General features: G+C 37.5%; 1 protein-coding gene across 1 annotated transcript; it reads left to right on the forward strand.

Moving 5' to 3' along the window:
- Nucleotides 1–2,511: 2,511 nt before the first annotated feature.
- On the forward strand, nt 2,512–105,312 carry NPFFR2 (neuropeptide FF receptor 2). Its single transcript, XM_037828966.1, has 5 exons — nt 2,512–2,650; nt 2,805–3,188; nt 94,881–95,215; nt 99,374–99,473; nt 104,243–105,312. Exons 2-5 carry the CDS (start codon nt 3,148–3,150, stop codon nt 105,090–105,092), a joined length of 1,326 nt encoding a protein of 441 aa, XP_037684894.1. The 5' UTR covers nt 2,512–2,650; nt 2,805–3,147; the 3' UTR covers nt 105,093–105,312.
- Nucleotides 105,313–144,179: the final 38,867 nt, after the last annotated feature.

Here is a 144,179-nt window from a genome sequence, read left to right on the forward strand (position 1 = left end):
ACTGGATGGTTGAAGAAATGAGAGTATTTCTTCTTTTTCCCTTATGCCACTGGTGGCATTTCTTGCATCAGCTGCATCACCTTCATGGCCCCGGTTATCCACCAAATTGCATCTCCCTCTGTGGTCCTGGCTCCCACTGGACAGGCGCACCATAGTTCCAGTTTATTTTGGGTGGTGGGCTCCTAAGTTCTGTTATCACCACCACATTCCACTGTCCCAGCAGCCCTAAGGCTGGTGCTAACTTCCAGGTTATCCTGTTTGGTTTCTTAGTTCTTCCATTAGTTGTATAATCCGTTACTGCTTTTAAAATCCCTCTGAAATATCTCAAGTGGTTTTGGTTATCCTGACTTATACAGTGAGTAATTTCTCTCCACTGATTTTCAAAATAAATTTTATTTTTAGGGCAGTTGCAGAGTTATAGAAATATTGAGAAGATAGTACAGAGAGTTCCCATATATCCTGCACCCAGTTGTCCTTATCATTAGCATCTTAAATAAGTATGGTGCATTGTGACAATTAATGAACAGATGCTGACACATCATATTGATTAAAGGTCATACTTAATTCAGATTTCCTTCATTTTTACCTCATGTCTTCTTTCTGGAACCCATCCAGGATATCATATTACATTTACCTGTCACGTCTCCTTAGGCTCTTCTTGGCTGTGATAGTTTCTTAGACTTTATTTGTTTTAGATTACCTTGACAGTTTTGTGAAAAAGTAGTTGGATATTTTGTAGAAGACCCTCTACTGGGATTTACCTGATGTTTTTCTCATTAGACTGGGTTTGGGGGAGGAAGATTACAAAGGTAAAATGACATTTTCGTCACATCATATCAAGGACAGTTACTATCAACACGATTTGTCACTATTGATGTTGACCACAATCGTCTGGCTGAGGTAGTGTTGTCAGGATTCTCCTCTGTCAAGTTGCTCTCTTTCTCGCCCCACCCACCCCTTTCATATAGTCCTCTATGGAAGGAAGTCTCTCCGTGCAGACCGCAATTAAAGTGCTACTTTATAGGGCAATAGCATGGCTGGCTTCATTCTACCCTAGAAAATTATATGTGCCTATCTTGGCTGTGAGCTGTTTCTCTCATTTAATGTAAATAAACTACAGTATGTTTGCAGCTTATACCACTATAGCTTTGCACTTATTCTCTAATTCAAATAAAAATTAAAACAAAAAAACCAAGTCAGCTATAGCTATCTCAACCTTTTCCTACAAAATAGAAATGGTCACTGTATGCCACACCTTGAAGTACTATATTAGAACAATACAAATGTTTAAACCTTAAAGATTTCTCTTCCCTAAGTCAGGATGAACTGGAAGGACAATTAGTTATTCTTGTGGTAGAATTGCCCCGTTATTCTCATATCCCAGGTGACAAAAACCTTAATGACATGAGAGGCCCAGATGTCAGATTTACTGATCATGCAGTTATCAAAAAGGACCAAGTTTTCAGCTGTTTCTCTGGAATACAAGTGGAAATACAGCCCATGTAAAGAGAGAACATTTAGTCTTTTATTATTAGGGAGAGTGGTTTATGATGGTCTTCAGGCTCTAAGCTTTTAATAAGACTATCAGAGCAAGCATACAGCAATTCTGCTATATTAAGTATACCATTATTAATTTTGGGAATAAATAGCTTTCACTAAGAGAAACTGTACGTAGTTTTTGAATGCTATATTACTTTTGAGGGTATCTTAAAACTGCTCTTCTCAAAGGAAACCTAACAACCCTTAGTTGCCAGTTGCTTTAGATAGGATATTAATGAAATACTGATATAAAGGTAAAAATACTGCCTGGTAAATTTTACATGTGATACTAGTAGACACTGGGTCAAATTTTTCATCTGACAAATATTTACTGAATGGTATTATGTTCTAAAAACTGTTCTAGGTGCTAGAAGTATATAAGGCAGTGCTACCAGACCAAAATGAGATAGGTGCTTGCACCAGGATATACACTTGAGGCACAGTTACATTCATTAAGAAAGCCTTAATGTGAAAGAAATGTCAGCTGAACTAAACAGGGTGCTTAGTGACATATTGGATTTATATTCTGGCACAAGATCCTCATTTTTTCCCTGACAACTAACATTTCACAGACACTTTTGCACGTACAAACTCATTTAATTCCCAGATTACCCTCTTACCATTATCATTACCATCTCTATTTTACAAATGAGGAAACGGAGGCACAGAGAGGCTAAATCACTTGTCCAAGGTTTGGATACAGGCTGATGCCCCGGCAACGACGACGGGGTGCTTCCCTTACTTTGGTGCACATGGATTCAGAATTTCACCAGAATTTCAAAGATACCTCTTAGCAGATTGTGAAAAGCTTCGTTGGAACCCCAGTAACTAGCTGGAATTCTCCGAAGAGTGACGTTTCAAATCAGAGCGCGAGGAGGCAGCGAGTTAGCGCAGCGCACCCCGCTCCCTGGGGAGGCACCGGAGGCGCCGAGCCGGCCACGGGGGCGAACTGCGATCCGGCGGTCGCTGGCAGGCGCTCGCCTGTGCCGAGCTGTGAGAGCGGAGGGGTGTGGCCGGGGCGGAGGCAGGGGCAGAACCCATTGCCGAAGCTCCACGCGTGGCTGCTTGTGGTTCGCGACGCTGCCGGGCTCTGCTTCTCCCACGTTAGCAGGTAAAGGGCGCGGATCAGGCTGGGCAGGGGCTCTGGCTTGGGTGCCGGGCCCTTGACAAGCGCCTGCCGCTGGCTTTGATGATGCATATTAGCGATCAGGGATATTACTTTGGATTGTGCGACCTGACTCCACCTTTCCCAAATCTCTTTCTAGTTTCACAGAAACCTTCTGTGGAGTCACAGCTCCGGAAGGGCTTCTTTTCGGTCACCAGACCTTCGTTGGAGGACTTCCCGACCCAGTGGTGCCCCCCACCGATGCCTGTGGTCTCAGGCTAGCAAACCTGGGAAGGAGGAGGAGGCGAAGGGGCACTTTTTAAATCTTAAAGTTCTCCACAGTCTCCCGACTCTTATGGTTATAACTTTGTTGAATCTCTGGAGAGTGTTCGATGCTAGCCAGTTCTGGAATCTGCGCTCTGCGTTGGTGAGGATTCGGAGCCGAAGATCTTTTTTTGTGCTGGAAGCTGCAGTTTGTGTTTACACTTCCCAAAGAGGCTCAAATGCAGTTTCTCACCCAGCTCCAGGACAGCCCTCAACGAAGGTACTTGGAGAGAGACGTGCTTTAGCTCTTTCTGGGGGTGAGATAGGGTTTACAGACAATGCCAGCTTAGCCCCAGCATTCACCCTTCCTTTGGCCAAACCACTAGGCATTTCCTAGCAGCAGTGTAGCCCTGGGTCAAATTAAGGGGCAGGGGCTGGTGTCAGAGGGGAGAAAAATGATTTGTTCTGCGTTGTCATTTCTGTTAGAGTTACAAATTAAGGAAAAACAAAACAAAACAAAAATTACTTTTCTCTATCTCCCATTACCCCTCAGCTAGACAGTAGATATTTCAAATGTTGATTTCCTTTAGAGTCTTAAATATAAGATGATGTTAACTATAAAAGGAAGCTGTTTTTCTTCTCAGAACAAATTATTCAAAGTTGTTTTTACCTAGATCCAAACTTCTCGTTTCTTTACATCTCCAAATCATTTCCAATTGATAACTACTGAGAGAGAGGATGAACAAATCAGTGGTTTGTAAAGTGTGAAGGAAATATGTCTGTTTTCAGTTGGAATCCAAATTAAAACAAAATAGCCTGGGTAAAATTATCTTAAGGATATTTTAAGTTACAGTTGAAATTTCAAAATTGTCATGAAGTGCTCCAAAGATATTACCGTTTTCATCAGTAGAAAGTTGAGTGGCAATTGTATGAAAGACTCAATTAGAGTCTTTCAGCTGTTAAAATCTGCTGTAGATTTGTCATTTAAGAAAATAGCTACTCTACTATTTATTGCCTTATCTTTAAAGGAACATATTAATATGAAAGACTTGATGTTGTAATCATCTAAAATGTGATTTCAGTATTGCTTCATAACACTTGTTTAACTCATGTCTCATTATCAATGCCTTTTATCAAGATATATGCTATTCTAAAACCCATATAATCCAACTGGATCTTTCAAAGGCCATTTTTCCTTAATGTCTGTAGGCAACTTCAGGAATACCCAAAGCTCAAATTTACTTTTTCTTCCTCTAGCTATCTATCTATTTTACTTGGCATTTTTATTGTTGATGCATTTGGTGAACACATTACAAAGTATTTTAAAGTACGTATCAGAAATTCATTATTTTATTTGTATGATTCTTTTACCTCTTAGCTCCATTTGTCACACTGTTCATCAATATTCTCTTTCAGAGATCCAAAGGGCAGTAAAATATATAGACAAATTCAGTATTAGTCAGTTAATGATTTTCTTTGGGAAAATTAGTTTGTTCATTGTGGTTGCTGTTTTGACCTTTATGTGCATGTGTATGTGATTTTTATGAGAATCCCACACATATGTCCCTTTATAATAAGTATTCATAAAAGTTTACACTGTATTACATTAAAATTGATTTCCAGCTATCAATAGAGACACAAAATAAGGAGAACTTAGATCCCCAAAGCTTCATATATTCAAAAATAATCATTTTTGTAAAATGCTATCTTCTTTACTATGGAGAAGAGGAATTGATTTTAGGTCAAAATTTTAAAACCATCACACATATTCAAAGAAATCTCATACTCCTAAAGCATATTTATATAGTGTTTTAGCAATCTTGCCAAATTGTTCTCTTAAAATGCATGAGTTTTATCCTTATCATTAACCCAGTGTTGACAGCTTATTTTTTTTATTTCCCTCTGGTTTTAACATTCTAGCTTTGTGGCGTAAATTGTCTCTTAAGTGAATTCTCCACTTGCTTGTAACTGAACAGTACAGGTCCAGAGAGTCCCTCACTCCATTGAACTGAAAATCAGAAGGAGACATACTGCCTCAGCAGTGAGTCACAGATGCTGTCACAGCAGACAGATGTTTTGAACGGGTCTAATGTCCTTCATTTGCCTTGTGCAGTTTTAATATACAAGACTTCTAAGAGTGAAGAGATCAGGGTCTTTCCCAGTCAGGTTTCTAATTTGGTGTGTGCCCTTAGGCAAATCATTTAACTTCTCTGTGTCGAAGATTCCTCAAATTTAAAAAGATGAGTTAAAATATGATTTCCAAAACCCTTTCACCCCTCTAAGTTCCCCTGTTCCTATGGCAGAAAGGAGGAGGATCTAGAGTCAGAAGGCTCAGTTATCCTTGCTCTGCCACTTGAGAACAACCACCCTTAGGCAAAGCCCTAAACTTCCAAGACACCAATGCACCCTGTGTAAAATGGACTATTAGAGAGAATGAGTAGGATGATGTATGTGATAAGTCAGTTGCAGTACCTGGCACATAGAAGATGCCCATTAATGTTTTAAAGGCACCTATCTTTGACAAATCTGAAGTATTTCTGGCCCTGGCAGGGAAGGAGATTGACAAAGAATCTCTCCTGTATTTTCAAGCGGTCTATTCCTCAATCATTAGTAGAGTTCTTATAGTATGCAGTAGGAACCAAGGAGATGGGAGGGTCAGACCATCAAGTGATGGCTTTTTATTTTTAATGCAATTTTATTGATATATAGTCACACAGCATATATTCCATCCAAAGTATGCAATTAGTGGCTCACAGTATCTTCATATAGTCATGCATTCACTACCATAATCAATTTTAGAACATTTTCATTACTCCCCCACAAAAAAATGAAAATTAAAAAAACAAAAAAGGAACATCCAAAAAATCCCATACCCCTTATCCCCCACCCCATTATACACACACACACACACACACACACACACACACACACATTTTGTCTTTATTTTATTACTCATCTGCCCATACACTGGATAAAGGGAGGGTCATTCACCAGGTTTTCACTGTCACATGGCCACATGATAAAAGCTTAATATAATTATACAATTATCATCAAGAATCAAGTCTACCAGATTACTGTTCAACAGATTCAGGTATTCCTTCTAGCTATTCTAATACACTAGAAACTAAAAAGGAATATCTATATAATGCATAAGAATAACCTCCAAAATGACCTCTTGACTCTATTTGAAATCTCTTAGCCACTGAAACTTTATTTTGTTCTATTTCTTTTCCTCCTTTTGGTCAAGAAGGTATTCTCAATCCCACAATGCCAGCACCAGGTACATCCCTGGGAGTCATGTCCCACATTGTCAAGGAGACTTACACCCCTGGGAGTCATGTCTCATGTAGGGGGAGGGTAGTGAGTTTAATTGCAGAGTTGAAGCAATGCCTCTTTAATCTCCCTCTTCACCCCAACCCCCGCTATGATTCAGGACAACACTAAAATTAGACTTAAACTTATCTTAATGCCACACAAGATTGAGAAGACTATGCTAGTTCCCATCTCAAGCTAGGTTGAGCTCTCTGTTATAGTTAAGACTACAAGATAAATTATATAATGGACATCAGAATAACAGCACAACTCAATTGCACCAGACAGTAAGTTAAGAAGAAATAAAGAAAGAAAGGGGTCCACAATATATAGTAACAGCAGTTTACAATCCAAGTGCTGATTCCTGTAAATGCCAAGTCTTCCCTAGCAAAAGCTATGTGGAAGGAAAATAAATATTACAGTCTTGACAAAGCATTCTTCAGCACAATTATAAAGCATCAGAGTCACTGGGGAAGCTTTTTCAAATGCCCACACCTAGGTCCCACCCCAAGAGATTAGTGGTCTGGAGTGGTGCCTGAGTATGTGTATTTTAAAGATTTTGAGATACTCTCATAGCGGGAAATGTTGGTCCCAACCCACATGGTGGCTTGTAGCCATAGATGACAGAAGAATTTTAAGTGTTTTGGGGAAAGGGGGTATTTAGAGAAAACTTAGCAAGAGGATAAACAATTATTGAATACAGCATCACCAAAATGCCAGTTAAATCAGATAACTATCTACATTAGATTCTGTCACCTGTGAACATGGAACCTAAGAAAAAAGTTTCAAATTGAGCACGTACTCATGTCTTTATGATTCTCTTATCCTGGAGTGAGGAGGAAGCTATCACTTATATAAGCTGCTTCCTCTTTCAGGAAGTGTCATCTCAAGCACCCTAGTCTCCTTGCAAAATTTAGACATTTAAAGGTGATACCTGCTGTCTCCAGGATTTCTCCAAGTCCCCTGCTTTCCCTTAATTAAATCCCTCATTTAAAGTCTCTTAAGTTCTTTCCATTTTACTTCCTATCCTGCATTCCTGGCTTACTAATACTAAACCAAATGTTGGTTCTCTCTAGGGATTCAGCTTCCACTTTCTCTTATACGGAGGGAGTATTACATTTATAATAAGCAACCTTGCAAGCAGAGTTTATAACCTTGTATATCTCTTTGCTCCTCACTTCTATCTCATGTTCTATCTGGTATTCCCCATCCTCAATAAGGTTGTAAAGATTTTTGGCCTTGAGTTAGCCATTTATATCATTTCTATCACAGTGCTATGTCACGCATTGCAGGTCTTTGGCTAGAATCCTGCTTCTTTGAGGAGATTCTTTCTTTTCCTACTTTTTTTTTAGCTGGAAAGGCTACCTCAAATGATTTCCTACCTAGAGTGCTATTTATGCTTCTTCCAAAACTAGTGGCCTCAGGGGCTCACTGAGAACCAGTCTGAGCTTGCCCAAATACCCCTATCCTGAGCTTGCTTTACTTGATATTTGGATTATTCAGGTTTCAGAAACTTCTACTGCTTCATGTTTTCTACAGAAGTAGGGCCTGGCTTGAAGATTCCAGAGGGCAAAGCATTATTAGCTCTAGATCCTACTTTGCAGTCCGACCTCATCCTTAGTTATCATTGTTCTTCTCCCATTTGGTTCCCTCCAGCCTTGAACAGGGCAAGCTTGTTCCTGCCTACAGGTTTTGCACTTGTTGGGCTCTCTGCCTGAGAATCTTGCCTCCCAGCACTGCACAGGGAGGCTCCTTTTTGTTCTTCATTCTCAGGTCTGGTGTGGCTCCCCATGCCATTTTCCATCACAATTTCCTTTGATTTGTGTCAGAGCCGGATTGCTACTTGAGACTACCACATCCATATATGTGCTTGCTTCTTTGTGATAATACTCCCTATTATGAGAAGCTAACCTCCATAAAAGGTTGAGTCCATGTTTTCATATTTGCTACTGCACTCAGTGTCTAGAGCAGGCTCTGGCATATAGTGGACAGCAAATATTTGTTCAGTGAAAATTGCATTTCAATTTCTCTATCAGGTTTCTCCTGCATTTCTTTGCAGGCCTAGTCAAGTTGCTAAAATGTCTAACTTAGTCTGACCACATTCTTTCTGCTATTTTTTTTCTCTTTTCCTATCTTGACTGAAAGACCAAATCTATATATTTTTTTCTTTAATGTAGGAGAAAAAGAAAACTGAAAAATTATTTATTTCCCATTGACTACACTATTTTAATATGCATTCAGATTCCATATCTGTGTATGTAGTTGTATGTATAATCTGGATCTGAGCACTGAGAAAAATTGAATATAAAATCATATAACATTCAGTTTTTGGTAAAGTTAAATATACCCTTTCCATGATTTTCAATTGTATGATAAATTTTCATCTTTAAAATAATTTGTTTCAAAATATGTATGTAATTTTACATAAATTAAATTAAATTTTACTCCATTTTTCAGAACATTTTTCATCCTTCAATTGGATTTAATTTTTATGTCATTCATTTTTTATATCCTATGTCTTTTCTGTTAAATTTACTTCTAAGTACTTTATAGTTTGTTCACTGTTGTAAAATGGATTTTAAAATTTAATTTCTGGGTGCTTATTGCTAATATTGAGAAAAACTACGCTTTTTTTTTTTTTAGGCATCTGGTTTTGAGCTAACAGATAGCTGATAACTGAAGTTAATTATAGTAACTATTTACTATTACTAGAAATTATTGTTCTTCTTGGAATACAGTCACATTATCAGCCAGAATAACATGGCTTCTTCTGGCGGAATATACAAGTCATGCTGAATATACAATTTTTTTGTCATTCTATGCTTGCTGTAATCCCCAACACAAAGCTGAACAATAATGGTGCTATCAGGTATGACCGTCAAATTCATGATTTAAATTCAACAAGTCTTAGAACAGTGTTGTTTAGAATAATTTACTTTTGATTTGGGGTAAGTAGCCTTTTTAAATACTTAGTTTCCTTTTATTCTTACTGCATTTATTTTTAGATTAGAAACATCAAATAGTTTTTCATTATCTGTTAATAAGGTCATACAATTTCTGTTTAAGTTGCTGTAATCGATTATGTTGATGGATTTCTTGATATTTAATCACACTTGTATTCTTTTTATGTCTTATTTGATCTGAGGTTTATTTAAGAGTGTTGGAAGTGTCTTAAAGTGTCATTTGGTAAATTGCTGCATTCAATTTGATAATCTAAAAAATTCTGAATCCATTAAAGGAGATTGATTATATATTCATCCAATATTATCATTATTGGGTTTTGATATTATATTCATACTTACTTTAAAATTATTAGAGGAATGTTCTGTTTTTCCCTATGTATAGAATACTTTGAAACATTTTGCAGTTGTCTGCTCTTTAAAGATTACAGTGGAATTCTGCTCTGAACCATCTTGTTTTATTATCATTTAATTTTTGCATTTACTTCTGCAAGTCTAGTCAAGTTTACTATTTCTTTTTGGGACAAATACGGCAAACTTTAAAGTGTTAAGAAGTCATCCATTCGTGTATTTGAAATTGTTAGTACATACTCAAGTAATATTCTCCTATAAATTATTTTTCCATATTGTAATATGTGATAGTTGCCATTCTTATTTCAACCTTGTGTATTTTGTTATTTTGCCTTTGTCTTTAATAAGACTCAGAAGAACTCTGTCTGATTTCATTGGTCTTTTCAAAGATACAGCTTTTTTGTTTAATTTTTTCTTTCTACTATTTTCTGTTTCATAAAGTTTTGTCTTTATTAATCCTGTTTTCTTAATTTCTTTTCTTATATTTTATTGCTATTGTCCTAATTTCCTCATATGAATACCCAATTCCTTTACTTTCATAATTTCTACTAATAAGGAAAGGTATTTACAGTCATAAATATCTGAAAAACTGCTTTTATTGGGTTTCTTAGGTTTTAGCATGAACTGTCCTCCTTTTCTTTTTTTAATCATATTTTTTATTGTAGAATAGTACATATATACATAGAAGTGATGACTTTCCAAGTGCAATTTAACGAGTAGTTAAAGAGCAAATTTCAAATAATATTATAGGTTACTGTTCCACAGTTTCAGTTATTTCCTTATTGTGAAATATATATATGAAAAGGTTATAGCATTCAAATTACAATTATAACAAGTAGCTACAGAACAAATTTCAAAGGATGCTATATATTACAGTTCCACCAGTTCAGTTCTTTCCTTCTAGCTATTCTAATACTCTAGGAACTATGTCCTAGTTTGCTAATGCTGCAGAATGCAAAACACCAGAGATGGATAGGCTTTCATAAAACGGGGGTTTATTTCACTACACAGTTACAGTCTTAAGGCCACAAAGCATCCAAGGTAACACCTCAGCAATCGGGTACTTTCACCGGAGGATGGCCAATGGCGTCCGGAAAACCTCTGCTAGCTTGGAAGGCAGCTGGCATCTGCTCCAAAGCTCCGGCCTCAAAACGGCTTTCTCCCAGGACGTTCCTTTCTAGCAAGCTTGCTTCTCTTCAAAACATCACTCCCAGCTGCACTCTCTTTCCTCTTTGAGTCAGCTCATTTATATAGCTCCACCGATCAAGGCCCACCCCAAATGGGTGGGGCCACGCCTCCATGGGAACATCTCATCAAAATTATCACTGACAGCTGGGTGGGGCACACTCCAAGCAAATTCAACCAGCACCCAAGGGTCTGCCCCACACAAGACCACAAAGATAATGGCATTTGGGGGACACAATACACTCAAACCGGCACATTCCACCCCCTGGACCCCAAAATGACATTATCTTTCCAAATACAAAATATATTCATTCCATCACAATATCACAAAAACTTAAATCATTTCAGTAACAAAAGTTAAGTACAAGATCCCATCAAAATCAGTTATAGGCATGGCCAGTCCTAAGGCATAATTTTTCTTTAGCTGTGGATCTGTGAACTTAGAACAAGTTATGTGCTTCCAATATACAAAGGACAGACATTCATAGGATAAACATTTCCATTGCCATAAGGAGAAACAGTAAGGAAAACAGGGTTAACAGGAGCAAAATAGTTCCTAAAACCCGCAGGACAAACTCCATTAGATTTCAAAGTCTGAGAGTCATTAACAGAACAACGTTGCATCCTTGGGGCTTGAGAGAGCAGGAGCCTAACCCTTCCCAAGGGCCTTTTTGGCAGCTGTTTCCTCTCCAAATGCTTGGGTGAGTGCTCCAACATATCCACACATTGGGGAGACCACCTTCTTGGCCCCACCCTCCTCAAACCTCGGGGCAGCTCCCGGATTCCCTTCCATCTCCGGGGTACACGCTCAACCCCTTCAGAACAGTGTGATGGCAGCCAGGCTCTCCCCAATTCCCTAGGAATGTGCTCCACCCTCTTTGGGACCTGAGGTGGCAAAACTCTTCCAGAGCATCGAGGTGGAATGCCCACCCTCGACCTCTGGGGCAAACTCACCCTTTCCATGCATGTGGGCTGCTCCGCTCTCCCAGCCCGAGACCTCCTGACTCCAGACCTCAACCTCCATGGCTCTGTCTTTGAAGAGATTTTTCCTTTAATTTTTTCCTTGTCTGTCTCCTCCAGTCCAGACTGGCAATGGCTCTGTCTATAAAGAGCTCGCAAAAATTCTGTTGGCTTTGCATGAAGCATGCAGGGGTCAAAGCCATCAGACAATAGGACTTTCCACAAATCCTTTCTGCTTAACTCCTTTTCCAATCTTGGCTTGTACTGAAATGGCGGCTGGCTTCCATGTTTGGTTACATCCTCACGTTGGGCTGTAGCTTCTGGGATTCCACCCCCTGGAAGCCTGTAATTTTCTAAGCCATCAACTTCTGGTTTCTTTGAACCCAAGAGTTCAGTTCTAAGTTTATCTCTCTCTGCTCGCATTTTGCTATAAGCTGCAAGGAGAAGCCAGGATACATCCTCCACACATAGTCTGGAGATCTCCTCAGCTAAGTATTCCAGGTTGTTGCTTCCAGATTCTTCCTTCCATCTGACACCAGGACTCAATTTTGCCAAATTCTGTGCCACTTTAAAACAAGGATCACCTTTCTTCCAGTTTGCAACAACACATTCATCATTTCTGCTCAAGTCCTCATCAGAAGTATCTTTAGAGTCCATATTTCCACAAACAGTCTCTTTAAAGCAGTTTTGGCCTTTTCTATCAAGCTCCTCACAACTCTTCCAGAATCTTCCCCTTATCCATTTGAAAAGCTACTCCAACATGTTTGGTATTTGCAGACTTAGCAGCAAAAGCACCCCACTTCTCTGGTACCAAAATCTGTCCTAGTTTGCTAATGCTGCAGAATGCAAAACACCAGAGATGGATAGGCTTTCATAAAATGGGGGTTTATTTCACTACACAGTTACAGTCTTAAGGCCACAAAGCATCCAAGGTAACACCTCAGCAATCGGGTACTTTCACCGGAGGATGGCCAATGGCGTCCGGAAAACCTCTGCTAGCTTGGAAGGCAGCTGGCATCTGCTCCAAAGCTCCGGCCTCAAAACGGCTTTCTCCCAGGACGTTCCTTTCTAGCAAGCTTGCTTCTCTTCAAAACATCACTCCCAGCTGCACTCTCTTTCCTCTTTGAGTCAGCTCATTTATATAGCTCCACCGATCAAGGCCCACCCCAAATGGGTGGGGCCACGCCTCCATGGGAACATCTCATCAAAATTATCACTGACAGCTGGGTGAGGCACACTCCAAGCAAATTCAACCAGCACCCAAGGGTCTGCCCCACACAAGACCACAAAGATAATGGCATTTGGGGGACACAATACACTCAAACCGGCACAAAGTAGAAAAATAAAATTATATAAAGATTCAGTATTCATAATCTTTTGTTAAATTCTATCTTGTCTGTTGCTACGCCTTCCTCTAGTTTAATCACTTTCCCAATCTTCTGGGATGTCTGGGCAGTGACCACTCTAACTTGTTCATGTTAAAAAAGGGTGTCAGCTTTATGAGTAAAGAGGACACATCTATCTGATGTTCTTGAAGAGGCTATTGCCTCTGGGTTTGGGGACTTAGCTGGGATAGGAGTTCTCTGAAGAATTTAACTTTCTGAAGAATAAGCTTAGTGAGTGCAACCTTTATAGAGTCTCAGATAGGGATATGGGTGTTCTTTAAGGTTTACCCTACTGTTGACTTGGGCTTAACATATTGTGGTCATTTGGCATATCTAGGTGAAGCATGTGTAAGAGCAACCTCCAGAACAGCCTATTGGCTCTATTTGAATACTCTTAGCCACTGAAACCTTATTTTGTTGCCTTTCTTTTTATGCTTTTTGTAGTGCATTTCTGTGAAATATGGATAATATCAACCTCAATAGTTAAGAACAGAACAAGTTAATCCATGTAAAGTGTTTGGATCAGTGCCTGTTACACAGAAAGAACTCATTCTGTGTTAACTATTACATTATTATTTTTATTGTTATTATACAGAAAGTAAAATGAATAAACTATCTTATATCAACTATCCCATATTATAGATATAGATATCCTATATCTTTAAAACATAATATTGAGTTCAAAAGCAAAAAGTTGCAAAATTAAATATGCATTATGAAACTGAAACAATGGTAAACCAAAATCTCACAAATTAATGCAATGCATTTCATTGGCTGCAAAGATTTGTAGAGAGAATGTAAAAAATAGAATAGAATCATATACACTAAAAGCATCATAAAGACTGCCTGAAGCCAAAGGGACTGAGTATTGCAAGGCTTTACTTTTATCTGAGATATTATGTTTAATTCATAAAAACAAAATTCTTGGAAAAAATAAGACAAATGTTAATTCTTGTCAATACATAAATCTTTACCATAATTTGATATCCCTTATCTTAAAAAATTTTCTAATCCTTATATTTAAATTTTTTCACAACTTTAAAAAATAACAAAAAGGCACACATTAACAATTTCAAGCTGAAAATATTTAAAAATTAAACATTAAATAAAAAGTGTGGAAAATAGTTTTATAAAAATGTAGAAAAGGATAAAAATGTAATTCCATAACAACCTTATTAATAGGAATTAGAAAAACAACAATATCTATATATTAATGGACAGATGCCATGAACAAGTAGTTCACATAAAAAAGAAATACAAATGGCTTTTAATGCATATAAAGATTATGTCATTTTACCAATAATCAAAGAAATGTTCTTTGGAGTAACAACATAATACTGTGTAGATCCGTTTTATTAGCATTTTTTTTTAACAAAATGATAACATTTAATGCCAGTGAAACAGGGACTACATTTGTTGCTTGTGGGGCATTGTAAATTTGAAGATAATTTGAATAAAGTAATTTGGGCATGTATTTTAAGTGTTTTATAATATTTATCATATCTAATTTAGTCATATCTAATAATTTACCCTAAGGACATAATCAGACACACACAGATGTATAATAAACATTGCAACATATTTCATTGTTTATTACAACCTAATTAGCGTAGCATAATTTTAAATAATCTCATTGTCTATCTATAGTAAATAAGCAAATTATTGTGCAGATTATAAAATAGAACACTGTTCAGTCACTTGGAAAATTTTTACATACGGTTTTAACATAGAATAATACAATTATGCCATTGCTAGTTAATGAAATGTGCTGAATTAAAAAACTCCGTAAACAGTAACGTTTGATCATATCAGTACATATTTAAAATCCATTGCCCTTAGGTACAAACCAAGTTCTTCCTGTAGCCTAAAAGGAGCTATCTGATTTGGTCTGTATCTGCAGTACACCCTTCCTTGTACCATACTACAACTCCATCTGTAGGTTCCAGCCACAATGGACATCTGCAGCTCTCTGTTTCTTCATGATCTTTGTGCATGCCGATCCCTGCAATTCTTACTGACCACCCCTCCCCAACCATCCATCTCTGCCTAATTACAATTAACCTAACATTTTTCTGTAGGACGCCTGTCCTCTCTAGCTTAGATCTCTCTAATATACTTAACTGTGCCCATGCTTTTCAATCATACAACTCATCATACTTGCTATGACTTGCTTAGTGTCTTTTATGCTGGTTTGTTAGCTTTAGTCAGGCTGGTAAGCCTGAGTATTATGTTATAGATCATTGGAGATGCTGAATGAATGAATGAATGAATGAATGAATAGAAGTAGTAGAAAAATATGCTGGCATGTTAATCATATTTGGATATTACAAGGCCAGTTAATAACAACCCCTTCTCCACTCACCTGCATTTGAAGATATTGAGAGATAGACACAGGATTCAGACATATAAAGATCAAATGTCAGCTTTTTGGCTGACAAAACTGCTAAGTGAAAAAGTGGCTGAGAGCTTTGGGCAAGGGGATTTGCTATACAATTGTGCCGGTTTGAATGTGTTGTGTCCCCCAAATGCCATTATCTTTGTAGTCTTGTGGGGCAGACAATTTTGGTGCTGGTTGGATTTGCTTGGAATGTGCCCCACCCAGCTGTGGGTGATGATTTGATGAGATGTTCCCATGGAGGTGTGGCCCCGCCCATTTGGGGTGGGCCTTGATCAGTGGAGCTATATAAATGAGCTGACTCAAAGAGAGGGAACTGAGTGCAGCTGGGAGTGATGTTTTGAAGAGGAGCAAGCCATTTTGAGGCCGGAGCTTTGGAGCAGATGCCAGCTGCCTTCCTAGCTAACAGAGGTTTTCCAGACACCATTGGCCATCCTCCAGTGAAGGTACCTGATTGCTGAGGTGTTACCTTGGACGCTTTGTGGCCTTAAGACTGTAACTGTGTAGCGAAATAAACCCCCGTTTTATAAAAGCCTATCCATCTCTGGTGTTTTGCATTCTGCAGCATAAGCAAACTAGGACAGATTTTGGTACCGAGAGGAGCGGGGTGCTTTTGCTGCTGAGTTTGCAAATACCAAACATGTTGGAACAGCTTTTTAAATGGATAATGGGGAGTTTCTGGAAGAGTTGTGAGGAGCTTGATAGAAAAGGCCAAAACTGCTTTAAAGAGACTGTGGAAATATGGACTCTAAAGATACTTCTGATGAGGACTTGAGCAGAAATAATGAATGTGTTGTTGCAAACTGGAAGAAAGGCGATCTTTGTTTTAAAGTGGCACAGAATTTGGCAAAATTGAGTCCTGGTGTCAGATGGAAGGAAGAATTTGAAAGTGACAACTTGGAATACTTAGCTGAGGAGATCTCCAGACTACATGTGGAGGATATACCCTAGCTTCTTCTTGCAGCTTATAGTAAAATGTGAGCAGAGAGAGAGAAACTTAGAACTGAACTCTTGGGTTCAAAGAAACCAGAAGCTGATGGCTTGGAAAATTATGAGCTTCCAGGGGGTGGAATCCCAGAAGCTACAGCCCAACATGAGGATGTAACCAAACACAGAACCCAGCCACCATTTCAGTATAAGCCAAGATTGGAGATGGAATTATCCAGAAAGGATTTGTGGAAAGTCCTATTGTCTAATGGCTTTGACCCCTGTGTGCTTCATGCAAAGCCAACAGAATTTTTTGCGAGATCTTTATAGACAGAGCCATTGCTGGTTTGGACTGGAGAAGACAGACAAGGAAAAAATTAAAGGAAAAATTTCTTCAAAGACAGAGCCATGGGGGTTGAGGTCTGGAGTCAAGAGGTCTAGGGCTGGGAGAGCAGAGCAGCCCACATGCATGGAAAGGGTGAGTTTGCCCTGGAGGTCGAGGGCAGGCTTTCTGCCTCGATGCTCTGGAAGAGTTTTGCCATCTGAGGTCCCAAAGAGGGTGGAGCACATTCCCAGGGAATTGGGGAGAGCCTGGCTGCCACCACACTGTTCTGAAGGGGTTGGGCATGTGCCCCGGAGATGGAAGGGAATCCGGGAGCTGCCCCGATATTTGAGGAGGGTGGGGCCGAGAAGGTGGTCTCCCCAATGTGTGGATATGTTAGAGCACTCACCCAAGCATTTGAAGAGAAAAGGGCTGCCACAAAGGCACTTGGGAAGCATTAGACTCCCGCTCTCTCAAGCCCCAAGGATGCAACATTGTTCCGTAAATGACTCTCAGACTTTGAAATCTAATGGAGTTTGTCCTGTGGGTTTTAGGAACTGTTTTGCTCCTGTTAACCCTGTTTTCCTTACTGTTTCTCCTTATGGCAATGGAAATGTTTATCCTATGAATGTCTCTCCTTTGTATATTGGGAGCATATAACTTGTTCTAAGTTCACAGATCTACAGCTAAGGAAAGATTGTGCCTTGGGACTGACCACGCCTAAATTGATTTTGATGGGATTTTGTACTTGACTATTGTTACTGAGATGATGTAAGTTTCTGTGATGTTGTTGTGGGATGGATGTATTTTGTATTTGGAAAGATAATGTCATTTTGGGGTCCAGGGGGTGGAATGTGATGGTTTGAATGTGTTGTGTCCCCCAAATGCCATTATCTTTGTAGTCTTGTGGGGCAGACAATTTTGGTGCTGGTTGGATTTGCTTGGAATGTGCCCCACCCAGCTGTGGGTGATGATTTGATGAGATGTTCCCATGGAGGTGTGGCCCCGCCCATTCGGGGTGGGCCTTGATCGGTGGAGCTATATAAATGAGCTGACTCAGAGAGAGGGAACTGAGTGCAGCTGGGAGTGATGTTTTGAAGAGGAGCAAGCTTGCTAGAGAGGAATGTCCTAAGAGAAAGCCGTTTTGAGGCCGGAGCTTTGGAGCAGACACCAGCTGCCTTCCTAGCTAGCAGAGGTTTTCCGGACGCCATTGGCCATCCTCCGGTGAAGGTACCTGATTGCTGAGGTGTTATCTTGGACGCTTTGTGGCCTTAAGACTGTAACTGTGTAGCGAAATAAACCCCCGTTTTCTAAAAGCCTATCCATTTCTGGTGTTTTGCATTCTGCAGCATAAGCAAACTAGGACAACAATTAAATTGTCAAGGTATACAGATTTTCCCACTTACTTCAAGCCAGCCTCCTGCAATGCGGTATCTGCTACTGCAGAAAAAGCCAGAGATGTTCAAGTTCAGTTTCTTCTCTTAAACTCACTGAGAAAACGCTGGGAGGCTTAACTAAGAAAAGCCTTCTCCCTGTGGAAACATCAGGAAGAAGGAGTAAGTTATTTCTAAGTGAAAATAATTTGAGTTTTTAGTTTTTTTGTTCATATTTTGTATTTCCCAATTATATGCACTTTATTAAGAAAAAATTCTTGAAACATAAGACATCAGCTTAATTTTTTTTGGCTGCATATTTTCTCAAAAGAATTCATTGAAACAATCAGTAATGTATGCATGGTAGAGTAGAATTACAGCTTTCAAGGAAGTAAATGGGAGACAAATCTGATTGAATAAATGAACCAATTGCTTGCTATATATATAAACAGTATTAACTCCAGGCATACTTCATTATATTGTACTTTGCTTTATTGCACCTCACATATGTTGCATTTTTAACAGATTGAAGGTGTGTGGCAACCCTGAGTGGAGCAAGTCTATCAGCACCATTTGCCCAAAATCATATGCTCACTTTGTCTCTGTGTCACATTTTAGTAATTCTCAAAATATTTCAAAATTTTTAATTGTTGTTATGTATCTGTTATGGTGATCTGTGATCTGTGATCTTTGATGCTAGGCTTTGGGGTGTCACAAAATGCATCCATCTGAGACAGCAAACTTAATTGATAAACGTGTGTGTGTTCTGACTGCTCTGCAGACCAACCATTCCCCCATCTCTCCCCATTCTCAGGCCTCCCTATTCCCTGAGACACAGTAATATTGAAATTAGGTCAATTAATAACCCTACAATGGCCTCTAAGTGTTCAAGTGAAAGGAAGAGCCCTATATCTCTCACTTAAATGGAAAGATAGAAATGATTAAGCTAAGAGAAAAAGCCATGGGGAAAGCCTAGATAGGCTGAAAGCTAGGACTCTTTCACCAAACTGTTAGCCAAGTTGTGATTGCAAAGGAAAAATACTTGAAGGAAATTAAAGTGCTACTCCAGTGAACACAGGAATGATAAGAAAGGGAAACAGCCTTATTGCTGATATGGAGATAGTTTGAATGATGTGGATAGAAGATAAAACCAGCCCCAATAGTCCCTTAAGCCAAAGCCTAAGCCAAAGCAAGGCTCTAACTCTCTTCAATTCAGTGAAGGCTGAGAGAGTTGAGGAAATTGCAGAAGAAAAGTTGGAAGGTAGCAGAGTTTGGTTCATGAGGTTTAAGAAAAGACGATGCCTCCATAACATCAAAGTGCAAGGTGAAGTAGCAAGTGCTGATGCAGAGGCTACAGCAAGTTATTCAGAAACTCATGCTAAGGTAATTGATGAAGGTGGTTATACTAACCAACAGATTTTGGTATAAAAACAGCCTTCTATTGGAAGAAGAAGCCATCTAGGACTTTAATAGCTAGAGGGAAGTCAGGGTCTGGCTTCAAAGCTTCAAAGGACAGGCTGACTCTCTTGTTAGGGACTAATGCAGCTGTTGACTTTAAATTGAAGCCAATGCTCATTTACCATTCTGAAAATCCTAAGGCCTTTAAGAATTATGCCAAATCTACTCTTCCTATGCTCTATAAATGGAATAACAAATAACAAAGATTGGATGTCAGCACATCTGTTTCCAACATGCTTTACTGAATATTTTAAGCTCATTGTTGAGGCCTACTGCTCAGAATAAAAGATTCCTTTCAAAATATTACTGCTCAATGACAAGGTGCCTGACCACCCAAGTGTTCTGATGGAGATGTGCAATGAGATTAACTTTGTTTTCATGTCAGCTAACACAACATTCATTCTGCAGTACATGGATCAAGGAGTAGTTTCAATTTTCATGTCTTATTATTTAAGAAATACATTTCATAAGGCTATAGCTGCCATTGATAGTAATTCCTCAGATGGATCTGGGCAAAGTAAATTGAACACCTTGTGAAAGGGTTTACCATTCTAGATGCCATGAAGAACATCCATGATCCATGGGAGGAGGTCAAAATATCAACATTAAGGAGAGTTTGGAAGGAGTTGATTGGAGCCCTCCTGGATGACTTTGAGGGGTTCAAGACTAGTGGAGGAAGGAACTGCTGAGATGATGGCAATAGTGGGAGAACTAGAATTAGAAGTGGAGCCTGAAGATGTGACTTAATTGCTGTATTCTCATGATAAAACTTGAATGGATGAGGAGTTTCTTCTTATAGGTGAGCAAAAAAAGTTGTCTCTTGAGATGGAACAGAATCCAGGTGAAGATGCCATGACCATTGTTGAAAAGACAACAAAGGATTTAGAATATTACATGAACTCAATTGATAAAGCAGGGGCAGGGTTTGAGAGAACTGACTCCAATTTTGAAAGAAGTTCTACAGTGGGTAAAATGCTGTCAAACTGCACTGCATGCTACAGTGAAATCTTTCTTGAGTGGAAGAGTCAATTAATGTGGCAAACCTTTGATGTCTTATTTTAAGAAACTGCCACAGCCAAACCAATCTTCAGCAACCACCATCCTGGCCACTCAGCATCCATCAACATCAAGGCATCACCTCCACCAGCAAAATATTATGGCTTGCATTTTTAGCAATAAGGTATTTTTCCATTAAGGTATATACATTGTTTTTTTAGACATAATGCTTTTGCAGCTTGAATAGACTACAGTACAGGATAAACATAGCTTCTTTATCCACTGGGAAACAAAATAAATCATGTGGCTTGCTTTATTGCAATATCTGCTTTATTGCCATGGTCTGGAATGGAACTTGCAATGTCTCTGAGCTATAACTGTATTTTAAAAATACAGAGACAGCCTCTTGTGTCAGAACGTTATTGTTGTATGGTGTGATTGATGGAAATAGATGTGAACACTGGAACGAACTTTACATATACTTTTTTAATGTGGCCAAAAAAGCAAGAAATATAATTTCTTCCCTTATCTATTTTTCTGAGTTATATTGGAGTCACTGGGAAGTTTTAGAGGTTAAAATAAAATTAGACATTAAAATTAATCTTTCTTAATTTTCCAGTTTATCAAGCTAAAGTATACAACTATTAATTATATGGCTTAGAGAGATCCAAGATGAGATGTCAAGTTTCTTGTTCTCCGACCTGTGGATCTGCTTTAGAATACTGCCTTCCACAATAGTTGACATTTCTTCCCAGTTATTTTTGAAAATTAGAGAGTTTTAAGTTTACAGAAATATCATTCAGGAAGTACTGAGTTCCTATACACCCCTGCTCACACACACAGTCTTCCCCATCACTAAAATTTTGCATTACTCAGGTAAATTTGTTACAATTGATGAAACAGTAGTATTATAATTATGCTATTAACTACAGTACATAGTTTGCACTAGGTTTTACTGCTTGTGTTATACAGTCCCATGCTTTTGAAAAAAAATTATTCTAGTAACATATGTGCACCCTAAATTTTCCCATTTAACCCATATACAAATATGTATTTCAATGGTGTCAGTTACATTCACAATGTTGCAATGCCATCACCACCATCTATTATAAAATTTCTATCACCCAAACAGAAACTCTGTACCTATTAAGCATTAATGTCCCATTCCCTACCACACCCTGCCCCCTGGTAACCTGTATTCTAGTTTCTGATCTACAAATTGGCTTATGCTAGTTATTTCATACCAGTGAGATCTTACAATAGTTGTCCTTTGTGTTTGGCTTATTTCATTTAACATGAAATCTTCAAATTTCATCCATGTTGTCTCATGTATCAGAAATTCATTTCTGTATACAGCTGAATAATATTCCATTGTATATATGTTCTATGTTTTGTTTATCCATTTATCTGTTGATAGACACTTGGATTGCTTCCATCTATTGGCAATTGTAACTAATATTGCTATGAACATCAGTGCAGAAGTTTCTGTTCGAGTTTCTGCTCTCAATACTTTTGGTTACATGCCTACATCTGATATTGCTGGGTCAAATGGAAGTTCTGTGCTTAGCTTTCTGAGAAACTGCCTAACTGTAGTCCACAGGGACTACACCATCTTACATTCCCACCAACAGTGAATGAATATTCTTATTTCTCCACATCCTCTCCAACACTTGTTATTTTCCCTTTATTTTTCTTATTAGTAACTAATCTAGTGGCTATGAAATGGTATTTCATTGTGGTTTTCACTTGCATTTTCCTAATGGCTAATGATGTCAAACATCTCTTCATGTGCCTGTTAACCATTTGTATATCTTCTTTGGAGAAATGTCTATTCAGTTCTTTTGTCCATTTATAATTGAATTGTTTGTTCTTTTATTGTTGATTTGTAGGAGTTCTTTTCATATTCTGGATAGTAAATTGTTATCAGGTAGGTGGTTTCCAAATATTTTCTCCCATTTTGTAGGTTGTCTTTTTAATTTTGTAATGAAGTCCTTTGATGTACAAAAATTTTTCATTTTGATGAAGTCTCATTTGTCTTTTCCCTTATTTACTCACAATTTCGGAATAAATTCTAGAAACCACTTTAAGCTGATTCTCTGTTTTCTTCTAGGAGTTTATAGTTTAGGTTCTTATATTTAGGTCTTTGATTCATTTTTAGTTAATTTTGTAAATGGTGTGAGGTGGGAGTTGATGCTTATTCCATTGCATATGAACAGCAGTTTTCCTAGGACTGTTTTTGAAATAGATTATTTTTTCTTTATTGATTGGACTTGGAACCCTTATCAAAGATCAATTGGCCATAGAAGTGAGGTTTTATTTCTGAACTCTCAATTTGATTCCATTGGTCTATATGTCTGTCCTTGTGCAAGTACCGTGCTGTTTTGATTACTGTAGCTTCATAATGAGTTTTAAGATCAAGATGTGTGAGTCCTTCGACTTTGTTCTTTTTCAAGAGGACTTTGACTCTTCATAACCCCTTACATTTCCATATCATTTTGATGACTGGCTTTTCCATTTCTGCAAGGAAAGCTGTTGGTATTGTGATTGGGATTGTGCTGAATTTATAAATAGCTTCATGTAAAATTAACATCTTAGCAATATTTAGTCTCCCAACCAATGAAAACAGAATAACCTTCCATTTATAGGTCTTTGATTTCTTTCAGCAATGTTTTATAGTTTTCTGTGTACCGCCTCTTTACATCTTTGGTTAAATTTATTCCTAAGTGCTTGATTCTTTTTGCCAATATTATAAATAGAAATCTTTTCTTGATCTCTTCAGGTTGTTCATTACCATTACTAGTATATAAACATGACTGATTTGGGGATGTTGGTCTTGTACTGGCCCCTCTGCTGAATTCATCTATTAGCTACTGGAACTTCTGGCACAGTTTTGAATAATAATGGTGATAGTGAGCATCCTTGTCTTGTTTCTGATTTTAGAGGGAAAGCTTTCAGTCTCTCACCATTGAGTATAATTTTATCTGTGGGTTTTTCATATATGTCGTTTATTATGTTGAGTAAGTTTTCTTCTATTCCTAGTTTTCTAAATTTTTTTTTATCAAAAATGGTGCTGTATTTTGTGAAGTATTTTTTCTGCATCAATTGAGATGACCATTTGATTTTTTTCTTCATTTTATTAATATAGGGCATTTCATCAATTGATTTTCTTTATGTTGAATCACCATTGACTACACATGATAAATCCCTCTTAAACATTGTGCATAATTCTTTTAATATGCTGTAGGATTAGTTTTGCTAGTATTTTGTTGAGGATGTTTGCATCTATATTATCAAGGGATATTGATCTGTAATTTTCTTTTCTTGTGATATCTTTATTTGTCTTGGTATTAGGGTGATGCTGGCCTCATAGGGAGCTAGTAAGTGTTCCCTCCACTTCAATTTTGTTTTTGGAAGAGTTTGAGAAGGATTGTTGTCAATTCTTGGAATGTTTGATAAAATTCACCAGTGAAGCCCTCTGATCCTATACTTTTCCTTGTTGTGAGGTTTTAGATTATTGATTCATTTCTTTACTTATTGATCTTTTGAAATATTCTATTACTCCTGAGTCAGTGTTAAGTAGTTTGTGAGTTTCCAGGAATTTGTCCATTTCATTTAGCTTATTTTGTTTATTGGCATACAGATATTTATGCTATCTTCTTCTTATATTTCTTTGAATATCTCTGTGGGATCAGTAGTAATTTCCCCACTTTCATCCTGGTTTTAATTATTTGTATCCTCTTGTTCTTTGTCAGTATAGCTAAAAGTTTTATCGATCTTTTTAAAGAACCAACCTGTGGTCTCACTCTTTTTTTCATTGTTGTTTTCTATGTCACTTATCTCTGTATTAAACTTTGTTATTTCCTTCTTTACCCTTACTTTGGTTTTAGTTTGCTTTTTTTTTTTTCTTTTTTTACTTTCTCCAGGTGTGAGGTGAAGTTAATATCATAATCATCTCCCTTCTCCTCCTCCTCCTTTTCCTTATTTGGTCAGAAGATTTAATTTTTTTATTTTGAAATCCTTTCAAATTTACAGGACAGTTATAAAAATAATAGAGAGACAGGGAACATGGGGCATAGAGACGAGTGAAAGCTAAGTAGTCCCCCTGGAACAACTAAAAAAAAACAGAAACAACTAGTAAATAATCCAGAATAACTGCGGGGGGCCAAACAAGACCATCCACTCATCATACACCAACCTGAATAGGGAGGAATGCCCAGGTTCACAGCATAAAATCTGTAAGTAAAACCTGCAGATCCAAGTTGTGAGGCCCCCTCCCCCATAGCCCGAGCTGCAAAGCCTTGTGGTGCCAGAGAGAAGCTCTCTCCCAGCAAGCAAATATAGCTCAGCTGAGCTCCAACTGTGGTTTTAAGTAGCGAGTGTGAACTGCTCACTACAGGTACAAATCCCCAAAACACAGACGGAGGCTTTGGGTGACAGCTGACCTTGGAGAGCCAGAGGGTTGCCTTGGACTAGGTCTGAAGGAGACTATCTGTTTCTTTCTTGGCTCAGTGGAGAAAGCCCCAGCCATTACAGTTCCCAGTGCTGTGACTCAAAGAAGGGTGGAGATAGCACAAGCAGAGAGCGAGACCATTGAAATGCCAGTGATCTCCCCCTACGGGGTCTATCTTCTCTAAGAGGAAAGGGGTGGGGCCCTTTCCATTCAGAACCAGAGCCCAGAGCCTGAGGGAACACGGCCACACCTCCTCACACCAATCAAGAATTATAGGCTAACTGGCGCCACCTGCTGGGCAGAAAAGCACAGTGACCGGAGGCATCACAGGAACCAATTTTCTAAGACACACGCTCAGGGAAACCAGATACTGAATATTTCTTCCCTCTGGGACCTGAGCCTGTTCTGGTCTGGGAAAACCTGATTGGAGTAACCAAGGAAACCATGCCTAGACAACAGAAAATTACAAACTACACTAAGAAAAACAAAGTTATGGCCCAGTCAAAGGAACAAACATACACTTCAACTGAGATACAGGAATTTAAACAACTAATGCTAAATCAATTCAAAAAGTTTAGAGAAGATATCACAAAAGAGATAGAGGCTGTAAAGAGAACACTGGGCATACATAAAGCAGAAATCAAAAGTTCAAAAAAACAGCTAGTGCAATCTATGGAAATGAAAGGCACAACACAAGAGACGAAAGACACAATGGAAACATACAACAGCAGATCTCAAGAGGCAGAAGAGAACACTCAGGAAATGGAGAACAAAACACGTGAAAGCCTACATGCAAAGGAGCAGATGGAGAAAAGAATGAAAAAATATGAGCAATGTCTCGGGGAACTTAAAGATGAAACAAAGTACAAGAATGTACATATGTACATATCATTGGTGTCCCAGAAGGAGAAGAGAAGGGAAAAGGGACAGAAGCAGTAATAGAGGAAATAATTAATGTAAATTTCCCATCTCTTATGAAAGACATAAAATTACAGATCCAAGAAGCACAGCATACTCCAAACAGAATAGATCTGAATAGGACTACGCCAAGACACTTAATAATCAGATTATCAAATGTCAAAGACAGAGAATACTGAAAGCATCAAGAGAAAAGAAATCCATCACATACAAAGGAAACTTAATAAGACTATATGCGGATCTCTCAGCAGAAACCATGGAGGCAAGAAGGAAGTGGTGTGATATATTTAAGATACTGAAAGAGGAAAACTGCCAACCAGGAATCCTATATCCAGCAAAGCTGTCCTTCAAATATGAGAGAGAGCTTAAAATATTTTCTGACAAACAGACAATGAGAGACTTTGTGAACAAGACACCTGCCCTACAGGAAATACTAAAGGGAACACTACAGAGTGATAGGAGAAGACAGGAATACATGGTTTGGAACACAATTTTGGGAGATGGTAACACAGCAATATAAGTACAATGAACAAAGATAACTATGAATATGGTTCAGAAAGGAAGGTTGGGAGCATGTGAGACACCAGAAGAAGGAGAAAAGATAAAGACTGGGACTGTGTAACTTGGTGAAATCTAGAGTGTTCAACAATTGTGATAAAATGTACAAATATGTTCTTTTACGAGGGAGAACAAGCAAACATCAGCTTGCAAGGTGTTAGAAATGGGGAGGCATTGGGGGAGGGATGCAATCAACATACACTAGAGACTGTAACTAACAGAATCATTGTATTATGCTTCCTTTAATGTAACAGAGGCGATATACCAAGGTAAATGCAGATAAGAGGGGGGGATAGGTGAGGCATGTTAGACAATTGACATTGGTGGTGTTCTCTGACTCTACTCTGCTTTGATTTAAGGTTATTTTTCCTTTTGCTGCTTCCTAGCTGTCATTTTTCTTCCTCTTTCTTTTGCCTCTCTACCTTCTCTGACTCTCCCTCCTGCCTTATGGAAGAAATGTAGATGCCCTTATATATAGATAGTGGTGAAGGTGGTGAACACATAAATATATGACCATACAGAGAATCATCGATTATTTACTTAGGATGGAATGTACGGTGTGTGAACAAAACTATATTAAAAAAAAAATGGGCTGATGACAAAACCTTGAGGGCAATATACTGAGTGAAATAAGCCAGACACATAAGGACAAATATTGCAGGGTCTCACTGATAGGAACTAATTATAATATGTAAACTCATAGACATGAAATATAAGGTACCAAGATATAGGACGAGGCTTAAGAATGGGGAGTGGTTGCTTAGTATGAGCAGAATGTTCAACTAGGATGAACTTAAATGTTTGGAAATGAATAGAGGTGTCGGTAGCAAGATGTGAGAATAACTAACAGTGCTGAATGGTACATGAGTGAGGTGGAAAGGGGAAGCTCAGAGTCATATATGTCACCAGAAGGGAAGTTGGAGATCAAAAGATGGGAATGTATAAAACTGAATCCTGTGGTGGGCAATGTCCATGAATAACTGTACAAATATTAGAAATCTCTTCCATGAACCAGAACAAATGTATGACAATACAATTAGAAGTTAATAATAGAGGAGCATACAGGGAAGAAATATATACCTATTGCAAACTATATACTACAGTTAGTAGTATTTCAACATTTTTTCATAAACAGTAACAAATGTACTCTACCAACACTATGAGTCAACAATTGAGGGGGCTTGGTTAGGGATATGGGAGGATTCGAGTTTCCTTTTCTGTTTTTCTTTTTTCATCTTTTACTTTATTTCTTGTCTGGAGTAATGAAAACCTTCTAAAAATTGAACAAAAATTAAGTGTGGCTATGGATGCACAGCTGTATGAGCATACCAGGGGCAACTGATTGTACACTTTGGATCTTTGTATAATTGTATGGTATCTGAACAATCCCAGTAAAAATTAAAAAAAAAAAATAGAAACCCAATACAGAGATCTCCACCATACTCCTACACCTCCAGTTACTCAGATCTGCGAATATTAACATTTTGCCCATTTGTTGTAACACTCTATCTATCCATCATTCCATCTAATATTCTATCTATGTATCAATCTATCAATCCACTTTCTGAACACTTGTGTGTGGGTTGTATATGTCATGCTCTTTGAACCCTTAATACTGCCATGTTCATTTCCTAAGAACAATAGTATTTACTTATGTATCCACCTTAATATGTGCAGTTATCAGATTCAAGAAATTTAACATTGATATAGAGTAGAGTCAATATTCCATTTTTCATATGTGCCAATAATTTCCCTTTGAGCTTTATCTCCCCCTTTTCTAGATCCTGTCAAGTATCATGTATTGCCTGTAATTATCATGGTCTGCTAAGTTGCTACTCTTTTTTTTTTAATTGTGGTAACATATATACAACATAAACTTTCCCATCTCAACTCCCAAGCATACCATTCAATGAGGTTAATTATATTCACTAGGTTGTGGTACAGCCTAGAGAGGAATGTTCTGGGAGAAAGCCCTTTTGAAACCAGAACTCTGGAGCAGATGCCAGCCACGTGCCTTGCCAGCTAACAGAGGTTTTCCGGACATCATTGGCTATCCTCCAGTGAAGGCACCCAGTTGTTGACACCTTATTTTGGACACTTTATGGCCTTAAAACTGTCACTTTGTAACCAAATAAACCCCCTTTATAAAAGCTGATCCATTTCTGGTTTTTGCAAAAAGGCAGCATTAGCAAACCAGAACAACTGGAGACCTTTATAAGAGAATAAATTTCACACACAGAGAAAAAAAGTCATAGAAGCAAGAAGCTGATATACAACAGAACCCAGAAGAAAAGGAAGAATCCAGGAGATACCACCCTGTGCTTTGCCATGTGACAAAGGAGGCAAGGATCACTGGCAGCCAGGCCCAGAACACCAGTCTTTGGGAAGAAAACATCACCTTGATGTTGCTTTGACTTGGACACTTTCCCAGCCTCAAACTGTGAGCTAATAAATTCCCATTGTTAAACCCAACCGCAATCATGGTATTTGTTTTAGCAGCCTGGGAAACTAAAACATTTCTCATCTCCCCAATAGAAACCCTACACCTGTTTTGAATTAACTCCTCATTTCCCCTGTCCTCTGCTCCCGGTAACCTGTCTATCTATCTCTATGAGCTTGCATATTCTCTGATATTTTCTTTTTAGTTACCCATGGGGGCTTAAATTTTACATCCTAAAAATGTAATAATCTCATTTGTTTTTATATAACTTTAACTTCAATGGTATACACAAACCATGTTTGTATTCCCCTCCAATCCCCTACCTTTCGATAGCTCTTGTTACAAAAAACGTGTTTATACATTATGAGTCCAGAACCACTTATTTTTTAATACATGTTATGCATTTGCCACTTAGATCCTGTAGGAGGTAAAAGGTGGACTGTTTTAGTTTTTTAAAGCTGACAGAATACAAAATATCAGAAATGGACTGCCTTTTAATAATGGGTATTTATTAGCTTACGAGTTTACAGTTCTAAGGCCATGAAAATGTCCAAATCAATACATCAGCAGTATACTTTCTACTTGGAGAAAGGCCACTGGTGATTCTCAGCTCCTCTGCCACATGGCCAGGCACATGGTGATGTCTGCTGGTCCTCTCCTGGGTTTCATTGCATTTGCAGCTTCTGGCTGCTCCTCTCAGCTTATCTGGCTTTTTATCTCTCAGCTTCTTTTAGGCTTTTTTTTTTTTCTGTCTTCTCTTATAAAGGACTCCAGTAAGAGGATTAAGATCCACCCTGAATGAAATGGGTCACATCTCAACTTAAGACCCTACTCACCAAAAGATCCTACTTACAATGTGTCCACACCCATGATAGGTTTACACCCATTGGAATGAATTAGCTGATCTTTTCTGAACATGATATTTTCTGGAGTACACGCTGTTTCAAACCATCACATGGAGTTACAAAAAAAAAAAAATTGTAGTGAGATTTGTATTTAGCCCTGTTGTTACCCTACTGGAGATCTTTATTTCTTCATGTTGGTTAATCAATTGCCTACTATCCTTTCTTTTCAACCTGCAGAACTCTCTTTAGCATCTCTTGTAGGACTAGTGTATGGGTGATGAACTCCCTCAGCTTTTGTTTATCTGAGAATGTCTTAATCTCGCCCTTATTTTTTTTTCTTTACATTTTATTTTGAAATAAATTCAAAGTTATAGGAGCAGTTGCAAAAACAATACAAACCCCATACACAGAACTCCAGCATTCCCTGACCCCCCTGATACCCTGATCCACTAACTTTAACATGTTGTCACACCGCCATTTCTTTCCCTCCTTCCCTCCCTCTCTCCTTATCTATCATCCATCATCTATTGCTCTGTCTTCTGAACATATGAGAGCTAGCTGCACACATCCTTGAACATACACTATAATTCACGTATACACTTCCCATGAACAAGAACATTCTTTTATGCAATCCCATTAAGCACAGCTAAGAAGTACAAGAGATTCAACAATGATACAAAGCTTACATTCTATATTTCCTTTTCCTTATGTCTCAACTGTGTCCCTTCGAGCCTCCTGTCCTCCATCCTCAGATCCCATCCAGTGTCCTCCTTTGCATTCAATTGTCATCTATTTAGACTGTCTTTTTTTTTTTTTTTCTCAATTGTGGAAACATATATACAGCCTAAATCTTCCCATTCCATCCCCTCCCTAGCATTCCATTAGTGGGATTAATTACATTTAGAATGTTGTAATGCTATCACCTTCCCACCATCCATTACTAGAAATTTCCCTTCACCTCAGACAGCAACCCGACACTCACTCCTTAACTCCCCATTGCCCCTTCCCCCATTTCTCTTAACCCATACTCTACTTTTCATCTCTATGGTCATATTCTCTGATAATTTCTTTGTGTTTACTGTGGGGCTTCAAATTAACCTCTTAAATCCATAACAATCTTGTTTTTCTTTCATACCAACTTAATTTCAATAGAATACATAAACTATGTACCTATACTCCTCCATTCCCCCACTTTCATATAGTTCTTGTCAAAAATTACATATTTTACATTAAGTTCAAAACCACTGATTTGTCATTAAGAGTTTGTGTATTTTATATCATGTTAGGAAGTAAATAGTGGAGTTATAACTCAAAAATTATTGACTTCTATTTGTATTCCATTGTGGTCAGAGATTGGATTCATTCTATTTGGAGTTCACTGGGCATTTATGCTTTGTGTATTTATACTGTGTAGAAGGTTTGAGAACTTTTCCCCAACAATTTCTTTGAATCCTCTTTCTAGACCTTTACCCTTCTCTTCCCCTTCTGGGATACCAGTGAGTCTTAAGTTTGGACGTTTTATTTTATCTATCATATCCCTGAGATCCTTTTTGATTTTTTTGAATTTTTTTCTCCATTGCTTCTTTTGTTCTTTCATTTTCTGTTCTGTGGACTAGGCATGGTTTCCTTGGTTAACCAAATCAGGTTTTCCCAGACCAGAACAGGCTCAGGTCCCAGAAGGAAGAAATATTCAGTATCTGGTTTCCCTGCGGGTGTGTCTTAGAAAATTGCTCCACCCTTTGATGCCTCAGGTCACTGTGCTTTTCTGCCCAGCAGGTGATGCCTGTTAGCCTATAATTCTTGACTGGTGTGAGGAGGTATGGCTGTGTTCCCCCAGGCTCTGGGGTCTGGTTCTGAATGGAAAGGGCCCCACCCCTTTCCTCCTAGAGAAGACAGACCCCTCAGGTGGAGGTCATTAGCATTTCAGTGGTCTCGCTCTCTGCTTGTGGTGTCTCCACCCTTCCCGGAGTCACAGCCCTGGAAACTGAAAATGACTGGGGCTTTCTCCACTGAGCCAAAAAAGAAACAGTCCCCTTCAGACCCGGTCCAAGGTGACCCTCCTGCTCTCCCAGGTCAGTCGTCACCCAAAGCCTCTGTCTGTTTTTTGGGGCTGCATACCTGTAGTGAGCAGTTCACACTCGCTACTTAAAACCCCAGTTGGAGCTCAGCTGAGCTGTATTCGCTTGCTGGGAGAGAGCTTCTCTCTGGTACCACGTGGCTCCACAGCTCGGGCTATGGGGGAGGGCGTCTCCCGACCTGGTTCCGCAGGTTTTACTTACAGATTTTATGCTGTGTTCTCGGGCATTCCTCCCAATTCAGGTTGGTGTATGATGAGTGGATGGTCTAGTTTGTCCCCCTGCAGTTATTCTGGATTATTTACTAATTGTTTCTGTTTTTTTGTAGTTGTTCCAGGGGGACTACTTAGCTTCCACTCCTCTCTATGCCGCCATCTTGCCCCTCCCATCATCTGGTTTTATCATATGCATTAAGATTTCCTGTTGTTTTTGGCCTCTTGGCATTTGCTTTGCTTGATAGGGTTCTTTCAAGTTGTAAAAAAAAAAAAAATACCAATCTAATTTTTCAGAAATACAAGTTGGTGGCGTACACTTTCTCCAACTAACCAGCAGATGGTGTCTGCAAGTCACCTATACCCCTGAAGTCAGTTCTCCGCAACTCTGTCTCTGTAGTGTGTGGGGAAATGATTTTTGTGGAGTTCAGTTGGTGAACTCAGTTTGGGTTTGTTGTTGGAGCTGTCGGCCCTGAATGTGGTGCGTATGTCTGGGTGGTCAGGGAGGCAGGGCTGCTTTAATATTCGAACCTCCCAGGTGTTCCTGGAGATTCAAAGCTGTTTCAAGAGTCTAAGCCTTCATTTCAGTTTTGCCCCAGATTTTCTCTGTTGCTGACCCACAAACCACCGGCATTGACATAGCATCCCTGGGTTTTCTGAGTGGGCCCCCCTTCTCAGCTGTGATCTTCCAGGACCTCTGCTGAGGGAAGGCTATACTACATCACTAGTGCATGTTGTCCCTCAAGGGAAGCCCCGGGCCACTGGGCCGTGCAGGGGTGTTCTCTGCCTGATGCAAAGATTAGCCTATAATTCTTGACTGGTGTAAGTTCTGAATGAAAGGCAGGTAGTAGAGCTGGGCCCCACCCCTTTCCTCTTAGAGAAGATAGACGCCTTAGGGGGAGGTCATTAGCATTTCAATGGTCTCTCTCTGCCTGTGCCACACCCCTTTCTGGGTCACAGAACTGGGAACTGAAAATGGCCAAGGCTTTCTCCACTGAGTATAAAAAGGAACAGAGCTAGTCCAAGGCTCTCCAAGGTCAGTTGTCACCCAAAGCCTCTGTCTACTTGTTGGGGATTCATACCTCATAGTAAGCAGTTCACACTTGCTAATTAAAACCCCAGTTGGAGCTCACCTGAGCTATATTCGCTTGCTGGGAGAAAGCTTCTCTCTGGCACCACGAGGCTTTGTAGCTCAGGCTGTGGGGAAGGGGTCTCCCGATTTGGATCCGCAGTTCTTACTTACAAGTTTTATGCTGTGATCTCAGGCAATCCTCCCAGTTCAGGTTAGTGTGTGATGAGTGGACGGTCACGTTTGTCCCCCTGCAGTTATTCTGGATTATTTACTAGATGTTTCTGTTTTTTTTTTAAGTTGTTCTAGGGGGACTACTCAGCTTCCACTCCTTTCTATGCTGCCATCTTGGATCCTCCCCCACTCCCTTATTTTTGAAAGACAGTTTTGCCAGATATGTAATTCTTGGTTCACAATATTTTGCTTTCAGCACTTTAAATATGTCATCCCACTGTCTTCTTGCTTCCATGCTTCCATGGTATCTGATGAGAAATCAGAAATTTATTTTATTGAGGCTCCCTTATACATAACATTTTGCTTTTTTCTCACAGTTTCCAGAACTCTGTCCTTGTCTTTGGTATTTTAGAGCTTGACTACAATGTGTCTCAATATGGTGCTCTTCCAGTTTATCCTGTTTGAGACTCCCTGGGCTTCTTCAATGTGACTATTTATGTCTTCTTTTAAATTTTAGAAGTTTGCTGCCATTATTTATTTGAATATTCTTTCTGCACCTTTTTCTCTTTCTTTCCATCACTAATACATTTTTCATGTATTAGTATTCTTGATGCTGTCCTGCAGGTTCCTTAGGCATTTCACTTATTTCCATTCTTTTTCTTACCTTTGAATTCAGTGATTATTCTCCAGCCTCAATATGCTGATGAAAGTCACCAGAGATTTTTTTTTTTTTTAATGTCAGTTATTGTGGTCTTAAACTCTAGTATTTCTATTTGGTTCCTTTTTGTAAAATTTCTGTCTCTTTATTGAGATTCTCATATTGTTCATTCATTATTTCCTGATATCCTTTAGTCCTGTCTCTGTGTTTTCTTTTATCTCTTTGAGCATATTGAAGAACATTTTTTTAAGCCTTTTTGTGGTATGTACAAAGCCTGGTCTTTTTCCATAATGGTTCCTGTTTTAGTTTCCTGGGGTGCTCATGCAAATACCATGAAATTTTCATATCAAACAATGGAAACTTATTTGCTCACAGTTTTAAGGCCAGGAAAATCTCCAAATCAGGGCATCATCAAGGTGATGCCTTCTCCTTGAAGACTGTGGCAAAATGGGATTGGCTGCCAGTAATTCTTGGTTCCTCTGTCACAAGACAAGCACATGGCAGTGTCTCCTGGTATCATCTCTCTCTACCAGGTTCTGTTTCAGCTTCTTGCTTCCCATGGCTTTCCCTTTCTCTATCAGAATTTCATTCTTCTTATAAAGTTTTGACCTAGTCTGATTTAGGGGGGTCACATTCAATTGAATTAACTTCATCAAAAGGTCCTAATTAAAAATGGTTCATACCCACAAGAATGGATTAGATTTGAGAATATGTGCATATGCAGCTTCAAATCACCACATTCCATCTTCTGGACCCCCCAAAAGATGTTATTTTTACATGCAAAATACATTAATTCCATCCCTGCATCCACAAGCCTTAAGTCACTTATTTCAGAAACAATGCTTAGTATAAAGTCTCATCAAAATTAGTTATAGGTGGGGTCTGTCCAGGGGGCATAGTTTCCCTCTGTCTATGGGCCTGTGAAACCTAGAGAAAAGGTTATCTACCTCTGATATACAATGGAGGGACAGGCATAGGATAAACATTCTCATTCCCATAGGAAAAAATTAGAAGGAAAACAGGAACAGGTGTCACAGGTCTCAAACAATTCTGAAACCCTGTAGGAGTTCTATTTCAAGGTCTGAGAATCATCTGTGTATTGATGATTTGTCCTCCAAGCCTGATGGAGCAGCAGTCCCAGCTAGTGGAGCTTTCCCAGGGACTATGCACTCCCTGAACACTGGGATGAAATCTCCATCCTCTCCAAACATCAGGATGGTGGCCAGGCTCTCACTGAATGCTGGGACAGATGATTCACACTCTTTAGAGTATTGGGTGGCAGCAAGACTCTCTGCAATCTCTGGGGTACAGGTTCCAACCTCTCTGAACATTGTGGTGGCAGCACTCTTCCTGAGAAATGGGTGAAGGCCTGCCTTCTCCAAGCACTGGGGCAGACTCACCCTCTCCACTCACAGGGGTGGGCCCACTCTCTTAGTCCAAGAAGATGTCTTCAGTCCAGACTTCAGCTTCCATTTTTCTGGCCTTGAAGTAATTTTCCCTTCAGTCTGTCCCTTTTCTGTCCCTCTTATTTAGGCTGGCAGTGGCTCCATTCATACAGATCTTGCAAAAACATGGTTTTGCATGTACTTCACAGGGGTCCAAACCATCAGACAGCAGAACTTTCCACAAATGCTTCCTGCATAATTGCATTCCCAATCTTGTCTTCCATGGAAATTGCTGAATGGTTCCACATTCAGTCATACCTGACATGGAGCATTATTCTCTGAGGACTAGATTTCCAAATACTCAAAGTTATCCAAACCATCAATTTCTGGATTCTTTGTACCTAGGAGATCATTTTCAGCTTATCCCTTGATCTTGCATTCTACTATAGCTGCAAGGAGAAACCAGGCTGCACTTTGAACATTTACCTTGGAAATCTCCTCAGCTAAATGTCCAAGCTCATCACTCTCAAGTTCTGCCTTCCATCTGACATCAGAACTTGATTTTTCCAAGTTCTCTGCCACTGTACACAAGGATTGCCTTTCCTCAAGTTTCCATTAGCACATTCAGCATTTTCCTCTAAGGCCTCATCAGAAGTATCTTAAGCATCCATATTTCTACCAACAGTCTCTTCAAAGCAATCTAGGCCTTTTCCATCAAGCACATCACTATCTTCCAGCCTCTACTCATTACACTACAGCACCCCACTCTCCTGGTACCAAAATCTGTTTATGTTTTCTCAGCTGCTCAGGCTAATACTATGAAATGGGTCAGGTTAAAGAATAGGAATTTATATGCTCGTGGTTGAGGTTGGGAAAATGTCCAAATCAAGGCATCATCAGGGCAATGCTTTCTCCATGAAGACTCTACTGTTCTGCAGCTGGCTGCTAGTATCCTTGGTTCCTCTGTCACATGGCAAGTTACCTGGTGGCATCTTCTGGTCGCATCCATCTCTTCCAGTTTGTTTCAGGGCCTTGCTTCCTGTGGCTTTCTCTTCTTTCTGTCTGAATTTCATTCCATTTACAAAGGACTCCAGTAATAAGATTAAGACCTACCCTAATTTAGGTGGGTAACATCTTAACTGAAGTAACCTCATCAAAAGGTACTACTTACAATGGGTTCACACCCAGTAATGGATTAAATTTAAGAACATTTGTGTGTGTGTGTGTGGGGGGGTACATACAGCTTCAAAGCATCACAGTTTTTGAAGTTCTATCTTGCTTCTTTGGATGGACCATCATTTCCTCATTCTTTGTTGTCTATTAGTATTATATCGTGCACCATACATTGTAATGTGTTACCCCTGTGATTCAGTTGATCAGTTGTCTGTTTCTTGAGTTTATAATATGGCCAAGATTTCTGTAAGTGTCAGGAGCTAACAAAATACATAAACGAATACAAAAAAAAAAAAAAAAAAAAAAAAACCTCTTCACAGTCTTGCAAGTTTATTCTGTGTTGACTGCTGCTCTCCTGCATGGTTAGCCCTCTTACCACATAGAACAGACTGAGGCAAAAGTGTGGCATCCTCTCCATCTTTTCTGATCCTGCTTCTTGTCCTGTGCATGAGCTTGTGCTCTGGGAATTTCCCTTCTACTCTCTTTGAAATAAATGACCCACCTCCTCCTACTTGCTCTATTGTTTATCTTTAATCAAGTAATTCTTTGCCCCAGGCCAGTTTGATACAATTGCTCCTTACTAATCTGCCCTTACTTACTTGCTCCTTGCTTAATTGTTTCTGCCTGCAAGGCAAGTTCTGGGAAGGTGAGCCATGAGGAGTTTCCCGGTTCAGTCATTTGGTCCCACACAGTAGACTGGCACTGACCTAAGACACCCCTGTATATGCATAGGGTTTTCTCTACTCCTTCTGGCTTTCCAATGAGCACACAAGCTTGTACCCTACCATGTCTTGGATGGGTTAGGGGAAGGTCTAGCCAGGATCATGAGCTTCTCCTATGTTTTTTAAGTGGCATTTTCTTTATTCAGCACTTGCTCAGTTACTGAAACCCATTAAATCTTTTCTAGAATTCTGTGGAAGAGGGCCCTGCCAATTTCTGCTAGTTGTCCAAAGATTCTGTGGGGAAATGGTACCCTGATGTATCTTTTGCCTCCATCTTGGTCAACTAAAATGATAGTTCACAACTTTTGAAGAACTTGTAAAGGAAGAAATGCAGGGAAATCAATAGCAATGCTTTTTCAAGTAAAGAAAAGGAATTTTCTTGTTCCTCTGAAAACTTTATGAGTAAATCTTTATGGACAGTTCCACAAATCAACTGTCCTGTTCTCTGGGGAACATGTTATTAAAGTTGAAAGTGCTTACCTATTATGTTTAAATATTTTAAAAACCTACTGTTTAACCAGTGTTTGACAGTTTTGGTGCTCTATTGAACAGCATAATTGGATTGTTTTCTACACAAGTGAGTAACTAGCATAAGACATTGAAAAAAAAAAGAACTATTTGGACTTAGAGCATGTCTTCTCAAAATTATTATTTGGAAATAAGAGTCAAGGTACATTTATTAAATAGAATCTTATAGCAGTTAATTTCAAGGCTGGGTTGTTTCTTTGGTTGCCTTTGGTTATACTAAGAGAAGCTATCAATTTAGTGTCCTCATAAAGAATACACATGTATTTCAATGCATTCAGGTTGAACAGAAATTTAATTTAGCTGCTGAGATTATTGTACAATATGATTATTTGAAGGTAGTTATTTTAGTGAAAATGGGTAAAAAGGACCTACAATTATATTTTAGCTAAAGTTATAGAAAAACAACTGCCATAGATTTGCAGACTGCTATTTGGTGGTTATTTCAAATAACTGGGAGATGTTTGGTAGTAAAATTTTTTAAATCTTCTGCAATCATAGACTTTTTTTTTATTTTCATTTTATTGAGATATATTCACATACCATGCAGTCATACAAAACAAATCGTACTTTCGATTGTTCACAGTACCATTACATAGTTGTACATTCATCACCTAAATCAATCCCTGACGCCTTCATTAGCACACACACAAAAATAACAAGAATAATAATTAGAGTGAAAAAGAACAATTGAAGTAAAAAAGAACACTGGGTACCTTTGTCTGTTTGTTTCCTTCCCCTATTTTTCTACTCATCCATCCATAAACTAGACAAAGTGAAGTGTGGTCCTTATGGCTTTCCCAATCCCATTGTCACCGCTCATAAGCTACATTTTTATACAACTGTCTTCGAGATTCATGGGTTCTGGTTAGTTTGATAGTTTCAGGTATCCACCACCAGCTACCCCAATTCTTTAGAACCTAAAAAGGGTTGTCTAAAGTGTGCATAAGAGTGCCCACCAGAGTGACCTCTCGGCTCCTTTTGGAATCTCTCTGCTACTGAAGCATATTTCATTTCCTTTCACATCCCCCTTTTGGTCAAGAAGATGTTCTCCGTCCCACGATGCCAGGTCTACATTCCTCCCTGGTAGTCATATTCCACATTGCCAGGGAGATTCACTCCCCTGGGAGTCATAGACTTTTATATGATTCATCAGTAAAATTCACAGTACAAAGCTATGACCTAAAAGCAGTGCTCTCTTAGGTATTGTAAGATCATTGTTTGAGTTTCCTGGGCTGCTCAAGTAAATGTCATGCAGTGGTTCAGCTTAAGCAATGAGAATTTCCTCAAGGTTTTGAGGCTAAGAAACATCCAAATCCAGTCATCATCATGGTAATACTTTCTTCCCAAAGACTGTGGTGCTCTGAGGCTGGCTGCCTGTGATCCTTGGTCTTAATTTGTCACATGGCAAAACATATTGTGATATCTCCTGGTTGCTCCATTCTCTTCTGGGTAATGTTCATGTTCAGCTTCTGGCTGCTCCCTCTGTGACTTTCTGTTTTTCTGTCTGAATTTCATTCTGCTTATAAAAGACTCCAGTAATAGGATTAAGACCCATCCTGATTGAGATAGGTCACACCTTATCATTAAAAATCCTGCTTACAATAGGTTCACACCCACAGGAATGGATTAAGTTTAGGAATATGCTTTTCTGGGGTCCATACAGGATCAATTCACCATAAACATATTCATATCAACAATTTCAAATTCTGTGTTAGATGTTTAGTTAGAGACAGACTGCTAACCTTTCAGTTCAAACAGATTCAAGGTCACTTTAGAATCTTATTATAATCATGTGTTACTTAACAGGTTTTACACCAATGCAAACAAAATACCAAGAAGTTGGAAAAAGAAAGTCTTTGACATTTTGGGGTCATTTGCATGGAGAGCAATTTGTTTATAGACACATAGTTATCATTGTTCAGATATTATAACCTACTTAATTGGGAAACCCTTACCGTGGTGAGTTTCCCTTGAACATCTGTACAGGACACTTTTATGTGCATGGAAGGAAAAACTGTTAATGTAACATAACGAATGGAAATTTCATCAGCAAAAGCTGACCAAGTGTGAATGCAGTTGCTGCAGTGACTAGTATCATGACCATAAGTCAAGGAAAGCAGGGGTACAGATCTTAAGCAATTTCGAGAGTCATCTATGGATTGATGTTCTGTCTTCTGGGATTGATGGAGTGGCAGCTTCACCCTTTCCAAGCACTTGCAAAGCAATCACACCCTCCTGTACACTGGAATGAAGGTCACACCCTCTCTAAGCATTGGGATGGTGGTCAAACTCTCAGTGAATGCTAGGACACAGCCCCACTCTCTCTGAGCACTTGAATGGCAACCAGGCTTTCCATGAAGGCCAGACATTGTCTCATCCTCTGCAAGCATCAAGATGGTGGCCAAGCTCTCCTCAAACACTGGGGCACAGGCCCCACCACCTCTGTGCCTTAAGGTGGCACTATCCCTGAAACATGTATTGGAAGGCCCCACCTCTCCCAAGTTCCAGGATAGATGGTCTGCCCCCACCAAATGCAAGGGTGAACCTGCCCTTTCCACACATATGGGTGGGTCTTCTTCCTTGACCAGAGGAGATCTTTTTGGTCCAGATCTCAGCTTCCATGGTTCTGCCCTTGAAGTCATTCTTCCTTCAATCCATCCCTTGTCTGTGCCTTTTAGTACAGGTTGGCAGTAGTTCTTCTTCTGCAAATTTCACAAAAAGCTTGTCAATGCGACATGCCATTCACAAAGTTCCAAACCATCAAACTTCCCACAGATATTTGCTGCATTTCCAGCACTGTCTTCCACTGAAATAGCTGACTGGTTCCATTAATGTCAAGTTCAGTTAATGTTCATTAAACCCTCATATGGAGCTGTTCTCAAAGACTTGCTTTCCAGAAATTGAGGGAGAACCCTGATAGAGTCATTTCCAGCCCTAGTCTCAGAACACAGAACCTGGATAGGCTCAGAATTTTCCAAACCATCAATTTCTGGTTTCTTTGTGTTGAACAGTTCAGTTTTCAACTTATCCCTTTCCTTTCACAGTTTGCCCTGAAACTCAAGGAGAAACTATATTACACTTTCTACACTTGGTTTGAAAATCTCCTTAGCTAAATATCCAAGTTCATGACTTCCAAGTTCTGCTTTCCATCTGACATCAGAACTCAATTTTCCCAAGTTTCTGCCACTTTAAAACAGGGATTGCCTATACCAAAACTAAATGTGTACGAGAGGGGGATATAGGGAGGAATATGGGACTTTTGGTAGTGGTGTTGTTGTCTGACCCTACTATTATATTGTATTGTATGATATTTTATTTTTCTTTTTATTAGCTTTTTTATTATTCATTAAGAAAACTTTTTTTCATAGTAATCAATATGTTCAGGTGCTGACTGTGCTGATAAATGCCCAACTATATGATGATATTATGAACAACTGATTGTACACTGTGGATAATTGTATGGTTTGTGAATACATCTCTATAAAATTGTAAGAAACAATAAATATAGGGATAAAGTGCTGGACAAAACATGGAGAGAGGGATGCACATATTTACTGTTGGTGAGGAGGCAGAATGGTGTAGCCTTTCTGGAGGACAATGTGGTGGTTCCACAAAAAGCTAAGTATGTGGGGCCATTAGGTCCTGCAACCTCATTAGGAGGCATATACTTGGAAGATCTGAGGGCTGAGACATGAGTGGACATTTGCACACTAGTATTTACGGAGACAGTATTCATGATTTGCAATGAGTGGAGGTGGCCTAAGGGTACATCAACTGAGGAACAGATGGTGAACTGTGGTATATGCAGACAATGGAATATTGAGCAACTGTGAGGAGTGAAGCTGTGAGACATGCAACGAGGTGAATGATCCTCTAGAGAGCATTTTGAGTAAAGTATGCCAGAAACAAAGGCAAACAGTTTAAGGCCTCACCAATATGGACTAGCTACAATGTGTAAACTCAGAATTGTATTTTAGAGCACAGCTTATCAGGAGAATACTTATTGTAATGGCCCCTAGATTGTAAGCTCTTACAGCAGTTACATCTATTCCTGAGTTGTAATGGCTGTCTCCAAAATCCGAGATGCTGATCCATTTGTGTATAACCTGATTGGTATCTAAAACTTTGGGTATCTGTGTGACACCAGAAACTCAGAGCAAGAGCTTGGCAGATATGAATGTCAGTATTAGCACATACAGCAACTGTTAAAAAAAGCTGAAAAGGAGTCCAGACTTTTTAATTTGTACAGTTTGTTCAAACACCATAATTACATGGAACTTTTAACAGGAAGTGAGATCTGGTGGGTTTGTGCTTAGTGTGAAGTAGTGGCACATCCCAAAGTAATTTGGGCAGAGAATAAAAATATATATGCAGGCCCCCCCCTGAGGAGCTGGGGGAGCATGTGGAAGTGTTGGACTTCCTCACCTGGATTGTTGCTGATGTTCTCACAAACATTGAGGACTGTTTGGTATGTTGAGCTCTCTCTCTTGGGGCTTGTCCTTAGGAAGCTCATTACTGCAAAGGAGAGGCTAAACCAGCTTATAATTGTGCCTAAAAGTCTCCCCGTGAGTACCCCTTTGTTGCTCAATGTGACCCTCTCTCTGTGGCTAAGCCAACTCAGCAGGTGAACTCACTGCCCTCCCCTCTACATGGGACCTGACTCCCAGGAGTGTAAATCTCCCTGGCAATGCAGGATATGACTCCTGGGGATGAAACTGGACCCAGCATCATGGAATTGAGTACATCATCTTGACCAAAAGGGGGATGCAAAATGAAACAAAATAAAGTTTCAGTGGCCGAGAGATTTCAAATGGAGTCGAGAGGTCACTCCAGTGGGCACTCTTATACAGTATAGAGATAACCCTTTTTAGGTTTTAATGTATTGGAATAGCTCGACGTAAACACCTGAGACTAACAAACTGCAACCCAGTAACCGTGACTCCTGAAGGCAATTGTATAACAATGTAGCTTACAAGGGGTAATGGTGTTATTGTGAAAACCTCGTGGATCACACTCCCTTTATCCAGTGTATGGATGGATGAGTAGAAATATGGGGACAAAAACTAAATGAAAAATAGGGTGGGATGGGGGGATGATTTGCGTGTTCTTTTTTATTTTTATTTTTTATTCTTATTTTTATTCTTTCTGGTATAAGGAAAGTGTTCAAAAATAGATTGGGGTGGGAGAGAGGAACAAGATGACAGCATAGAAAGGAGTGGAAGCTAGTTAGTTCCCCTTGAACAATGAATAAACAACCAGGAACAACTAGTAAATAATCTGGAATAACTGTAGGGGGAAAATGTGACCATCCACTCATCATACACCAATCTGAATTGGGAGGCATGTCTGAGATTGCAACATAAAATCTGTAAGTAAAAACTGTGGACCCGAGCTGGGAGCCCCTCCCTCTACAGCCCCAACTGCAAAGTCTCCTGATGCTAGAGAGCAGCACTCTCCAAGTGATCGAATATAGCTCAGCTGAGCTCCAAATGGGGTTTTAATTAACAAACATGGACTGCTCAATACAAGCTATGAATCCCCAACAAGCACACAGAGGGTCTTGGTGAAGACTGACCTTGGAGAGCTGGAGGACCTATCTGTAAGGGAGGAGAAGCCCAGGGGACCCAGTGCTATCTCTGGCCGATAGGTGAAAATGAGGGGGGCTGCAGACCAGCCCTGAAAGGGGGCTTTCTGTCCCTTTTACAGTTCAGTGGAGAAAGCCTCAGACATTTTCAGTTCCCAGCACTCTTACCTAGACAAGGGTGGAGATAACAGAATTAGGGAGACTATTCAAATGCTAATGACCTCTCCCTAGGGTGTGTATCTTCTGTAAGAGGAAGAAGGTGGTGCCAAGCTCTACTACTGGCCTTCCATTAAGAACCAGACCCCACAGCCTGGGGGAAAACAGCCATGGGCCACACCTCCTTACACCAGTCTGGAGCTACAGGCTGACTGGCACCACCTGCTGGGCAGAAAAACACAGTGACTTGAGGCCTCACCTCACAGGGTGCATCAATATTCTAAGCCACCCTCAGGGAAACTGGACACAACTGCCTCCTTCCAAGACCTGAGCCCATTCTGGTCTGGGGAGGCCTGCTTGGGGTAACCAAGGAAACCAGATGCCTAGACAGCAGAAAACTACAACCTTCACTAAGAAAAATGAAGTTATGGCCCAGTCAAAGGAACAGACTTAAACTTTAACTCAGATACAAGAAGTTAAACAACTAATACTAAATCAATTCAAAAAGTTTAGGGAAGATATGACAAAAGACATGAAGTGTATAATGAAAACACTGGGTGAACATAAGGTAGAAATCAAATGTTCGAAAAAACAACTGGCAGAATCTATGGAAATGAAAGGCAGAACACAAGAGATGAAAGACACAATGGATACACAACAGCAGATGTCAAGAGCAGAAGAAAACACTCAGGAACTGGAGAACAAAGCATGTGAAAGCCTACACACAAAAGAACAGATAGAGAAAATAATGGAAAAATATGAGCAACATCTCTGGGAATTGAATGACAACATGACACACAGAATGTACATGTAATGGGTGTCCCAGAAGGAGAAGAGAAGATAAAAGGGGCAGAAGCAATAATAGAGGAAATAGTTGATGAAAATTTCCCATCTCTTATGAAAGATATAAAATTACAGATCCAAGAAGCTTGGCATACCCCAAACAATAGATCTGAATAGGCCTATGCCAAGACACTTAATAATCAGATTATCAAACATCAAAGATAAAGAGAGAACCCTGAAAGCAGCAAGAGAAAAGCAATCCATCACATACAAAGGAAGCTTTATAAGACTGTGTGCGGATTTCTCAATAGAAATCATGGAGGCAAGAAAGAAGTGGGGTGATATATTTAAGATAATGAAAGAGAGAAACCACCAACCAAGAATCCTATATCTGGCAAAACTGTCCTTCAAATGTGAGGGAGAGTTTAAAATATTCTCTGACAAACAGTCAATGACAGAATTTGTGAACAAGATACCTGCTCTAGAGGAAACACTGAAGGGTACACTGCAGACAGTTAGGAAAACACAGGAGTGAGAGGTTTGGAACACAATATTGGGAGATATTAGCACAGCAATGTAAGCACACTGAACAAAGATGACTGTGAGTATGGTTGAAAGAGGAAGGTTAGGAGAATGTAGGACACCAGAAGCAAAGAGGAAAGAAAATGACTGGGACTGTATAACTCAGTGAAACCTAGGGTGCTCAATGATTGTGATAAAATGTACAAATATGTTTTTACATGAGGTAGAACAAATGAATGTCATCATTGCAAGGTGTTAAAAATAGGATGGGATTGGGGGAAAAATGCAATCAATGCAAAGTAGAGACTATAGTTAACAGAAACATTGTATTATGCTTCCTTTAATATAACAAAGGCAATATACCAAAGCTAAATGCATATGGGAAGGATTTAGGGGGAGGGTATGGGACTCTTGACATTGGTGATGTTGTCTAACTCTTTATTCTACTTTAGTTTAATGCTGTCTTTTCTTTTGTTGCTACCTAGCTGCCATGTTTTGTTTTGTTTTCTCTTTCTCTTTTCTTTTTCCTTTGTCTCTCTACCTTCTTTGACTCTTCCTCCTTCTTTGTGGAAGAAATGGAGATGTCCTTATAGATATAGTGGTTATGGTGGTGAATACATAAATATGTGACTATACAGGGAACTATCGATTGTTTACTTAGGATGGAATGTATGGTGTGTGAACAAAACCATGTTAAAAAATGGGTTGATGAAGAAACCTTGAGGGCACTATATTGAGTGAAATAAGACAGAAGCATAAGGACAAATAATGCAGGGTCTCACTGATATGAACTAATTATAATATATAAACTTATAGACATGAAATATAAGTTACAAGGATATAGAATGAGGCTAAAGAATGGGGAGCAGTTGCTTATTATGAGCAGAATGTTCCACTAGGGTGAATTTAAACATTTGGAAATGGACAGAGGTTATGGTGGCATGTTATGAGAATAACTAACAGTGCTGAATGGCGTGTCAAGGTGGTGGAAAGGGTAAGCTCAGAGTCATGTATGTCACCAGAAGGAAAGTTGGAGGTTAAAAGCTGGGAATGTGTAAAACAATGAATCTTGTGGTGGACAATGTCTGTGACTAACTGTACAAATATTAGAAATCTCTCTCATGAACTAGAACAAATGTATGACAGTATAACTAGAAGTTTATAACTGTCAAGCTCAACACAATTCTTCTAGCTTCTACCCATTATCTTATTTCAAAGCCATTTCCATATATTGTTTTGTTGTTTTTTTTTTTTTTTTTTGTATTTGCCATAGCTGCACCCCATTCCTGGTACCAAAATCTACTTTAATTTCCTTGTTGATAAAGCAGTTACCATGTAATGGGTTGGCTCAAACAACAGAAATTATTGGCTCATGATTCAGAGGCTATAAAAAAGTCCAAATCAAGGCACCATAAAAGCGAAAGTCCATTCCTAAAAACTGGCATTCTGGGGCTGGGTGCCAGGGATCATAGGTCCTTGGTTCCTTGGTTCCTCTATCACATGGCAATGTGCATGGTATTCTCTCCTGGACTTTCCCTTCTCTTTCAGTTTCTATTGACCTTCAACTTCTTGCTTTCCAAGGCTTTCTCTCTATCTGCCTGAATTTCATTCTGCTTATGAAGGATGCTAATAATAGGATTAAGAGTTACCCTATTTCAGGTGGGCCACACCTTAACTAAAGTAGCTTCATCAAAAGGTCCTACTTACAATGGATTCATACCCACAGGAATGGATTAAGTTTAAGAACATGTTTTTCTGGGGTACATAGCTCCAAACCACCACATCATCCCATGTTTACAGAGTGTACCCACACTACACATCTTTCCAAGGATAGTAGTCCTTCTGTGACCGAGATATGTTCTTAATAGTCATTAAATGGAAAGTCCTCTCAGCCCTCATGGAGATACAGTGACAAGGTAGATTCCTTCCTCAAGTTATAAAAATATTGTCAAGGAATTTAATGTCATTTAATGTAAGTCATTGAGTTTAGTCAAGCAAAAGATGTATTTCTGGCTGTTCAAAGATTCTGAATTCAGAATCTTTGAAAATTACCTCATATATATATATACAGAAACATATATTATGTATGTTTTGTTTAGCTATAGCATAAAGTATACTGTATTTAAAGTATAAATATTTATATGTAGTATAAATATTTATATTTATATTTTTAAATAAATAAAATATACTTTAAAGTACAAATAAAGATTTATATGTAGTACAAATATATATTTATATATAAATAAAATATGTATGTATAAAGTATGTATACTATTTTTATATATAGTATTTCAATGTTACTCCTTCTCTGGTCTAATATCTTCAGAATATGTTTATATACATATTCTCCAAATTTCTGATGAAATAAACTGTCAAAAGCTTCCAGGTCTTTCTTTGTGTACACCATCTCTTGGTTTTGTGTTTTTCCACTTGGGGATAGATAATACTGGAGTTTAATTACTTTTAGTCAAGAGGAAATGGGGGCTTGTGGAGATGGAGTTCAGGAGAATTTGCAGTTGCTTAAATCGAAACTGACTCAGCTACATCCTTGAACAAGGACAGACTACACCCTTCAGATGGGGTAATATGAGTTGCTTCAGCTGTCAGGAGAATCTTAGATTATAGTACTGAGTCTTACAAATCTACACAATTACTGTAATCATCAGAGCCCCATTCCTTCCCAATTAAGTTCCTTAATTTTCACATATGGGAACTGATGAGGTTGTAATTTCAATTTGTATTATAATTCAAAAAATTGCAGGATCCAACTTAAGTCTGGTTGTTTTGTTTTGTTTTGTTTGTTTGTTTTTCTTTTTGGATATATTATTGGCCCTGTGGCTTTAAGATGAGATTCTTAGAAGCAATGATAGCATTTATCTTCTTCTATGTCCATAACTTGAGCTAAGAATTTAAGTCTCTGAACATGTCATTATTTGGGGATAATCTTTACAATGAGGTCATAACCCAATCCAACCCTGTCCTCTTAACCATCACTTCCACTGCAGAGGTCAATCACGGTAGCTGCTTGATCTCCCTAAACCTTAGCTTCACGAAACTCTTTATTACATTCAAACACCCGTGATAATTTGCCACATTTTGTTGCTGCATGGCACAAATTACAAATAGACCATTTTCCTCTGGTGATGAGATCATCAATATAAGTGAAATAACTGATCCAAATTACCATTTTTGAGGTTCTATTCCCTTGAACCAATTATGTACCCAGCAAATCAGTTAGGGATCTGTCAGGAAAAGAGATTTTCAATAGCAGAAGGTTGTTTTATACAGAGATTTTAGAAGCTCACAAGAGCACCAAAATTACTGGAGGATCAAAGATCAGGAAAAGCTGCTGCTAGCTTAAAGGATCTCTCTCAGGTTTTAGAATATCAGGAAATTGTGGAATCAACAATCTCAGCTGACTGAAGCACTTAAGCCCATGGTTTGCAAGAGTATCTGGAGGTTATGCACATGCCTGTCTACCAAAGCTCAAAATATGACTTCTGCCTCTTCCACCTTCCAAACCTCATGTAACCGTCTTTCATTGCTGGGATCTAACCTAGAACAAGAGAAATGTCCAAGTTTCCAGTCCTTATGATATAGGGAGAGCATAGAAAAGGGTGAGAAGGATACTGAGCTATACCACCAGACAAACTGACATAGTGATTAGGAGTATGAGTTCTGGAGCTCTTCTGTCAGATTACCTGAGTTTAGTCGCTGCTAGTTGTATGACCTTTGGCAGGCCACTTAAATTCTCTGTCCTCATTGTGCTTGCTATGAAATATGAATAACCTCCCTACCTCATACAGGTTGTGAGAATTAATGCAAGTATACTATGTATAACAATGCCTGACATATAAGTAAGACTCAAAAGCATTAAGAAATTATAAATAAAATCTATAAGTATAGAATATGATTTTGCCAAAACCTAAACAAAATGATCAGGCACTGGACAATGTGTTTGAGACTGGTTGGTACTGGGGATTGTTTATTTGAGGAGTTCCTTTTCCACAGGAGTCATCAAACTTCTTTAGATTTACTTTTTATTTGGGGCAAATATGATAGAAACTAATTTATAGCTAATTAGCACCATTTAGGGGTAAGAGAAACATAACTATCAGAATGCTAAGGACAATATCTTTACATCATTACTTTCCACTTTTTTGTGAAGGTCAAGGAAAATTTTTCACATTTTTAAAATTTCTATTTTTGTTTTTCTTAATGGAATCACAAATGTATTTTTTAATAATATCCATCTTGGGAATCTTTCAGCAACTAAAATGCCTCTAAAGTTTTGCTTCCCACCTATAAACTAATGAAATAAAAACTAATGATCTTGAGCCCAGAATAGCCAAAACAATCTTAAAAAAGAAAGAATAGAGTTGGAGGACTCACCTTTCCTGGGTTCAAAGCTTCTTGATTTCAAAGCTACAGTAATCAAAACAGTGTGGTACTGGCAGAAGGATAGAAATATAAACCAATGAAAGAGAATTGAAAGCCCAGAAATAAATCCTCATATCTATGGCCAATTGATTTCATACAAGAGTGTCAAGACCATTCAATGGGGGAAATAATAATCACTTCAACAAATGGTGCTGGGAAAACTGGATATCCATATACAAAGGAAACAAGTTCCATTACCTTATACCATATGCAAAAAATAACTCAAAATTGATCAAAGACCTAAATTTAAAAGCTTAAACTATAAGTCTTAAAAGAAAAGATAGGAGCAAACCTTTATAACTTTTGGTTTGTCAATGACTTTTTAAATATGACACCAAAAGCACAGGCAGCAAAAGAAAAATAGATAAATTGGACTAGATTAAAATAAAATATTTTATGCATCAAAGGACACTATCAAGAGAGTGAAAGGATAACCCACAAAATGATAGAAAATATTTGCAAATCATGTATCTGATGAGTTTAATATTTTATGTGATAAATATTTTACCACAACAAATAAAAATATTCTCGAGTTAAAAATTGATTAAAACTTAATTATACATTTCAAAAATGATTTTTTGATTCCTTTATATATATTAAGTACATTCAAAAGTAGATATATAATAATAGATGCAACTTAATTATACATTTCAAAAATGATTTTATGATTCCTTTATATATTAAGTACATTCAAAAATAGACATATAATAACAGATCGATTGCCAAAAGTGGTCGCAATTCTTCCTCCTTTTTTTATCTATGCTCCTTGTGATGGAACTTTCTATTCCTTCCCTGAGGAGGTGAAACTGTCTCCTATTCTTGAATCTAGGCTGCCCTTGTGATTTGTGTTTTGCTAAAATGAAGTTACGGCCACATTGTGACGCCTTGTGACTTTAACTCTCTCTCTCTCTTTAGATCCTCTGCCTTTTCATGAGAACATGCCCATGTCCAAGCTTTCACACTAGAGTATGAAACTTGTAAAGATGGGTGGAGTAGACATGACTCAGCCCAGTTGACCCAACTGAAGCCCAGCTATGTGAAATAGCACAGTCGAGAACAGCAAAGCCAGCCTGCAGCAAGTCAAAGATGCATGAGTAAACCCCACTAAACAATTCAAATCAGCAGAATTTCCAATAGATTTGTGAGAACAAAATAAAACTTTATAATTATAGGCTTCTAAAGTTGTGTGGTTGGTTGTTGCGCAGGATTATTATGATAGATAACTGGTATACACACAATGACAATGATTACAAAATTGAACAGGTATACTTAAAAAAAAAAACTTTGTTTAGCAAAGTCAGAAAAATAGCAACCTGATGTCTTTGATTCTTTTTCTGACTATACAATGTAAAACTTTTGAAAGCATAACAATTACAGAAAATTTATAGTAATTGCATGTTTGGATTTCTAATTCTTCCAGGAGTCTGTAGAAAAAACATTCAAGTCAAAGTATTTATTCATTCCTTACACTCTACATTCTATACTTTCATGCTACCTATGTTGAAATAAACAAAACTATTTGAAGTAATGGAAGGCTATCTTTAATTCTGCTGTGCAGCAGGGAAGTCAGTCTCTAAAGAAATTGCTTTGAAGTTATTAAGAGGAGAAAAGCTCTTATAAGGATTTTGGGGATGTGGAGGTACTCAAGGAAAAGTAGGAGAAAAATGTAGTGGAAAACAAAATTTTCAAACATTCAGTATGCAGGTTTTCAAAGCAAAATATTAGTTGCCATAAGTAAATGTGAAAGCATAGGGAATTAAGGTTTAAAATATAGAGAGCTTCTGTTTGGAACAATGGAAATTTTTTGATAATGGATGGTGGTGATGGTAGCAAAACATTGTGAACTCAATTAACAGCACTGAATATATATATGATTGTGGTTAAAGGGGAAATTTAAGTTGTAGATATGGTACTAGAATAAAAATTTTAAAGAAATCCATGGAACTGTACAACACAGTGAACCCTAAGTTAAACCATGGACTGTAGTTAATAGTACAATTATAAAAATATGTTTTCATCAATTGTAAAAAATGTACCACAAAAATGCATGCAAGGTGTTGATAATAGGGTGATTTATGGGAATCCTATGCTTCATATATGATTGTTATGTAAATCCACAACTTCTCTAATTTAACAGAAAAGCACCCTGCAGTATAGTTTGAGAAAGGCAAGATGGTTAATTTCTCAGTAACCCTGCTTAACATTGGACCAAATGAAATTTTCCAGTGGGGGATGAATGGAACACAGAAAAAAAAAATGTTTTGAGAAGAGGGGTGTTCTAGTTTCCTAATACTGCCAGAATTCAAAACACCAGAGATGGATTGGCTTTTATAAAAGGGGGTTATTTGGTTGCACAGTTACAATCTTAAGGCCATAAAGTGTTCAAGGTAACACATCAAGAATCAGGTACCTTCACTGGAGGATGGCCAGTAGTGTCCAGAAAACCTCTGTTAGCTGGGAAGGCACGTGGCTGGCATCTGCTCTGAAGTTCTGGTTTCAAAATGGCTTTCTCCCAGGACATTCCTCTCTAAGCTGCAGTTCCTCAAAAATGTCACTCTCAGTTGCTCTTGGCATGTTTGTCCTATCTTAGCTTTTCTGGAGCAAAAGTCTACTTTTAATGGCTGTCTTCAAACTGTCTCTCATCTGCAGCTACTCTCTCAGCTTCTGTGCATTCTTCAAATTGTCCCTCTTCACTGTAGCAAGTTTGATTCTTCTGTCTGAGCTTATATAGTGCTCCAGTAATTTAATTCAGACCCACCCTGAATGGGTGGGGCAACACCTCCATGGAAATTATTCAACCAAAGGTCTTATCCACAGTTGATTGAATCACATCTCCATGGAAACACCCAAAGGATTCCAAAATCTAATCAACACTAATAATATGTCTGCCTACACAAGATTGCATCAAAGATAATGGCGTTTTGGGGCACATAATACATGGAATTCAAGGTAGTTCAGGAAAATCCAGTCTGTCTTTCACTTATAATGTACCATCCACTCTAGTAGGTGTGGAAGACAGAGTCTTTGCCAAAGAAAATGATTGCAAATCTGTATTAAATACAAAATCAAGGTGTATACAATATATAAGCAATCAAATTCACCTACATGGATCAGAGAATGATTCACAGAGAAGGAAATAAATATCTGTGTCTCAATTTATAAGTTTGAAAGATAGAAGAAAAAGAGTGGTGGTAGTAAAAAGGAACAGCAAATACAAATACATGATTATGTTATGAAGTAAGTCACAATGGGAAAACTATATCCACCATGAGCAAAGGTGCTCAAATGCAAAAGATAAAAATGATAGCAAAAGACGGTGTGGTGGCTTGAAGCTATGTACCCCAGGAAAACATGTTATTAAAATTAATCCATTTCTGTGGGTGTGAACTCTTGTAAATAGGACCTTTTGATGCTGTTACTTCAGTTAAGGTGTGGCCCAACTGAATCAGGATAGGTCTTAATCCTATTATTGGAGGGCTTATAGAGAAGGCCTCAGAGGAGAAAGACATGTGTAGCAACCCCAAAGATGGAAGCCAGTGGAACCCAGAAAAGAATGAAACCAGGAGAGGCCACCATGTGACAGAAAAGTCAAGGGCCAAGGATTGCCAGCAACCAGTCCCAGAATGCCGTAGTCTTGTGGGAGAAAACATTGCCTTGATGTTGCCTTGATTTTGGACTTCTCCTAGCCTCAAAATCATAAGCCAATAAGTTCTCATTGTTTAAACCAACCCATTGCATGGTGATTGTTTTAGCAGCCAGGAAACTAAAACAGATGGTATATTAGTTATCTATTTCTGCAAGCAAATTACCCAAAAACTTACTTTCTTAAAACAAAAATGTTTATCTCACAGTTTCTGTGGGTCAAGAATCCAGGCATGGCTTAGCTCCATCTTCTGGCTAAGGGTGTCTCACAAGACTGCAATCAAAGGCAGTACAAAGGCTGTGGTTTCATCTGAAAGCACAATTGTGGAAGGATCCACTTCTAAGCTCACTCACACAGTTAATGGCAGGATCCAGTTTTTTTTTTGGGGGGTGGGGGCTGTTGGACTGAGGCCATCCTCATTTCCTTGACACTTTCCATAGGCATCTCATAATGAGTGTACTTGCTTCATCAGAACAAGGAAGGCAAAATAGACAGAGAGAGAGTATGAGCAAGATGGAAGTCATAGATTTTTGGAACCCAGTTTCAGAGTGATTCCTGAAATATTCATTCATTGCTGGTGGCAATGTAAATGGTGTAGCCACTGTGTAAAACAGTTTGGTGGTTCCTCAGAAAGCTAAATATGGAGCTACTATATGACCTGGCAATCACACTACTTGGTATATACCCCAAAGAATTAGAAGTGGGGATTCAAGGAGATATTTTCACACCAATGTTCATAGCAGCATTATTCACAATTGCTGAAAGATGGAAGCAACCCAAGCTTCCACCAATCAATGAATGGATAAATAACATGTGGTATACACATCCAATGGAATATTATTCAGCATTAAAAAGGAATGAAGTTCTGATACATGTGATAACATCATGTTGAGTGAATTAAACCAGACACAAAAGAAAAAATATTGTACTCTCTTACTATTTTGAAACAATAGGATTAGGGAATGGGGTTAAAATGTACAGGGTTCCTATTTGGAATAATGGAAATAATTGGTAATGGATGGTAGTGATGGTAACACAACATTGTAAATGTAATTAACAGCACTGAAATATATATCTGAATGTGATTAAAAGGGAAAATGTTGGATTATATATATGGTAAAAGAATAAAAATTAAATAAATCCACTACACTACACTACACGAGTGTATGACTTCAATTCTTCCAGGCTTTCACCAATGTAACCCCTATACATGATATTAAATAGTATGGACTTTTTGTTTGTTTGCTGGCATAAGCCTATTAGAAAAAAATGCCGCCATATCACACATTATGGGGGGACTTAGAGCTATCCCTATCATTTACCTTTTTTGGGGGATGTGGTGGGCCAGCAAAATGGCAAATTAACTAATAAATCTAATAAAAGATAGAATTAATTATAAAGAGAAGGAAAATACAAACACCCTGCCAACCATATTATGCGTAAAACTGATAACTCTTGTTTCTCGCTTTCCAAATGAGTTTCCCATGAGGTGGAGACAATTTAATATCTCATCCAAGATTTTAGTCCTGAGAAAATGGAGCTCTTTCCCAGAGAGGTTGACTATTAATTAATATCCCTAGAAGACTGTTCACTTTGCTAGTCTTCAACACGGAAAACAGAATTGCTACAGATCTTGACGGGCATCCTCTTTAAACACTCGCTTGACAGGCTCACTCCTCAGACAAGAATTTCTTCAGAATCTTTCGAAGCTCTTAGCACCAAAGTGTCCTGGTTTTTTAATGCAAATTTTTCATGGGGTTTTATGTTTTACTTAATTCCATTTGCCTATTTTGTTGTGTTGGTTCTTTCATACATTTTAGCTCTTGAGAAGCCATTATGAATTGATGAATTCTCATAAACAAATAGACTTGCTTCAGCAGGTATGTTACTTGGAGAGAGCACTAAATTAGATTCAACTTTTAATCTCCATGTAGAAATTTTAAAGATCATTTATGTTGTGGGAATGTGTGTTTGGAAGGATCGTTTCCTTGATAGAAACATTCTTATATGAAAAAGTAAAAAAGTGCAAATAAATTAGAAAAAATGATCTCTGATCTCATAATCTATAATTGATGTATCTCTTAATGTTTGTTCCATAACAAATGTCATGGGTTATCAGCCATAAATGATCACGCTTTAGTTTTGCAAAGTTCTTCAATATTCAGATGTCTTTTCCATCATTAAAACAATTAAAAAAAACATTATGTTCTTCTTTCTTAATTTCAGCTGCTGGTTTATAATAAAAGTTGATTATGTTGACAAAATGATTATAAGTTTTATTTTAGAGGGACAATTTGCATATATAATATCACTAAAATTTTTATAAGGCCATCATCCAAACAGTAAGCTTTGAAAACTTACAATATTTTTTCAGTAGGAATTAAAGAAGCAAAGATGGCTAAGACCAAATCAGTTCTCTTCCTCCTCCTTTTTTTAACCTTTTGTTTTAAGATAACTGTAGATTCACATGCAGTTGTAAGATATAATACAGAGAGATCTCACATACCTTTTACCCAGTTCCACCCAGTAATAACATCGTAACCAGGAAACTGATATTGGTACAATTCATGGATCTTATTATTAATTTTTCACCTATTTTACATACACTCGTGGGTGTATCTGTGTTTAGTTCTGTGGAGATTTGTTTGACCACAACAACAGTCAAGATACAGAACAGGTCCACCACAAGGCCCCTCACGCCATTCTTCTACAGCAATAGCCACCTCCCCGTTTTTACATTCTCAGTCTTGGTAGAGGTTGGTTCATTTTGTTTATCTTTACAAAAGCCAGTTCTTTGTTTCATTGATTTTCTCTGTTGCTTCACCATTTCCAATTCCATTAATTTCTGCTTTTATTTTTTATTTTTTTATTTTGCTGGCTTTTGGGTTTATTTTGTTCTTCTTTTTCTAGGTCATTGAAGTGGGAGCTAGGATTATTGCTTTGAAACTTTTCCTTTTCCTAATGTACATATTTAGTGCTACAGATTTCCTTCTCAGCGCTGCTTTGGCCATGTGCCACAAATTTTGATATGTTCTATTTTAATTTCATTTAATTCAGTGTGTGCTTCAATTTTCTTGAAATGTTCTCTTTGACCCATCAATTATTTGAAAGTGTGCTGTTTAATTTCCAAGAGTTTTGAGATTTTCTTATTATCTTTCTGTTATTGATTGCCAGTTTGACTCCCATTTTGTTGGAAAATACAATTATATGATTTCAATTTTAACTTGTTTGAGGTTTGTTTTATGGCCTAAGACATGATCTATCTTAGATATGTTCCTTAGGCACTTGAAAAAGTATATGTTTTCTGCTGTTGTTGATGGAGTGTTCTATAAATGTTGATAAGAACCTGTTGTTGATGGCATTGTTGAGTTCTTCTATATCCATGATGACTTTCTGTATTATTGGTCTATCCATTGTTGAGGAGATCTGTACTATTTGGTCACCTTTGGAGTTAATCTAGATGCATATTCCAGGATATAACCATTTGGCCCTTGGGGAGATAAAAGTGGTTTTGGATGAAGTCATTAACTCCATCATTAGGGGAAAAATGGCTATAGATCTGATGGTATATGAAAAGTAATTTTTTTTTCCTAGAGGAAGTGAAAACAAGCATTCTCTATTTTATATTGCATATATTTCCATATCTCAGGGACTTGAGGATTTTTTTACAGGGACACTGAGAAATCCAGGAAAGATTTATTTTCCCTACAGTTACGTTAGGCTAAAATGGGAATCTTTAGGCCTCGATTTCATCTGAGGTCCAAAGATATAACACACTAATTTGTTCTACTGTCACCTTTATTAAATTGGGAGCTATGTTTCCTGGAATCTCCTTCCCTTTATACTTCCAACTCAGAGTTGGATGCAAGAGGACATTGATGGATTTAGGAAGGTTGAAGGGAAGAAGTGGCATGACACTCAAAAGGACTGAGGGCTGAGAGGCAGTAACCAAAAGAATTGCTCAACAGGTTCCAGCTTTTCCTTGCTTTCTTCTGCTCCACATCAAGCTTTTCTCCCCAGTTGCTGACCCTGAGGAACAGCCATGGTCTCAGGCCCACTGTCAGATGCAGAGAAACAGAGGTGGTGGTCACACGGAGACAGCGGCTTCCTGTAGACCCCTGTTAACCCCATGAATACAGTTCCTGTAAGATAGCTGAACTCGTCCTTGCAAACTCCCAGTTGTCTTCTGTACCAGTGCTTCAACCAGTGCTTAGTGCTTAGTGATTCCTTAACACTCTCCTCTGGGAGTTTACTTCCTCATCTCCATCCACAATTGTATATAGCAGGCACGAGCAAACTACCTATGGCCCTGCCACCTGTTTCTGCAAATATAGTTTATTTGAACACAGCTCTGTCCAGCTGTTTATATGTTGTCTATGGCTGCTTTGTACCACACAGCAGAGTTGTGTATTTGTGATTGAGAATTATGGCCAGTAAAGCCAAAAATATTTACTACTGGTTTTTTATAGAAAAACTTTGTCAACCTCTGGTGTGAAGAATAATTCCTAGAATAAATCTCATATACCATTATGGTATACCTAATCAGGGCTTATAAAGGAGGGGGTTAATAATTCATTTAGTAATTTTTAGTTGACCTTCTACATCTCAGCTCTGAAAAAATTTAGAGAGGCCAAGAGTGCAGTGAACAATTGGAGAAAGAAATTGTTGGAGAAAATTGCTGAAGGGCTATGGCATTTTCCCTTGCCCACTGTGCCCCCATCCTACTATCACACACATGTACGCACACATTTAGCAATAAACAAATATGTACAAACTTATTTCATAGGTTAGGAACAGGGATACTACTCCTCACATCAAGTGTAGAAATGAAAACAAGCAGGAGTCTTTGAGATTATAGACTTGTGGTTGACTCTGATTTAATGACCAAGAGGCTGGCTGAAGCTGTCTGTAGCAGTACAGTAGAGGATTATATTTGAAAAGTAACTGCGCTTCCACCACCAGCTTCAATGAGGATGCATGTTTCCCAGGGACCAGATACGGATCCTGTTGTAGATACATCAGTGTATTAGTTAGTGTTCTATAGGGAAAAAGAATCAATGAGAGATATCTACAAATATAAGAGTTATAAATGTGTCCCACACAACTGTGGGTATGCATGAGTCCAAATTCCGTAGGGCTGGCAGCAAACTGGCAACTCCAGTGAAGATGTTTGATGAACTCCTCAGGCAGTGAATTGGCAACTTCGATAAACTGAAGAAGTACAGGTCCTCTAACTGTCTGGCTCAGAAGTCTTCAGCTGATTGGATTAAATGCAGCTGATTGCATTCTCTCATTGTGGAAGACATGCCCTTTTTTGAAGCAATCAGTCATAGCTGCAGACAGTTGACTGACAATTTAATAAACCAGCTTCTGGTTTATTAACCAGCCACAAATGTCCTTGCAGTAAAGGTTAGCCCAGTGCTTGCTTGACCAGACACCTGGGTATCATCACCTGGCCAAGCTGACACATGAATCTAACCATCACAATCAGCATGGATAAGTTTTAAAATAACCTCTTCCAAGACAACTTACTTCAAAGGAGAGGAGGAGCTGGGCAGAGAGATTGGAAGTGTTCCATCTAATGAAGATGCCAAGGAAGAAGAATATCTTCCTTCTCAATCTCTCCTTACTTCATTTCATTCAGAATTTCTTCCCATCCATTATGGCAAAGATGATCTTGTCTAATTCATCCACAATGTCTATTTTTCCAAATCTAGTCTCCACTTTTTGGCCCTCATCTTGCTCAATTTCTTAGCAGCATTTGAATGCTTGACATGACTGTCTGTCTTCTCCTTTTTGAAAGACTTTCCTCTTTTGGCTTCCATAATATCACACTCTCCCAGTTTCTGCTACTTTACTAACTACACATTTGCTGGCTTCACATCCTCTGTCTAAATTCTAAATACTATAGAACCTTGAGCTTGGCTCTAGACCTCTCTTCTTTCTATCTACCCTCTTTCCACTAGTGACTTCATCAGGTTGCATGTTTTAAATGCCATCAATATGCTATTAATTCCCAAATTCGATCTCTTCAGTCCCTCTTTCTATTCTGAGCTCCCAACTCATTCACTCAAGTACTTTATACCTCCCTTGGATTTCTAAAGGTATCCTGTTTTTAATATGTTCAAAACAGTACAGCTTTCCTAATTTAGGAATTTAATTTCAGTTCTCAAACCTAGAATCTGCTTGTTCTCTTCATTTCTACCCAACTCATATCCAATCCATCAGCAAGTAAAATTGTTACTATCTGTAACACAAATCACCAATTCATCCTGTCCACATTGACATGACTAACACCTAAACTGTTCTATCAGCATCTTCTATGGGAACTATAAGAATCACTTTTTAACTGGCTTTTTTTTTTTTTTTTTTTTTTTGCTTCTACTCTTGCCCCACTACTCTCCTAAATAAATTCTATATATAACAACTGAAACAAAAATATTTTCAAAATGTATATCAGATTAGTTCCTCTCTAGCCTAAAACTCATTCTGTTAGAATAAGATCAATTCTTTTAATATGGCTTTTAAGGATTTCTATGATTTTGTCCTTGCTGTCTCTGATCTCAATTCCACAAGAGGACAGGAAATAACATATTCTACTTGGGAAACTTCAGTGGTTCAATACAGTGGGGGATAAAGGTAGGTAGGTGGAAGTTGGAGGATGATGAGACTGGGAAATGTAGTAAGGGTAAAACTGAGAAGGATTTAGGAATTTAGGACTTCAGATATTCTTCAAAGAGTTTGAGCAATAAAATGACTGGATCAAAAAAAATTAAGACCAAAAGATTGGCATTAAACTAACTTTTGTCTCAAATAATGTTATTTTAAACAATGATTCATATTTATCTTTGTCAATGTTTTAGGTGACCCACTCATTCTCTTGGTGCACCTCTGATTTCAGGAACCTCTGTGGTGGACAGTTCCTAGTGATACTGGTGCTTACCATTTGTTGTGAATTGAATTATGTACCCTACAGAATACATATTCTTAACATTAATCTGTATTCTTGTGGGTGCAAATCCATTTACAGATAGGACATTTGACTATGTTATTATTAGTTACGGTGTGGCCACATTGAATCAGAGTGTGTTTTAATCCATATTGTTGGAGGCAGGGAATTCGGATGCAGTCACAGAAGATAGAAGTCAGAGAAGGTCACAGGAGGAGGCCAAGAACATTGCCCTGTGATGGAGGACTGCCATCACCATAACACTACTGACTCAAGCAGAGAACATGGCTTTGGTGACATCTTGATTTGGGACTTCTAACCACCAAACAGTGAGCCAATCAATTCCTGTTGTGTAACCCAACTCACTTTGTGGTGTTGTCATAACAGCTCTGGCAAACGAAGACACCATCTCAAAAGCCTGTTGCCTACTGTTTTTTGCTTTGGTGCTTTCCTGGAAGTGGCAGGTCTCACAGCCTGGAAAGGGGGGTACTTAATGCCCCAATGGGCTGTGCTCAACTAATGGGAGTTGGCCATCAATGGGGAAATGACCTCGCCATTCTTTGTTCTTAGGGATAATACTGATATGCTTCTGACAGTTCCTCAGAGGGTCCCTCTTTGCCCACAGTGTTAACCAGTTTGATAATTCACCTGTTGCTTATTTTCTCCCTTTCTCATTCACCCTGCTGCCTTACTCTTGCTTCCTGGAATCACATCCCAAATAAACTACCTGCACCCAACTCCTTGTCTTAGGTTCTTCTTTAGGTGGAATCTGAAAAGGACAATCAATCATTATTCCTTTATTTAATAACTGTCCATTGAAAATATTGTGCAATGTACTAAGAAACCAAAATCATTGGGAAAACATTTTATACAATAGTATAAGTCTTCTAAGAGTATGTTAGAAATATACAGGACAAAAAAGATGACATCAACCAATGTTAATGTTATTTTTCACAGTCTTCATCCATATCACTTTTTTGTTTGTTTGAGCTATTACAGCTGACGTAAAGTGGCTCTCAAATAAACATGTAGTTAATATTTACTACCAGTTTTATTTTTATGTTATTTCTACCTTAACCCCTTCTATGAAATCTGTCTAATCTTGTTTTTAAGATTATTAGGAAGTCCATTGTGACAAAGGACTTGAATTCTTCTTTTCTTATTCCAGTGGCCTTAATATACTTATAATATTATGTTACCATCACCATCATCCATTACTTGAACTTTTTCATCACCCAAACAGAAACAGAAATAATTCTCCAATAATTCCCCCACTCCCACCTCACCTGGCTCTGGTAACCTCTAATTTACACTCTGTTTCCCAATTTTCCTATTCTGGATATTTCACATAAATGTAATGATCCAATATTTGTCCTAGCATATTGTCTGGCTTATTTCACTGAGTGTAATGTTTTCATGGTTCATCCATGTTGTAGCATGTATCAAAATTTCATTCCTTTTTATGGATTAATAATACTCATTATATGTATATACCACACGTTGTTCATTGTTCATCCATTCATCTGCTGATGGATACTTGGGTTGTTTCCATCTTTTGGCTATTGTGAATCATGATGCTGTGAGTATTTAAGTATTCACAAATATCTGTTTGAGTCTCTGTCTTCTGTTCTTGGGGGTATATACTTTGACGTGTTTTTTTCTTTTTTTTTTTTTTTACTTTTTTTAGCTGTGATGATGTGGGTATATTTTTATGCAATTTTATTGAGATATAATCACATAACTTGCAGTCATTCAAAGTGTAAATCAGTTGTTCACAGTATCATTATATAGTTGTGCATTCATCATCACAAACTGTGAACATTTTCATTTTCCAAAAAGTAAAATAAAGGTTAAAATAAAAAAGAACATCCAAAAGATGCTATTCCCCTCCTCCCATTGTTCATTTACTTTTTTTTAAATACAGTTTTATTGAGATATATTCACACACCCTACAGTCATCCAGTGTATAATCAATTATTCACAGCACCATCATACATTTGTGCATTCATCACTAGAATCAAGTTTTCAAACTTTTCCTTACTCCAAAATAAAAATAAAAGCAAAAAAGAATACCTAAATATTTCCATCCCAATTCATCCCACCCTATTCTTTATCTAATTTTTGTTCCCATTTTTCCACTCATCTGCCCATACACTGGATAAAGGGAGTGAGAGACACAATGTTTTCACAATCACACAGTTACACTGTGCAAGCTACATAGTTATACAATCGTCTTCAAGAATGAAGGTCACTGGGTTGCAGTTTGACAGCTTCAGGTATTTCCTTCTAATCATTCCACCACACTAAAACCTAAAAAGTGACACCTATACAGCACATAAGAATACCCTCCAGAGTGATCTCTTGACTCCATTTGAAATCTCTCAGCCACTGGAACCTTATTTTATTTCATTTCTCTTCCCCCTTTTGGTCAAGAAGCTTCCCTCAATCCCACAGTGCTGGGTCCAGGCTCATCTCCAGGAGTCATTTCCCACATTGCCAGGGGAATTTACACCCCTGGGTGTCATATCCCACGCAGGGGGGAGGGTAGTGAGTTCACCTGCCTAGTGGGTTTAGAGAGAGAAGGAGCCACATCTGACCAACAAACAGGCTCTCTGAGGAGACTTCTAGGCACAATTATAAGTGGGCTCAGCCTCTCCCTTGCAGCAACTAGCCTCACAAGGGAAAGCCCCCAGATCGAAGGCTCGGCCCACTAAATTGGCAGTCCTCAATGTTTGCTGAAAAATCAGCAATAACCCAGGTGGAGAAGTCCCAAATTTATGCATTTCTCCCCAGTTCCTTGGGGGTCCTGCAAATACACTTTTACTCTCAGGATTTCACCCCAGCCTGTACTCACCAAATCCCACTTGAAGTGGTATTGATGGGTCATTGGTAATTCTATGTTACCTTTTTGAGGACCCCACAATTGCATTTTTTTTAAAATTATTATTGGGATTGTTCAGATACCATACACCCAGCTGTGGGTGGTGACTTTGGTGGGATACTCCTATGGAGGTGTGACCCCACCCATTCAATTATCCAAAGATCCAAACTGTACAATCAGTTGCCCCTGGTACGCTCATACAGCTGTGCATCCATCACCATGCTTAATTTTTGTTCAATTTTTAGAAACTTTTCATTACTCCAGACAAGAAATAAAGTGAAACACATAAAAAGAAAAAAAAAAAAAAAACAAAACAGAAAAGAAAAGGAAACTCGAATCCTCCCATATCCCTAACCAACCCCCCTCAATTGTTGACTCGTAGAGTTGGTAGAGTACATTTGTTACTGTTTATGAAAGAATGTTGAAATACTACTAACTGTAGTATATAGTTTGCAATAGGTATATATTTCTTCCTTATATGCCCCTCTATTATTAACTTCTAGTTGTATTGTCATACATTTGTTCTGGTTCGTGGAAGCTATTTCTAGAGTATTTGTACAGTTGATCATGGACATTGCCCACCATAGGATTCAGTTTTATACATTCCCATCTTTTGACCTCCAACTTGCCTTCTGGTAACATGTATGACTCTGAGCTTCCCCTTTCCACCTCATTCATGTGCCATTCGGCACTGTTAGTTATTCTCACATCTTGTTACCAACACCTCTGTTCATTTCCAAACATTGAAGTTCATCCTAGTTGAACATTCTGCTCATACTAAGCAACCCTTCCCATTCTTTAGCCTCGTCCTATATCTTGGTACCTTAAATTTCATGTCTATGAGTTTACATATTATAATTAGTTCTTATCAGTGAGACCCTGCAGTATTTGTCCTTATGTGTCTGGCTTATTTCACTGAGTATATTGCCCTTGAGGTTTTGTCATAAATCCATTTTTTTTTAAGACGGTTTTGTTCACACACCATATATTCCATCCTAAGTAAACAATTGATGGTTCTCTGTATGGTCACATATTTATGTGTTCACCACCTTCACCACTATCTATATAAGGGCATCTACATTTCTTCCACAAGGCAGGAGGGAGAGTCAAAGAAGGTAGAAAGGCAAAAGAAAGAGGAAAAAAAATGACAGCTAAGAAGTAGCAAAAGGAAAATTAACCTTAAATCAAAGTAAAGAGTCAGACAATACCACCAATGTCAAGTGTCTAACATGCCTCCCCATTCCCCGCTCTTATCTGCATTTACCTTGGTATATCACCTTTGTTACATTAAAGGAAGCATAATACTATGATTCGGTTAGTTACAGTCTCTAGTTTATGTTGATTGCATGCCTCCCCCAATGCCTCCCCATTTTTAACACCTTGCAAGGTTGACATTTGCTTGTTCTCCCTAATAAAAGAACATATTTGTATATTTTATCACAGTTGTTGAACACTCTAGATTTCACCAAGTTACACAGTCCCAGTCTTTATCTTTCCTCCTTTGTTCTGGTGTCTCACATGCTCCCAACCTTCCTCTCTCAACCGTATTCATAGTTACCTTTGTTCATTGTACTTATATTGCTGTGTTACCATCTCCCAAAATTGTGTTCCAAACCATGTATTCCTGTCTTCTCCTATCACTCTGTAGTGCTCCCTTTAGTATTTCCTGTAAGGCGGGTGTCTTGTTCACAAAGTCTCTCATTGTCTGTTTGTCAGAAAATATTTTGAGTTCTCCCTCATATTTGATGGACAGCTTTGCTGGATACAGGATTCTTGGTTGGTGGTTTTTCTCTTTCAGTGTCTTAAATTTATCACACTACTTCCTTCTTGCCTCCATGGTTTCTGCTGAGAGATCCGCAGATAGTTTTATTAAGCTTCCTTTGTATGTGATGGATTGCTTTTTTCTTGCTGCTTTCAGGATTCTCTCTTTGTCTTTGACATTTGATAATCTGATTATTAAGTATCTTGGCATAGGCCTATTCATATCTATTCTGTTTGGAGTACACTGCACTTCTTGGATCTGTAATTTTATGCCTTTCATAAGAGATGGGAAATTTTCCTTGATTATTTCCTCTATTATGGCCTCTGCCCCTTTTCCCTTCTCTTCTCCTTCTGGGACAGCAATGATACATACATTCTTGTACTTTGTTTCATCTTTAGGTTCCCGGAGAAGTTGCTCATATTTTTTCATTCTTTTCTCCATCTGCTCCTTTGCATGTAGGCTTTCAGGTGTTTTGTTCTCCAGTTCTTGAGTGTTTTCTTCTGCCTCTTGATATTTGCTGTTGTATGTTTTCGTTGTGTCTTTCATCTCTTGTGTGTGCCTTTCATTTCCATAGATTCTACTAGTTGTTTTTTTGAACTTTTGATTTCTGCCTTATGTATGCCCAGTGTTTTCTTTACAACCTCTATCTCTTTTGCGAAATATTCTCTAAACTCTTTGAATTGATTTAGCATTAGTTGTTTAAATTCCTGTATCTCAGTTGAAGTGTACGTTTGTTCCTTTGACTGAGCCATGGCTTTGTTTTTCTTAGTGTAGGTTGTAGTTTCTGTTGTCTAGGCATCTGACCTCCTAGGCCACCCCAGTCAGGTTTTCCCAGACAAGAACAGGCTCAGGTCACAGAAGGAGGAAATATTCAGTATCTGGTTTCCCTGATGATACCCCTCTGCTTTTCTGCCTGGCAGGTGCACCTGTCAGCCTGTCACCACCTGTGTAAGAGGGTGTGGGCTGTGGCTCTCCTCTCCTAGGCTTTGGGGTCTGGTTCCAGAAAGGTGGGCAGTAGAGCTGGGCCCCTCCCTTTCTTCTTGGGAAGCTGTGCCCCCTCCAGAGAGGTCACCTGTGTATCAATAAGGTCTTTGTTTCTCTGACTTTGATGATCAAAGTGTTTTGATTTTAAAATGGCTGAGGCTGTCTTTACTGCAAAGTGCTGTGGGCTGAAAACGGCTGAGGTTTTCTCCACAGAGAGAGAAAGGGACAGAAAAGCTCCCAGGTTCACCCGTCAGCCAGAGATAGCACCCGATCCTCTGGGCTCCCTGTCCTGAGACAGATATGTCCCCCGACTCTCCCAAGGTCAGTTGTCACCAAAAGCCTCTGTCTGCTTGTTGAGGATTCGCTGTCTGTATTGAGCAGTTAACATTAAAACCCCAGTTGGAGCCGGGCTGAGAGAGTGCTGCTTTCTAGCACCGCAAGGCTTCCTTGAGGGAGGGGCTCTAGGCTCTTGACTCTCAGTGCGGGTCCACAGTTTTACTTACAGATTTTATGCTGCGATCTCGGGCATTCCTCCCAATTCAGGTTGGTGGATGATGAGTGGACAGTCACATTTGTCTCCCTGCAGTTATTCCAGGTTATTTACTAGTTTTTTGGTCATTTATGAATTGTTTCAGGGGGGGACTACCAGTCTTCAACTCCCCTCTATGCCACCATCTTCGCTCCTTCCTCACAATTGCATTTTTAAAGAATATGTATAAATTACTTGGATTCTGGTTCTTTTATATTTTTTTATTTCAAGATTCAACCAGGTTCAGGTTTTTTTAGCCATCATTTTGGTTTTTTTACTTTTATTCCTCTTCCTTTCATGGCTTACTATTTTTTTTAATTCAACCAGATGTATGCCATGTTGTGATTATCATAGCATAAAACATTTCTTTTCATTTTATAGCTCTTTCTACATAATTGCCTGGGAAATGATATTGCACTATTGAGTTTTTCATTTTTATTCACATAACTACTGATTAAGGAGAGTAACTAAATTATATCATTTCATTAATTAGGTCCATGAGATGATTTAAGGACATCATTGTGACAGAAAGTATCAGTTGTTATCTAATAAAATAACAGCCTCTGGACACTCCTACACCAATACCTTTTCATCCTGTTCTGCAAAACACAATTTTTAGTAGAGAAAACTATAATTTCAAATTAAATTAATGACTAAAACTCAAATGACCTTATTAGTAATTCCTAAAAGAACCTATTTAGACATAATCAAATATTGCCATGACAAGCCAAAACTTAGGAAGGAAAAAAGTGGAGTGAAAATGTAGATTTCTTCATTTTATAAAACTAAAAGGGAGCAGGGACTATGTCTTTCTTGCCTGATACATACCAAGAAGATACCCAATAACTACCACCGGCTGTTTTTCTGCCCTCAAAGGATTGTTATGAGCATTATTCACAAAAAATGCATTCAACATTATCAAGTACCAAGCACATAATTAAGATAAATGTCTTTTCCTTGGTATCCTCTGTTACTAGTTTGGTGATGAAACTGTCACTCATAGCTCTCTATTGAAGATTGAATATAATTAGCAAAAGAAATGCATATTTGAATGTGATTAAAATGGGAAATGTTAGATTGTATACATGATAACAGAATAAATTTTTTTTTTTAAATCCATGGAACTACACTACACAAACAGTGAACCCTAAGTTAAACCATGGACTGTAATTAATAGTAGAATTGCAAAAATGTGCTGTCATCAATTGTAACAAATATTCGACAGCAATGCAAGGTGTTAATAATAGGGTGGTATATGGGAATCCTCTATTTTATGCATGAACTTCTGTAATCCCATGACTTCTCTAATAAAAGGTGGGATATTAAATTAAAAACCCTTAAGGCATAGCATTTAGTTCCATGTTTGAGTATTCATATGCTGAAAAGACAGGAGACACACTAGTTCTCTTAAATACAGAATTCTTCTTTTTGTTAAATAGGCCATGAATTAGCTTAGACTACAAGGTGTCCACTTCTTTTATTTTGCAATTAGGTAAAGATTCCAGCTCCTTTAAGCCTTCAAAATCACTGAAGTATGTAGTCCTCTGATGCACCAGCTCACGGTATCCTTGACAACTGCATTTCTATCTGCCTGTAGGCAGGCTACATTACTTTAAGATATATTTCTGATGTACAGTGTTCTATTTAGATCCTGTTGCATGTAACTTGACAAAAGGAAAATTAAAAATTAAATCTTATGTAAGGGCATTCTAGAAAATCAGATATAGAGAAGTAATCTGTATATTTCTTTTGAATTTCTTACTGGACTATAAGGAATTAATCTCACATCTACTTTCTTGAATTTTAAAACTGATTAATTCAGTAAAAAGTTGAGATTGATGCTTTTCATTAATTAGTTCTGTTTGGTATCCAGAATACTTTTAAATCACATTATCCATATTATATGCTACTCTTCAATAATAAATCATCTCAAAGAATTTTCTTGTAGAAATTGGTGATTATTCACTTATGACAAAATAAATCTTAACAGACATTCTAGAAAATATTAACAATTTATTGCTATGCAGATTAAATAACAAAGTGATTATTGGTAGACACTGAGTTGAATATAAACATGAAAATGACACAGAGTTTAATAAAGAGCTTTGCGTCCTATGGAAACACAAAAATACGTATCTTTTCAATGACTAAACTGTTCATAAACTTTGATGCAGACATTTAATGCAAACAAAATTAGTAAATATTTTTAAATCTGCAATTTCCTCCCAAATATTCTGAAAGAAATTGGGAAGGAAAAAAACTTTTTTTTTTTTTTTAATCATTGGAAGAGCGTTGGGCTCCATCAGAAATTATCTACTGGGGTTGAAAGACGGGCCATTCCATAGGTTATTTAGGTGATATATGTGAGTGTTTTGTTGTCAAGATTTGCCCTGAAGGTATAGGCCAACTTGCTGGAGCACAATTGAACACTCACCTCTCAGCACTGAAAAATCTGAGTTATGAACACATGGCAGCTTGCTAGAAATATGGTTAAGACCCACTAGAGATTTTGTAAATTGCTTCACTAAAAGCCTTACGTTTGCCACTGTTGCTAATTTACTGAGAAGAAACTTGAAACAAAATAACATATACAAAGAAATTTCCATGGCCCCTGGTGTTTCCTTTGGAAAGGCAAATAATAACACTCTTCTATTGCCTTCTACTTACAGAGATTCTTGCAAGAACAAGCAGACTTTACTAAAAATAAAATCTAGGAAGAGTTAAATTAAAACTTGAAATTTTGCTGGTTATTTGGGTTGCTTAAGGTTTAAGCATTAGTAGATGTCTCTCTGTTTAGACAGTCTTATTTTTTATTTTTTATTTTTTATTTTTCCCAATTGTGATGAATGAGTGTCCTTGTAAAGGATCTGGAAGGAGAGAATTCAGAGAAAGAAGCTAACTTTTCTGAATAATAATGTAACAGGAATTTGAGAATTTCCCCTCCATAAGGCTGAGGAACAAAGGAGGTTTGCTTGCTTTCTGGAAGAGGGTGGCAGGACATAAAAGAAGAAATTTGAAGGGTTTGGATAGTGAAGGTGAAAGCAGTTCCCACAGGCTAAGTTTAAAGAAAAAAAATTCCCCTGGAGGGAAGACACTTCTTTATGGCTGGGATGACTGAGAGACTTTAAGAAAAATTATACCTAAAATTTAGTTTAAGTTCATTTCCATTTCTGACTCTGCTGCAGTCCCCCAGCATCATCCCTGGTCAAATAGCCTGACATACGTGTATTTTGGAAAATGAAAGGGGAGAGGCCCAAAAGACAAAAGAAATGGAGAATTTAGTGAGAGCCAGAATCTGGGACAGGAAGAGACCAGATTCCCCCTTGCAGCTCATCAGCCCCTTGAAACCTAGAAAAGAGATGGATTTACCAACATCCACAAGCCAGGGTGTTAGCCATTTAAAGTAGACAGTGAAGGCTTATCTCGGAAGTTTAGGTAAAAATAAAGGAAAGTACACATTTTGGAGGTGATTATTAATGGGCCAGTTAGGTAGGTAGTTTAGAGATGGGTGAATTCTTGGGCTGCCTAATTAATTTGTGAATTAAGGATTGCATATTTAATTATTTCTATAACATCCTACTTTTATTTTCTTATCTAAGTGTTTTGGACATATTAATGAAAATGTCTTACTTTTGACATTAAAAGCAAGCTGATTAAGGAACAGATTTTTAAAAACACTCAAAATAAGTAATATAGCTTACATTTTAAATGTAGTCTATATATTATATACATATTGTATATATGCATATATGTATGTATAAATATATATATGGAAGAGCATATAGAGACATGCATGCTTACAAATGTTCTTTTGACCATATGTATCTGAAGAGGTATCTTTCTTTATTCACTCATTTAATCATCTATTTTTACCTTTTATACCTCAATGGATGAAACAATCATAATTGTTAAAGATTATATTTCTACATCTTACTTCTACAAGAGGCTTTCTTTTTTCATTTTCTCTTTAAAAATATTTTTTTGAAAAAATAAACAGAATCATGTTAACTGTAAAATTAATTTTCAGAAGCGCATTAAGAAGAGAATAAATCCAATATCCCAACACTCAAAGGCAAACACCAAATGTTGAGCATTACTTCAGGTCTATTCAGTGATATGCTGAAAGTGACTTGTATTGGTTTATGAGAACAAACTGTGTGCATCTCCTCCCAATTCTGCATTCAGGGACATTACATTGATAGGCTGAAAGCAGCAATGGTGGGGATATTTACGCCATGGAAATAAGCTACATAGCAGGGCTCTGTTGTTGTTGTTTGGAAAGCCAGTTTTTAATCGCTTACCAGTACACACACCACGGCAATATCACTATGAACAGATAAAAATAGAAAGTGCAAGAGAGATTTCCATACAGAGACAGAAAAAAATAATTCATGATATACAAATTTTTTAAATAAAATGTATTCAGTTTAAAATTATTCTTAAATTTTAAAAGAAAAAAGAAGTTGAAGCAAGGGAATTGCTAACTTTATTACGATTTTCCAGTCTGGCTGGTGAGATGAGGCACTATTCTGGTGCTGTGAGGCCCAAGCACTGCACACATCTGTGAAGGCTCTAGCCACCTTATTCTCCCCAAATTTACAACTCTGTCTTCTTAACTGAAGTCCTCATGCTTCCCATTGTTTGCTCTGCAGTCTGGAAACTCTTTCAAGGAAATAAACTGGAGCAGGCAATCACAGGGCTCACCTCATTTGCTTGCCATCACTCATAATGACTGTCCTTATTGCCTGGTGTCCAGTGTCATTTAAATCACTATTTCAATATTTTTTGTCCAATATTTGGTCATTTCATGTGGGAGAGTAAATTCAGCCCTTGTTATTCCACCTTTGCTGGAAGCAGAAGTTCCAACTTGATATTTATGTAAATATAAGGTCTTTTTCAAATTGTGTCAATACTGTGGATGGTTTAGCATTGCTTTTTATAATTTTCTACCTTTGAAAAGCTAACTGAAATAAATAAATAAATATTATATAGTGAGGCCTTCATAAAATGAAAGGTGCCAAATAAATATTGGTAATTTTAAGAAAGATGATTTCTAGGTTTTTTATGTGCATATGTTTTGATTTGAGAATAGGCTGTGACATTTGCCTGAGTTCTTTGGAACCTAAAGCTGAACACTGTAATGATCCCATTGTTTTTCTCTTGGATCCATGGGGCACATGGGCTTTTACATTCGATGAGGGCAATGACACTACATATGCTGTTCATTATGTACAGTCAGCATCAATAAAGTGTTTTGTAAATGGAAGAGGCTTTATCAAATTGTTGTGTTAATATACAGTTTTGAGGACCATCTATGGTCGAATTAATATTCAACTTTGAGAATGATATATTGCTGAATTAATATATAGTTTGGGAGGAAATCTAATTTAAATTCTCCTTGAGAATCTACATTTATATATTGTATAAAGAGCATTACATCAATATCAACTAAGTCTTTTTTCTTTAGAAATATATAATTTTAATGAAGTTTACCAATCTCTTGGAATTTTGTTATCAATGTAGCATGCCATTTATACATATTAGACATTTGTGCCTACTGATTTCCATATTCATCTATGCCATAAATATGTTATCTAATGCACACTGATTTCTTTGCCATAAATAGATCAAATTCTTATAAGATTTAAGCTGCTGTGTAGAAAATTTAGAACAAAATTAATACTGATGATAGTAATAGTAAATACTATTTTTTATCTACTACTATAGATTAGTGATTGCTCTGTGTCAGTTACCAAGTAATTAAAATTTTCCCAAAATAGAATCAATAATTTGCAGAATGACAATTTTTCATAGAATTTTTGTAAAGAGATATATTTCATATATCTCTTCCTTCTTAAATAGGGCAAACATGAACTTTAAATTTTAATAATTCAGTGTTAACACTTGAAATCATCAAGTACTATTTTTGTTATATAATATATATCTTTAGCAGCTGTATGGAGTAGGCGGTCCCTACATGAAATTTTCCTAGCCTTCTGTGCTTTTGTAAGTATGTCAGTGTTTTACAGTTTTCTTCTCTCTATTTTCTCAGGCCCTCATATGGCCCTTCTCGCTGCTGCAGGTGATTCTATCATCAGCCTCCCTCCTCCTGCATCTAATTTATTGCAGACCAATTCAAAATGTAGCCAAGCTAGTTAGTATAATGAGTCAAATAAATTGGTCTCTGAGTGTTCTAGTTTGCTAATGCTGCTGGAATGCAAAATACCAGAGATGGACTGGCTTTAATAAAAGGGAATTGGTTACACAGTTACAGTCTTAAGGCCATAAAGTATCCAAGGTAACACATCAGCAATGGCATACCTTCACTGGAGGATGCTCAATGGTGTCCAGAAAACCTCTGTTAGCTGCGCAGGCATGTGGCTAGCGTCTGCTCCAAAATTCTGGTTTCAAAATGGCTTTCTCCCAGGACATTCCTCTCTAGGCTGCAGTTCTTCACAAATGTCACTCTCAGTTGCCCTTGGGATATTTGTCCTCTTTCAGCTTCTCTGGAGCAAGAGTCTGCTTTCAACGGCCATCTTCAAACTGTCTCTCATCTGCAGCTCCTGTGCTTTCTTCAAAGTGTCCCTCTTAGCTGTAGCAGCTTACTCATTCTGTCTAATCTTGAATAGTGCTCCAGTAATTTAATTCAGACCCACCCTGAATGGACGGGCCAACACCTCCATGGAAATTATCCAATCAGAGTCATCACCCACAGTTGGGTGGGATGCATCTCCATGGAAACACTCAAAGAATTACAATCTAATTAACACTGAAAGGTCTGCCCACACAAGATTACATCAAAGATTATGGCATTTGGTGGAACATAATACATTCAAACTGGCACATTTCACCCCCTGAACCCTAAAATGACATTATCTTTCCATATACAAAATGCATTCATCCCACAACAATATCACAGATACTTAAATCATTTCAGTAACAACAGTTAAGTACAAGATCCCATCAAAATCAATTATAGGCGTGGTGAGTCCTAAGGCATAATTCTCCTTTAGCTGTGGATCTGTGAACTTAGAACAAGTTATGTGCTTCCAATACAAAGGAGGAACATTCATAGGATAAACATTCCCATTGCCATAAGGAGAAACAGTAAGGAAAACAGGGTTCACAGGACCAAAACAGTTCCTAAAACCCGCAGGACAAATTCCATTAGATTTCAAAGTCTGAGAGTCATTAACAGAACGAGGTTGCATCCTTGGGGCTTGAGAGAGTGGGAGTCTAACCCTTCCTAAGGGCCTTTGTAGCAGCCCTTTTCTCTCCAAACGCTGGGGTGAGTTCTCCAACATCTCCACACACTGGAGAGACCACCTTCTCGGCCCTAACCTCCTCAAACATCGGGGCAACACCCGGATTCCCTTCCATCTCCGGGGCACACGCTCAACTCCTTCAGAATAGTGGGGTGGCAGCCAGGCTCTCCCCATTCCCCTGGGAATGTGCTCCACCCTCTTTGGGTCCTGGGGTGGCAAAACTCTTCCATAGCATCGAGGCAGAAGGCCCACCCTTGACCTCCAGGGCAGACTCACCCTTGCCATGCGTGTGGGCCACTCCACTCTCCCAGCCTGAGACCTCTTAACTCCAGATCTCAACCTCCATGGCTCTGTCTTTGAAGAAATTTTTCCTTCAATTTGTTCCTTGTCTGTCTCCTCCTGTCCTAAGCGGCAGCGACTCTGTCTGTAAAGAGCTCACAAAATTCTGTTGGCTTTGCCTGAAGCACACAGTGGTCAAAGCCATCAGACAATAGGACTTTCCACAAATCCTTTCTGGATAACTCCATCTCCAATCTTGGCTTGTACTGAAATGGCAGCTGGGTTCCCTGTTTGGTTAAATCCTCATGTTGGGCTATAGCTTCTGGGGATCCACCCCCTGGAAGCCTGGAATTTTCCAAACCATCAGTTTCTGGTTTCTTTGACTCCAAGAGTTCAGTTCTAAGTTTATCTCTGTCCTGTCGCATTTTACTATAAGCTGCGAGTAGAAGCCAGGCTACTTCTTCTATATTTTGCTTAGAGATCTCATTAGCTAAATATTCCAGGTTGTCGCTTTCAAATTCTGCCTTCCATCCAACACCAGGACTCAATTTTGCCAAATTCTCTGCCACTTTGAAACAAGGATCGCCTTTCTTCTAGTTCGCAAAAACACATTCATCATTGCTTTTCAAGGCCTCGTCAGAAGTATCTTTAGAGTCCATATTTCCACAAATAGTCTCTTCAAAGCAGTTTAGGCCTTTTCTATCAAGCTCCTCACAGTTCTTCCAGAATCTTCCCCTTATCCATTTAAAAAGCTCTTCCAACATGTTTGGTATTTGCAAACTCAGCAGCAAAAGCACCCCACTTCTCTGGTACCAAAATCTGTTGTAGTTTGCTAATGCTGCCAGAACACAAAACACCAGAGATGGATTGGTTTTCATAAAAGGGGGTTTATTTGGTTACACAGTTACAGTCTTAAGGCCATAAAGTATCCCAGGTAACACATCAGCAATTGGGCACCTTCATTGGAGGGTGGCCAATGGTGTCCAGAAAACCTCTGTTAGCTGGGAAGGCACGTGGCTGGCATCTGCTCCAAAGTTCTTGTTCCAAAATGGCTTTCTCCCAGGATGTTGCTCTCTAGGCTGCAGTTTTTCACAAATGTCACTCTCAGTTGCACTTGGGATATTTGTCCTCTTTCAGCTTCTCCAGAGCAAGAGTCTGCTTTCAACGGCCATCTTCAAAATGTCTCTCATCTGCAGCTCCTGTGCTTTCTTCAAAGTGTCCCTCTTAGCTGTAGCAGCTTGCTCCTTCTGTCTAATCTTGTATAGTGTTCCAGTAATTTAATTCAGACCCACCCTGAATGGGTGGGCCAACACCTCCATGGAAATTATCCAATCAGAGTCGTCACCCACAGTTGGGTGGGGTGCATCTCCATGGAATCACTGAAAGAATTACAGTCTAATTAACACTGAAAGGTCTGCCCGTACAAGATTACATCAAAGATAATGGCATTTGGGGGGACATAATACATTCAAACTGGCACACTGAGTAATGGCTTAAAACATAGACTTTATCATAAAGGCTTCACAGCAGCCTTTTTTCGCTGTTGGGAGCTTTTCCTCTTTTCCTATGTGCTTCTGGATTCCTGACTTGAAATTGTCCTCTGACATTTAACTTTTAAACAGAACTTTCATGTCTGGAAGAAAATCCATAAATATAAACCATATCCAGAAAGGGTGATAAAGCTTAGATCTGAAAAATACCACAGAATCCCTGGGATTTATCTAATGGAGTTTTAGCTTTAGAGATCTGTGCAAAATATAGAATTCCCAGGTGGGCAATGTGTTTTCAAATTCACCACTTTTAGCCTTTTGATGTCACTTAATGAACTACAATATATCCTTAAGATTAGGCTCCAATAACTTACTTTCTTTGAAAGTCGTTTTTGACCATTTTGGATAGAGCTTCCAATTTCTTTCTGCACCTTGATTTATCTCCTTTTTAGACCAAGAAACTGTGTCAGTGTCAACAAGAAAGGAATCACTTAAAAATGACTGTGGGAAAAAATCCCCAAGGAGAAGTGCCAGAGCACAGCTGAAAAACATGAGTACACTGGGCTTTTACTGCAAGCCCGAGACCATAAGTTAGTGTTATCCAGGATCGACACCTATTATGATTTTAGATTATAAATTTCCTGATGACAAACACAGTAACTCATCTATGAATCCTTGTGCTAAGTGCAGTGCTAGGATATAGGAGGTGCTCAATGGATGTGTAGTGAATTGATGAGTATTCCTTTTAACATCTATGGAAATCACATGATGTTTTGCTAATTCTATAGAATTAATTTTAAAATAATATATAAGCCATTGTATTAAATGCTGAAGGGCTTACAAAGATGAATTAGATATGGCCTTTCTGTCAAGTATCTAAATGCATAGAAAAAGAGATAAGAAAGTAAATAATAACTGTAGTACTCTATTAGTTGGGCTAGGCTAGGCTATGCTCTGATAATTATAAACCCTCACATATCAGTGCTTTAATATGCAAAAAAATAAAAATTAAAATCATCCAAGTCTGATATGGATCTGGCAACATTTCTGGTTGACTCTCCTCAAACCATGGCTCAGGGCTCTGGGTTTCTCTCAGCCAACTGAGAGTCCTTGCCTCTAAAAATGAATAAAAGAGAGTGAGAGAGATGGGAGGTCTCACACACACACGCACAGAGAAAGAGAGAGAGAGAGAGAAAGAGAGAGAGACTTCAAGGGCCTGGCTTAGAAAAGATGTGCCTGTTCTTTTCACATGCATTTGGGCAAAACTCATCATATAACTGTCTAGATACGAGAGGCTCAGAAATGCATTATTCCTTTCTGTCTAAGAGGAAAACAAAAACAGTTCAGTCAGCATATGATAGTGGCTCTATCAAAGGTGACAAATATAGTAAGTATTAAAGCAATATGCACTGGACAACAGTTTACTTGTACAGTTCTTCAAATTCTATTTTATCACTATATTCCTTTTTTTTTTTTTTTTAACCCTGTGCATCATTAAATTGCAAGTATGACAAACTGTCTTTAGGTAAGGAAGCATATCATAACAAGCACATGTATCCTAGCGCTGCTGACCTCTTATTCCATTCACATCCTAATAAATTGCTGTTTGTAAATATTGTATAAATGTTTGTTGACATCAGCACAATGCATCTGTTGAAAACTGATTTAGCTGGGAGCTATAGGATGGAGTTTATCTTTGTATTACTTCAACTTTTAGGAAACACCAATAGGACCACTCCTTTTTTGGAAACTCGACATTTATTTACTTGACTACAGTTTATTGAAATAACTCTTTATAGTACTATTCCTAGAGTACAGAAACGGGCATGTGTGTATGTGTGTGTGTGTGTGTGTGTGTGTGTGTGTGTGGCATACACACAGAAAAACACAAGCAGGCACATGTCCAAACACATAAATACATATTAGCAATCTTAACACAGACCTAATGTCTGAATTTGTATTTTCAAAAATATTGAAATAGTTTGATACCTGCTTAGTTCTCAATTTCTTAATGCTCACAACTGTTTCCTTTTCACAAATGCTTACAACATGATGTATGGTGAAATCCTTGGCTGAAAATGTGAAATGTTTTCATTCATTTCTGAAAAATGACTATGTAGTTTAAATATTCTTGTGCTCAGTTTCCACTCAAATTATCCAGGATTCAAACTCAAAACCCTCAAAGCATGTGTAGCTGGGAGTGGAATAAAGTGGGCTGGGAATACCTAGGACCAGTTAGGCTCCAGGTTAGGAATGACTTTGAACTAGTTTCTCCCCATGGTGCTTTCATTTTGCTTCTTTCAATATGGTCTTTCTAGAGATGTGGGTATCATGGAGTCCTGGAAATCAGTGATTCCCTTATATGGTTGCTGGTGTAAAGAGAGCCCAGGCTTCAATTAGAGATGTGAATGAAGAGGATCTGGTTAGGACTAAGGCAAATCAGACCAAAAGGTAAAGGACAATACTGGCTGTGTTTTAAAACTTTGACTTGTGTGTGAGACCAAGAGAAGAGAGGTTTATTTAGTGCAGGATCTATATTTTCTGCACTACACTAAATAATTTAATTTGCATGGTCAGTTTATTCAAACACCATAATTGCATGGAACTTTGAATAGGAAGTGAGATCTGGTAGGTTTGTACAGGTTACTGTGAAATCTCAATACATCCCAAAGTAATTTCGGCAGAGAATAAAAATATATTTGCAGGGCCTCCCTGAGGAACTGGGGAAAATGCAAAAGTGTTGGACTTCCCCACCTGTGCTATTGCTGATATTCTCGCAAACTTTGAGGGTTAACAATTTAGTAGGATGAGCCCTCAATCTTGGGGCTTGCCTTTATGAAGCTTGTTACTACAAAGGAGAGTCTAAGCTTACTTATAATTGTGCCTAAGAGTCTCCCCCAGAGAACTGCTTTGTTGCTTAGATGTGGCCTCTCTCTCTCTCTAAGCCCATGCAGCAGGTGAACTTACTGCCCTCCCCCCTACATGGGACATGACTCCCAGGGGTGAAAGTCTCCCAGGCAACATGGGACATGACTCCCAGGGATGAGCCTAGACACAAGCATCATGGGATTGAGAAAATCTTCTTGACCAAATGGGGGAAGAGAAATGAAACAAAATAAAGTTTCAGTGGCTGAGAGATTTCAAATGGAGTCAAGAGGTCACTCTGGAGGGCATTCTTATGTGCTACGTTATAGTTTTTAGTGTATTGGAATAGCTAGAAGGAAATACCTGAAACTGTTGAACTGCAACCCAATAGATTTGATTTTTGAAGATGTTTGCATAACTATGTAACTTACATGGTGTGACTGTGTAATTGTGAAAACCTTGTGGCTCACACTTCCTTTATCCAGTGTATGGACTGATGAGTAGAAAAATGAGGACAAAAACTAAATGAAAAATAGGGTGGGATGGGGGTTGGTGGGATGTTTTATGTGTTCTTTTTTACTTTTATTTTTATTTTGTTTGGAATAAGGAAAATGTTCAAAAATTGATTCTGGTGATGAATGCACAACTAAAAAAAGATGCAGAAGTTAAGATTCTTTCAACTTTTTTCCTACATTTGAAAATTTTCATAATAAAACAGTGGAAAAAGAAAAAAAAAACAGAAATGTGCTATTTTTATCAAAGGGGTTTTCAAAATTAAAGGAGATTAATATGAAATGTATACATTCATAGGGCATTGTTAGGTGCCATGGTTAATTGGGAAACATGTTATCTTTCTGTGACCCAAATATTATAACTATAACATAAGCATTGTAATTAACTATATTAAAATGGCAAATTTTCTGTCAGATTTTACAAACAATAATGGCAATAGAAGTGGTATTATGTTTAATATTTTCAAGGGATGTATAATTGATATATGTTAAAAACTTCCATTTGACTTTCAATATTATAAATTTTGATAATAAATGAAGTTATTCAAAAAGTTAACAAAAAGCAGCCAAATTTCTACAGGGTGCAATGAAGTACATGCATTTAAGTAATGCTAAATAATAACCTGAAGGAAATTTAGTTAAAACTCAGATGTGAGATAATGCCACTTTCATTTGGAAAGCATTTTTAAATAAAGAAGTAATACAAAGATATGTATGATTAAAATCATAAAACAAATATATTTTTAAATAATATAAAATATATGTGAATATTTATCTGATTTCAGTAGAGTATTTTAGAAAAAAATAAAGGAAATAGCATGATAGCTTTTACTCTTTAAAAATGTGAATTTTTTAAACTAAAAACAGTATAAAAATTAAATGACAAATTTCAAGCTAGAAATAAAATATGAAACACTTGTGATGAAGGGTAAAATCCCAAAAAAGAAAATATCTCTCATAAACCATTAACAACAACAAAATGACCATTCCAATGAAAAAGGACAAAAGGAATGAACAATTTACTTAAAGTTGCAATTCCAAAAATCTGAGCTAAAGTTCAATCCCATTAATGTTTAAAGAAATGCACATTTCAAGAAAAATATATATTTTTTTAAAATAGTAAATTGTCAAAGATTAAAAAATGGGTAGTAGGAATTTAGGCAGAAGGAACAAGCACTTTTAGGCACTGCTGGAATAAAATGAATTGAGACTGATAATTATCAATCCTTGTCAGGAACATAAAACTGATCATGCTCTTTGATTCATTAATTATTATTCTTGGGCTGTTCTAGATAATACTCACAAATGTAAGCACAGATAGAAAATCAAAATATTGCTTGTAATACCCCCAAAATTCCTAAATATCCAATGTCAGGGGAAAGGTTTTATAAATTGTAGTATATCATGTAATGACCAATAGTCACCAATGAAAAATCATTCTTGGAAAAGAGTATTTCTTGATATGAACAAATGATCACACTATCATTTGAGTGACAAAATGAGAATACAGTCTTTAAAACACACACACACACAATTCTAATTCTGAACATTTTAAGTAGCATCAATTTACCTGCCAGACTATTCCAAGATGTGCATGCCTTTGGGGTCGATCCTTCTAATAACAATGTAACAGATGTTATAATGGATCTATTCTAGTTTTAGTTTCAGCTACATCCCTAAACAAGACACCTGGTGGGACTACTATGCAGGTTTTGTAAAAGAGGGGTAGCAAAGATGATTTATCTTTTACCTTGAAGGAGTAAAAAGGCCCAGAGTTAGAAATGAAAACAGATTTTGGGGAAGTGGTTTGTTGGCATGTTAGTTTCCGATGGTGCTATGACAAACATCACACAATGGATTGTACTAATGGGAATTTATTGGCTGGTGATCTCAGAGGCTTAGAAGGCTTGCTTCCTTCTCAGTTAGTAGTGTTCTTGCTTGTTGGCAATCCTTGGTCTTTGGCTTTCCTATTACACAGCGGTGTCCTTTTGCTTCTCTTCCATGTTCCATTGACTTCCTGCTTCTGTGTCCTCCCTGGGGTTTCTCTCTCTGAATTTCTTCTGCTTACAAAGGACTCTGGTAATTTGGGTTAATGCCCAACCTCATTCATTTGGGCTACACCTTAACTAAAACTAACATCTTCCAAATCTTCTGTTTACATTGGGATCATATGCACAGAAATGGGAATAAAATTGAAAACATACTTTTCAGGGGGTACATAAATCAATCTACCATGGTTGCTATGTAGTGAGTCCCACTCACTTCCAGGTGGAGAACTGGTGTTGCTTCAAGGAGACCATTCAGAAAGCTTAATATGTGTGCCTAATATTTGGGAGAATATAATGGGTTGGGTTTATTTCACATCTGAGACACCCAAAATTATAGGAACTGGCTGGCTGGCTTCTCTGATATATGAAGTGGAGAGTTGGTGGCATGGGCCCATATACTCTGCTGGAGTCTTTCTAGACAAAGGATGCATTAGTGTTAACTGGGGGCCAGGGGTGGTGACACACGTGAATGAGGGTTAACTTTGCTGTTCTATGGCTGGGTAAACTGGAGGCTGGGGAAAGAACCAGCAGCAGCCAGACAGAAGAGATGGAGGGATCTACAGTATCTTCAAGAATTCTTTGGAGCTATATGATGATTTCTTGCTTCTGTGTCATCCTTTGTAGCTGCTCTTGTCTCTGTCCCTTACTAACCAAACATTAGAACACCGGTCCTTTTCTTTGATATTTGAAAAAATATCTTCCATAAAGCCATGTTTAAGAGGCTTCTGCTGGCAATTTATGGTTATAGACAGTGCTTACAGTGCCTACTTTTTTGTACAGTACGGAAGTTAATTTGAAATTAAATATTAGATATACCAGACTTTAGAATTTCCTTGGCCATCCAAGTTCTCATGGGACTTCATTCTTGTCAGTTGTCAACTCTCAACTTGCTGATCCTGATCCTCTAGCTATGATGCTCAACTGCACATTGTCAGGAAGACCCTGCTTAAATATTTCCCAGCTCTTCCAATTATTAACTGTGAAACCTGGGTAAGATTATTTAACTTCTTCTTGTCTTACTTTCCTTATATATTAAATTTGAATAATAATAAAACTCATGGGATTACTGGGAAGATTAAATGGGTTCACACATATGAAGCAATTAACATAGTGCTCAGTACAGAATAGATATTTAATAAAGCACTCAACTTTCTCTTTGTTTCTTCTACTCGTATTAATTATGCCCTAGAAGGTAATGTAAGGTAGTATAGGGATAGTTTCCTTGTATACGAAGAGAACTCCTCAAATTATTTTCCTAAATGAAAACAGTCTCACTCCAGTGGAATATATACCTCCTTGAAAATAATATTATTTTATCTTCAAGATATTTATATAAAATTATAAAGAAAAAAGACTGTTAGGAAATAGACTATAATATTAGATGTGTGTGTTCCTAGGTAGAAGTCTATGATATATTTTTATTTAAATTTTATATTATTCCTTATCGATGGAACTTGTATTACTTTCTCTTAAAATCTTTTCATTGATATATGTTGATCTAAAGCAAAAATGAGTTGTCTATTAGGCTCCCATAAATCAGCGATCTTCCCCGTTATCAAGTTTTACTAATAATTTAAGAATATAGGCAATCAAGGGGCCCAATCAAAGAAGGGAGATGTCTGGGACATTGAGATTATCTCATTAGGATCCTTCTTCCTAAATTGGATTATTACATTCTGTCCAGTAGCAATAGATGAGATCTCTAAGTAAGGTTTTGTGAGTGTTCAGTCTATGAAATATCTATATTTTATATCCCAGCTTACATGACAGTTTTTCAGGGATAGATTCACATCTCATGAATTAATAGATTCTATATTTATTTACTGTAAGCAATATTTAATCAGGGATGTTCTATTAAGAACCTCACATAGACAAGGCTATTCCTGCTTAGTTTATTTACCTTGAGGCTTAATTACTCTGTTGACAAAACTAGTATGAGTCACTAAGTCTTCTTTTCTTTCTCTGGGAGAATTTTCCTGGTGTTTTAGTGAGAAATGGATCACAAATGAACTGCTTAAAACTTTCCACCTAATTCAGTCTCCAACCTTAGTTAATACCTCCTTGCCACACATTTCTCAGATGTTTATTATTATTATTTGCCTTACTATAATTTCTGTAATATTGTAAAGAAAGAATAAGGCTTCTAATACTTCGATAAATATCAAGATTTGAACAATCAGATTGGGAGTAGGAATTCCCTCTACAAAGAATGTTCATAGTATCTAAATCTCTCAGAAATCTTTGATATTCTTCTACCAGCTCAGTTACTATTTATCCTTCATTACATACCTTATTTGAATCTTTCAGATGACTTGATGGAGGCATTTAATTTAATGTGCAATATTTCTAAAGTAAAATTCACTTTCTCCTCTGGGCAATCAATTTTAACATGTTTCATATCAATCAGAGGTTTCAAGTCAGCTTCGCCAAACACTTCTTTATCCTGGGCATCATCATTTACATAAGCCTGGTTTTCATTTAACTACCTAATGAAATTGCAAATTCTGTTATACCATATAGCCGTGGCAGAGAGATTAATATAACATTTGACACATTAGTGAAAAGTACAATATGATTCATGGCACTATGTTCTTCTTTTCTCCAGATTATAAATCAATGGGAACCTTATATTCATCCTCCAGGAAAAAGAAATTCAAGGGTTTTCTTCCAACACTGTCCATTAGTCAACACCAGATCTGACTGAGATCTTGCCATGATGTGTTGGCAGGGAAATATGATTGTCTCTTTACCTGGAGTTGAAATCTATTATGCACACTTTTTGCTTTAATCTGTTTTGACCCACACCTTTCACATTGTGGCTTGCCTTCCCAACTCAGCAGGCATATTATTAAATCCCTAGAACCAGCATTAATACAGCCTTGGTAACACTTTTCCTTGATCACACCCAATAGGTATACCTTGCGGGTTTAGGTGCACAAAGAGTCATAAGACTATCTTGCCACTTGGTAATGGAGCCATATCATAGTTGTACTTTGGCTACATGTGGTAAAATTAAAACCCATTCCAAAGTATATTTAGTAATATTCTCTGCAGAATTTAATGGGCAGGCTTCTTCTGTTCAGGTAAGACCCTACCAGATGGCATCTCCATGCCATACATAACAAAAACTGTGAGGAAATATCAACACAATGCAAAAGAAACTACCTGAAGGTAATGGTGAGTATATAGGAGCAGACAGAATCTCATGAGGTGAGCATTCTCTCTCAGAAGTGAAGAGATAAGGAGTTATACAGTTATGCTGTCTCCTTGGCTTTTAGCCTGAGGCTAGGTTCAAATTATATGCAGTGTGTCCAGCAGTAGTATGGGAAAAGGAGAGCACAGGTAGAAATGCTCAGTGTCCTCATCTGGAGAACGAGAATTATGAAGTCAGGAAATTGAAAAAGCTGAAGAGACTGGGGGAATCCCAGAAAAGATGTCCTTTTGGGCTAGAGATGGAATCCCCAAATTCTTGTCTGCTCTAACATCTCTGACTAAATCTTGACTCGTGTGTGAAACAGGCTCAAAGCAGCTCAGCTAAGGACAAAATATTTGAAATGAGACTGGAGCTGCCACCTAAGATGTAAGAGTTTTCATTTCAGATCTAGCCAAGAAAAATACCTGCTAAAACAAAGGAAACAACTTAGAACAAGTGTTAAGAGAATCCATAGTCTTCACAACTAAACATTCATAATATCCATGATGTAATCTAAAATTTACCCAGCATACAATGAACTAATGAAATGGAATATATGCTCAAGAGGGGAAAAAAACAAACAATCAAATCCAAACCTGGAATGAACCAGAATTTGGAACTAACAGGCAAGAATGTAAAAATGGCTACTATAACTATCCTTAATGAATAAAAGGAAACATAAAACTTTCAATGAATGAAAACCTCATGAGAAAAACAAATAAATAAAAACCAAATGAAAATTCTAGAACTTAAAAGTATAATCTCTGAGATAAAAATTCACTGATGGACTTAGCCCAACTGGCATGGTAGAGGAGAAAGTGAGTCAATGCTCAAAATCTTTTCCAGCACTTGTTTTAAGTAACAATTACCCATTGCAAAAGTCATAAGGAGTTTGGTATGTATACATAATAATATTGTGTTTCATTATACATTTGTATACATTGGTAACATTACATACCATGATCAAAATTAATATGTTCAGATAGTCTATATTGATAAATAATTCATTATTCCAAGCCTTGAAATGCATTCTCTCAAGTTACTCATTACAGGATAAGCAAAGCCTATAGCAGAATAGGTGTGGATCCTGGTTAATACTCACTTGTTTCTGGGGCCTCCAGTAAAGGTCCAGTATAATCACATTTTTCAGCTGTGCTTTGGCTCTTATCATTGAGGAATTTTGCCCACAGCCATTTTAAGGGATTTATTTCTTGTTGACATTGGCGTACAATTTATTGTCCCATTAGTCCAACAGTACATGGTCTGAACACCCACATGCCCACTCACTTCATGAAGTAGCTAGCGGGTTCTAGAAATCTGGCTAAAGTATCTGCATTATTATTCAAACTCCTTCCTAAGCCAGCAACTGATTGTTTCTGGTAATTGCCTACTTTACCCACTTCATATCTGTCCCTAATTCCCATAGGAATTTCTTTGCATGAGAGCATATTTGCCTGACTATACAGCAAGGCCATTGGCTATACCCCAAGAGCCTATGACTACCTGAACACTCCACTGCTATTTATTCTCTCGGCAGTGCCCATTCTGCATATTGCCCTTGTCTTCTTCTATCAAGGTTTTCCCATATATAGGGTGTAATGTTGATTATCAAACAGCAAATTAGAGCTTAATCCTGAAAATCTCATCAGTGCACCAGGCAGCCTCCTTTGCCTCAGCTAAGAGAGATTCACGAATCACAGACTGTGCAGCAATGGGGTGGGGGAGATCCTCTCGGGGCTTTATTGACAGCTGTACAGGCAGTGAAGCAACCTGCTTCTGAAGGCAGTGAATTCCCTCTCCTGAACTTGCCTCATTTCCCAAAGTGTGCTCTTCAATATTCCACTTCCACTTTATGAGTGAAGATTTGCTAGGCTGTTTCATTCTTATTTGAAAGTCTCTGACATAACCCAAGAAAAACTTGTATTCTTGGCCTGAGAATTATCTGATGGCTTTCTGTGGTGGGGGCAGTTTTGAACAATACTCGGTGACAAGCTACCAGTTCTCTTTCAAACATTTATTGGGAACATCTGTCTCCAGCATCTTTATTGCTCAAAGCATAAGAGATCTTCACTGAACTACTTCATTTCTGCCAGTGGCTCCACTCTGTGTGTGTTCTGGTCTCAAATATTTCAAATATTATCTGAGCAGTCAAACCATAAAGTAGCACTTCCTGTGCCATCACCCTCTGAAAATCCTTTAACAATTGTTTGTGCTCAGGGCCCTGATAAAATTCTATGATCTTTCTGGTGATTTTGTGAATAGGGACCAACAGGATTCTTAGATGAAATAAAACTTCTGACAAAACCCAAATAGCCCTGCTTATCTCCAAAACTCTTGCTCTTTGGCAGGCTCTGTGAGATAATTTTTAAAATTTGTTTCAGGAATGTCTCTAGTTGCTCCAGCCCATGTAATTTCCAGTACCTACAGAGATTGGGATGGCCCTTGAATGTTAGCTGAGTTTATCAGCCTGACTCTATTTGTCATGCAAGTTACTATAGTCCTTAGCTCTTCTTGAACTTCTTATTCTGAGGATATAATTATCATGATATAATTAATGTAATTTACTAACTTGCTTTTGATTCTTTTTAAGTCCACATCTCATCTCATGAAAGTATGGAAATATGCAGGCAAATTCAAATATCCCTCTGACGATACAGTGAATTTATATTCCTTTCCATTCTGTAAGAATGCAGATTCTGCCTGGCTGTCCTCTGAAATTGCAGTAGAGAGGGCAATAGCCAAGTTTTAATGACATGCCAGTTATTCTTGGCCTGTTGTGCTTCTGGTACAGGCTTTACTATATCAGGCATAGCTGACATAATCAAAGGAACTACCTTATTTAATGCTTGATAATCTGCTGTTAAACATCATGCACTGGCCAGACCAGTCCATTAAAATGGGAATTAATGAGAATCAGTAATCACATATCAACTATTTCCTTATTCAAAGCAGTCATCTCTTGTATACTTCTGCAATTCTGTTTTGCTTACAGCTAATATTACAATGTATTATACAACGTATTACAATTTATTACCTATGAGTAATAAGTAGATAATCCCAGAAGTTCCCATTTAGCATGGTCAATTAATACTCAAGGAAGGGTGGAAGCTTAGACACCATACTTCCAAAAGATAAGGCAACATTCTCTTTTTTTTTTTTTTTTAATTCAGTTTTATTGAAATACATTCACACATCATACAATCATCCATGATATGCAATCCACTGTCCACAGTATGATAACATAGTTATGTGTTCATCACCACAATCTATCTCTGAACATTTTCCTTACATCAGAAAGAACCAGAACAAGAATAAAAAATAAAAGTGAAAAAAAAAAAACACCCAAATCATCCCCCCATCCCACCCCATTCAACATTCTCTTTTAATGGATAACTTCCATCCCAATTATGCATTCAGCAAAAGGCCATGTAATCAATAAAAAGTCTCTCTAATTACTAATCTCAGCTGAACCTTTATCGCCTCCAGTACAGCATCTTCACACCCTCCAGTTTCACATATGCCATAAGTGCTACTGAACGTTGAGTACCTATAGCTAATAATCCTAAGAAGCTTTGCCTACCAGTCCCAGGTTCCTTTGCCCAAATCATTTCAAAAGGTATATGGTATCCCACTGGGGTTGGACAAGCATATCTCAGACTCTTAGTTCATCTTTTCTAGACTCAATAGTTTGTTCTGTGGAAATTAATTCAGTTCACTCTTCAAGTACTTTGCATTTTAGATCATGATTCTCATCATTTGATTTGATGTCCTCCAGACTAAAATACTTAGGGTGAACTTGCAGTGACACTTCAAGATCTGTTTGGGGTCAGAGTAGCTCCCCATGCTCCAAATGGGGATTGCTCTATTAACCTCTGAATAGAAACCCTAATGATTTTTTTCTCTTTTTTCACTCCTTTTTATAAACTATCGAAATAGCTTCATCCAATTATTTCCTTCCCTTCTTTTCATTTCTCTGCTTCATGCTCCCTTTCTTTTGTATGGCATAGATCTTTTACTTTATTTTATAATTTTAGCATCATGCAGGCCCCTGTGCATTAACTGAAAAAACAGGTCCATTTTTGCTTCCTGCATAATTTCTTGGCTTCCTAAAAGCAAAGGTTTATGAAAAGCCCAAGGCAGGGGAGCCCTCCAGATGCATCTTTCATCATTTGTATCATATTAAGTTAGATGTGTCTCTCTGGTCATCCTACAGCCAACATCTGGTCACTTGCACTTACAGCATGCCTACGGCATCAGGAGGAGCATTCCATTTGTAGGGATATTAGTTTACTAGGGTTACTGTAACAGACTAGCACAAACCTGATGCCTTAAAGCAACAGAGTTATCCTCTCTCTCACAGTTCTAGAGGCTAGAAGTTTGGAATCAATGTGTCAGCAGGGCCCATTCTTTCTCTGAAGGCTCTAGGGGAGGATCCTTCCCTGCCTCTTCCTAGCTTTTGGTGGTTTCTGGCAATCCTTGGTGTTCTTTGCTTATAGACTCATCACTCCAATCTTTACCTCCCTTGTTATATGGTATCCTCCCTGTAGGTCTCTCTGTATCCAAATTCCTCTTTCTTATGACACCAGTCATTGGACTAGCGCCCATCTTAATCCAGTATGACCTCATCTTAATTTGATTGCATCTGCAAAGACCTTATTTTGAAATAAGATCACATTCACAGGTCCTGGTTTAGAAATTCAGCATCCCTTTTTAGTGGACCCAACACAGCCCACAACAGTGTGTGAGGGGCTTGGGCAATTACACCTATCAGGGCAGGTATGCTGCACTTCTACTTTAACAAATTGCAGTAGATTAGATGCCATACCACCCAGAAGTATCTGCTCACAGAAATTTGCAGCCAATTGGGGATTGACCATCAATTTACATAGTCCCTACCACTTGGTAGTATCTAAAATTAGTGAGGTACCTTGATCCTTAATTATAAGAATCCATATTATTATAAACAATCTATGCCAGTAGCAATTCATTGGACTTGTGTTGTTATTTGTCTAGAAATTTTCAACCTTCTTCACAGAATACCTTTGAGATATTCACAGTAATAACCTAGCCCCATCCTTCAGCTATTCGTATAGTCTTTTGAGTAATCAATGGTTTTAGTTATGCTACTTTATGAGTCAATACAACATCATTTCAAGTAGCTTTAGAAGCATAAGTAGGCCTTCCATGTCTTTCTAGGAGGAAAAACCTACCTCACAACATGCTCTTAAAGATTCTTAGTTTACCTGGGTCACTAGCTGTAGCCAAGAGATATTTCTCTTTCTTTCTTCTGTTTCCCACTATCAATCTACTCAGGTAGTTGTATCAAATCTAAGACTATTTTCTCCAAATTCCATTTCCTTAAAGCTTTTGCCCCTTCATACCAATGATGGGTAAGCAGTCATTCTGTAATTAGATTCTCAATATATTTTTTCCACTCCCTTCTTCTTCTTGCTAAAAATCACCTTAGCCATTATGAATTGTGGAACTAAAACACATTCCTATTCATATTGCCAATCTGAGATAAATAATCTAACAAAGAGTTATATTGTCAAATCAACCCACACAAATCAAAGGCCTTATCCATGATCAAACTTGACTATTAATTTCAAGGATACAGGCAATCAAGAGGTTTCGACAAACTAGGCAGTTGTCTGGGGCATCAAGAGCAACTCCCAGGTACTTTCTCTCCGCATCTGACATGTAGTATTTGGCCCAAATAATAGACGGGGTTTCCAAGTGAAGCTTGCCTTGTTGCCTGATGCTGCAGGAGGAATATTTAGACTGTGAAACATCTCCACTTTACACCTCAATTTAAATGGCATTTTTTGTGGAGATATTAATGATAAATTCTTAGGTTCCTAATTTATTTTCTCTGAACAACCCTTAACCAAGGGCATCAAAAATCTTGCAACAAAGAAAAGCCCAGGAACAGACGGCCTCACAGGTAAATTCTTACCAAGCATTCTAAGAAGAATTAATAACAATCCTGCTCAAATTCTTCCAAAAAATTTAACAGAACAGAACAGTACCTAACTCATTCTATGAGGCCAACATCACTCTAATACCAAAGACAGATGAAGATACTACAAGAAAAGAAAATTACAGACCAATATCTCTTATGAATATAGATGCAAAAATCTTTGACCAAAAACTTGCAAATTCTATCCAATAGCACATTAAAAGAATTATACACCATGATCAAGTAGGTTTTATGAAAATGTGGTTCAACTTAAGAAAATCAGTTAAATAAATATACCATGTTAACCAAATGAACGGGGGAAAACACCCATGATCATATCACTTGACACAGAAAAGGCATTTGCCAAAATCCAGCATCCTTTCTTGACAAAAGCCCTTTGAAAGGTAGGAATAGAAAGAAATGTCTTCAACATGATAAAAGGCATATATGAAAAACCCACTGCTAACATCATACTGAATGGCAAATACTGAAAACTTTCCCTCTAACATCTGGAACAAGACAAGAATGCCCACTGTCATCACTGCTATTCTACATTGTACTGGAAGTTCTAGCCAGAGCAGTTAGGCAACAAAAATAAATAAAAGATATCCATATTGGAAAGGAATAAGTTAAACATTCCCTGTTTGCAGACATGCTCCTATATGTAGAAAGCTCCCCCCCCCCAAATATGTGACAAAGCTACTAGAGATAATAAACAAATTCAGCAAAGTGGAGGGGTACAAGAATCTACACAGAAAAATTGGTAATGTTTTTATACACTAGTAATGAGCAATCTGATGAAGAAATCAAGGAAAAAAAAACAATTTACAATAGTAACCAAAATAATCAAATGTCTAGGAATAAATTTAACCAAGAATGTAAAGGACTTACACATGTAAAACTACAAAACTTTGCTATTAGCTTTGAAAAGGAATGAAGTTCTAATTCATGTGACAACATGGATAAAATTTGAAGATGTCATGTTGAGTGACATAAACCAGACACAAAAGGATAAATACTGTGTGATCTCAGTGATATGAAACAATTAGAATAAGCAAACTCAAAGAGTAAGAATCTATAATATAGAGTTCTAGGGGCTGGGTGGGAGCCTGTAGGCAATGGTGAATTAATGCATAATTTGTACAGAATTTCTATGTAGGTTAATTTTAAAGTTTTGGAAATGAGTGGTGTTGATGGCAGCACAACATTGTGTGTGTAATTAATAGCACTGAATTGTATCTATGAATGTGGTTGCAAGGTGATAGTAAAAGTCATATATATGTATATATGTTTCTAGAGTAAGAATTAACCAGTAAAACATAGGACTGTAAAAAACAGTGAACCCTATTTTAAACCATGGACTATAATTTAATAGTACATTATAAAAATGTTCTTTCATGAATTATAACAAAATACCGCACTAATGTAAGGTGTTAATAATAGGGTGATACATGGAAAAACATACCCTAATGTAAACTATAGAACAATTATAATATTCTTTCATCAATCATAACAAAGGTACTATGCAAAGTGTGAGCAATAGGGGAGTATATGGGAACACTATATTTTTCACGTGATTTTTTTTATAAATCTACAAATTTTCTAATTAATAAAAAATGAAAGCAGATCCCTATCTCACCCCATATAGAAAGATTAACTTAAAATAGATTAAAGACCTAAATATAAGAACCAGGGCTATAAAAATACTAGAAGAAAATATAGGAAAGCATCTTTAGGACCTTGTGTTAGGCAATGGTTTCTAAGAATTTACACCCCTAGCACAAGCAACAAAAGAAAAAATAGATAAATGGGACATCATCAATATTAAAAACTTCTGCATATCAAAGGATCCTATCATGAAAGTGAGAAACCCATCTACACAATGGGAGAAAATATTTGGAAACTACATATCCTATAAAAGTTTAATATCCAGATATATAAAGAAATCCTATGACTCAACCATAAAAGGGCAAACAATTCAATTAAAAAATGAACAAAAGACTTGAACAGACATTTCTCCAAAGATGATACACAAAAGGCTAAAAGCACATGCTCAGCATAATAAGGTATTAGGGAAATGCAAATCCAAATCACAATGAGATACCATTTCACATCCACTAGAATGGCTACTATTAACAAAACGGAAAATTCCAGGTGTTGGAGAGGATATGGAGAAATAGGAGCACTCATTCATTGCTGGTGGGAATGTAAAATGGTGAAGCCACTGTGGAAGAAAGTTTTGCAGTTCCTCAGAAAGGCAATTATAGAGTTAATAAGTGACCCAGCAATCCCACTCCTAGGTACAAATCCAAAATAATTGAAAGCAGGGACTGAAACAAATATTTACACACCGATGTTCACAGCAGTATTATTCACAATTGCCAAAAGATGGAAGCAACCCAAGTGTAAATCAGATGACAAATGGATAAACAAAATATGGTATACAGATACAATGGAATATTATTCAGCATTAAAATGGAATGAAGTCCTGATTCATGTGACAACATGGATAAACATTGAAGACATCATGTTGAGTGAAATATGCCAGACAAAAGGACAAATACTGTATGATCCCACTGATATGAAATAACTAGAATATGCAAACTAATAGAGTTAGAATCTGGAATACAGATTATCACCAGGTGCTTGGCTGGGGACAGGGAATGGAGAGTTAATGCTTAAATTGTACAGAATATCTGTTGGGGTGGTTATAAAGTTTGGTAATGGATGGTGGTGATAGTAGCACAACATTGTGAATGTAATTAACAGCCCTGCATTATATATGTGAATGTGGTTAAAAGGAGGAAATTCTAGGATGTATATATGTTATTAGAATAAAAATCAAAAGAAAAAACATGAAACTGTACAACACAATGAACCCTGTTGTAAACGATGGGCTATAATTAATAGTATAATTATAAAAATGCTCCCTCATGAATTGTAACAAATATACCACCCTAATGCTAAGTGTTAATAATAGGGTGACATATGGGAACTCTGTATTTATATATTTTATGCACAATATTTCTGTAAACCTACAACTTTTCTAACCAAAATTTTAAAAATTAAAAATCTTTAAAAAAGGACAAATATTGTATGATTTTACAGATATGAAATAATTGGTATAAGCAAATTCATAGGGTCAGGAACTACTATACAGGTTACCAGAGGCTGGGGTGGGTGTGGATAGAAAGTTAATGCATAATTGGTACAGAAATTTTGCCTGATATGATAGAAATATTTTTGTAATAGATGGTGGTAATGGTGATGGTAGCACAATATTGTGAACATAATTAACAGAATTAAATTATATACTTGATTGTGGTTAAAATGGGTAATTTTAGGTTGTGTATATGTTACTAGAATAAAAATTAAAAAAAACAACAATGCAGGACTATACAGGACAAACAGTGAACCCTAAGTCTAATATGGGCTTTAGTTAAAAGTACAACTATGATGATATTCTTCGATAAATTGTAACAAAGCACTACACTAATGCAAAGTGTTAATTATAGGGAAAAGTGTGTGTGTGTGTGTGTGTGTGAGGGGGTTTATATGGGGTCTCTGTATTTTCTGTATAATTTTTCTGTCAATGTACAACTTCTTTAATTAAAAAATGAAAAACAAACAAAAATAAGATTAAGAACATGTCTAAATTGGGGTACATAATTCAATCTACCACACAACAGATCCAGTATGGATATCGATCTGTTTTGGAAACATGGTTGCTTTAAACTAAAGGTATAAGCAAAAAATGATACACAAATATAAATCATTATGTCTTATGACATCTATCCATATGTTTTCCAGTTCTAATTGAACCTGTGGCCAGATGTTTCTTATCAGTAATTTTTACTAGCTACAGTTTTCTTGTGCAGTTCTCATTCATATTTATAGTGTTTCCTTGTCTTAGGCACAACCATCCTTAAATATTTGTGAGAATATTTTTCTTTTGGAGGCTTTGACAGAAAAGCTTTTTATCCAAGCTGGTAAGTATTCTCCGTCAGGCTCTCAGGCACAAAAGACACGCTTAGCCTGACTACACGGCAGATGAGAATATATTAATAAGTTCTATGATTTTTCCTTTTTTTTCTCCTTTCCAAACCACCATCCCATCCCATACTCACCTTGTTATTCATTTTTCATTTTCTTTTTTTCTTTAGTGTTAAGGGTATAAAATTCAGGAAACCAATGAGAAAAATATTAGAAGAAAGGGAAGAAATAAAATGACAAAATAATGGGAGCTATTGAAGAAAAATGATTCCTTTTTATCAGTTTATTATTCCTCTTCAGTAATTTTTATCTTGTTTACTTTTCCCTATACTCAAAATACAAAGGGAAAAAGTCAAGAAACAGAAGTGAATAATACATATTACTCCTAATGCAGTGTTTAGGGGAATAAACATGCCTCCCTAAAATGATGCAATTGTATACTTGGTGAAAGTTCAAGATACCACTAAATGCCTCAAACATCTGAAAATTGGGTCTGATTAGCTACCAGTGCAGACCCATTTGGATTTAGATTTATCCCCACCCCACCTACTGAAATGCTATGCAACTGCTGCTGCTGCTGCTGCAAAAAAAAAGTGAATATGGAGGTTTTGCATAAGTTCACTATTAAATTATTTTTCAGTTATGAGTACGTATAACCTTTTGTCAGTCCAATTAAAAAGGGGTGCAGAAAAGAGTACACTTAGCAGTCCTGAGACTGCTTGCTACACTGGTCCTTGGCTGGAGTCTAGGAATTTAAATGGTAAATATTTCCCTATTCTGATATAAAACTGTCCCTAAATAATTGTGACTCACTATGCTGAGACTGTTTGTAAAAACAATGTGGTTTGTGCTGAACAACCACTTTTTTCCTGGGAGTCTGTAATTTTGATATGCGCTAGGCAGAGGATGACCAAGTAAGAAGCTGCCAATAAAAACCTTGGGCACTGAGTCTTGAATGAGCTTCCCTGGTATTGAACACTTCACTCATGTCACAACTGATTGCTGGAGCAATTAAGAACATCCTGTGTGACTCTTCTGGGAGAGGGCTCTCAGAAGCTTGTACCTGGTTTTCTCCAGACATTATCTCTGCACCTTTTCAATTTGCTGATTTTGCTTTATCCTTTTCTGTTATAAATCTCAGCTTTGAATACAGTTATATCCTGAGGTCTTTAAGTCCTTTCAGTAAATCATTGAGTCTGGGAGTAACAAATACTGTGATAGTTTAAAAGTGTCCCTCTTAAACTCAGGTACAGAAACTTGGGTTTCTAATTATGCCTTTTCTTTTCTGCCCCTCTTTTGTTAAGGTCCCTCATGAGTGAGAAATGGGACTCCAACTCTTCAGAAAACTGGTCTCACTTCTGGACCATCAATGACACAAAGCATGATCTGCACTCAGATATTAATATCACCTATGTGGACTACTATCTTCATCAGCCTCAAGTGACAGCAATCTTCATTATTTCTTACTTTCTGATTTTCTTCCTGTGCATGGTGGGAAATGCAGCAGTTTGTTTTATTGTCATAAGGAACAAAGAAATGCACACAGTCACCAATCTCTTCATCTTGAACCTGGCAATAAGTGATTTATTTGTTGGCATATTCTGTATGCCCGTTACACTACTGGACAGTATTATAGCAGGTATCTTGACTTGTTTGCAGTGTACAGATGATAAAAGAAAATGTCTGTCCCACCTTACCACAAGCTATAATGTGGTCATTATCATTCATTTATTCAACAAATATTTAATGGAGTCCAAAGCACTCCTGCAAGTACCTCTCCTTATGGGATCCACGTTCTAGTGGAGAGACAGACAATAAGTAAATAAACAAATATATAATTAGTCAGAGTCATAGGAATTATGGAAAAAAATTAAACAAGGTGACAGAGATGGAGAATAGAAGCATTTCTTTTTATGGCATGTTCACTTAAGACCATCAGAAATTGAAATCTAGTATTTCGTCTTACCCCAGCCTTTGAATTTGCTTAGTACAGTTCAGTCAAGATATAATATGTTATAAATTTTATTAAACATAATGTGTACTATCATGTTCAAGGAACTGGTAAGCCTGGTCTCAGTTGATGCATGTCTTTGATGTAATAAAAATACCAATTTAGGACCTCCTGTGGTTAGCTATGGAGTTTTTCCAACAGTTTTTGAGGGAGGATGGAGCAGCTGTTCCAATGATATCTCAAAAAGTGGTAGTTTCATCAGTAGCAATTTACGTGTGCAAAATAAGCAACTTCACATCATTAGCAGCATATTGAAAATAACTAAAGCAGCATAATGAGCCATAGCATGTATTCTTTTCATAATATTCAAAACCAGCTTACTGAAAAATAGGAAAAGAAGTTTATTATTGGAATTTGCCTGTTTCTTTCCATTCTCTGGAGTAGGAGCCAGGACAAGTTCAGGGTGCCTATCCTATTAGCCATGTACTGAATAAATTCTGTTTGTGTGTGTGTGTGTGTGTGTGTGTGTGGTGTTCATCATTCAAAAAATATTTATCAAGGATGTGCATTCTCAGGATATTGTGCTAGACACAAAGAGGATGAAAGAACTGATATAAATCATTGTAATTGGTCTCAAGAAACTTAATTTGCCAAGGAGAGATGCTCTCCAATTTAATCTTCCAAAAGGTATTTTTAATTAAATTTAAAAAATATATTTGCATATACATTACTCCTTCTTACTCCTGATTCCCAAAGTCAAGAGACAGTGACTTTCAGCTCTTTTTACCTTTGTTTCTTAGGGAGTGGGAAGGTACTCACTATCATATTTCTAAATAACATGTTTTTACTGTAATGTATTGTCATCAAACTGTAGAAGATGCAAATTTGGTTCTCCTAATCCTCCCCCACCACACATGCAAACTTACAGTCACACTTACACTTTGTCTGCTCTCATTCTTCCAATATAATTGCATCATAGTTTTTGGTTAAATCACAATAAATTTGGTTAAATTTTTATCTGTATCTTATTTCCATGTTGATCCATATAGAGTGTTGTGATATCAATTTCTCTCTTATAAACTGATTTTTGTTTTCCTGGATTTAATAAGGGCCTCATATTTGATTGGTTTAGTTTTGAGTTAATACCTATTACTAATGTATCTCCAAATTCTATTCTAGAAGTATTAATCCCTTATCTACACCTTCAAACACATCCAGGTAACTTAGAAGTTGCAACGTTTTCCTGGAGATACCCATCCTGTTGCTCTCTATCATCATGTTCCTATCCAGACATGTTTTTCTCCAGGCCCCGGGAGTTTTCTTTCCTTCTCTTTGTGCTCAGTCCTCTGTCTTCAGAATACCATGGTTTCCTGTTTCTTGGTTCATTTCTTTATTAGCTTCCTGAGAAAGGATGCATTGGGATAAAAATGTTTGAGGTCTTGTATGTCTGCAGATTCTTTTTGAGATATTATTGAGATTCTGTCCTCACACTTGTTTGTTGTCAGTAGTATATAGAATTCTAAAATGGAAATCTCTTCTCACAGAAATTTGAAGGGATTTTTCTACTCCTTTAGTGGAGAAATTGGGTGTTACTCCTGAAAAATCTTACTTTATTTGATTCTTGCTCATGATCTTTATTTGTTTTTTTTTAATTCCTGAAACCTTTTAGGACCATCTCTTTATACCCAGTGTTCCGAATTTCATGTAATTATGTCCTGTAGTATATCTATTTTTCCCTCCATTCATTGTGCTGGACACACACTGTGCTCTTTTAAACAGAAAATCAATGCCCTTCAATCCTGGGGAATTTTCTTATAAAGTTCCTTTCTGTTTTCTCTTTCTTCAACTCCTATTAGTCCGTTATTGAAGTTTTCTGGGTTGTCCTTTTTTCTCATCTTCTCTCTGCCATTTCCACCTCTTCTCTTATTGATTTACTTTCAAAGAGATTTGACTTTCTCTTCCAACCTTTATGTTGAATTCTTTATTATATTTTAAATTCTTTGAACTAATTTTCATTTATTTTCTACAATGTTCCTTATATTACCATACTCATGTTTCATGGATAAAATGAGTTATGTCTCTGAAGTTGTTAGTAATAAATTTATTTTGCAGTTTTCATCTGATTCATACCTCTTTTCCCTCAAATTTCTTTCTTCCTATTTGTTTTAGTCTCTTTCTTTTATAGTTGAAGTTCCTCTAATGTCAACTGCTACATGGCTGTCTGCTTACATTTCAGAGTGAGGCACCATATGGCTTCCAGGAAGCTCTGTGTGCTTGAGGTTTGAGGTTAAGACCGTTCTTACCTTCGTTAGTCATCAGGAAATCCCCAGCTGTCAAAATCTGCAGGTCATTTTCTTGTATGGGTTAGGTACCCTAGAAGGAAATCCTTTGGTCTACTGTCATGGGAGTCACCTGTACCTGGTAGCTCAAGAGTCCAGAGAATCTGTGCTCCTGCCTCCTCAGAGAGTAAATTGTCATTCTTCTATCCTAGGAGATAGAAGCCAAGGGTATCTTACTGCATTTATACGGAATTTCTACCTATCATCTTGTTTTCCTAACTTTGCTTTCAGTTGTAGCTTGCATCTCAAGTTCTGCCCTTGTAATGAGTTTACTTCTTACATTTCCTCTAAAGCTGGCTTAAATGTACTAAGACAATTGCCACTTGGCCATCTACTTCGAAATTTCCAATATTTGTTACTGTCTAGTATCCTTTTTTGCTGTTGTTCTTGTGGATTTATGCCATTTTATACCCACACTATTATTTTAGTAGACTTTGGTGAGTGAGAAAAGGTAAAGCATGAGCTTATTCTTCCAAGATCAACCGAAAGGCTAGACTTTTTTTTTTTTTTTTCATTTTCATTGAAAAAGACTACAGTACAACCAAACAAATTTTAGGACTGGGAGAATATATTCTCACTTGGTTTCCATTCTGTAGAGTCATTTGAGCACCTATTTTAAGATGGTCTGGTTAGGTGCTATGAAAATTATTTTAGATGTACTTGGATTATTTGGGTATATTTGAAATAATTGAATTAGGTAATAATATTTTGTTTTTAGAAAAATTAATTGAAGGGAATTTTTAAAAAGATGTATTTTTTAAAATCTGAGAAACATGTAGCATTCATTTAGGGGTAAAGTAGAATATTTGTCAGGGTAGGATTTGTTTTTTATTTTCCTGTAATAGCAGGTTTTAAATATTATACTGTTATAGTAATTTTGCTGATTTCTTTTATAAACTTTCTAGTTATCAAGATTCATTTAGGAACTAATGGGAATAGACTACTTTTGTTCATACAAAGTGCTCTCAGTTGTAGAATTAACTTCAAAGTGAATTGTCTTATATATTACATATAAATAAGCATTTAGTTTACTTCTCCTGTATGCAATATGATTAGAAAACCAATATTATTCATTTAGGAGGCATTATTGCCTGAAGGTTAATGGTTTGGACTCTTGGAGCTATATTGCCTGGGTTCAAATTCTTAGTATACTGCTACTTAGCTGTGTGGCAAGTTATATAATATCTATACCTTTCTTAATCTGTTTTGTGAAGGAAATCATAAAATCTGCTTCAAAAGCTGGCTACAGGGATTAAATATGTTAATAAATGTACAACATTTATTACAGTGCCTAAGTAGCTATCATATATGTTTTAACATTATTATTAGTGTATTAAAAAAACAGATTTCTGTTGGTATTAGTGAAAATACTGGAAAACATTGATTATTCCCTGGCTATCATTTAAAAAATAGTTACAGCAGTCAATTGCATTTATTTCAGTTCATATATTCAGTGAGATAGAAAATATGATCTTTCCAGAGATTGACTGACCCATTTCCATTTCAGGATGGCCATTTGGAAGCACAATGTGCAAGATCAGTGGATTGGTCCAGGGAATATCAGTTGCAGCTTCAGTATTTACTTTAATTGCAATTGCGGTGGATAGGTAAGTCAACACCAAATTTTAATCTGGAAAAATGAGCATTTCTGCAATTAAGTCACCTAATCAGAGAAAAACACATATAATCTACAAATTTATCTCCATATTAACTACCCCTTTAAGAGCAAGGCATATACCTTCTACGTGTTCAGTACTAAGAAAATAAAACTACTGAATTTTCTGTATTTTAAAGTTGAACATTGTGGATAATACAATTTTACTCACTGGAATCTGGAATATTCTAATTGAAAAATGCAAATGTGCTGAAATAAATATGAAATGTTTTCCATATTTCAATATAAAAGTTAATTTAGTCAATCATTATTCATTTATACTCTCTGTTTAGAGTTTATGATGTGCCAGCTACTGGGCTGGGATATGAAACATCTAAAACAAATTAGGCAAAGCATTGCCTCAGGAAGTCCACAATCTGGTGGGGGTACACATACACAGACACATTAAGAAATACTTAATGGATAATTCTCTTTAATAAGTGTCCAGTATATAACAGCTGTGCAAAAGAGAGAGTGATCAGTTTTACCTGTCAAGGCAGGAAGTGCTGGATTCACAGAAGTAATACCTGTCTAAATCTTGAGGGATGCAAAATACCTTGAGAACAAAGTGGAGAGACATGTCTTAAGATGAGAGCATATGTACGGCACTTGAAAGAGGAAGGAACCTGTCTAGAAAAGTGCAGAGGCTGTTTGAACATGGGAAAGTGGGGTGGCACATTAGGTCACAGAAGGAGGCAAGGGGTGGATTTTCAATGTGCTCAGGTCTCATCTGTCATTTCAAGCTTTTGAAACTTGTCTTAAAGAAATAGGGAGTTACTAATTCTGTTAAACAGAGGATTAATGATCAGATTTTCATCTAGAAAATCAAACTAACAGCAAGTAGAAAGAGATTGAAGTAGTATGAAATTGGAGAAAAGAGAACAGAAAAAGACTTGTAGCAATTCAAATGGGAGAGGATGAGTGACTCTACTAATGCAGCAAATTATACAGATGCCTCTCTAAGTTCACAAATGGAAGTAACCCATCATATATGTGTGTGCAACATACATATGTGCACATATGTGCTGTTTTTAGATAGCTAGTTAACAAAGATGAAATGCTTTAATTAATAAAATGATCTTTACATTAAAATTTGGGGTTTTATTATTTTCTAAGTTACTGAATCCTTTTACTTCCATTATACTAAATTATTGGTTGATATGGATGTTTCTAACAAATGCTATACCTTAATTATTTAATTGTATATGTCACCTTGACATTGAATTAAAAACTATCATATACTTTGCATTTTCTACTTGAATCTTGAGTTTTACTTCCACATTACATTACATTTGATACTGAAATATCCTTAAATTTCTTTTTCATTGTTTCTTGCACACCATCTTAACACAGAATTAGAAATAAGCATTCATTTTCATTTTGAAAATAAATGAGGGTAGAATGGATTAATAAATTGTGCTATATCCTTTCAATGCATAACTGTACAGTTGTTAAAATGAATGAACCAGGTCATCATATGTCAACATAAATAAATCTCAAAAGTTCAAGAAAAGTTGCATGATAATACCTACAGTATGGTACCAGTATGTAAAACTTAAAGTTATAAATGTAGACAAATACAATAACAGCATAAAAACACAGACAGAAGGGATACATTGCAACTTCAGTTTTTCATTATATTTAAATATTATTACAGAAAGTATGAATTTCAGAACTACCTTTTCCCATGTTTTCTAGTTTTATGAGTTTTATAGAAATAAGGACAGCTCTGAGTCTTTTTCTCTTACGATTGCTTATTAATGAGGATGATTCTGGATTAAGCAATGCTTTAGGACTTATTATGTGCAGAGTATTTTAATGCTGTCTGTGCACATGAAATGCTCTTTGAGCATTCGGTGGAAAGTCTTGGTGCCTTAACTTTAGCTCTTGGGGAGAAATAGGAAAAATATTAACCTGCCTGTTCAGTTTGCTAAGGCTGCCGTGGAAATGCAATATACCAGAAATGGATTGGGTTTTAACAATGGGGGTTTATCAGTTCACAAATTCATAGTTCTAAGGCCATGAAAATGTCCAAATTAAGGCATCAAGAGGTGGATACCTTCTCTGAAGGATAAGGCCAATGGCATCCAGGCTTCCTCTGTCACACGGGAAGGCACGTGGCGACATCTGCTGGCCCTTCTCTCCTGGCTTCCGGCTTCAAAATGGCTTTCTCCAAAATGTCTCTCCAAATGTCTCTTTTAGCGTCTCTCTTAGCTGCTCCAGAGGCAAAGTCTGGATTATATATCTTAGCTTCTCTGAGCTCCTGTGGGTCCTCCTTTCTTCTCCGCGGGCAAACTCTGAGCTTCATCCCAAGAGATAATGCCTGTAAAATCACGTAGCATCACTTCCACTGCGTTCTATTGCTTAGACGTAAGCCATAGGCCAACCCGTATCCAAGTGGAAGGAAATTAGATTCCACCAATTATGAATGAAGTGTCAAAGCACTTAAAACAACCACACCTTCATCACCCTATAAACTATTTGCACACAATTCCTTTTCTTAAGGTCTGCTCTTAGAGGAAGCCAAACTGAAAAAAACAAAACAAACAAACAAACAAAAACTTCCAAACTATTTCTCCAGGTAAAATCTTTCCCTGAATTCCTTGTCAGTGTTCTAAATTCCTACGGGATAACTTCACCTGTGCATTCAACAAGCCTGTCAAAATAAACATGGCCAGAACTGAATTCGCTATCTTCACCACCAGTTACTACACACACTCACACACACACACATACACACACACACAGCTCCTTCTTTCATGTTCTCCAAATCAGTTAACGGCAGAATAACTCACTCAATTCAAGTGAAAAACCTGACATTTATCCTTGATAACTTTTTCTCTCTTCTACTTCTATCCAGTCACTCTCCAAGTCTAGTTAGTTCTGGATCCTAACTATCCTGAATTTTCTACTGCACCAGACCATTACCCTTTGTCCATTGGAATTCTGAGATTGTTTACTAACTGATCTTTAGGTCTTCAGTCAAGCCAACCTCCAACTTATTTTCCTCATACTTGCCCAACTATGTTTCTTAAATTGTAAAACTGATCCTGGGCTTAATCAGATAAAATCCTTCAGTGAATCCCCATTACCAAACTCTGGATAAAGAAGTCTAAACTCTTTAGCCCTAAGTTAGCAAAAATTACATGATATTTATTGACTACCTCTCTGCATGGATCATTTTCAATCTTCTTCATCCTTACCTTACCAGTGTTGCCCTATTAGTTGGTATAAAAAAAAGAGCAAATTACCTAGAAATTGTGCCTATGAATTTACCCATAATTTAAAGGTGGGTGAGTAGAAGAATTCATTAATTAGAAGACTAGAGAAAAACTTGGAGTTTAAAACACAGCTCTTACACATGAAATGAAGGAGTTAGGCAAAATGACAACAGAGCAGTCAAAGCCCAAGATAATTAGTCATTCTACAAAGATATGTCAGATGAGTTCATTTGGAGTTCCGACTCTGCCACTTGAAAGTCGTAAATTCCCTTTTCAGCAGATGTGGAAGGTAATAATTTTCATAACATTTGAATTTCATAGAGTCACATAAATATCAAAGTTTAAATAGGTGATAATAATTTGAAAAATAAGAAATGTTATACAATTCCATTAGTATGAAAATTTTGTAATTAACATAACATCAGTAACAACTATATCAAGATTCTTAATAGTGAAATAACAATAAAATGAATCACAGTACTCTACATACTGATTTAAATTTCCTTGCTCAGCAGAGTACATAAAATGTTAGGAAGGCCCATAATCAGAACTCTTGGAAACTTACAGACTCATAATTATGAAATAAACCACCAAAATCTTAGTGACTTAAAACAAGAATAATTTATTGTTTCTCATGATTCTGTAATTAGATTGGGCTCATCTGTGTGGTTCTCCTCTTCTGTGAAATCACTCCTACTATAGCATTCACTTGAGTGCTAAGCTGGGCTAGAATCTTCAACATGGCTAGCCTTTCAGCTTTCATGGTCTCTCTCCACATGGCCTCTCATGTAGTTCAAGATTCTTTACAACCTGGCAGCTGGATTTTAAGAGGAAGGATTCCAAAAGTTCAAGCCTCTATGTGCAAGCACATAAAAATCTCTGCTTCCATCATGTTTGTTAATGTCCCACTGAGTATAGTAAGTTACATGGCCAAGCCCACAGATAATTTGGGAGGAGACCACACAAGGAAATGAGAGAGAAATGGTTCACTGGCACAAATTTAACAGTCTACCACAGCCCTATAAAGGTAGCAGTCTAGTGAACACACTGTAGAGATTAAGAGGATGGGCTCTGGAATCAAACTACCTGTTTAAAATCCTGTGTGATTACAGACAAGATTTTTAACTTTTCTTAGTCTATTTTCCCATATTTTAAATGGAGAAGCTTAAAGAAACAGTCCATTCCAAACATTTAGCACAATACCTGGAGAGAGTTTTCAATTTTGATGTTCAATATATGCTAGTTATCTTTATTATAATTACTACTTTTATTCTTAGTAGTGTCTGATAGACTCCATTTATTCAAATTTTGAGTTGAAAGTTATCTCATATGTCAATTACAGAAAATGTCAATGCATGCCTCTCTACTGCAAATGGTACGTTTCTATGTTTTGGAGGAGAATGTGGGTGGACACCCATAATAATTACTTAAATGAATTTGATTCATAACTCAGTCAGAAACTATCTGGCAGTTTCTCTCTGATCTTTGCCTTTAATTGCAGGTTCCGATGTGTTGTCTACCCTTTTAAACCAAAGTTCACTATCAAGACAGCATCTGTCATTATTGCGATCATCTGGGTCCTGGCCATCACCATCATGTCTCCATCTGCAATAATGTTACATGTAAAAGAAGAAAGATATTACCGAGTGAAACTCAACTCCAATAACAAAACCAGCCCAGTCTACTGGTGCCGCGAAGACTGGCCAAATCAGGAAATGAGGAAGATCTACACCACTGTGCTGTTTGCCAACATCTACCTGGCCCCCCTGTCCCTCATTGTCATCATGTATGGAAGAATTGGGATTTCACTGTTCAAGACTGCAGTGCCCCACCCTGGTAATCAGAACCAGGAGCAGTGGCACGCGGTGTCCAAGAAGAAGCAGAAGGTCATTAAGATGCTCCTGATCGTAGCCCTGCTTTTCATTCTCTCCTGGCTACCCCTGTGGACTCTGATGATGCTCTCAGATTATGCCGACCTTTCTCCAAATGAACTTCAGGTTATCAATATTTACATCTACCCCTTTGCACACTGGCTGGCATTTTGCAACAGCAGTGTCAACCCAATCATTTATGGTTTCTTCAATGAGAATTTCCGCCGTGGTTTTCAAGATGCTTTTCAGCTCCAGTTCTGCCAAGGAAGAGCAAAAGCCAAAGAAGCGTACTTCCTAAGAGCTAAAAACAATGTAGTCATAAACATATCTAACCAGCTAGCCCGGGAACCTACATTTCAAAACCCTCACGGAGAAAATCTGCTTTATAGGAAAAGCGCTGGAAAACCCAAACAGGAGTTAATGATGGAAGAACTGGAAGAAGAAACAAATAGCAATGAGATTAAAAAAGAGCTAGTGTGATTATTCTAACTCTATTCTGTGTTATATATTAAAATATTGTTGCTTTCTGTGGCTTCGTACTTCAATTCTTTCTATGAATGTTGTAAAACAAACATTACTGAAAGCCCTCTTTGGCAAAAACAAACAACAAAACATAAACAAAAATTATCTTAAGATCATAATCATTCTATGGTGTATAAAATATGTACAGTGATTCATATACAAGTTTTCCTGAATAAATAAATTTTCTAGGGAACAGTTTTCAAAGCCTGATCCTTCCCAACTTAACCATCTGTGCATGAGTCAAGCACAAATGTATAGGTGTTTATGTATATGTTTGGGAACACATTTTCCACAAATGGTGACAGATGGTCTTGTACTTTGCATTAAAATATTTTTTTGTCAGTTCTTCCTTTGCTTTTGGATTTGAAACTGTAAACTATAGAATTCTTAATTTGCTTGAGCTTTTGAAATATACTTAGTCTTCTTAGAAATGTATTGGGTCTCATGAAATTCTGTGCTACTGCTTTTGTTGTCTCCGTTTATTTATTCAGGTAACTCTGGAAGCAAGATTTTGTAGATCTGTGGGTAATGACGTCAGAGGTCATCTCACCTCATGCATGTTAGAGCTGAAATTGAAAATAAAATAACACTATATTGCTTTGTATTTAAAAGTTGATGTTTCTTCTTTTACAGAGTACAATTCAAGCTGGGAAAAACATAGCATTGTTTCATAGGAGTGGTTGGTGGGTTTTTTTTATATTTTCATAAATGAAGTTCATGCTCTAGCTGAACCCATGTCTGATATAGTTATGATTCATCACCTCAACTTGATACTTTTTCTAACATAAAGAAAAAATGTTTTACTAATCCAGCATTTGGCAGAAGAATGGCATCTTTTATTTTCGGAAATGGTTAGTCAGACAGGTTCAACAATCATCATAAGACTTCCGTGAAATATGTAGAGAATAAAACCAGTTATTTCAGATTTCCTACTGGGTACATTTAAATCCAGCCCCCAAGGTTTAGTAAATAGTACTGGTGTTAAGAATTGAATTGGAAAATCTTGATTTCTGCTATGGTACAATTACATAATGACAATGCTTGTTAAATGATAATGTTTATTTTAGGGTGAGATGATTTCCTAAAAATTTGGAATTATAAAATAAATTATTTAAAAAATTAGGAAAATAAAAATAAATCTCTGTGTTTGGAACTACTGTGTCTTTCTAGTCATTTATGTGGTTCTAAGCGAAAATCTTTTCAGCATTGTAGGCTTTTAAGAAATAATTGTTGACTTTTTTTGCACTGAACTAGGTGGGATCCAATATTTGAATATGCAAGTATTATTTTCTACAATCAGGGAGGGCAACTTTTTGAAGTTTTGGAGATAGAATTTGACCTTATATTTCTTTACCCTGGTTTACTGAAATACTATTTACAGTTGGGATACTTAGACACTGAAGATAATTTTGATAGAGATTATCACTTTCTGATGGGTATCCTCACATGGTCGAACATTCTACATGTACCTGAAACTCATCATAACCAGAGAATACACTCTTACCTCTCATCTACATCCCCTTTGTCACCTTCAATTCCTCATTACCTCTTCCCCAATGATTGAAAAACCTTACTCTCCAAATCATATCCCACCTCTCGATCTTCCATCTTTCATTCCTTTCTGTAGTTGGCAGAGTCATCTTCCTGAAGTAGAAGGCTGATTTGCTGGCTTCTGTAAAATGCCGTCAGAGGCTCTCTGCCTATTAAAAATTGTACTGACACTCAAAACCTACCATGACCTGGTTCTTGTCTCCTGGATGTCACTCGCAAACAAATTGTATTCTAAACTCCAGTCAAACAGAGATGATTAGCCAAGATTGTTCATTTATTACTTACTTTCTGTTTTACTCCCCAATCTGACTGTCCACCATATGTCAAGGGCTATTCAAAAGCCACCTCTCTAGGAAAGGCTGTCTGCATTCTTATAGCACCATGTCTTTTTTAAATAACAACTAACTTGTATTGCAATTGTTATGTCTTTTCCTTGGAACTGGAACATAAATGCATCATGGCTGTGATGAATTAGGTCTTACTAGCCTTTTTGTGGATGACAGTAACAGGTAGTGGATAAATATATGCTGTATGAATGCCACAGGCAAAGGGTAGCTGTCACTTAGCCTTAGGGACAGGTTTAATGCTGAATGAGTAGATTTCTGCATACAGATTTCTGCATACCTATTATATACAAATGAAGAACTTCTCTATATATTGGAATAACAAAGATAAAAGAAGACAGCTAACATGTCTTGAATATGCATAGTTCTAAGAATTTGGATTCTAGAATCAGTACTGGATTTTCCACCTACTTGCTTAGTGTCTTGGACAAATAACATCCCTATGCCTAATTTTCTCATCTGTATTGTGGGGATAATAATATCTTCTTCCTCTTGGTGTTTTTGTGAGGACTAAAAGTAAAAAAAAAAAAAAAAAAAAAAAAAAAAATGCTTATTAAAATAAATCAAAGTGACATAAAACAAATCAAAGAGACTACAACATAAGAGTGAAACTGTTGTTGTGGCTATTTTGATTACATGTAGAAGAATCTATAATAGTATATAGTAATAGTCAGAAGATTTCACAATGCCTTACTAGGTGATATTTGTGTGTTTTATCAACCCTCACAAGATTGTTCTAAGGTATATATTATTATTATCCCCATTTTACAGATAAGGGCACTGAGTTTAGAAGAAGTTGGTTTGCCCCAGATCATGAAGCTTGAAAGTAGTAAAACAAGGATGAAACTCAGGTCTACCTAATGCTGAAGTTTTTTTTCCCACTTTATTTTTTCTTCTACACCATACCATCTAAGTGTTATGATGAATTTATTTTGGATATTTGCTTCTTCAATAACGATTTATCTGATTAGAAAAATAACATCTTCTACTTGTACATTTTTTGATAAATGTAGAAAGATACAGAGAACAAAATTACACATAATTGCTCTACCAGGAAATAAACCACTGAAAACTTTTATTATAACTAATGTTTAAATCAGCACCCTTGTTACCGGTAAAAGAACCCGGTCCCAGGTAGTCAGGCCCACCTGATCCCGCATCAAACAGAGAAACAAGTCTCTTTCTTTGGTGAGATGGTGAGTTCATTGAAGATGCATCAACAAGGAACTGGAGGAAAGAAAAACCTTTCAAGCCCAGTTTAAAGTGCAAAGAATTGGTTGGGCTTTTATAACCCCAAACAGACAAAGAAATGGCCAGAAGCCAGAAGAAAACAGAAAGGAAAAAAAAAATAGAAGAGAGAAAGCTGTTCTGTCAGTATCTCCTTGTTATCTTGAAGTCCTGAAGTCGTCCCCTCATTCAGGTTTGTTTTTCAAAAAGCCAGTTCTTTATCAAACCATATGGTGGTTTCCTCCAGTGGGCAATGCTGGGAAAGTTCCTGGGAGCAGAGAGCAAGTTTTTTTGTTATTGAGATTAGAACAACAGCAAGTTATTTTAACAAGGGCCTTTCAGGGTCAGAATAACTCAAGGCTGCTTGAATGAAGTGATCTTAAAAAAATGTTTTTTTCTCCTATTGGCTATTGAAGACTATACTAAGCATTTTCCAGCTAAAGAATATATTGAGTATTTTCTACTTATCCAGCTATCACCCTGTACATACATTTTTGTCAATAGTGATTATTTCCCTAAGGACATTCGACAGAGGGGAATTACTGGGCAGGGAATTTTTGTAAAGCTATTGAGACTTGCTAGTAGTTTGTTTTCCAAAACTGTATTAATGTACAATCCCACCAGTGTGTTTGCCTATCTTAGTCTATCTTTCACATATTTCCCCATTTCTTACCAATTTATATTTCTCCCTTTTCCCATTCTTTGGCCATTATCCCAATGCATTTTTTGTTGTTGTTGTTTTTGCTTTTTATTCATTCCTGTGTATTTTTATATGTTAGTCACGTCAGTTCTCAATAACAGTCGGGATTCAGGTTTTTAAAAACATACATTAGATATCTCTTCCCTACTTAAACCCTGTCAATAGTTTACTTTCAATTTAGAAAAAAAATAAACTCCACATCAAAGCTTATAAATTTTACTTTTTCTGCCCTCTGCCTGTTTCTTAACCTCCTCTCCAACCCCACACTCATCATTCACTCTGACTTTGTCTACTCTTCTATCATTGGCCAAGCTCTTTGCTGCTTCTGGGTCTTGCCCCTGTGGTTTCGCTGCCTGAAATGCTCTCCCCATGGCTGGGCACAGGCAGGCTCCTTCTAGAGGTCTCTGCTGAAAATTCACTCACCTAAGCCTTGTTTCTTTTCTCAAGTCTCATTATCTGTAATTATCTTAAGAATACATTCATTTACTTGTTCAATGTCTATGCCCTCTATCAGAAAATAAACTCCAGAAGGGCAGGGACTTTGTCTTGTTCATTATTATATGTCCAGCACCTAAAAGAAATGCCTACATGTAATGAATACGCAATATTTGTTGAACAAATGTATTAACTGGTTGAAAATATTTCCAGTTTTTAATCTGCATTATATTGCAATTTTATTATGAATCATAATTAACTTTCAGATGGTGAAGATAATTCAAAATATAATGGAAACAATGGATCATATGGAAAAGCAGATGAAGAAAAATCAAGATCACTCTTTATCCTGTCACCTAGATATAACCATTCTTACTGTCATTTGGAGACATGTATACAATCATCCTTTAATAAAGTTAAGATTCTGGAGTTTATATGTCCTATTATTTTGATTCACTCAGGATATCAGGAATAGGTTTCCACAAATGTCTTATTCATTTTAATGCACATTTTATTAAACTTTCCTGTAGTTGGAAATACATTCTTTCTTATCTCTTATAAAATGATATTGTTAGGTATACCTTATAAAAACTTAGGCATATTTATGATGAACTTTGAATAGGTTTCTAAGAAATGTAATTGCTTGGCCAAAATACATGTATATTTCTTAATGTTTTAATACACATTGTCAGATTTCTCTTAGAAAGATTTAACATTTTATACTTCGCTTAGAAGAGAACTTATTCCCTCATATTGTCATGAATACCGCACATTATTAAAAAAAAATATTTTTTCTTGCCAGTTTGAAAAGAGATAACTTCTATCTCCATGTTTGATTCCACTTCATTATTATATAATTGAACTTTAAAAGTAATCTTTATTCAATTGGATTCATTTGTATTCATTTGCATTTCTTCCTCTGTCCATTCCCTTGGCTCACTTTTCCAATATGTTACTATATTTTTTCCTCAGTGATTTTTAAAAACATTCCCTAATTCAGGGTATTAATTATTGAATATCAGACAGGTTTCAAAAACTTTCCCTCATTCAATGTGTGCCTCTATGTTCATGTATGTATGCAGTTATATTAGTTTTACTTAGTTAAGTCTGAGTACTATAACACAGAATTCCAAAAATACAGTGGCTTAAAGAAGATAGATGTTTATTTCTCTCTCACAAAATTGTACCTGATGTCAGTGGTTCAGTTTAGAGAAGACTTTATTGAGAAGCTCAGTTTCCTTCCTTCTGATTGGTTCTCTATTCCTTGAGCTTGGTCCAGTAAACCATGGCCAAATCATCCTGTCACTTGTTGTTCTAGTTTGCTAATGCTGCAGAATGCAAAACACCAGAGATGGATTGGCTTTTATAAAAAAGGGGTTTATTGGCTACACAGTTACAGTCTTAAGGCCATAAAGTGTCCAAGGTAACATATCAGTAATTGGGTACCTTCACTGGAGGATGGCCAATGGTGTCTGGAAAACCTCTGTTAGCTGGCAAGGCACGTGGCTGGCATCTGCTCCAAAGTTCTGGTTTCAAAATGGCTTTCTCCCAGGATGTTCCCCTCTAGCAAGCTTGCTCCTCTTCAAAACGTCACTCACAGCTGCACTGAGTTCCTTCTCTTTGAGTCAGCTCATTTATATGGCTCCACTGATCAAGGCCCACCCTGAATGGGTGGGGCCATGCCTCCACAGGAATATCTCATCAGAGTCATCACCCACAGCTGGACGGGGCACATTCCAAGCAAATCTAATCAGCACCAAACCGTCTGCCCCACAAGACTACATCAAAGATAATGGCATTTGGGGGACACAATACATTCAAACTGGCACACTTGTCTTGGTAAATAAAATTGTACTGGAACACAGAGATGCTCATTCATTTAAATATTGTCTTTGGCTGTTTTTGTGCTAAATAGAAAAGTTGAGCAGTTGAGACAGATGCCATATGGTCCACACAGCCTAAAATATTTACTATCTGGCCAATTCTGGAAAAGTTTGTCAACTCTGCCTTAGAGCATTGTTCTTGTCTCCATGGTCAAAGCTGACTCATGGGCACATCCATGCATCAGAAGAAGGGAAGGCGAAAGGAGGTGCTCCAGGGTGAGTAGGTTGTCTTTAAATTCTGGATAACCTCAAGGTACACAAGTCACTTTTTATCATATACAGTTGGCCAGACTTACTCACATAACCACATAAAGCTTCAGAGCAGTGGGAGAATGTGGGAGTGGTGAGGGTGAGAAGGGGCTGGAAAATGTGGTGTTTAGTTGAGCAGCCATATGCCCAAGCTAAATTCTTCTACCATAGAAAAGAGAACAGATTTTAGTGAACAAATAGCATTCTCCATGGTTATTTTTAATTTTTACATTGCCAAATCCACTAGATTTTCCACTGCTGATGTCTTCTTTACTTTTGCTTTTAGAAAGCCCTTTCACATCTTTAGAAAAGCTATTTGCCTTCTGTGGTAGGTAGAATAATAGCCCCCCAAAGTGACCACATCCATTCTCTGCAGCCTGTGACCATGTTACCTTACTGGCAAAAGGAACTTGGTAGATGTGGTAAGATAATGATTTTGAGATTGGAAGAGTGTGGTGGATTATTCAGGTGGGCCCAGTGGAATCAAAGGGTCTTTAAAAAGTGGATGTGGGAGGCAGAAGGGAGAGAGGGATATTTGTCTAAAGAAGAGATAGAGAGAGGCAATGTGAAAAGGACTTATGCCAGCATTGCTGGCTTTTAAGATGGAGAAAGGGGGCCATGAGCTCAGGAATGCAGAGGCCTCTAGGAGCTGAAAAAGTAAGGAAACAGATTCTCTCCTAGAAGCTCAAGGAAAAAACATAGCCCTGTCAGTGCCTTGATTTTTAGCCCATTGAGACTCATGTTGGACTTCTAAGTTACAGAACTGTAAGGTAATAAATTTGTGTCATTTTTAGCTACTAAATTTGTGGTAATGTATGTCCACAATAGAAAACTAATACACCATCATTTTCTTTTTTATACTTAACTCTTTGATTTGTTTGAAATGTATTTTGGAGGGGAAGGTAAAAATACAAATTTTTCCAACTATTTACTGTTTTCTCATTTAATCACATTCCTGCCTGGTTTGTGTTCTAGCTAGTTGAGGTAGCACTTACAGAGCATCCAACCACAGTCCCACCTGGTGGTTGCCTTTGCTTATTCCCTTGCTTTACTGACTGCTGTGGTGCTGTTCCTTCCTCTGAATATTAAGTTTTGGGGAGAAGTGGCATATGAATTATACCATGCACAGATTAAGCACATGTTCAGTTCTGAGAAACAGGCATTAATTACATATGTAAAGCAAAAAAAGTTCAGCTTCAATGAACTTATACAGAAATCTGCAATCAGAAGTAAAGGAGAAGCTATATGAATTTTAGTGTAGGTATAAGGTTTATGCACAATACTTTTTAATTATGATATAGGAAGAGGATCACCACATTCTTTTCGGTGGCTAACGCCTAGCGTGGCACAGGGGCAGTGTAGAATGGTGGTTAAGATCACAGACATTGGAGCAGGGCAGACAGGTTCAAATGAAGCATTCACTGCTAATTACCAAGTGTGTGTTTTGGACAAGTTAATCTGTCTATGTGTCAAAGTCCTCATCTGTAAAACTGGGATGATTACAGTACCTATTCACGAGGTTGTCCTTAAATGAACTAATACATAAAGCATTTGAAACAGTTTTCATTCTTCATTTGGTCATGTCTGCAGTTTGTCACAACATACAATTATTCATCAGGGAAAAGTCAAACTAACTGATACGGGGTACAAAAAAAAGAGTTAACTGAGTTTCTTTATCTGATACTTTAGCCCTAGGTAATGATTGACTTTGTGAGCCCTTTCGCCTGTTACAAAGGGCTAAAAATAGGTAAGAACTATGAATCAATTATTTATGTAGATCACTTCTGTTTTGTTTTTTTTTTTTCATTTACTTGCCAGTGGGTTTTTGAGGATCAAATATCTGCTTTTTAATCATTGTTTCTCTAGGGCTCAGCATGTTTCCCTGAACATGTAGGAGAAAAATCAGTTAATTTTCAATAATTTGAATAGAACAAGTGCTCTTACTTATGCACTTGTTACTTTAACATCTTCCATGTCTCTTGGATAAAACATTATGACCTGTTATTATGAATCAGAATAAAATAAATAAAACATTTCCCTAATAAGAATGTTCATTTTTATTAAATAATCCATATAAACAAATACAATGATATTACTGAAGAGACTCACTTTTGTTTTTACTGTGAATCCTAAAGTATTATGATAATGAGTAATTTTCAGATCCAGAACTTTAGCAGTAGTTATAGTATAGCATTTCTGTTTTATTATTTATTATATATGGATTCAAATTTTCTGAAAAAAATACTTTTAAAAATTTGTAATCTATATTTTGGAAATTGTTTTTTAAATACAGCAGAATAATTGCTCACTTTAAAACTGTAGCCATCAGACATTATTTATTCCCTATAAATTTTTTCAGACAAGACCAAGTATTTTTTAATAGATTTTCTGAATTAAGGGAATCAAGCCCCAATTCTTTAGTGGTACCACTCTTAACGAAAAGTATCAATTGTTGCCACTCTTTAAATCTTCACAGCATTACCAGGTAATAGTATTAGTAAACCCATTTTATAGAGAAGAAACGACCTCACAGATGTGAAGGAAACTTGAAACAAAGTGAGAAATGGAGCTAAATTATGACCCGTTCAACATTTAATGAGTGATCATCATGTGCCAGGCAGGCCAGCCATGTGCTAAACTTTTTACATGCGTTGTCTCATTAAATCCTTAGCACAATCCATCTTTTCAGACAGATGGAGAAGCTGAAGCTTAGACACACTACATGCTAATATAGCGTAGTAACTAAGAAAGTGTGTTCAGGATGCAGATTGGCTTTGAGTCCTGACTCTGCCATCTAGATGTTAGTTATGTAACCTCTCCATGTCTTAGTTCCTTTATCTGTAGAAGGGTATAGTAATAGACCATTTGTAAATTTAATACAATGCCATAGGTAGATGGCTTAGAATTATACCTAGCACTCTCCCACTTAACAAGAAGAAACAGTTCATGCCTGTCTAGTGTGTATTATATATTTTTTAAGATACTTAATACCACTTAAATAAAATTTAGAGCTCAAAGATACTTGTTCTAAATTGGCGACTTGGACAATCACTAAAACAAACTAACAAATACACAAACATACTGGAAGATCTTTTATTGAGCACTATGGCACATCTGACTTTTTATGCCAGAAATTTTATATAGAATTGTTACCTCATTTGATCTTTAAACAACAGGGAAGTATTGCTGATCTCCATCATAGAGGTGAGGAAACTAGAACTCAGAGACATCAAGTAACTTATCCAAAATTGCACAGCCCAACTTTGAGGAAGCTCTGTATTCAACTCAGGTCCATGCAATTCCAAAATCTGAAGTCTTTCATCAGACCATACTTTCGTTAAATGTACCAAGATCAAATGAATTTCTTACTTCTTCATTTCTCTTACAAATCCCACTGGCTGTAGAATTATGAGGAGATGAAATAAATGGTGTTTTTTTTTTTTTCATCAAAATTTTAGGAGGAGAGAGCATAATAATGAAAAATGTGTAATTAATTACAGACTATTTTGACATTTCATTTAAAATACTTCATGGACCATTTTTTCCATAGTCATTTTACCTCTGACAAAGATTACTAAGAAAATGAAGAAAAAAATTAAAAAAAAAATAAAGGGGCTTTATAATAGAGATTTATATATGATTGAACTCTAAATAGGTACATTTTCTGTTTGGGGTTGGTGATAGCTTAGAACTAACATAACTTTACAAACAAAATACCATTCCAAAACATGAGACATGAACTTTAACATCTCATATAATAAGCCTTGCAGGCGAGTGGTTTTATTGCTTTTTAACGATATTTTGTACACTTAGTTTCTTCTTCACTGGAATCAAATACTGATTAATTTTAAAACATTAAATTTGGGCTTGTACAACATTGAGTAGCAAGTAATGGGTTGTGATGGTTTGAAGATGTTATGGACCCCAGAAAAGTATGTTCTTAAACTTAATCCATTTGTGTGGATGTGGACCCGTAATAAACAGGATCTTTTTGTTGAGTAGGATCTTAAGACCCTCATTCAGTGTGGGTCTTAATCCTCTTACTGGAGTCCTTTATAAGAGAATGAAATTCAGACAAAGGAGAGAAAACCACAGAAGCAAGAAACTGAAAGCAATGAAACCCGGAAGAGAAGGAAGAGACCAGCAGATGCCACCATGTGCCTTGCCATGTGACAGAGGGGTCCAGGATGGCCAGCAGCTGGTCTTCAGGAAAAAGTTACCATCTTGATGATGCCCAGATTTGGACACTGTCACGGCTCCAAAATTGTAAACTTGTAAACTGATAAATTCTCATTAGGAAAAGCCAACCCATTTTATGGTATTGTGTTTGGCAGCCTAGCAAACTAGAACATAGGTCTTTTCTCCTTTACACCTTGAAATCTACCAGTGAAACATTCCAGGTACTGCTGTAAAAACAAAACCCTCATATACCACTAAGGCAGCATTTTTATATCCATAATGATTACAGGATTCTATGTTCTTCAGCTTTTGCAACACCTATATTAATTCATCTCCTGAAATAACCTTGCTCCATTCCAAAAACACTTCATAAATGCATTGGAATCTATTAGAACCTAACAGATTCGAATTACACAAAGGCCTCCCTGGACTCCTTCAGAGGAGTCCCTCCTCATCCTCCCCCAGCATCTCTCTCCAGCACATAGTCCTTTTCCATTTCGTCTCTAGGAATCTTCACCAGCTGATATCATTCTACTTGCTATGTATTTGTGTTTTAATCAGTCTTCCCCTCTTGAACATAAATTCCATGAGAAGAGAGACCTCACCCTCCTCATTTACCTCTGTTTCCAGTGCCTAGAACACTGTCCATTGGCTGGTGATATTCAAATATTTACTGATTAAATGATTATTTGTTGAAACACCAGGCACAGCTCAATTCTTTAAGTATGAGAAATATTAGAATGTTGGAATTCCAAAAACATCTCACAAACTCATTAGAATCTTTTAGAATCTGTTAGAGTAAAAATATCTTTAGGAGGTATTTTCTGAGTTTAAATATAAGTGTCTTTCTCATATCCTGAGATATACTTTATGTTCATTATATATCTTTAATAATATATATTATTATAAGTAACAGTTTTATGAATCACTGTGCTCTTTATATCCCCAAATTCTGATTCAAGTGTATTCAAGGAAATGTTTTCCCAATTTTCTCTTGACAAAACTCTAAAGTGTAATCTACATCATAAATATGTGTCAGAGAAAGATAATCCAGTTTTATACCTCACACACACATGTGCACATGCACACAATGTTGTGAAAAAAATGTTATATGGGAAATACATTGAATGTCTTAAAAAAAATGAAAAGATTTGAGTGACAGTAGAAAAGGCTAGGAATTTTATTTTTATTTTTGGTGTGTGATGGAAGCATCTCTTTACAACTCTGTTAAGATATAGCATCAATTTCTCAAACATTAATTTCATGCAACCCTGTGCTATCTTCCACTGAGAGTCTTGCATTTTCCACATGTCCCCAGAATATCATTTGCAGACCAAACTCTTTTCCTTTAAGTTCATGGCATTTTCCGTACAACACTTTTCACTATAAATTCAGTTTTTAAATTCCTCATTTATGTTATCTACCAGAACTGCATAGCAGAGTATTTTTACACTCCAAAGTTTGGAGTTGGCTCATTTATGCTTATTCACGCTCATTTCATAGCAGATGAAAAGGTACCTGCCAGGTGTGTCAGGAACAAATTAGATATTGAATATGCCAATTTCCTGACCAGAGACTGGTGTAAATTTTCTCATGAAGAAAAAATGTTTTCTCATTTATAACAAAATATGCTTAATCTACCTCATAAAACCATTCATTCCTTTCCTTTTTCTATTTCTTGCATTTCTTTTATTACACATACTGTTCTTTTTTTGTTATGTTTATAGTTTTAAACAATATACTTAAGCATCCATAACAGACATCTTTTTTGCCCTATGTCACAATTCCATAGCCAAACTCTGAATTCAGCACAGCTGTATTGGGCAGTTCTGGGTCTGGTAATTCATGCCTTAGTTTTGGCTCAACCTGTGAAAAGTTGCAGCCTAGCAATGCAGGGGAGTTCAGCTCCCAGGGCAACCCTCAACTAATGGGATCAGGTATCAGCTGATATATGCCACAGCCTCCTGTTTTTCAGAGGGAAAATTCTAAGGCACATTCCACATCATTCCTCAGAGTATATAATGGTCTTCCACATGTATTCCCATGGTATCAAGAACAATAATGTACTGTATATGGGCTTTCCTTCCAGGCCTGTCTCTTTTACCACTCCCTCACTCCTGCTTCCTAGGATCACCTCCTAAGTAAATTCCTTCTAGTCAAGTCCTTGTGTGTTGGCTTCTAGAAACAGGAAAAGGGAAGGAAAAGATCTCTAGAAGAATCTGCATTTAGTGGAATCTAAATCAGGCAAGTCAGAAGTAAAAGTGGCTCTAAAAAGCAAACCCCCAATATAGAATTCTGTAACTAGAACACTAAGTGACTCAGATGGCAGCAGAGGTCTGATGCTGCAGATGAGTGGCGGTTGAGGAGTGTTGATAGCTCCTTCCAAGCTGTGCCATCATGTGTCCAAGGCTCATGATGAGGTGCAAATTGAAGAATCCTTCACTGTGCAGTAGCTTTATCACTGACAGTAAGGAGGCAGTGGTGATTATAAGGATCGTGGAGTTGTCTGTCTCCTGTTAATGACCTTAAAGCCTTGAAAAAGGAAAATGAAGGAGTCAATCAGCTATCAATTAAGGGCCTGCTGTAAAAACCAGAAGGTCTCCATGGTACCATATAAAAATCCTTATCTCCTCCAGTTAAAGGGCAGACTATACTGAAAATAAAACTTGGGATTTTGTTGTAAGTTTGGTTGAGTCACAAAAAAAGCTAACTACAGAGCCCTGTCAGGTCTCCTATATTATAAGAAGGGAGTAGAGCATGGACATTTGGGATGGGTACGTTGGGATGGATACATTTGAGAACCTTGGATTCCCAGATTTTCTTGAACCATCTAAGTCAGGAGAGTGAGTTTCCTGCTCCCTGCTAGAAAAAAGCAGCTTCTCATTGTCTGGAGACCATAAAAACATCTCATTTGAAGAAGATGTCTTCCAAGACAATACTTACCCTCTTCCATAGCCACCCCTCACCTTCTCTCCTTGCTTCTAAATAAGTAACTTGGGTCATGTCTCAGTATAGACTGAGCAGGGAGATACCATTCCTGATGATGGAATAAATTGCTTAATCATTGAAGGAGTTGAAGTCTCTGAATAATACATTCAGGAGGAAATCAAGAGAAACAAATGTGGAAGTGGATTTTGAAGGTGTCAATAGGAGACAGAATACAAGGTTACATAGGGTAGAGTTTGTTGACATGATAGCCTACTCTCTGGACTCGGGATTTAGTGTCTTCACACAGATGCCTACTGATGCTTTTACTAGGCTGCTGAGATGGCCACTTGAAGCTTAGATAAGACAATGGTTAACAGCAAATGGGTGAAAGATTCCAGAACTGCCTTTGCAGAGTGTTCAGAATGGGATTAGAAGCTGCAGGGAGGTGAGCATGCCAACATTGATTTATTATCTAAATCAGAGAACAACCAAATGTTATCCCTTCACAGAATCCGTAAGGTATGTGCCAGTGAGAAGGATATGTCCTTCAGTAGTACCTACAGTAGAAGCTGTTCTCTTTAGGGCAGTTTGACTATGCTGCCATTGACATGATTGAATTCCGAAAGAGTAGAATCATGTGGCAAGTCTTAACTACCAGAAGTGAAGATGAACATAATGGAAATTAATTGCAAAGAGGCAACCCAAATCCCTTAATTCACATAGAGAATGGCTAAAAGAACATGAAGGTCCAAGGCACCAGTTAGATGAATAAACAACAAAAGTATTGCTTGACTTCTATAACCAGAAAAATTTATTAATGGTAGGAGGCTGGTGTTGGCTACCACAATGAAAAAATACAATTTTTCCCCCAGATCCTAGATCTGAGCCTGTCCTTATAATCAGAACTCACAAAATGAAGACAGGATCCTCTTGGGGAAGAAATGTACATATGATAAATTTTATCCAATTCCTTTCCGAAAGAAACTTGTAGCCTTTTGCAAGAGCAGATTTACACTGGGGAAATAGAATATCTGGAAATTCCATGTGTGATGAGATACAGAGTTTGCAGACATTGTGTTCTGGGGAACAGACGTGCCATCATGACTCCTAGTTCACAGTAAAACAAATGCAGGCTAATTAATTAATAGAGTCCTGGGCCAAGTGCAACGTATGGTGCCTACCACGTATCTGAGGACATACCTTTTGGTCATTTGTGGGGAGTGGGGTGGCTCCTGAGTGCATGTTTGGGGTGGAAGTACTTAGCAGTTGGCAGAATCCTCAAATTATTTCATAGACTTAGTAAGAGCTGCTTTGATAAAAAAAGAGTCATTTTTTCTCAAAACTTAGAAGGCATTGATCTTTGAATTTCTAGAATCCAGTAGTGCTGTTAAGTCTAATCTCTGTTGAATTCTTATTTTTTTGAAGATTTTTTTCCCCATCTGGAAAATTTTAAGGTGTTTAATTTTTCTTAGGTGTGCCAAATAGGCTTTAAGATAGCCTCCATGATTCTTACTTCCTGATATTCACACCTTTCTATAATATTCTTTCCCTGGGTGACTTGGAACCCAACCTGTGACTTGTTTCTAGCTAATAAAATATGGCAAAAGTGATGGGATGTCACTCTTATGATGGTATTATGTTATGTAAGACTGTTTTGCTAGGCAACTTACTTCCTCTCTCCCTGCTGGCTTTGAAGCAGTAAGCTACCATGAATCCTAAAGCTTTATGGTAACTGGAAGCTTCTCTGGTTAAACCTCTAGATGGGAACCCAGCCCTAGAAACCACATTATTTCAGCCTTGTGAGGCCCTAAGCAGAGGACCCAGTTAAGCAATGACTGAACGTCAGACACACAAAAACTGTGAGATAATGAATGTGTGTAATTCTAAGCTGCTAAATTTGTGGTGATTTGTTATGCAGCAATAATTAGCTGTCTCTCTTGAGGCCTGGGAAAGTGCTTCTCTTTTTGTATCTTTGATAATTTTCTTCTGGTCTCTGTATATGGAATTCATTAGATGTTTCTTTTTCTGGATTGCTTCTCCTCATTATTATTCTGTATTATATAAACAACCACATTAACTGTGAATAAAGAGAGTTTTACTTCTTCCTTTCCAATTTGTACCAACTTTTATTTATTCTACTGCCTTACAGCCATCACAGGTTGGGTTCTCTGGAAGCATGTGCTAAGAAGGAGTTCTTGGTGCCAGAGGGTTGGTCAGGCTATATTATTAACCAATCCTTCTCTAACAAATTACCACAAAGTTAAGGATTAAAACAACAAGAATTTATTATCTTGCAGTTCTAGAGATCAGAAGTCTGAAATGGGTCTCATTGAAATTTAGGCATTGGTGGACAGAGCTACATTCATTCTGGAGGCTCTAGGGGAGAATCTATTTCCTTGCATTCTCCGGCTTCTAGAGGCCACCTGTATTTCTTAGCATATGACCCCCTCCTCTATCTTCAAAGCCACTAGTGCAGTACCTTCAAATCTCTCTCTTTTTTTCTAATGCTCCTGCCTCCCCCTTATAATGACCTTGGTGATTACATCAGACCCACCCAGATAATCCAGCATAATCTTCTCAGCTCAAATCCTTAACTTACTCACATCCAAAAAGGCCATTTTGCATGTAAGGTAACATATCACAAGTTCCAGGGATTAGGACACAGACATCTTTGAGGGTCCATTATTCTGCTTACAATATAGGAGGCAGAATCCATATTGGGAAGAGATATGAGTCAAAATGCAATGCAGAGGAGAGGTGAGGCAAGATGGCAGAGTGGTGGGGTGTGGGTTTTAGATACTCCTCTGGGGCAGTTGGTAGAAAGCCAGGAACTGTGTGGACTGGACACCACAGAGGAATTTGAGTATGGACATACTTCATACAACACTCACAAATGCATGGAGCAGCTGAGATCAGCAAAATCTGTAAGTTCTCCTGGCCAAGGTGCCTGTGCCCCTCCCTGCCAGGCACAGTCCTGAGGGAGGAGGGGCTATCCGTGCTGGGAACCAGGATGGAGAACTGCAGTTGCAGCACTGATTAACAAACTCACACTGCGGAACAAAAACTTCAACCATAGACAAACTGAGACCAGACACCAGAGAATCTGAGAGCAGGCAGCACCTGCAGAGAGGAGGTAGGACTAGCAAAAACAAAACAAACAACAACAACAACAAAAACCCAAAAATAAAAACAGAGACTTCTTGGAGTTGGGATGAACATAATACAGAGAAGGGCCAGTCTCAAACAGAATCAGGCACATATGCAAATCCAGGGGGCCAGGGCCCTTCACTGAAAAACCCGTTTCTCTGCTTTCTTGATTGTTCCTTAACCACCATCAATTCTCTGTCTTTTAGCATTTCAGTAGCCCATCAGAACTGCAAGGACTGTAAGTAGGCCATACTGGGCCCTTCTTTTTCTTTTTTTGATCTTTTTCTTTTTTTTTTAAAAACTATTCTAAGAAGCCTCAAAGGCTTGCAAATTGGGCCCAGGCAAGAATAGAGCTAAGATAGCTCTGAGAGACAAAGCAATAAGTCTAGTGGCAGAGAAAATTCATTAAACAACATAACTTCTCAAGAAAAGGGGGGCATGGCCCAGGTCCAGTGGCAGCCCTCTTCTGGGGAACTCAGACACCAGGGGCTGGAATTCAGAAACCAGCTTCAGTCAGCCCCACCCCCAAGGTCAATTTCACCAGGAGAACTAAAGGCTCCACACCTCCTTACACTGGTGGAGGAGCTGCGGGCTGGCACCTCCTTACACTGGTGGAGGAGCTGCGGGCTGGCAAGTGTCACCTGCTGGACAACATAGGGAAAAGCACAGAGTCTAGAGGCCTCCCAGGAGGGTATCATTCTAAAAGAAACCCCATACCCTCCTCCTGAGATGTGCACCTCTATGGATTGGGAAAATCCGAATGGGGTTGAACATATCTGTGGAGACCCTCACACAAAAAAGGGTAAATAGAGGGAGGGCAAGAAACAGAAAAAAAAAGGGGTGAAAAACTCTGATCAACTAAATAGAACCTAAGTTAGAGGCTTAGAATAAGCTGAACAAAACACAAGAGGTTAGAGAACAAAGCCAACCAACAAGAAAACCCTTGGTAAAAGAGAGAAAAGCAGCTCCAGAATAAACTAATCAAGAAAGTCAGATGCCTAGACAGCTTAAGATAATGAGGAATACTAGGAAACATGAAAATATGGACCAGCCAAAGGAACAAACTAATAGTACAACTGAGATACAGGACTTGAGACAACTAATGCTAAATCAATTCAATGAATGGAAGGAAGAACTAATTAAAGATGTTCAAACAAGTCTCCTAAATAGATAAAAAAAAAAAATCAAGTCAATCAACTGAGGGAAGATATAGCAAAAGAGATGAAGGATAGAAAAAGACACTGGATGACCATAAAGAAGAATCCATATACTTGAAAAAATAAACGTCAGAACTTATGAGAATTAAAGGCATAAGGGAGGAAATGAAAAAGACAATGGAGGGACACAACAGTAGATTTGAACAGTCAGAAGAAAATATCAGTGAATTAGAAGACCAGACATTAGAATTCACACACACAAAAGAACAGATGGTGAAAAGAATGGAAAAATATGAGCAGGATCATAGGGAGCTGAGTGACAACATGAAGTGCACAAATATTTGTGTTATGGGTGTCTCAGAGGGAGAAAAGAGGGCAAAGGGGCAGAAAGAATAATAGAAGAAATAATCACTGAAGATTTCCCAACTCTTATGAAAGAAAATTACAGATTCAAGAAGTACAGCATACCCCAGAGAGAATAAACCCCAATAGACCTACTCCAAGACACTTACTGATCAGATTGCCCAATGTCAAGAACAAAGAGAAAATTCTGAAAGCAGCAAGAGAAAAGCAATCCATCACATAAAAGGGAAGCTCGATAAGACTATGTACAGATTTTTCCTCAGAAACCATGGAGGTGAGAAGACAGTGGTATGATATATTTAAGATACTGAAAAAGAACTGCCAACCCCAAGACTTCTATATCTGGCAAAACTGTCCTTCAAAGATGAGGGAGAAAATATTTAATAAAATATATTTGATATTTATTAAAATATTTTCAGACAGAAACTGAGAGAGTTTGTGAATCAGAGACCAGCACAACAAGAAATACTAAAGGGTGTGCTGATAGGAAAAGATGGGAGAAAGAGGTTTGGAGAAGATTGTAGAAATGAAGACTATCAGGAAGAGTAAAAAGAGAGTGAGGATAAAATAAGACATGACATAAAAAATGCAAAAGACAAAATGGTAGAAGAAAGCACTGACTTTTCAGTAATAACACTTAATGTTAATGGATTAAACTCCCCAATATAAAGACACAGACTGGCAGAATGGATTAAAAAACCATCACATGCTGTCTACAAGAAACTCACTTTAGACACAAGGACAAAAATAAGCTGAAAGTGAAAGTTTGGAAAAAGATATTTCAGGCATACAGCAACCAGAAAAAATGCAAGAGTAGTAATATAAATATCCAATAAAGACTTCAATAGTAAAGCAATTAAAAGAGACAAAGAAGGACACTTTATATTAATAAAAGGGTCAATTCATCAAGAAAACATAACAGTCATAAATATTTATGCACCAAGCCAGAGTGCCCCAAATTCATGAGGCAAACACTGAAAACACTGAACGGAGAAAATAACTCCACAATAATAGTTGGGGACCTCAATACACCACTCTCATCAATGGATAGAACATCTAGACAGAGGATCAATAAGGAAACAGAGATGCTGAATTGTATGATAAATGAACTAGACTTGACAGACATTTATAGAACACTACACCCCACAACAGCAGAAAACATGTTTTTCTCAAGTGCTCATGGAACATTCTCTAGAATGGACTACATGTTATGTCACAAAGCAAGTCTCAACAAATTTAAAAACATTGATATTATACAAAACAGTTTCTCAGATCATAAAGGAATGAAGTTGGAAATAAATAACAGGCAGATGATTATAAAATTCATAAATATACGCAGACTAAACAACACACTCCTACAAAACCAGTGGGTAAAGGAAGAAATTACAAATTAGTAAATACCTTGAGGCAAATGACAATGAAAACACAACATAACAAAACTTATGGGATGCAGCAAAGAGGTGCTGAGAGGGAAATTTATTGCCCTAAATGCCTATATTAAAAGAGAAGAGAGAGCAAAAATTGAGGAATTAACTGTCCACCTGGAGGAACTAGAGAAAGAACAGAAAACTAATCTCAAAGCAAACATAAAGGAAAGAAATAACAAAGGTTAGAGCTGAAATGAATGAAACTAAGAACAGGAAAACAATAGAGAGAATCAACAAAGCCAGAAACTGGTTCTTCAAGAAAAATCAACAAAATTGATGGACCCCTAGCTAACCAGAGAGAGACAGAGAGAAAGAGAGAGAGAGAGAGAGAGAGAGAGAGAGAGAGAGAGAGAGAGAGAGAGAGAGAGAGAGAGAGAGAGAATGCAAATAAATGCAATCAGAAACAGAAAACATAACTACTGACTCTGCAAAAATAAAGGTGATAATGAGAAGATACTATGAGCAACTATATGCTAATAAACTAGACAACTTAAATGAAGTGGACAACTTCCTAGAAAAGAATAAACAACCAGCACTGACCTGAGAAGAAACAGATGACCTCAACAAACCAATCACAAATAAAGGGATTAAGTCAGTCATCAAAAAGTAAAGCCTATGACCAGATGGCTTCACATGTAAATTCTACCAAGCATTCAGGAAAAAATCAATATCAATCCTGCTCAAACACTTCAAAAAAATTGAAGAGGAGGCAAAGCTATCCAACTCATTCTATGGAGCCAACATCACCCTTATACCAAAATCTGACAAAGATTACAGAAAATTATACACCAATCTCTTAACTGAATATAGGTGCAAAATTCCTCAACAAAATACTCACAAATCAAATCCAGGAACACATTAAAAAGAATTATACACCACAACCAAGTGGGGTTTATTCCAGGTATGGAAGGCTGGTTCAACACAAGAAAATCAATCAATGTAATACACCACATCAATAAATCAAATCAGAAGAAACACATAACCATCTCAACCAATGCAGAAAAGGCATTTGGCAAAATTCAACATCCTTCCTTGATGAAAACTCTTCAAAGGATAGGAAAAGGGAATTTTCTCAATATGATAAAGGCAATATAGGAAAAACCCACAGCTAATATTGTACACAATAGAGAGAGACCAAAAGCATTCCCCTCTAATATCAGGAACAAGACACGGATGCCCACTGCTACTATTGTTATTCAACATTGTGCTGGAAGTTCTAGCTAGAGCAATTAAGCAAGAAAAAGAAATAAAGGCATCCAAATTGGAAAGGAAGAAGTAAAACTTTCACAGTTGGCAGAAGACATGATTCCATATGTAGAAAATCCAGTAAAATCTACAGCAAAGCTATTAGAGCTAATCAATGATACAGCAAAGTGGCAGGCTACAAGATAAACATGCAAAAATCTGTAGTGCTCTTATACACAAGTAATGTGCAACAAGAGGAAGAAATAAAAAAGAAATTTCATTTACAATAGCAACCAAAAGAACCACATATTTAGGAATAAACTTAATGAAGGCCACAAAAGACATATACAAAGAAAACTACAAGGAACTGCTAAAAGAAATCAAACAAGACCTAAAAAAATGGAAGAACATACCATGTTTATGGATTGAAAGATTAAATATAATTAAGATGTCAACTCTACCTAAACTGATTTATAGATTCAATGCAATACCAATTAAAATCCAGAGGGAGGCGGGGCAAGATGGCAGACTGGTGAGCTGTAAGTTTTAGTTACTCCTCCAGGAAAGTAGGTAAAAAGCCAGGAACTGCGTGGACTGGACACCACAGAGCAATCTGTCTTTGGGCATACTTCATACAACACTCATGAAAACGTGGAACTGCTGAGATCAGCGAAATCTGTAAGTTTTTGCGGCCAGGGGACCCGCGCCCCTCCCTGCCAGGCTCAGTCCCGGGGGAGGAGGGGCTGTCAGCTCCGGGAAGGAGAAGGGAGAACTGCAGTGGCTGCTCTTATCGGAAACTCATTCTACTGATTCAAACTCCAACCATAGATAGACTGAGACCAGACACCAGAGACTCTGAGAGCAGCCAGCCCAGCAGAGAGGAGACAGGCATAGAAAAAAAACAACACGAAAAACTCCAAAATAAAAGCAGAGGATTTTTGGAGTTCTGGTGAACACAGAAAGGGGAAGGGTGGAGCTCAGGCCTTGAGGCGCATATGCAAATCCCGAAGAAAAGCTGATCTCTCTGCCCTGTGGACCTTTCCTTAATGGCCCCGGTTGCTTTGTCTATTAGCATTTCAATAACCCATTAGATCTCTGAGGAGGGCCGATTTTTTTTTTTTTAAATCCTTTTTTCTTTTTCTAAAACAATTACTCTAAGAAGCCCAATACAGAAAGCTTCAAAGAATTGCAATTTGGGCACGTCAAGTCAAGACCAGAACTAAGAAAGCTCTGAGACAAAAGGCAATAATCCAGTGGCTGAGAAAATTCACTAAACACCACAACTTCCCAAGAAAAGGGGGGTGTCCGCTCACAGCCACCATCCTGGTGGACAGGAAACACTTCTGCCCATCACCAGCCCCAAAGCCCAGAGCTGCCCCAGACAACCCAGTGTGACGGAAGTGCTTCAAATAACAGGCACACACCACAAAACTGGGCGTGGACATTAGCCTTCCCTGCAACCTCAGCTGAATGTCCCAGAGCTGGGAAGGTGGAGCAGTGTGAATTAACAAAGCCCCATTCAGCCATCATTTGAGCAGACTGGGAGCCTCCCTACACAGCCCAGCAGCCCAGAACTGCCCTGGGGGGACAGCACTCACCTGTGACATAGCACAGTCATCCCTCAACAGAGGACCCGGGGTGCACAGCCTGGAAGAGGGGCCAACTTGCAAGTCTCAGGAGCCATACGCCAATACCAAAGACTTGTGGGTCAGTGGCAGAGACAAACTGTGGCAGGACTGAACTGAAGGATTAGACTATTGCAGCAGCTTTAAAACTCTAGGATCATCAGGGAGATTTGATTGTTAGGGCCACCCCCGCTCCCCGACTGCCCAGAAACACGCCCCACATACAGGGCAGGCAACACCAACTACACACGCAAGCTTGGTAAACCAATTGGGCCCCACAAGACTCACTCCCCCACTCACCAAAAAGGCTAAGCAGGGGAGAACTGGCTTGTGGAGAACAGGTGGCTCGTGGACGCCACCTGCTGGTTAGTTAGAGAAAGTGTACTCCACAAAGCTGTACATCTGACAAATTAGAGATAAGGACTTCAATAGGTCTACAAACCCTAAAAGAACCCTATCAAGTTCAGCAAATGCCACGAGGCCAAAAACAACAGAAAATTATAAAGCATATGAAAAAACCAGACGGTATGGATAACCCAAGCCCAAGCACCCAAATCAAAAGACCAGAAGAGACACAGCACCTAGAGCAGCTACTCAAAGAACTAAAGATGAACAATGAGACCATAGTACAGAATATGAAGGAAATCAAGAAGACCCTAGAAGAGCATAAAGAAGACATTGCAAGACTAAATAAAAAAATGGATGATCTTATGGAAATTAAAGAAACTGTTGACCAAATTAAAAAGATTCTGGACACTCATAGTACAAGACTAAAGGAAGTTGAACAACGAATCAGTGACCTGGAAGATGACAGAATGGAAAATGAAAGCATAAAAGAAAGAATGGGGAAAAAAATTGAAAAAATCGAAATGGACCTCAGGGATATGATAGATAATATGAAACGTCCGAATATAAGACTCATTGGTGTCCCAGAAGGGGAAGAAAAGGGTAAAGGTCTAGGAAGAGTATTCAAAGAAATTGCTGGGGAAAACTTCCCAAATCTTCTAAACAACATAAATACACAAATCATAAATGTTCAGCAAACTCCAAATAGAATAAATCCAAAAAAACCCACTCCGAGACATATACTGATCACACTGTCAAACATAGAAGAGGAGCAAGTTCTGAAAGCAGCAAGAGAAAAGCAATTCACCACATACAAAGGAAACAGCATAAGACTAAGTAGTGACTACTCAGCAGCCACCATGGAGGCAAGAAGGCAGTGGCACGATATATTTAAAATTCTGAGTGAGAGGAATTTCCAGCCAAGAATACTTTATCCAGCAAAGCTCTCCTTCAAATTTGAGGGAGAGCTTAAATTTTTCACAGACAAACAAATGCTGAGAGAATTTGCTAACAAGAGACCTGCCCTACTGGAGATACTAAAGGGAGCCCTACAGACAGAGAAACAAAGACAGGACAGAGAGACTTGGAGAAAGGTTCAGTACTAAAGAGATTCGGTATGGGTACAATAAAGGATATTAATAGAGAGAGGGAAAAATATGACAAACGTAAACCAAAGGATAAGATGGCTGATTCACGAAATGCCTTCACGGTTATAACGTTGAATGTAAATGGATTAAACTCCCCAATTAAAAGATATAGATTTGCAGAATGGATCAAAAAAAATGAACCATCAATATGTTGCATACAAGAGACCCATCTTAGACACAGGGACACAAAGAAACTCAAAGTGAAAGGATGGAAAAAAATATTTCATGCAAGCTACAGCCAAAAGAAAGCAGGTGTAGCAATATTAATCTCAGATAAAATAGACTTCAAATGCAGGGATGTTTTGAGAGACAAAGAAGGCCACTACATACTAATAAAAGGGGCAATTCAGCAAGAAGAAATAACAATCATAAATGTCTATGCACCCAATCAAGGTGCCACAAAATACATGAGAGAAACACTGGCAAAACTAAAGGAAGCAATTGATGTTTCCACCATAATTGTGGGAGACTTCAACACATCACTCTCTCCTATAGATAGATCAACCAGACAGAAGACCAATAAGGAAATTGAAAACCTAAACAATCTGATAAATGAATTAGATTTAACAGACATCTACAGGACATTACATCCCAAATCACCAGGATACACATACTCTTCTAGTGCTCACGGAACTTTCTCCAGAATAGATCATATGCTGGGACATAAAACAAGCCTCAATAAATTTAAAAAGATTGAAATTATTCAAAGCACATTCTCTGACCACAATGGAATACAATTAGAAGTCAATAACCATCAGAGACTTAGAAAATTCACAAATACCTGGAGGTTAAACAACACACTCCTAAACAATCAGTGGGTTAAAGAAGAAATAGCAAGAGAAATTGCTAAATATATAGAGATGAATGAAAATGAGAACACAACATACCAAAACCTATGGGATGCAGCAAAAGCAGTGCTAAGGCGGAAATTTATAGCACTAAACGCATATATTAAAAAGGAAGAAAGAGCCAAAATCAAAGAACTAATGGATCAAATGAAGAAGCTAGAAAATGATCAGCAAACCAATCCTAAACCAAGTACAAGAAAAGAAATAACAAGGATTAAAGCAGAAATAAATGACATAGAGAACAAAAAAACAATAGAGAGGATAAATATCACCAAAAGTTGGTTCTTTGAGAAGATAAACAAGATTGACAAGCCCCTAGCTAGACTGACAAAATCAAAAAGAGAGAAGTCCCATATAAACAAAATAATGAATGAAAAAGGTGACATAACTGCAGATCCTGAAGAAATTAAAAAAATTATAAGAGGATATTATGAACAACTGTATGGCAACAAACTGGATAATGTAGAAGAAATGGACAATTTCCTGGAAACATATGAACAACCTAGACTGACCAGAGAAGAAATAGAAGACCTCAACCAACCCATCACAAGCAAAGAGATCCAATCAGTCATCAAAAATCTTCCCACAAATAAATGCCCAGGGCCAGATGGCTTCACAGGGGAATTCTACCAAACTTTCCAGAAAGAACTGACACCAATCTTACTCAAACTCTTTCAAAACATTGAAAAAAATGGAACACTACCTAACTCATTTTATGAAGCTAACATCAATCTAATACCAAAACCAGGCAAAGATGCTACAAAAAAGGAAAACTACCGGCCAATCTCCCTAATGAATATAGATGCAAAAATCCTCAACAAAATACTTGCAAATCGAATCCAAAGACACATTAAAAAAATCATACACCATGACCAAGTGGGGTTCATTCCAGGCATGCAAGGATGGTTCAACATCAGAAAAACAATCAATGTATTACAACACATTAAAAACTCGAAAGGGAAAAATCAATTGATCATCTCAATAGATGCTGAAAAAGCATTTGACAAAATCCAACATCCCTTTTTGATAAAAACACTTCAAAAGGTAGGAATTGAAGGAAACTTCCTCAACATGATAAAGAGCATATATGAAAAACCCACAGCCAGCATAGTACTCAATGGTGAGAGACTGAAAGCCTTCCCTCTAAGATCAGGAACAAGACAAGGATGCCCGCTGTCACCACTGTTATTCAACATTGTGCTGGAAGTGCTAGCCAGGGCAATCCGGCAAGACAAAGAAATAAAAGGCATCCAAATTGGAAAAGAAGAAGTAAAACTGTCATTGTTTGCAGATGATATGATCTTATATCTAGAAAACCCTGAGAAATCAACGATACACCTACTAGAGCTAATAAACAAATTTAGCAAAGTAGCGGGATACAAGATTAATGCACATAAGTCAGTAATGTTTCTATATGCTAGAAATGAACAAACGGAAGTGACACTCAAGAAAAAGATACCATTTTCAATAGCAACTAAAAAAATCAAGTACCTAGGAATAAACTTAACCAAAGATGTAAAAGACCTATACAAAGAAAACTACATAACTCTACTAAAAGAAATAGAAGGGGACCTTAAAAGATGGAAAAATATTCCATGTTCATGGATAGGAAGGCTAAATGTCATTAAGATGTCAATTCTACCCAAACTCATCTACAGATTCAATGCAATCCCAATCAAAATTCCAACAACCTACTTTGCAGACTTGGAAAAGCTAGTTATCAAATTTATTTGGAAAGGGAAGATGCCTCGAATTGCTAAAGACACTCTAAAAAAAGAAAAATGAAGTGGGAGGACTTACACTCCCTGACTTTGAAGCTTATTATAAAGCCACAGTTGCCAAAACAGCATGGTACTGGCACAAAGAAAGACATATAGATCAATGGAATCGAATTGAGAATTCAGAGATAGACCCTCAGATCTATGGCCGACTGATCTTTGATAAGGCCCTCAAAGTCACCGAACTGAGCCATAATGGTCTTTTCAACAAATGGGGCTTGGAGAGTTGGATATCCATATCCAAAAGAATGAAAGAGGACCCCTACCTCACCCCCTACACAAAAATTAACTCAAAATGGACCAAAGATCTCAATATAAAAGAAAGTACCATGAAACTCCTAGAAGATAATGTAGGAAAACATCTTCAAGACCTTGTATTAGGAGGCCACTTCCTAGACTTTACACCCAAAGCACAAGCAACAAAAGAGAAAATAGATAAATGGGAACTCCTCAAGCTTAGAAGTTTCTGCACCTCAAAGGAATTTCTCAAAAAGGTAAAGAGGCAGCCAACTCAATGGGAAAAAATTTTTGGAAACCGTGTATCTGACAAAAGACTGATATCTTGCATATACAAAGAAATCCTACAACTCAATGACAATAGTACAGACAGCCCAATTATAAAATGGGCAAAAGATATGAAAAGACAGCTCTCTGAAGAGGAAATACAAATGGCCAAGAAACACATGAAAAAATGTTCAGCTTCACTAGCTATTAGAGAGATGCAAATTAAGACCACAATGAGATACCATCTAACACCGGTTAGAATGGCTGCCATTAAACAAACAGGAAACTACAAATGCTGGAGGGGATGTGGAGAAATTGGAACTCTTATTCATTGTTGGTGGGACTGTATAATGGTTCAGCCACTCTGGAAGTCAGTCTGGCAGTTCCTTAGAAAACTAGATATAGAGCTACCATTCGATCCAGCGATTGCACTTCTCGGTATATACCCGGAAGATCGGAAAGCAGTGACACGAACAGATATCTGCACGCCAATGTTCATAGCAGCATTATTCACAATTGCCAAGAGATGGAAACAACCCAAATGTCCTTCAACAGATGAGTGGATAAATAAAATGTGGTATATACACACGATGGAATACTACGCGGCAGTAAGAAGGAACGATCTGGTGAAAAATATGACAACATGGATGAACCTTGAAGACATAATGCTGAGCGAAATAAGCCAGGCACAAAAAGAGAAATATTATATGCTACCACTAATGTGAACTTTGAAAAATGTAAAACAAATGGTTTATAATGTAGAATGTAGGGGAACTAGCAGTAGAGAGCAATTAAGGAAGGGGGAACAATAATCCAAGAAGAACAGATAAGCTATTTAACGTTCTGGGGATGCCCAGAAATGACTATGGTCTGTTAATTTCTGATGGATGTAGTAGGAACAAGTTCACTGAAATGTTGCTATATTATGTAACTTTCTTGGGGTAAAGTAGGAACATGTTGGAAGTTAAGCAGTTATCTTAGGTTAGTTGTCTTTTTCTTACTCCCTTGTTATGGTCTCTTTGAAATGTTCTTTTATTGTATGTTTGTTTTCTTTTTAACTTTTTTTTTCATACAGTTGATTTAAAAAAGAAGGGAAAGTTAAAAAAAAAAAAAAGAAAAAAGACAAACAAGGAAAAAAAAAGAAAAGATGTAGTGCCCCCTTGAGGAGCCTGTGGAGAATGCAGGGGTATTCGCCTACCCCACCTCCATGGTTGCTAACATGACCACAGACATAGGGGACTGGTGGTTTGATGGGCTGAGCCCTCTACCATAAGTTTTACCCTTGGGAAGACGGTTGCTGCAAAGGATAGGCTAGGCCTCCCTATATTTGTGCCTAAGAGTCTCCTCCTGAGTGCCTCTTTGTTGCTCAGATGTGGCCCTCTCTCTCTGGCTAAGCCAACTTGAAAGGTGAAATCACTGCCCTCCCCCCTACGTGGGACCAGACACCCAGGGGAGTGAATCTCCCTGGCAACGTGGAATATGACTCCCGGAGAGGAATGTAGACCCGGCATCGTGGGATGGAGAACATCTTCTTGACCAAAAGGGGGATGTGAAAGGAAATGAAATAAGCTTCAGTGGCAGAGAGATTCCAAAACGAGCCGAGAGATCACTCTGGTGGGCACTCTTACGCACACTTTAGACAACCTTTTTTAGGTTCTAAAGAATTGGGGTAGCTGGTGGTGGATACCTGAAACTATCAAACTACAACCCAGAACCCATGAATCTCGAAGACAGTTGTATAAAAATGTAGCTTATGAGGGGTGACAGTGGGATTGGGAATGCCATAAGGACCAAACTCCACTTTGTCTAGTTTATGGATGGATGTGTAGAAAAGTAGGGGAAGGAAACAAACAGACAAAGGTACCCAGTGTTCTTTTTTACTTCAATTGCTCTTTTTCACTCTAATTATTATTCTTGTTATTTTTGTGTGTGTGCTAATGAAGGTGTCAGGGATTGATTTAGGTGATGAATGTACAACTATGTAATGGTACTGTAAACAATCGAAAGTACGATTTGTTTTGTATGAATGCGTGGTATGTGAATATATCTCAATAAAATGATGATTAAAAAAAAAAAATCCTAACAACTTACTTTGCAGAAATAGAAAAACCAAATTTATTTGGAAGGGCAGTTTGCCCTGAATAGCCAAAAGTATCTTGAGAAAGAGGAACAAAGTGGGAGGTCTCACACTACCTGACTTGGAAGCATGTTACAAAGCTACAGTATTCAAAACAGCATGGTACTGGCATAAGGATAGAGATACCGACCAATGGAATCAAACTGAGTGTTCAGAAATAGACTCTTGCATCTATGGACAATTGATCTTTAATAAAGCAGTCAAGCCAAAGCAACTGGATCAGAGAAGCCCCTTCAATAAATGGTGTTTGGAGAACTGGATATCCATTTCCAAAAGAATGAAAGAGGACCCCTATCTCACATCTTATGCAAAAATTAACTTGAAATGGATCAAAGACCTAAACATTAGCTCTAAGACCATAAGACTCTTAGAAGAAACTATAGGGCAGTTTCTTAAGGATCTTGTGATAGGAGGTGGTTTCCTAGACTTTACACCCAAAGCACAAATAACCAAAGAACAAATAGACAAATGAGATCTCCTCAAAATCAAACACTTTTTTACATCAAAGGACTTTGTTAGGAAAGTAAAAAGGCAGCCTACACAATGGGAGACAATATTTGAAACCACATATCAGATAAGTATTTAATATCCCAAATATATAAAGTGATCCTACAACTCAACAACAGAAAGACAAACAACCCAATTAAAAAATGGGGGAAAGACATGGACAGACACTTTTCTGAAATACAAATGGTTCAAAAACATATGAAAAAATGCTCAACTTCACTGGCTTTTAGGGAAACGCAAGTCAGAACCACAATGAGAAATCATCTCACACCTACTAGAATGGCCATTATCTAAAAAACAGAAAATGACAAGTGCTGGAGAGAATGTGGAGAAAGAGGCACACTTATTCATTGTTGGTGGGAATGTAGAATGGTGCTACCACTCTGGAAGACAGTGTGGTGGTTCCTCAGGAAGCTAAATATAGATTTCCCCTGTGACCCAGCTGTTCCATTGCTTGGTATATACTCAGAGAAACTGAAAGTTAAGACACAAACGGACATTTGTAAACAGATGTTTTTTGTGTCATTATTGATGATTGCCAAGAGTTGAAAGCAGCCCAAATGTCCATCAATGGATGAGTAGATAAACAAACTCTGGTACATACACATGATGGAATATTATGCAGCTGTAAGACAGAACAAAGACATGGGACATATAATAACATGGATGAACCTTGAGGACATTATGTTGAATGAAGTTAGCCAGAAACAAAAGAACAAATACTGTATGGTCTCATTAATACGAATTAACATTAATAAGCAAACTTTGAGATTTAAAAGCTTATAACAGAGACTACCAGGAGACAGACAGGGGGTAAAGATCAGACATTTTATGCTGAAGGACTAAAGAATGTTCAGCAGGATTGATTGTATAGATCCAGAAATAGATAACATAATACTGTGTGATGGTAGCACAATATTTTAAGTACACTGAACAAAGATGTCTGCTAATTAAGCTGAAAGAGGTGGAATAGGGGAATGTATGACACCAGAGGTAAAGACAGATGATGAAGACTGGGACTGTGTAACTTGGCAAAACTTGGAGTGGCCAATGACTTACTCAATGTACAAATATAAAAATGTTTTCAAATGTGTGAGAACAAATTAATGTCAACCATGGAGAGTGTTGAAAAAGGGATGGTATTTGGGAAGAAACATAAATCAAACTGGAGTCTATGGTCAAAAGTAACATTAAAATATGCTTCTGTTAAATGTAACAAAGGCAATATATCAAAGTTACATGTGTATGAGAGGGTGATATAAGGGAGGGTTATGGGATTCTTGGTAGTGGTATTGTTTTCTGTCCTTACCATTAAATTGTATTGTATGACATTTTATTTTTCTTTTTATTATCTATTATTCACCAAAAAAACCCACCATTTTTCATAGTAATCAATATGTTCAAGTGCTGACTGTGGTGATAAATGTACAACTGTATGATGATACAGTGAACAACTGAGTGTACACTGTGGGTAATTGTATGGTATGTGAATATATCTCTATAAAATTGTAGGAAAAATATAAATGGGGTAAAAGTGCTAGAGAAAACATGGAGAGATTTACTGTTGATGAGGAGGCAGAATGGTGTAGCCTTTCTGGAGGTCATTGTGGTGGTTCCACAAGAAGCTAAGTATGTGGGGGCCACACGATCCTACAACCTCATTATGGGGTATGTACTTGGAAGATCTGAGAGCAGAGACACGAATGGAAATTTGCACACTGATGTGTATGGAGACAGTATTCATGATTTGCAATGAGTGGAGGTGGCCTAAGGGTACATCAACTGAGGAACAGAATGGTGAACTGTGGTGTATGCATACAATGGAATACTGAGCAAGTATGAGAAGGAGTGAAGCTGTGAGACATGAAATGAGGTGAATGGATCCTGTAGACAGCATTTTGAATGAAGTATGCCAGAAGCAAATGCAAACACTATAATGTCTCACCAATATGGACTAACTGCAATGTGTAAAATCAGAATTGAATCTTAGAGCACAGCCTAACAGGGAAATGATCATTGCAATGGTCCCTAGATTGTAAGCTCTTACAGCAGTCAAATCTATTCCTGAATTGCAATGGCTAACTCTAAACTCTGAGATGCTGATCCCTTTTTGTATAACCTGATTGATTTCTGGAACATTGGGTATCAGAGCTAGAGCCTGGCAGATATGAATGTCAGTATTAATGCATACAGCAAGCGTTAAAAAAAAAAAAAAAAGCTGAGAAAGAGCCCAGACTTCAATTAAAGATATGAATGAAGAAGATCTGGTTAAGATTAGAGCAAATTGGGCCAAAGGGTAAAGGTTAAAACTGACTGTGTGTTAAAACTTCAACTTCCATATGAGACCAAGGGAAGAGAAGCTTATTTGGTGTAGGATCTATATTTTCTAAACAATATAACTTCTACAGTTAGTTTGTTCAAATACCACAATTACATGGAACTTTTAATAGGAAATGAGGTATGGTAGGTTTGCATATGTTAGAGTAAAATAGCAACACATCCCAAAGTGATTTGGGTGGAGAATAAAAATATATATGCATGGCCCCCCTGAGGAGCTGGGGGAAAATGCAGAAGTGTTGGACTTCCTCACCTGGATTGTTGCTGATGTTCTCACAAACATTGAGGACTGATGGATTGGGATGCCAAGCCCTCTGTCTTAGGACTTGTCCTTATGAAGCTTGTTACTGAAAAGGAGAGGCTAACCCTGCTTATAATTGTGCCTTAAATTTTCCCCCTGAGTGCCTCTTTATTACTCAGATGTTGCCCTCTCTAACTAAGCCACTTTGGCAGGTGATCTCACTGCCATCCCCCTACATGGGACCTGATTTCCAGGAGTGTAAATCTCCCTGGCAACACAGGATATGATTCCTGGGGATGAATCTGGGCCCAGCATTGTGGGATTGAGAACTTATTGACCAAAATGGCGATGTGAAATGAACTGAAATAAAGCTTCAGTGGCTGAGAGATTTCAAATGGAGTCGAGAGGTCACTCTGGTGGACATTCTTATGCACTATATAGACAACATTTTTTTAGGTTTTAATGTATTGGAATAGCTAGAAGTAAATAACTGAAACTATCAAACTCCAACCCACTAGCCTTGACTCTTGAAGATGATTGTATAGCAATGTAGCTTACAAGGGTTGACAGTGTGATTGTGTAAACCTTGTGGATCACTCTCTCTTTATCCAGTGTTTGGATGGATGAGTAGAAAAATGGGGACAAAAACTAAATGAAAAATAGGGTGGGATGGGGGGATGGTTTGGGTGTTCTTTTTTACTTTTATTTTTTATTCTTATTCTGTTTCTTTCTGGTGTAAGGAAAATGTCCAAAAATAGATTGTGGTGATGAATGCATAACTATGTGATGATACTGTGAACAGTTGATTGTACACCATAGATGATTGTATGGTATGTGAATGTATCTCAATAAAACTGAATTAATTTAAAAAAATGCAATGCAGTGTTGATAACTTTTGACCAATCCAATGGGAAAATCTGAGAAAAGTATATTGCTTTCTACAGGTGTTCCCAGTAGGCTGAAATAACCATGGCTTATATCTTGGAATCACCCAGTTAACAGATATGGAATGCTCTTTTTGTGCTGTTGGGGGATACCCTTCCAAAGTTGGCTATCTGTTGACTTCACTCTTGTAACTGAGCATCAAATCATTCTTTTATGAAAAATCTGGCAGCACATCAACAGAGCAGTGTTGACTAGAACTAGCAAGACTGAACATTGTCTTTGTTTCAGTCTTAGGAGGAAAACATTAAATATTTCATCATTAAATATAAAATTTTATCCTATTTGCCCTTTATAAGGTCAAGGAAATTTCCCTCTATGCGTAATTTGCTGAGAGATTTTATCATAAATGGTGTTAAATATCATGTTTTTTTAATCTATTGAAATGATCATATGTGGTATTAACATAGTGAATTATAATTACTGATTTGTAAAATGTTAAACCTATCTTGAATTCCAGCATTAACCCCACTTGGTCATGTTGCATGATCCTTTTTATACAGTACTGGATTCAGTTTGCTAGCAATTTGTTAAGGAATTTTTATGTAATTGCAAGGAGAATATGGGTCTGTAGTTTTTTGTTGTGTTTTTTTTTCCTCCCAATTGTTACATCCTCATTTGAGTTGGCATTAAGGTAATGCTATCATCATAAAATGAGTTGCAAAGAATTCTTCCTCCTATATTTTCTGAAAAAGTTTGCATACAATTAGTATGATTTCTACATTAGTATTTTATGTTATTCACCATGAAGCTACCCAAGCCTGGGTTTTCCATATAAGGACATTTAAATTACAAACAGAACTTTTAAAACAGATTCGATGCCATTCAGATTGTCTATTTTCCTTATGTCAGTTGTGTTAATGTGTGTCTACTAAGAAATCTTTCAATTTCACCTAAATTTTCAAATATATTGGCATAAAATTCTTCATAGTAGACCTTGATTATACCCTTAATGGTTGTAGGATTTCTACTGATGCCCAAGATTCATTCCAAATACTGGTAATTTACACCATCTGTTCTAGTTTGCTAATGCTGCAGAATGCAAAACACCAGAAATGGATAGGCTTTTATAAAATGGGGGTTTATTTCACTACACAGTTACAGTCTTAAGGCCACAAAGCGTCCAAAGTAACACATCAGCAATCAGGTACCTTCACCAGAGGATGGCCAATGGCGTCCGGAAAACCTCTGCTAGCTAGGAAGGCAGCCGGCGTCCGCTCCAAAGCTCTGGCCTCAAAATGGCTTTCTCCCAGGACGTTCCTCTCTAGCAAGCTTGCTCCTCCTCAAAACATCACTCACAGCTGCACACACTGAGTTCCCTCTCTCTGAGTCAGCTCATTTATATGGCTCCACTGATCAAGGCCCACCCTGAATGGGCGGGGCCACGCCTCCATGGGAACATCTCATCAAAATTATCTCCCACAGCTGGGTGGGGCACATTCCAAGCAAATCTAACCAGCACCAAAAACATCTGCCCCACAAGACTACAAAGATAATGGCATTTGGGGGACACAATACATTCAAACCGGCACACCAACTTTATTTCTTTTTGGATAACTCTCACTAGAGTTTTATCAAGGTAATTGATCTTTATAAAACTGCTGCATGCAATTGATTTTCTATAGTGTTCGTTTTCTAAACGATGGATTTCCATTTTTAGCGTTATTGTTCCTTCTTTCTACATACTTTGGAGCTAATGTGCTTTTATTCTTCTAGCTGTGTAAGATGAAAGATGGAGTTGTATATTTTAAACTTTCTTATTTTCTAATATAATCTAAGATAAACATTTAATGTTATAAACATCAAATCTGGACACTTCTTTTGCTATAGCCAGAAATTGTGATATAATATGTTTCATTTTCATTTAGTTCAAAATATTTCCTCATTTATTTTTTTATTTCTTCTTTAATACAGGGATGATTTTTTAAAGATTTATTTTAATTTCCAAATACTTTGGATTTCTCGTGATATCTTATTGAAAAATGAATTCCAATTTAATTTCCATATTTCATATTTTGAAAGAGCATACTTAGTATTTGTGGTGGTTTGAAGCTGTATGTATCCCAGAAAAGCATGTTCTTAAATTTAATCCATTCCTGTAGGTGTGGACCTATTCTAAGTAGGACCTTTTGATGAGGTTACTACCCAATCAAGATGGGTCTTAATCCTATTACTGGAGTCCTTTATAAGGTAATGAAATTTAGACAAAGAGAGAGAAAGCCACAGAAGCAAGAAGCTGAAATCAAGAAAATCTGGAAAAGAAGCAAAAGACTAGCAGATGCCATAATGTGTCTTTCCATGTGGCAGAAGAGCTGAAGATCACCAGCAGCTAGTCTTCCGGAAGAAAGCATCACCTTGATGATGGCTTGATTTGAACATTTTCCTGGACTCTAACTGTGAGCAAATAAATTCATATTGTTTAAACCCAACCCATTTCATGGAATTTGCTTTGAGCAACCTAGGAAACTAAAACAGATTTTGATACCGAGAGAGTGGGGTGTTGTTATTGAAAATTCCAAAAATGTGGAAGTGGCTCTGGAATTGGATAGTGGGTAAAGACTTGAGGAATTGTGAGGTGTTTGATAGAAAAAGGTCAGAATGCTTTGAAGAGACTGTTGGTAGAAATCTGGATGCTGAAGTTACTTCTGATAAGGCCTTAGAAGAAAATGATGACTGTGTTATTGGAAACTGGAGGAAAGATGATCTTTGTTTTAAAATGGCAGAGAACTTGGCAAAATTGATTTCTGATGTCAGATGGAAGACAGAATTTTAGAGTAATGAGCTTGGCTATTTAGCTGAGGAGATTTCCAAACCAAGTGTGGAAAGTGCAGCCCAGTTTCTCCTTACAGATTAAATAAAATGCAAGAGGAAAGAGATTAGCTGAGAACTGAACTGCTGGACACAAAGAAACCACAAATTGATGATTTGGAAATTTCTATTTCTGGAGAACAAGTCCTCAGAAAATAGTGCTCCATGTGAAGGTTTAACTGAACATGGAACCAGTCACCCATTTCAGTGCAAGTCAGGATTGGAAATGCAATTATCCAGGAAGGATCTTTGGAAAGTTCCACTGTCTGATAATTTGGACTCCTATGCACTACATACAAAACTGACAGGCTTTTTTTTCAAGATGTGTGTGAACAGAACCACTGCCAGTCTGAACTAAAAGGGATAGAAAAGGGAAAGAGTGAAGAAAAAATCACTTTGAGGGCAGAACCATGAAAGCTGATGTCTGGACTGAAGACATCTTCTTGGGCCAAGAAAGCAAGTCCATCCACGTGTGTGGAAAGGGCAAATCTGCCCCAGCAATTGGAGAGGGATGGCCTTCCACCCCATTGTTCAACAAGAGTGCTACCACCCCAGTGTTCTCAGAGGTTAGAGTCTGTGCCCCTGTGATTGTGGAGAGTCTGGCTGTCACCCCACTGTTTGAAGAGGGTGGAGACTTCACAGCAGTGTTTTGAAAGAGCATGACCACTGCACAAGCATTTGGAAATGGTGGGGCTACTGCTCCATCAGGCCCAGACAATAAAATATCATTTCACAGATGACTCCAAGATCTTGAAATCTAATAAAATATGCACTGCAGTGTTTTGGAATTGTTTGGGACCTGTGACCCCTGTTTTCCTTCTAATTTCTCCCTATGGAAATGGCAATGTTTATATTATGACTGTCTCTCCATTGTGTATTGGAAACAGACAACTGGTTCTCTGGGTTTCACAGGTACACAGACAGAGAGGAATTGTGCCCCAGGACAAACAACATCCATAACCAATTTTGATGAGACTTTGTACTAAGCATTGTTTCTGAAATGACTTAATTATTTTGGGATATTGTGATTTAATGAATGCATTTTGCATATGGAAATAACAGGTTGTTTTGGGTTCCAGACAGTGGAGTATGGTGGTCTGAAGCTATACATAGCCCAGAAAAACATGTTCTTAAATTTAATCCATTCCTGTGGGTGTGGACTCATTCTAAGTAGGACTTTTTGATGATGCTACTTCAGTTAAGGAGGGACCCACCTCAATCTAAATGGTTCTTAATCCTCTTATTGGAGGCCTTTATAAGAGAATGCAATGCAAACAAAGAGAGAAAATGCCACAGAAGCAAAAAGCTCAAATCAATGAATCCAGGAAGAGAAGGGAGAGACCAGCAGATACTACCATGTCCCTTGCCACATTGCAGAGGAGACAAGGTTGTTGGCAGCTAGTCTTTAGGAAGAATTCATTGCCCTCCCCCTTACATGGGATATGACTCCAAGGGGCATAAATCTCCCTGGCAACATGGGACATGACTCCTGGGGATGAGCCTGGACGCATCATTATGGGATTGAGAAAGACTTCTTGACCAAAAGGGGGAAAAGAAATGGAACAAAATAAAGTTTCAGTGGCTGAGAGCATTCAAATAGAGTTGAGAGATCCTTCTGGAGGTTATTCTTGTGCATTATATAGGTATCCCTTTTTAGTTTTTAGTGTTTTAGAATAGCTAGAAATGAAATACCTGAAACTGTTGAACCACAATCCAGTAGCCTAAATTCTTGAAGATGATTATACAACTATATAGCTTATATGGTGTGAACATGTGATTGTGAAAACCTTGTGGCTCACACTCCCTTTACCTAGTGTATGGACAAATGAGTAGAAAAATAAGGACAAAAATAAGGGGGATGGGAGATATGGGATGTTTTGGGTGTTCTTTTTTACTTTTATTTTTATTCTTTTTTTTTTGGTAATTATGAAAATGTTCAAAAATTGATTGTGGTGATGAATGCCCAACTATATGAGGACACTGTGAACAACTGTACACTTTGAATGATTGTATGGTATGTGAATATATCAATAAAATTGAATTTAAAAAAAAAAAAGCCATACCAAAGGTTTTCCTCAAAAGACTGATCGGTCAGTAATCCAATTGTAAGGACTGAATGTCTCAGATCTTTGGTGCTCATTCAGGTATTTCTTCTTTTACTGATGGATTTAAAAGTATATTGTCCCCATTATTTGTCAATGGACTTAAACCTGATCTTAGGAAGTTCATTAAAAAGCATAAACTTGCATGGGAAGCTGTTACTTTGGATGAGCTGTTAAAGTATCTGAACATTTTGAAAGAACTCTGGATCAAAATACAAAATTAAAGACAATACAATGGCTTTACAATTACAGCAACTCAAAAAGAGTGGAATAAAAAATTATAAAAGTGTCCCCAATTAATATTTTAATGATAATCACACAAAAATAGAGGTCCTTTCGAGGATAAAAAATGTGTAAAGGACAATTAGTGGTCTATATTCAAGCAGGTGGGACATTGAAAACAAGATTGTCCATTTTTAAAGGAGGGGGAGTGAGTGCTGGGTGCATAAAAAAAAAATTTAAAATGAATCTCTCATTTGCTTTTTTTAAAAATGGGTGTTTTATACTAAAGGAAGCTTGGAGCTACAATGACCACTATAGGGAAGTTTTAGTTTAGACAAGGTTTACATTTGATAGGTGCATTTGAAAAAAAGAGGTTCTCAGACTCCACCAAGGAGTGGGGTGCATTCTTTAATAATTGCTATTCAAAAGTTTCTAAAATATATAATGGTTCTAAAATAGCCTCATTACCAAAACAGAAATAACTCTGATTAAAAAATAAATAAAGTGGGGCAAGGACAGAAAGCCAGCTCATGTACACAAACCAGTGAATTTTATATTACTGTGTTTTTTCTTTCTGCATTTCTGAGTCTGTTTTTCTGACTCATGCCTGAAAATTTAAGCTATAATTCTCTGTTTGTACACCAATTTATTATTGCTAGTTTGAAAGAAAAACAACTATGTCTTCTGACTTACCAGTGTTAAGTATATAAAAGCATGCATTTTTGG

This window comes from Choloepus didactylus, chromosome 3, assembly GCF_015220235.1.
Source record: "Choloepus didactylus isolate mChoDid1 chromosome 3, mChoDid1.pri, whole genome shotgun sequence".
Classification (NCBI taxonomy): Eukaryota; Metazoa; Chordata; class Mammalia; order Pilosa; family Megalonychidae; genus Choloepus; species Choloepus didactylus.

Excerpts from the sequence above, each read along its gene's own strand:
- NPFFR2 (XM_037828966.1), top strand. The coding sequence starts at position 3,148 with ATGCAGTTTCTCACCCAGCTCCAGGACAGCCCTCAACGAAG. Across the intron at positions 3,189-94,880 it reads CAGGACAGCCCTCAACGAAG|GTCCCTCATGAGTGAGAAAT; the intron begins GTACTTGGAGAG and ends TCTTTTGTTAAG. Across the intron at positions 95,216-99,373 it reads ACTGGACAGTATTATAGCAG|GATGGCCATTTGGAAGCACA; the intron begins GTATCTTGACTT and ends TTTCCATTTCAG.